The following is a 144,179-nucleotide window of genomic DNA, read 5'->3' as shown; positions in this document are numbered from 1 at the left end:
GACAACACCTTCCAAAAGAAGTTTCAAATTAAGTGGGAAGGCCCTTTCAAGGTAGTGGAGTGTTTTCCAAATGGCACATATCAGCTGGCTAACCTGGATGGTGTTCTACATAAGTCAAGGGTAAATGGATTGCGTCTTAAATTGTATCATGCTAGATTGATGATGGTGGAGCAAGATGAGCTGTCTGTGGATCAAGAAGTGTTGGTGAGGGATGAGGAGACCTGTGATGCGGCGAGTCTCATATCTCTCTTTGCTGCTGCTGATCATGAATGATCTAGCAGGCTAGGGGATGGGCAAATTATGTCAGGAGTTTTTTGGAGCAAGGGATTGCGCATATGAACATATACATGCATGGTGAATCAAATAAAGGTTTGCCCATTTTCCATAGCCAGGTGGTTACGTGGGGCCCACATGTGTACAGGTAGGACAGGGTGTACATAGTGCATCGATTTTCACTATTACCAGTACCACTGTGTACAGGTAGGACAGGGTGTACATAGTGCATCGATTTTCACTATTACCAGTACCACTCTGTTTGTTTCTACAATAAGGAGGAGTTGGTAGCGCGTAAAACTTCTCGAGGAAGCTATTCGCGGGCCGACGACATGAGGTAAGCAGGTGCGTCAGATGGCATCGAGTGGCGTCAGGAGGTTGAACGGGGTCAATACTTGCACGCGGAGAAGTATGGACATGACGTGGGTGTTTTCTTGTGATACTTATGCAGAAAGGTCATCATGAGGACCACTTTTTGGGGCCACTTCACGTGGTTGCGGGATGCATTATTTGGAAAAACTGAGTGCCAGGTGTGCGGATGATGCAAAAAGGTGACAACTATGCACTGCGAGGTCAATTTTTGGCCTGTTCGGGGTCCGTTTGAGGTCATCTAAAAGGCCACGGGTGCCCAACTAATAAAGCTAAGTGTGGGAACTGAAAAAACTGGGAGAAGACCAGAAAAAACGTGGAGAAGAGAGGAGGAACAGTCGCAAGTGTGTTTTTGTTGTTTTTGGAGCATTTTTTGGCCCTAAACTGCTCATCCGAGGTCGGATTTGAGCACTGTGACATTGTAGAGTGGGGTTTTTGGGCGTTCCGGATGCAATGCGCTGTCCATTTTGCCAAATTCCTCACAGATTTTCTGCTGTTTTTCTGTGTAATCTTCTCCGGTGAGTGAAGCCTCTGCTTAACTTTGTGGTTGTATCTGGTGTATTTCCTCAATACTGTGTAAACTATTTGCCCCATTGGTGTTGGGCTGAGCTTCATTGAGTCTAAACAACAGCAATTTGCCTCCTTTGAGCTGAATTGAGAGTGTGCGTGTGAGTGTGTATGTGTGAGTGTTGAGTGGGCAAGTGGGAAATCTCTCTCTTCTCACTCCGTCTGTGTGTTTCCTGTCTCGGCCAGGCTGGTTGTGTAAGCCGAGTGGTGCCCCATAATGTGTGTGTGTATCATCCCAAGAGTGTGTGTCGGGTCATTATAGAGGCGTTGTGTGTGTTTCCATCCCGCTCACAACGGAAGCGCACACGAATAGTCAACAAGCTGAAAATAAATAATCTTTCAACTCAAAAGAGATGAGAGAGAAGATCGACACAGTATTTGGGACCAAAAGATAAGTTGGTCCCCTCCCTTAAAGAGAATCGTTATTAGGGAGAATCTTTTTACAAGCACAAGAATCAGAGTCACCCCTTCGTTCTAGATCTTCCGACTCAAAGGTCAGTTCCTTCCTTAAGAAGAATTCCCGAGACACAAGCTCTCAATTCGGTTTTCGTCTGTTCCTAGAGCATGAAGCTCTACAGACCGTTCCAGAATCCCTTAGCATAGGCCGAGGCATTGGTGCTCCCTCTCTGTGATGGAGTGCCTGCAAAAGCACAAACAGGAAACAACAATTCGTATCACGAAACAACAATTGGTACCTATCGCTCTGAGTGCAGGAAAGTGAACCTCACCTACTGCCTTACTCAATCACTTGCAGATTCCTGTCGATAATTCTCCTTGCAGCTAGCGCTGAAATTTTTGTGTGTCGATGAGAGAGGGTTGGCTAAATTTAGAAACATCCGCACCCGGCAAGAATGGCCAGTGCCAGCAAGGATAAGTAGGCGCTAGAGGAGTAATATGTTCCTACGATCTTGGAAAAATCACAAAAAGAGTGGATCTCTGGGAGATCCTACGCTGAATCAACTAAAAGGCAAGTTAAGGAAACAAAACACCCCTGCCTATGCGCAGGATTTGTGCTCATCTGTCGCAATCAGTGGAGAGGAGGAATGGGGGAACACGCCCAGCACAAACAAAAGGGCCTCTCTATAGCTCAGGGTATTCACAGCACCCCTATCCTCTCGGAAAACACCTTCAAAGAAACACTTAACACTAGCAGACCACCGCCTGCTCAATTGCCACTGCTCACATACTCCACAAAACCACCACACAAGATACACCTACTACCCCTGCCTGTCTCCACCCTTACACATGCACACCACCACTCAATCTCACTCTCTCACTCAAAACACCATCGATCCAGGGGGGCACACACTTCCACACAGCCAGCACCGAGGAGGGACATGAAAGCAGGAGAAAGAGAAGGGGGGAAGGGGAAACAACTGCTACATCTAGAAGCCTGGATGCCCTGCAAAATACTAGAAAATAGCACATAGCAAGACATAAACGACTAAATCTACGTACCTGTCGACTCGCACAAATCCATAATTGAGCACAACACAAATAGAGAGAGACAGAGAGCGACAGAGAGCAAGAGAGCGCGTGCAGGTGCACCTCCTAGAGCGGAGTGCTACGCCGGCACGGCGAGAGAGAAGAGGGAAGAGGAGAGAAGAACAACGCAAACACTGGGTTCAATCTCCCCCCGTGCAAGAGTGACCATTTCCCTCTTGCACGTATTTGTTAAATAGATTTCTTGAATGGTCAAATTGGTTACAAACTGTCCGGCCGGTCATAATTGGCCAAAGCTCATAAAAGAGCACTTGAATAATAAAATGTACATGATATACAAATACATTTGCATAGGCCAAGCTGGGCCTAGTCTTTTCCACATGTCAGCTGTAATAAAATCATAAAATATCATTTCTATAACATACCTCTCCGTTGGAAAGCAACTGTCCTCAGTTGCGAATATAAAAATCTGCAAACAATACTTGTCAAAAACAGTGATTAGTATGTTGTGTCAAAAACATCACATAATAAAAGAAAAATTTATGAAACTAAACAACATTAGCTTATGCCTGCTGTCATCCACATACTACCTATTCTAGTGTCCCATACCACTAGAATAAGGAGTATATGTCATACCCTGATGAATCAGGATATCATTGGTCACACTCATCATTAATCTCATAATGTCAAGTCTCATCACATAAACACTGTCGTAATAATCAGCAGATACCAAATCCCAATCCAATTCCAATTCCACAATATAAGTCCAAATCCAAATCACTTTCATTATGTACCCGGGTAACAAAATCATACCAGTTACAGTGGTGGCCAGCCACTGCAGCATGATTTTGTGATCGGTGTTGCCTCAACCGGCGAGTCTACACCAATAAGACGTGCTGCCTAAATCGGCAAATCTGCACTAATGCTGCCTAAATCGGCGAATCTGCATTTGATATAAGTTCAAAAAGCATGAATCTGTAGTTTGCTGTTGTGCTGCCTAAATCGGCGAATCTGCACTAGATGAGCATTGACACACTACCTAAATCGGCGAATCTGTGTGCCTGTGACCAATGGACTAGACATCGCATAAAAAGTGACAAATAAATGATCTATTTGATATGAAATTGGAATATACTATAATGTGGAAGCATGTACCAAATGTTAGCTGTCATCGCATACGAACTGAGCTCATGTAAGTAGGGGTATGACAAGTCACTCAGTAAGAGTCCAATCAAAGAAAGGAGAGCCCATGACATTAGAAACAATGGATTTTGCAACATAACATTAACAAGTAAGGGAGCATCCGAAAAAAAATTGTCTACTGCAACGGTGCTGGGTATCTATAGGGGTATGAGAATATCTAGATTTTGATAAGAGAACATTGTACTTAGATTATCTGCAAAACTTTTTTAAAAAATAAAGCACTAAAAGCAATGAGCCATTTGAAGAGGAAAAAAACAAGAAAATCTTCATTGTTTTATAAGTGCAACAAATTTTAAGATGACTTATGAATGCATGACAATTGACAACTTGAATCGATGAACGGAATCACAGAGAAGATCATATGGTATAGCCTAGCTATAACTGGATGAATTTGCAAAAAGAGCCTCAGTATTACATTTGTTGATTCTGATGAACCCTAAATGAACAGGTAATTTTTTTTTTGTGCTAGCCCGTGCTAAATAAAGGCATTCACCAATTGAAAGTATAATGAGAACGAGATTGCTAGAAAGAGTAAAGGATGCGAAAATCATGTGCTACGAGAGGTGCTGACAATTGACATTAATCTAAGATTCGAGTTATGAATCAAAGTAGATCAAAGACGATAGAGAGAGATTACTAGAAGTATATTATTGAAATGCAATGAAAAATTTCATACCTGAAGGTTCTTCGATATGATAGCATTGTAGTGGGCTTCATCTGCAAAAGGACTTCTCAAAGACAAAGCACTAAAGATGATTTTGTGTTAGATGAAGGCAAGTATGTATAAACACTTGAAAGTCCTTAATGAGGAATTTGAAGGTTAAAGAGAAACTATGTCGAACAAATTGATCTATAAGGATCTTTAAGTAATGGCCTATAAAAACAGGTGTTAATGCCAAAAGTGGGTGATAGTTTACATCAATTGCCTATAGTACAAATTGCAGAGTCAATTTGAGCCCCCTTTTATTGGTAAACAATCCTAACTTTGCATCAATTTTATCATTGATGGATTTTAAAATGTTAATACATTGAGTATGTGATTAAACTACAAGAAATTGCTTTGCTGCTCAAAAATTCTCTAGAAAATTGGAAATTTCATTAACTAATCACTGAAAGGCAAGCATATTCGATCAAGCGGCTTATTCTTTGGACACGAGCCGTATTTGCAAGGCGAGTTGCAAGTGCTATAAGTACTGACTAATGCGTATACTTGCAAGCATCTATAACAGAGAAGTTGGATGTGGCGGCCTGTCTCTTAGGAAGAGGCCAAACGATACAAATACACCGTGGGTGGTGATGAAGGAGCTTGCGTGAGGTTAGGATCTGTATATACGTGATGATGGAGCATAGAGTAAGTGTTTGATGCAGAAAAACAACGTCACGATGGGTAGTCAACCATTATGAGGTTAAATGTCTTGTTGCGACAATTGCCATAATCAGTAACACAAGGGGAGGGGTGGAATATTACCAGAGGCTAGGATTTGCCAGCTATGCCATATAGAGCCAAACATAGAGTTACATTACATATGGAATTGTTCATTGTTCAGTATACTATGAGATATGAGTCCACTTTCATTGTCTATTCAAAGATGGTTTTGGACCACGGACTAGAGTCATGAGATATCAGGATCAAAGATTCTTCAAAGTTCTATCTTCAAAAAGGCCAAAACGACTATGAGATCAATGATACAATCTTGGTGGGTCGATTACAACGTCTGGATACAAAATAAAATGAAGATTTTTAAAGTCGTAGGAAAGTATCCCTGTTGTGCGCCACTGTTTGGCATAGAGGACTGCAGCGGATCTAAGGGTTGTCGATCTAAGTTGGGGCCGAAGTGCTGCATGGTGGGAATTTATCTCCGGTTTGCATGCACAAACAAATGGTGCAGGCCAGTGCCGCTAATGACATCCCATGCTCATGCTTAGGCTACATCATGTGCATCTGTTGGGACGTCTAAGGCTGAGGTGAGGCGGGGGTAGAGGGCAGCAGAGCGCCGGATGCGAATTAGCCAGGGGCTTGCAATTATAGTGCCGCCCTCATGGGCTGACAGCTCCAACGTCTGTTCCCAGACCTGCTTGCTCGATTTCAAAGGTCTCCATACTCCCTTTCATTGAGAAAGTCATTTGTGGAACTTGAAAGGCCTAGTTTGAAGAGGATGCAGTCCGAGTAGTGAGCATCGGTGGTGAGAGTTTCCATGGATCTGCTGAGAACCGAATCACTGTGGCGTCACAGTATGCTATAGGGCCCATCCTTGCTGGAGAGCTGGCCACTTGTACTGACCAGAGAACTCCCACACGCGAGAGAGAGAGAGAGAGAGAGAGAGAGAGAGAGAGAGAGAGAGAGAGAGAGAGAGAGAGAGAGAGAGAGAGAGAGAGAGAGAGAGAGAGGAGAAGAAAAATATAATGAGTCGAGCGGCTTGATGCTGGATGGCGGAGGTATCTGCAATTGTTACGTCTCAAGGGGAGTTTAGGTGACAAAACTGAGCGTAAAGTTGGTGGTGATGTGTGGCTCTCGAAGTGGAAGGCACCATGAAGTAGTGGTTGAGATAGTATGGCAGTGCGGCTACTATGCATACCAAAGATGATACGGAAACTACACTGCACATCATGCAGGTGTGGCCGAAAAATGAGAAGGCCAGTAGTCCATCGTTATTGCCATGCAAAAGTAAAACTTGCGGTGGTTGGGGAGTGTAGATGGTGGAGTGTCTCTCCATCACCAGCATGGGGGTTGTAAGGGAGAGAGAGTGAGTGAGATCGACTTAGAGACAAATTAAGAGAGAGAGAGAGAGAGAGAGAGAGAGAGAGAGAGAGAGAGAGAGAGAGAGAGAGAGGGGGAGAGAGGTTGGACAAGTTACGACTGGCAAAGAGGGAGAGGGGTTGGTTGGAGTGGATGGTGGTTGGCACTGGGGAGTGAGCCAAAATGGCTGCATGAGAACAAGAGACAGAGAAAAAAACGGCCAGTGGTTGGCGCAACTGCTAGATTTGAGTCGATATTACTGTTGGCGAACTGCATGCATGCGAGTCTGATAGCGGCTGCATGTGAGTAGGACAATGGCTTCTTTGGTTAGGTGTTCACAACATGTTGGGTTGACATCCTGGGTTGTCGTCGACACTGGTCGCCGGTACCTGTATCAGTAGCAACCACTGCTGCGTAGCGCCGCTTATACTGTGCCACGCTTTTTTTCAGCTGAGCGGCATTGGTACTGTCGTCCAGGTCTGCACATGACAGAGTGCCACAACTACGAACACTTGTGATTCGTTCCCACTAAGGGAAGTTATGTCATGAATAATGAGGTGTTTTGAGCACAAGATTAGCCTACAGGGGTCTGTTCAGTTCCAGGGGTTATTGGAAGACTTCGAATTCCCTTGCACTAATATAAGTGTTCTTGTAGGTGTCTTTTCCCACTACGAGAGGGAGAGACAGAGAAGAAATTAAAAAAATAACCGCATGAATTTGTCTTCTTCTTCCTCTTCTACTCGTTTGTCAAGAGAGATTCTCCATAGAGTTCTCATCCATATTCCGTCTACTCCTTCTCTTGCTATGTACAGGGTTCTACTAGTTTAAACTTTCCTTAAAGATTGTACACAATCCTAGTATATTTAAATTTCTCTGTATTCTTCTCCATCCATAACTTTGCATGCTATTGGTTACATGCATAATATCTGATAGATTGCCATGCTCTTATTAAATATAATAATAAGATCCTAATTAACTATCCTTCACAACACCTAAGTAATCTGGAGATCACGGTGGTCTAACTTAACCAAACTATATAATGATCAAACTAAGAAGAAGAAAGAAAACAAATAGCGAATTTGACCAATAGAATCATTCTCATAGTGTTACAAATTTTTTTCAAAAAAAATTAAAAAAATAAAAGACCTTAGCTTTGAAGTATGATTGCTATCATAATTCCCTTTGTCAGAGTGATGTCCAAGGACGTTTTGCTAGCTCTGATACCACTGCTACAGCTGGAAGCCTGGCTGCCCTGCAAAATACTCAAAAATAGCACATAGCAAGACATAAACGACTAAATCTACCTACCCGTCGACTCGCACAAATCCATAATCGAGCACAATACAAATAGAGAGAGACAGAGAGCGGGAGAGAGCAAGAGAGCGCGTGCAGGCGCACCTCCTAGAGCGGAGTGCTACGCCGGCACGGCGAGAGAGAAGAGGGAAGAGGAGAGAAGAACAACGCAAACACTGGGTTCAATCTCCCCCCGCGCAAGAGTGACCATTTCCCTCTTGCACGTATTTGTTATATAGATTTCTTGAATGGTCAAATTGGTTACAAACTGGCCGGCCGGTCATAATTGGCCAAAGCTCATAAAAGAGCACTTGAATAATAAAATGTACATGATATACAAATACATTTGCATAGGCCAAGCTGGGCCTAGTCTTTTCCACCTATCAGCTGTAAAAAAAACAAAAAATATAATTTCTATAACAACAACGACACGGGAGGCAACTGTGATTGCACTTTAGAAAACAAATACACCGGCTTGCAATGCCATCACCATGGCCATTTTCAAGCAAAAGTTACAAAGAGGCTAACTTGCTAGAGAACTCCACTTTGCAGGCTTCAAGCGGCACCTCAAAAGGCCACGAAAAAAGCCTCAAATTTGATTCTTTTTTGACTTTTATAGGGGAGGACTTTAATTTGGGAATTTGCATTTCAATTGGTCCACCTGGCATCTTGAATTGGTATCTTTTGGGAGGAGGGCACCGCTTTGCTCTATCTCTCTCTTCTTCATTCTTTGCACTTGGGGGGGGGGGCATTAGCGATGTCGCTATTGCCCCCTAGGCTTTTTTTAATTTATTTATGTTTATCTCTTCATTTTTACCCCTATTGGCCTCAACCTTACACTGCTCCATTTTTTACTTTGACTCTCCCTTTCCTCTATGCGACTCCTCTTTGCTCTTTGATCCAGTTGGCCTTTACTTTAGCTTGACTTTGCACCCTTTGATTTCGCCCGGACGGCCATGCCCTTTGCTCTTGCCCACCTTTGATTTGTCCGGCTTCCTTGGTCTTCCCTTTTGCCCAGCCACTTGGCCTTGCTTGGCTTTGCCTGCTTTGGTTTCCTCCGAGCTTCTCGCCCTCCTTCTCTGCTGTGGGACTCACCTCTTACCTGAAGGGGGGAGGCAATAGCGATGTCGCTATTGCCCTCTTTATTCTCCTCAAAATTTCGGGGCCCCTTGGGCCGTGGGAACTATCCCATTCCGGGCGCCACGTCATCAACCTTGCCAACCGCTTCACACGCAAGCGCGCCACTGCGCCGCCCTGCGTCACCTCCAAAACCGCCGTGGAAGCTTGACTGGGCCGCGCCACCCCATTCACAGTGCACCGGCACCATAGCCATGAGCTCACGGAGCTCCTACTCCTTCCCACGCTACCAAATGGCGCACCCTTTGCGGACTTATACCTGGCCGATCTCTGCTGCGCAACCGCATGTGGGAGCACTGCCCGCCACGTGGCAACTCCCTAGCCTTTGAGCCCTCAAGGCCTTTGCAACCTTTTTTTTTTTTTTGAAAACTCTCCCACAAAGAGCCCACTTTCCCAGGCTCCCTCTCATTGCTCCAACCTTCTACTGCTAAGCCGCAAAGCCCGACCGAATCTTCACTGTATCGGGTCCATGCCACGTAAACCTGCCCACCCTTTGACTTCTCTGAGTTCGCCGTCCGAGGCCGCCAAAAACTTGAAAAATCATCTGCACACCTTCTACTGCCACCGGCTCCTCTTTCTGTATCTGGTCGACCAAGCATCCGATTGACACACCGTTGATTTATGTTGGCTCCTTGTGACACACACTATCATTGAGAACTTTGGCGAGGCTCAAACGATGGCAGATGGCACATTTCCCCGTGTAGTCCAATGAGCCCCGACCCGGCCCCTGGAAAATCTTCAACCGATCATATCTTGCTATCCAGAGCTCCGATTCGCAATCCGAGAAGACAGGCATGCTCCACAACTCGAGCACTACACACATATATACTGACGTCAACCCGGCCCCCTGCTCCTAGTTGCCCTGTCCGTCGGGGATCTGCTACACACTTTTCTTTAAACTGCAATATCTAGAACACCGGGGCTCCGTTTGACAAGCCGTCTGGACGGGCTTCTAGAGCATGCTGAACTCCACATTCTAGAGCTTTGACTTGGCATTTTGGACACCTTGACATGCCATCCCATCTAGACCATTGCATAGCACTTTTGGCCTAAAAAACCGCTTCAACCATGCTTTCGCGCTATCCTTTGGTTGCCAAGGGCCTTGGCACCTGCCCTAGCCTTCTGCACTGCACTCGACTGCACCCTTTGCCTGGCATAGACCACTTGCTAGCTTCGACCAACTTTAGCTGTACCATCATTGCCCAGCCCCCTCGTCGAACATTTATGTTCGACCAAAAGCATATGTACACAACTTTAAAACTGGCACACCAAACTGATGATTAAAAGCACTCACAAAACCACAACTGTATGTACAAGCTATGTACAAAGCTTCATCTTTTTTCCCACGTACACTGCATGCTTTAGGTGGGTTGCCCACCCCCCTTGACTATAATCTGCTGCACTTCAGGCACTAGACTGCTCTCGAAATACAGTTCGAGCTGCACACCATTTACCCTATTCCTAAGAAGCTTGCCATTTTCTCTTACCAGTTGATACGTCCCATTCGGAAAGGCCTTCTTCACTTTATATGGACCTGTCCACTTCTTCTTGAACTTCTTCTGGAATGTGAAATCCAGATAGCTTTCATACTTCATGACCAGGTCTCCTCCCTCTATCTTCTTGTCTGGCAAGTTCTGATTGAACTTGGCAACCCGCTTCTCTCTTTGCTTCACATAATAGTCTGCCGCTGCCTCTCTGTCCATCTGCAAAGCCTCCAAGCTGGCTATCCGATCCTGTAGAACTCCTTGTTGAGTGGCATTGACACGCCACATACCCTTTAAAGCACCTAGCTGTGCATGCACTGACAACACCGCCTCCTTACCATAGACAAGCTCGAATGGGGTGAAGTTTGTAGCCACCTTATAAGATGTTCTATACGCCCACAGACACTTTTCTAGATTTGCTTCCCACTCAGCTTCCTGCTTATACACATACTTTGTTAACATCTTGACAATTTGACCATTAGCACTCTCGACTAGACCATTGCATTGGGGGTGATAGGGCGAGGAAAACATGTGCTGAATCTTTAACTTATCCACTAATGCGCTCATGATCTTGCTTCTAAACCCCTGACCCCTATCAGAAACTAACACCCATGGAACACCAAAACGGCAACATATATTATCAAACACAAACTGAGCCACAACACTAGCATTTACTTCTTTCACTACTTTGGCTTCGACCCACCTTGTAAGGTAGTCAATGGCTACCACCACGTACTTCTTACCACTTGTAGACTTTGGGAGAGGGCCTATAGCATCAATACCCCACTTCTAAAAGGCGCTTTGTGTAATGATGGCGCCCTGTGACTCCGCTACCAATCGTCTTTCACCTATAGTCTGACACTCGTGGCACGTCTTGCACCAGTAATGCACGTCCTTCACAATGGAAGGCCACCAAAAGCATGCTCTAAGCACTCGAAACAGAACCTGATCTTTGACCTGGTGTCCACTCTCTTCATGGCATTGTTCCAGCACCATCCCTATCTCCTCTTTGTATAGCACCCTTCTAAGCACTCCGTCACACCCATAGTTCATGACCTCTTCACCTACCAATGTGAACTTGCGGGCCTTTTGCACCACTCTTCTCTTTTGTAGCTTGGACAAACCCTCTGAACATTGCCCTGTACTCAAAAAGCCTTCAATCTCTTTTAGAGTCTCCCTACCTACATAAGTGGTTGGGGCCACATATAGACCTGCAACATGTACCTGTACTTTGCTGCTAGCTAGTTGATCCGACTCTTGATTCTGCTCTCTCCTCACATGCTTGAATTGGACTTCTCCAAAAGACTTCAACATCTTCTTGATGGAAAAGAACCAATGCTTCAAAGAATTGCGCTTTACCTGCCATTGGCCTAACAGTTTCTTGATGACTAGCAATGCATCTCCCTTCACCACCAACCTTGAAATGCCGAACTCTATGCACTGCTTTAAACCCAAATGCAGAGTGAGATACTCCGCCTCATTATTGGTGTGGACATCCTCTAAATCGTATGCCTTCAAAAATATTGTCTTTCCATGTGGGTCGTGTATCACCACACCTCCTCTTGCTTTCTGCACTACCCTTCAATATGCTCCATCGAACCACATAGTAAAAGCATCCTCCAAGTCGGGTTCCTCCTTGGCTTCATCTCGTACCACCCTTGGATAGGCCGGTAAATCAATAGCCTTGCTGACAAGAATGTTTGCCAGGTGAGACCGACTCGTGTGATCCACCTTGAACTCGAACTCGAACTCCTATAGCTCCAACACCCACTTCATAATCCTCCTTCCTGGCCTCAAATGTAGCACTACCTCTGGCAATAGATTATTAGCTGTCAACACAAAAAAATTACACACAATCAAATGGACTTTAAACTTCCTGCAAGCGAATAATGGAGCCATCACCCACTGCTCCGCCTCGGCGTAGGTAGCCTCTCCTGGGCTAATAACCCTGCTCTCAAAGTATATCGGCTTGTAGCTTCTCCCTACCTTTTCCAATAGAACCGCTCCAATAGCAACTGTGCCCACTGTCATAGACACATAGAAGTCGTCCTCTCGATTGGGAGGACACACCACTGGCAACTGGCACAAAATCTCTTTAACCCTATCAAAAGCCTCTTGAGCTTCCTCATCCCACTCATATCCATGCACTTGCTGAGCCCTCTTTTGAAGAGAATGCACATATTGCGACAGCATCCAAAAGAAACGTGAAAAATACTTCAGCTTATGAACAAATGAAGCCAAACCTTGAGCATCTGATGGTGGCTCCATCAACACCAATGCCTTCACCTTCTCGGGATCAGCCTCTATACCGTTTTGCAACACCATATGACCTAACAGCTGCGCTCGAGGCTGTGCTAGCTTGCACTTCTTGGGGTTCAGCTGACCTCCTTCTTCATCAAGCCTTTGAAAGCATAGTTGGAGTTTTGATAGGTGCTCCAACCTTGAACTGTAGCAGCCGATATCATCCATGAAGACCCTAATAAAACGGCCCAAATATGGACCAAATACCCTGTTCATCCAACCTTGGAAGGTAGCGTATGCATTCACTAATCCAAATGGCATCCGGCGGTAAGCAAAACAACCCCATGGAGATATGAATGTGGTCTTCAGCTGGTCTTCAAGTGCAATCCCTATCTGAAAGTACCCCGAAAAGCCATCCATAATCGAGTACCTCTCATGCCCAGCCACCTGGTTTAGGATTTCGTCTTGAAACGGCAAGGGGTAGTGATTCCTCTTGGTCGCGGCATTCAATGGCTTGTAGTCGACACACACTCTCCATTTCCCATTCTTCTTAGGGGTTATGACCACTGGCGAGACCCACTTTGACTCCTTCACTGGATATATGATGCCTGCATCCAATAGCTTATTGATCTCCTGCCAAAGGGCTTACTTTTGAATTTCTCCTAGTCTTCTTCGCTTCTGTGCTTTAGGCTTATGTCCCTCCTTAAGAACAATCTTGTGCTCCACCCCTTTTGTACCTCGCAAATGCTTGTACTCCGTCGCAAACAGATTTGGATAGGACTCACACAGTTGAACATATCCTTCCTTTTCCCCTTTGGTTAAGTCTTCACTTATCATGCTTGAAACATCCTCTATGCTTAAACCATGAGCTTGAGGCTGCATACCTTCCTCTTTAGGTGGAGATTCATCTATGGTGACGCCGAACAAGTCTGCATCTATCTTCAACATGTCATCCTCGCTCTCCTCTTCCTCTGTGCTAGTATAGCCTTCATCGTAGCCCGTCTCAGTCTCGTACTCATAGCTCGTCGTGTCGCCCTCATCCTTAACTGCCATAGGACGAGAACTGCTCTCCTTGGTCTTCAAATCAAGCACAATTTGTCTGCCTCTCTCTTTGTCAGGCAAAGTGAATACTTTGCTCTCCCAATCCTGCTTTGCTCCTATCGCCAAAAGCCATGGCCGACCCAAAATGATAGGGTAAGCATTATCCCTTACCTTCATCACAAAGAAGTCAATCAGGCACTCTATGCCCATTACTTTGACCTTCACATCCTGCGCCACACCAGGAAAACCTGGCTTTGGTATGGTTATCCATCCTCATGCGCACATTTGACCTGACTACTGCCTTGACTCCCGTCTCTTTCATGGCTACTTCCGTCATGACACAAACCTGTGCTCCACCGTCTATGTAGGCTTGTACCTGCATCCTCTTCTCTATAATCGCATCCACAAGAGGAAGAACTTCAGTGGGGCTACCTACCCTCAAAGCCATGTTTTGCACTGCTTGCACATTTCCCTTAGCTCTTGGCAGCCTGGTGCTAACACTGGTGGACCATTGCCTCCTTAGCTTTGGATTTAAGGCTAACAATTGACCAAATGTAATATTTTCCTTTTGTTTCTGAACATCACTCACCAGATTGTACTCGGGATAGCCACGTCCTAGCTGGAAATCCGCTTGCTTGATCTTACGACGCCTCCTCCTTTTGCTAGGCTCGGGCTGCTCTCTGCCTTCGTACACCTTCTCTTTGCTCTTGCGAGCTCTAGTTTCCCATTCTACCTTCGTCTCTCTCTCAACTCTTGCCCTCTTATTGGCCAAAACTTCGACATCCTGCTTGTCCACCCCTATGATGTTTACCCTTGGGACCTCGCCTCCGTTTTGCGGAGCTGGCTGCACTGGATTCTCCACCACTTGCTCTCTTGGACCATTGTATTGTCCTTGACCTCAACCTCTACCAAAAAGCGGGTACATACCTCCTCTTTCTCTCTGCGGTTGAGGACAATCAGGCGCATAGTGCCCTTCTTCTCCACAATTGTAACACCTACCATGCAGTGGCCGTGCCCTGCCCCTTGCTCCTCTTACCTGTCCTCTATCCATGACACTGAGCCGCAACTCCTGCATCTGCTCAGATAAATCTTGCACTGTGTGCACCCAATTTTGCGGCAAAACAACTACACCTCGAATTCCCTGATTTTCTTCATGTCCAGCCTCTCTCGGACTCTGCGGTTGAACATGGGCCATCGTCTCGTAGCCTGACACGCCCTGCTCTATCTTCTTCTTTATCTTTCTGCTCTTTGACCGTGCAATGGCTACTGCACCATTATAATTCTCTGGGCTCTTGAAATCAACTTTCTCTCTCACCTTGGGATGCAGACACGCCATGCATTTGTCTAGCTTGAAGTAATCTCCATTAGCCAATTGCATGGCTGCCGCTAACTCTGCCCAACACTCTTCAAAATGACCCAAAAACAGATTGAACTCTTCACTTACATCTTGCTTAAGCGTTTTCAGCTTTGCATCCACTTCGACAAGCGAAGTCTCCTTGCGAAAGTCGTGAAGAAACCTCGCCCGTAGAGCCGGCCATGCTTGCTTCGGCTCGCCTTCCAATGCGTCCTACCATGCTTTAGCTCTACCACGCATCACCAAAGGAAAAGTTTGCATTTTTCTATCCTCGTTCGGCATACGCAACGATAGCATGTACAGCTTGAAATCTGACATCCACTCGTCAAGGCTCTCTTCTCCTGTGAAAATCGGTCCATAGCTTCTCGCTGCCATGACTTCCAACGCGAAAAACCGCTTCTTTTCGATCAACAAGGAGCAATCAGTGTGCTCCTCCGTGGGGGCACCAGAAGATGGAGAGGGGGAATGGGGAAACACGCCCAGCACAAACAACAGGGCCTCTCTATAGCTCAGGGTATTCACAACACCCCTATCCTCTCGGAAAACACCTTCAAAGAAACACTTAACACTAGCAGACCACCGCCTGCTGAATTGCCACTGCTCACACACTCCACAAAACCACCACACAAGATACACCTACTACCCCTGCCTGTCTCCACCCTTACACACGCACACCACCACTCAATCTCACTCTCTCACTCAAAACACCATCGATCTGGGGGGGCACACACTTCCACACAGTCGGCACCAAGGAGGGACATGAAAGCAGGAGAAAGAGAAGGGGGGAAGGGGAAACAATGACACGGGAGGCAACTGTGGCTTGATTGCACTTCAGAAAACACATACACCGGCTTGCAATGCCATCACCCATGGCCATTTTCAAGCAAAAGTTACAAAGAGGCTAACTTGCTAGAGAACTCCACTTTGCAGGCTTCAGGCGGTACCTCAAAAGGCCAAGAAAAAAGCCTCAAATTTGATTCTTTTTTGACTTTTATAGGGGAGGACTTTAATTTGGGAATTTGCATTTCAATTGGTCCACCTGGCATCTTGAATTGGTATCTTTTGGGAGGAGGGCACCACTTTGCTCTATCTCTCTCTTCTTCATTCTTTGCACTTGGGGGGGGGGGGGGGGGGGGGCATTAGCGATGTCACTATTTCCCCCTAGGCTTTTTTTAATTAATTTATTTTTATCTCTTCATTTTTACCCCTATTGGCCTCAACCTTACACTGCTCCATTTTTTACTTTGACTCTCCCTTTCCTCTATGCGACTCCTCTTTGCTCTTTGATCCACTGGGCCTTCACTTTGGCTTGACTTTGCACCCTTTGATTTCGCCCGGACGGCCATGCCCTTTGCTCTTGCCCACCTTTGATTTGTCCGGCTTCCTTGGTCTTCCCTTTTGCCCGGCCACTTGGCCTTGCTTGTCTTTGCCCGCTTTGGTTTCCTCCGAGCTTCTCGTCCTCCTTCTCTGCTGCGGGACTCACCTCTTACCTGAAGGGGGGAGGCAATAGCGATGTCGCTATTGCCCTCTTCCTTCTCCTCAAAATTTCGGGGCCCCTTGGGCCGTAGGAACTATCCCATGCCGAGTGCCACGTCATCAACCTTGCCAACCGCTTCACACGCGGGCGCGCCACTGCGCCGCCCTGTGTCGCCTCCAAGACTGCCGCGGAAGCCCGACTGGGCCGCGCCACCCCGTTCACAGCGCACCGGCGCCATAGCCATGAGCTCATGGAGCTCCTACTCCTTCCCACGCTACCAAATGGCGTACCCTTTGCGGACTTATACCCGGCCGATCTCTGCTACGCAACCGCATGTGGGAGCACTGCCCGCCACGTGGCAGCTCCCTAGCCTTTGAGCCCTCAAGGCCTTTGCAACTTTTTTTTTTTTTTGAAAACTCTCCCACAAAGAGCTCACTTTCCCAGGCTCCCTCTCATTGCTCCAACCTTCTACTGCTAAGCCGCAAAGCCCGACCGAATCTTCACTGTATCGGGTCCATGCCACGTAAACCTGGCCACCCTTTGACTTCTCTGAGTTCGCCGTCCGAGGCCGCCAAAAACTTGAAAAATCATCTGCACACCTTCTACTGCCACCGGCTCCTCTTTCTGTATCTGGTCGACCAAGCATCCGATTGACACACCGTTGATTTATGTTGGCTCCTCGTGACACACACTATCATTGAGAACTTCGGCGAGGCTCAAACGATGGCAGATGGCACATTTCCCCGTGTAGTCCAATGAGCCCCGACTCGGCCCCTGGAAAATCTTCAACCGATCATATCTTGCTATCCAGAGCTCTGACGATGGCAGATGGCACATTTCCCCGTGTAGTCCAATGAGCCCCGACTCGGCCCCTGGAAAATCTTCAACCGATCATATCTTGCTATCCAGAGCTCCGATTCGCAATCTGAGAAGATAGGCATGCTCCACAACTCGAGCACTACACACATATATACTGACGTCAGCCCGGGCCACCTGCTCCCAGCTGCCCTGTCCGTCGGGGATCTTCTACACACTTTTTCTTTAAACTGCAATATCTAGAACATCGGGGCTCCGTTTGACAAGCCGTCTGGACGGGCTTCTAGAGCATGCTGAACTCCACATTCTAGAGCTTTGACTTGGCATTTTAGATGCCTTGACCTACCATCCCATCTAGACCATTTTATAGCACTTTTGGCCTAAAAAACCGCTTCAACCATGCTTTCCCGCTATCCTTTGGTTGCCAAGGGCCTTGGCACCTGCCCTAGCCTTCTGCATTGCACTCGACTGCACCCTTTGCCTGGCATAGACCACTTGCTAGCTTCGACCAACTTTAGCTGTACCATCGGTACGCCAACCAACATTGTTGTGTGTTGTCTAACAATTGCAGAGAGAGAGAGAGAGAGAGAGAGAGAGAGAGAGAGAGAGAGAGAGAGAGAGAGAGAGAGAGAGAGAGAGAGAGAGAGAGAGAGAGAGAGAGAGAGAGAGAGAGAGAGAGAGAGAGAGAGAGCAACATGGACAGGGCCAATGGTTACGGCAGGTGTGTGTGTTTTTTTTTCATAAATTGAAAGATCCACTAATAGCACTAACTAGCGTAACAGGGTTGGTCTAGACCAAATCTATGGAGAGCGTTCAGTCTGATAGATCTGAGTTCAAGACCTGTATTAGGTATTTTAATGTATAAGATAAATGCAGAGGCTCGGAGCAGAGGAATCTCGACGACAAATCAATAAAATATGAAAGCAACCAATATGTACATAAGTCTCAAACTTATGTACATAGAGGAGAAGGAAGGCTGGCGTTGGGTTTTGCATGAGAGAGAGAGAGAGAGAGAGAGAGAGAGAGAGAGAGAGAGAGAGAGAGAGAGAGAGAGAGAGAGAGAGAGAGAGAGAGAGAGAGAGAGAGAGAGAGAGAGAGAGAGAGAGAGAGAGAGAGAGAGAGAGAGAGAGAGAGAGAGAAGCCGAGTAGTCTTCTTTTAAACTAGTCTTGCTTGGTGGGCCGTGCTATATAACATCTATAGAATATAAGAGGATATTTAGCATCTAGCAATGAAGGGAACAAGAGCATGACTAATTTGGCAAGGGCGGCATTGCATAAAAGGGATATACATTTGAAAAATGCTATGATGTTTATGGGAGGAGACAAAGTTAAGTGCATCAATTATTAGAGTTTATAGGGATGGTTATAGTTGAGATTATATCCAAGCAAGGTTGTACTACTATGTCTATTGATGAATGTTTTTTCTACTGATGAATTTTCCATCGAATAGTTTGGTAGCACAGAACATCAGCTCACATTTTTGAAGGTGGATGTCGAGTGTATTTTGTCTTTCTTCTTTTGTAGTTATTTGTGTTTTACCTTTCTTTTTTTGTAGTTATTCTCGGTACAATGAATAAGAACAGTGATACATGTAACTTCACGTTTTGTGTTTTGTGTTATGACATCGACAATGCATGTTGCACCATTTGCCGCACCGATTGTCAAGTTGTTGTTTTTAGTGATCATGCAACGGATGCCAATTGTAATCGAATCCAGCTCATTGAACTTATGGTCTAGAAGCCACTATTGAAGGACGTTTATGTTACCCACGTTCATATTCATTTCAACTTTTGTAATGCTAGTTTGATTCATCTATAATACATGCACCCAAGGTACAATTGATCTCATCTACGACTGGTTTTATTTCACAAATAATGGTCAATAACTGAAGAAATTCAGGACCATTGCATGTCTTACAAAGCATGACATCTAGTATAAAGTTGCACAAGTAGCCAGTGGACTGAGCTTGTGATATGGAATGTGCTACAAAGCTCTCGTGCGTGACTACAAACTGGGGGTAGTTGGACAAGACCACCGAGCAAGAGAACACATTTGTTGTTGAAGGGATTTGCCAATGTACTGCTTGTTATGTTGACATTTTGTCTTATGATAAGGTTAAAGTCGTTGGACCGGTTAACATGGATAGCTCGTCTATAATTATAATATCTGCCTCTTTTATGTCCAAATATCAGTTATCGGTCTCATGAATAGAGAGGGGATACTGTTGATTCGTGGTTGGTATCTTGAATTGGTAATGGATTGTAGATGCAATGCTGTTAAGTCTTGTTGTTACCGCTCCGATGGCAAAGCACCCAACGATAATACAGAATTGAGAGCACCAGGAGTGTCTATTTCATTTGTTTGTCGACCTCGTTTATCGTTATATATGTGAGGTATGTCGTCGTGCAGGAGGACATATTTCTAGATTGTGAGCAAAGATGTCACATTGCATGCTCCAATCTTTATACAATGCAGTAATTTCAAATCATGACCTAGCATATGGACGATAAGCTAGTTTCAAGTTCGCTGCAGTTTGATCCCTAGATTATTGATCTTGGACTATGATTGTATAGGTCTTGAGAACTTCATACTGACACCTAGTACGGGAGAAACAAGACATATATAGTGCGGCATCGTCTTGATGTAGTATTTGTTACCATATACATGTGGTAGTGATGTGTGTGAACACATGAGGACCGCCGGGGCATTTTTTCCCTCTTTAGGAGGTTTTTTCTCCCGTGCATTGTATATACGCCCATCACTCTAGGACTATCTATCTTTCCATTGCACACTAAGTAACACACTCTCTATTGTGTGCCTTGAGCTTCCTTCGTCTTCTCCAAGCTGTGTGCGTTTCTCTGCAACCCTAATTCCAACAATTGGTATCAGAGCAGGTCACGTCCTCTCGGGCTTAGTCGCCAGCTGCTCCAGCACACGCCTGCTCACTTTCTCCGATTTCAGTGAGCTTTGGCATTGGGCTCATTTCGGCCTCCGTTTCCACTACAGGCAGTACTGTACAGGCTATTTCGTCATTTTGTGCAGAATTTCTGTCAGTGTCGTTTTTTGCATAACAGGTGCCTTATAGTCTTCTACGGTTTGTGCTATATAGCACGTGTTGTTCTCGCTCCATTTCTCCTATTTTTGGGCAGTTTTCACATCAGGTGCAGCATTTTCCATGGCTGACAACAACAACACAGATGTGTTCAAGATGTTTGCTGCTGAGGACAGGTTGGATGGGGACAACTACCCTATGTGGGCTTATATGATGCAACATGTTCTTGTGTCAAAGGGTGTTTGGAACATTGTGCAGGGCATTGATGTACGTCCTGGTTCTGAGGATGTAGGCGATGTTGAGGATGTTGCAGGTCTTGCTGCAAGGATTGCAACTGTTAGAGTTGTTTTGCCTACGGTAGAACAAGCTCGTTGGGATGTTAAGGATGCGCAGGCTCATGCATTGATTGCGTTGTCTGTGAAGCGCACCATTGTTCCTCACATCCATTCAACAAAATCTGCAAAACAGGCTTGGGATATTCTAGCAGGTCTGTATGCAAGCCGCAATGAGGCTAAAATTTCTTTGCTGCGTAAAGAGCTGGAGTCGAAGATTATGCATGAGGAAGATGATATGGACACTTTCCTTGCTAGTGTCAAGGTATCAATGAGCAACTTATTTCTGTAGGTGAAGTTATTTCAGACAGTTCACTTGTGCAGACTGTTCTTGATGCATTACCAGATTCTTACCAGACTTTTGCTAGTACTTGGAGACTTATGACCCAAGGAAATCCAGAAGTTGTCAAGTTTGATGCATTGTGCACATTGCTATTGCAAGAGTCACTTTCCAGAAAAAACAGGACTAGACAGCGTGCAGTTGAACAGGCTTTTATTGCTTCTCAAAGAAAGGGTGGTAGCAACAATGTAACCACTTCTTATGGTTCTACTTCGAGTGGCAAAACTTTTGTTCCCAATGCTTCTACTGGCAACACTTCGTCTGGCAATTCTGGTGATAAGGGCAAAAAGAAGATGCGTTGCCATTATTGTAAAGCCAATGATCACTTGATCAAGTCGTGTCCTAAGTTTAAGGCCAAAGAGGCTAAGAAGAAAGAGGGTGGTTCCACTGCAAATGCTGGTTCCACTACAAATGCAGCCATTGTTGAGTCTTCTATGAAAGGAGACTGTAATGCTGATGTTGATGTAGAATGGGCTTTTAGCGCAGAGTGCACTTACAATCCTGCTGCCCATGATGCATGCTTGTCAGTTGCTGCAGATTCACATGTGTGGTATTTCGAAAATGGTGCTACAAAGCACATTACCTCACATCGTGAATTGTTTACCTCTCTTGAGTTTGTCCCTCATGGGAATTCAGTCACTTGTGCCAACAACGCCTCTTATCCAGTTCAGGGAGTTGGAAAGATTGTGCTCACTGTTGCTAATGGCAGTTCCTTCACACTTGTTGATGCACTTTATGTACCTGGGATCAAGAAGAATCTCTTGTCTGTATCCGCACTTGCTAGACTTGGACTTGTAGTCAAATTTGTTGATGACAGATGTACAGTTCATGATCTCAAATTTGGTGATGAAATTGTTGCATCTGGGCTTTTGTGCCGTGGGTTGTATAAGATCACTTTGTATGACAAGTGTGGACAAAATTTTGCAAATGCTGTTGCAGATTCAAGGGCTATTTCAGATGCAAAACTTTGGCATGCACGTTTTGGTCATCTGAATTTTGCCAGTTTGATGCGTTTGCAGAAATCTGATATGGTTGCTTCTTTGACACCTCTTGAAGCACCTGTCAAACATGTTTGTGAAGGCTGTATTTTGGGTAAAATGCAGCGTTCTAAGTTTCCAAAGGATGGTTCAGTTCGGGCCACATGCAGTGCAGCTTGTACATAGTGATGTTTGTGGGCCCATGCAAACTCCGTCCTTGGGCAATTACCTGTACTTCGTGATGTTCATTGATGATTACTCCAGGCATGCATGGGTATTTCCGCTTAAAGCGAAGTCCAAAGTTTTTATGTGCTTCAAACAATTTCTGGCTATGGCTGAAAATGTCTCGAAATGTACTATGGGCACCCTCCGTTCCGATCGAGGGGGGGAGTATATGTCTCATGAATGTAATGCATTTCTGGCTAGTCGTGGGATAAAACACCAATGTACAGTGCCTTATACACCTCAGCAAAATGGTGTTGCTGAGAGGAAAAACAGGTCACTTACGGAAATGGCACGATGTATGGTCAAAAGTCAAGCTTTGCCTCATTCTTTTTAGCTTGAGGCCATCATGTGTGCCACTTATGTACTTAACAGGTGTCCTACGAAAGCTTTGCAGTCTATTACTCCATATGAAGCATGGCATGATAGAAAGCCTTCTATTGAGCACATGCGTGTTTTTGGCTATTTGTCATATGCTTTGGTGCGACAAGTGCAGCGCAGAAAATTGGATGATAAGGCTGTCAGATGTATTTTTGTTGGTTATAGTGCTGAAAGCAAAGGTTACAGGTTGTATCATCCGCAAACAAAACGTATTTTGGTTTCTCGGGATGTAGTGTTTGTGGAAGATTCTGTTCAGCCCTTGCTGTCATGTACTAGAGACAGTAATGTAAGCTCACAGGACATTTATGACACTTTGTTGCCTCTTTTCAGTGGTAGAAATACAAATGTAGGTTCCAATGAGGCAAATGTACAGCCTATGGGGGTTTCTGAAAATGTTATAGATCAGCCTATTACTGATGCAGATGTACATGATGTACTTGATGAGGAAAGGGCTGAAAATGAGCAGGCTAGAGGTATGCCAAAATGGCTCGTGCACACTTTGCGTGATAGTAAATTGGATGCAACTTTTGTTGAATAGACGGAGAAGGAGAGACATGACACGAGAAGTGAGAACCCCAAAGTGTGTTGAATACTCACACTAGATGATGCATATATAGAGGGGACATGAGTGATATATGTAGAGTAGCTTCATATGTAAGCCATCACATGGAGTAGCTTCACACATAAGCTGAACACCCCCACTCAAATAAGGGTCCCTAAATGTGGATGAAAAAACCCTTGGGGGCTCAGGGGAAAAACCCACAGATCTATATACACCCATCGTTATATTCAAAATATTATTGAAGTTACAAAGAATGCTTATGAGGAGCTACATCACTCCTATCAAGTACAATAGAGAGATATCTTTGTGTAGGCTGTCAACATCTATTCATCAAAAATGTTTTCATAAACTTTTTGTATAGCCCACCAGCATGCCTTCACCAAACATGTTTTGATAAACTTTAGCTTTTGCTCAATCCTCAATAGCACCACTAATAAACATGCATGTAAGTATCATAAAGTCAAGAAACACAATCAAGATAATCTTAGTAACACTAGTTAAATAATCAGAGCCACAATCTTGTAATAGATGTTTCACAACGCCACACTCTTGACTACATATATAGATATGTAATAGATATGTCCACATGTATATAACACAAAGCCTGTATACAAACAACATAATGGGGCACCAATTTCTGATACATACTTTCAACAAGATAAATGGAAAATCATCATTGCATCAATGAACATAGGCATAGTATCAAAGTATAATTTCATCTCTCAACAAAAACAATGAGCATGGCATCAATAAACATAGCCATGGCATGATAAACGAAAACAATCATGATATCAATGCATAATGTCATCCTTGAAGAATAATAATGGCGTCAACAAGCACAACCATGGCACCATCAAATCATGGCTCATCACCATGGCATCATAAAATACATTTGTAAATGAAAGCACCATCATATCTTGAAATGATTTCATCAAGTAATTAGTAGAAACGATCCACACCGCTGCCCTTTAGACAACATAACAACGGATAGCATATATGTACACATGACGAAACAACAATGTATGTGCACACATAAACACAAGTTTTCATAAATGACACGAGATAATGTCCATATGATATTCAAGACAGTTACCACAACAACAAGACAATTGACGATGTCTACGACGATATCTGAGATGACATCCAAGATGATGTTCATAACAACATTTTTTTTTGTTAAAAGTGGCAAGTATGACATGTTGAGCTGTCAAATATGTATCAAACTAGTCTTGTTCATGGAGCACCGAGCTCACATATGTCCTTGAAAATTTGACCTAAACAAAATATGAATGTGAAGAGTATGTCACTCTATAATGATCATAAAGAGAAACTACCATAACAACGAGGACATGACAATTAACGATGTCCAAGACAATATCCAAGATGATGTCCACAACAATAAGTTTTCAAGTGGCAAGTATGACGTATTGAGCTCTCAAGTATGTATGAAACTAGTCATGTGCATGGAGCACCGAGCTCACATATAATAACAAGGACATGACGATCAACAATGTCTGAGACGATATACAAGATGATGTCCATAACAATAAGTTTTCAAGTGGCAATAGTACGACGTATTGATCTCTAAAGTATGTATCAAACTAGTCATGTTCATGGAGCACTGAGCTCACTTATAGCAACAAGGACATGACGATTAACGATGTCTCAGATGATATACTTAAGTATGTATCAAACTAGTCATGTTCATGGAACACCGAGCTCACATGTATGCTTAAAATTTGACCAGTGATAGAGCACCGAGCTCTATGACATTGGTCATGAGTATCATAAAGTGAAGTTAAACTCCACACAATGTCTAGCAAATCAATATACCAAGCACTAACACTCAAATCAACAAGATTAAAGTCAACCAGTCTCTATTGAGTGAAATTAGTGATGAAACATGACACAAAGTCCATCTAGAAACATAAGCCTCACATATGTCACAAGAGCCCTAATTAAGGACATGAGCTCTACAAGTGAGAAATTGCTGAGAAATAAATGCTCTCCACACCTGAGAAACAATCATCATTATCTTCGTACAATGAGTGGCATTATGGAACAACAAATAAAGTTGTTGCTAATGAGATTACTTGCATGAACTCCATAGTAAGAGAAGTCATCTATAAAATGTATGGTAAGTTCATTTGGCAATATATCATATCAAAATATCAAATAATACTCTTAATTTGGATTGTTAATGAGTTCATCAAAATCAACCTACAGCAATGAAATATGTAATTTTGCATGATCACATTAAAAGAATATGGTGATATCATGACACATGACTTATACTATCATCAAGAAAAATGAATAAGAACGAATCGTTTGATCTCACCATGCTAATATGAGCAAAGAAAAACACTTTGGTCTAAAAACAATTGTAAGGAGACCATTTGGCTCGTGTTTAAATGTGACTGTAGATACAAACCTAAAATTCTTGTTGAGCACTCATGCTACTTTCAGCCAACTATATATGTAATATTACTAGTAGTCTTGCAAACCTTCAAATCATGCAGCAAGATTTTATCAAAGACTCATAGCTAAAATGAGGCAACAATAACATGCAAGTAGCTTGCAAACGTCGAGCATCGAGCTGCTGCCATGTTGTCTCTGAATGCGTGCAAGGCACCTCACGGCGTAACCTTTAGAGTGCATGAAAACTCACTTTAGTGTGCAAAAACGGAATGAATAGGCTTTGGCATTTCTCATTGCGTATCATTATTTTTCTGGCTAGTGAGACCTACTTGCTTACTACAAACACAAAAGCCTTGCCAACACCACCAGCTCTACCAGTTCCACCAACAATGGCGATCTTTGAACCCACAGTAGCTTACAACAGAGAGCACTGGTGATATAACGATGACAACCATAGTGCCATGAAATATCAAAGGTACAATATGACGATAACAAGCATAGCACGGAGCTCTACACCAGGCTGTTCTTCTTCTCACCTCTTTTGCATGCGAAGACAAGACACCTCTTCTATAGCAGCTCCACAAGCAAATACGACAGTGCTCGCTTAATTATTCATCATGCGCTATTTTTTGACTGATATGGCAGCATGTTTGACTTGGATTATTGCCAAAATTGACCGAGTAAATAGAGCAAAATTCAAAGTTTGAATTATTGCCAAAACTGGCTGAGCTCAAACACCTTTACTGCATACGCTACTCTAAAAATAGGGTGCTATAAATAATTCCTATGCTGGCTTGCTTTATTTGGCACATGTTTTGCAAAGCGTGCATTAGCACCGAAAATAAGCAAAGATAATATGTTAGCGTTAAATATAACCAGGTGTTGCACAACGTGTTTCCTGAAGCTTTTGGAGCAAGACTTGGATTGCAGGCCAGCGAGCTTGTTGCTCCTGGCATCGCTTAGCTGGCTAGCTAAGCGATAGCCAGCTATTGTTTTTAAAACACTCATGATGCTATTTTTAAGCCACTCGCGTACACGCTTCGCTATTTTTAAGCTCCAACTGCAAGCGCTGGCTATTCTTGGCTACACCGCCTCTGCCAGGCTTTGGCCGCTCACCCTACGTCAGCGCCATTTTGAATTGAAGGCTTGCAACAATTAGAATCTTCATCTCCTAAACAGGGCATGGCACGGACGGCCTTTAATCGCATCCTTTTGCACACACAGACAGATTTGGTCTGGCATTAGTGGGAAAATCATCTGGAAATGCAGAAGCTCCAGCGCCACACCCTAAGATCCTAAAAGCGGCAGGGGCAGCCATACAAGCTACGTTAGGTGAATCTTCATCTCCTAAACAGGGCATGGCACGGACGGCCTTTAATCGCATCCTTTTGCACACACAGACAGATTTAGTCTGGCATTAGTGGGAAAATCATCTGGAAATGCAGAAGCTCCAGCGCCACACCCTAAGATCCTAAAAGCGGCAGGGGCAGCCATACAAGCTACGTCAGTCACCTAATTCGTCTACTAGGTGTGAAATAATCTCCTATCAATGCATGCTACTCTGTGATGCAATAATCTCCTATCTATGCACGCTATTCTGTGCATCTTTCTTAAAATTCACTGCCTGTAAATAGCAACGCTACTATAATTCTCTCTACAGCGAGTGTTCCATCAACTTGCACCATGAATAAGTGGTAGAAAGTATGGCGCGGGACCTTAGTATCTTGCAGCCATGATCTTGGTCATTCCTCATGCAATCTCTTTGAAGAAACCACGCATGCATGCAAGCTCTTCGAAGCAATCACATGTATGCAGAAGTAGCAAACACGAACTCATCGTAACAATTGCTTTAATAATGCAAAGAAAACAAAGTAGTAAATTTGTATATACTTAGCTTCATAGCAGGCGATATAGTTGAGTCCCCATAGGTGAAGCTCTGATACCATGTTGAATAGACGGAGAAGGAGAGCCATGACACCAGAAGTGAGAACCCCAAAGTGTGCTGAATACTCACACTAGATGATGCATATATAGAGGGGACATGAGTGATATATGTAGAGTAGCTTCATATGTAAGCCATCACATGGAGTAGCTTCACACATAACCTGAACAACTTTGTCTAGTCATACTCGTTCAGTCTCTCGCCATGCATCCTATGCATCAGATTGTTATGCTTTGGCTGTGTCTAGTTTACATGATGTTGAGGAGCCTCTGTCTTTTGATGAAGCACAGAATTCAGAAAATTGGATGGCTGCCATGCAATCAGAATATGATGCACTCATAGAAAATGACACATGGACTTTATGTGATTTGCCTCCTGGAAAAAAGGCCATTGGTATGAAGTGGGTTTACAAGTTGAAACGCAAGCCGGATGGTGAGATCGATCGCCATAAGGCTCGACTTGTTGCAAAGGGTTATGCACAGCAAAAAGACATAGATTATGAAGAGACTTTTGCTCCCACTTGTCGTATGACTACTATGCATTTTCTATGTGCATTGGCAGCTCATTTTGGTTGGGATGTACATCAATCGGACATTGTTACTGCTTTCTTGAATGGTGACATATTTGAGGAAGTTTATGTAACGCAGCCTCGCGGTTTTGTCATAAAAGGAAAAGAGGACAAAGTGTGCAGATGTAAGAAGGCTTTGTATGGGTTGAAGCAATCTCTTCGTGCTTGGTATGAGAAAGCTGACACTCATTTGGTTAAACGAGGCTTTCGTAACAGTCCAACAGAAAGCACATTGTATGTAAAGTGTGAGGGTGATGTACTTCTCATTGTGGTTCTTTATGTTGATGATTTGCTGATCACTGGACCAAATGAGAGACATATTGCTGAATTTAAGGCTGATTTGAATGCTACTTTCAAGATGAAAGATTTGGGGCTGTTGCATCATTATTTGGGCATACAGTTTAAGCAGTGTGATGGTGGTATTGCCTTGTGTCAGAAAAGTTACATAGAGACATTGCTATGTAAGTTTGGACTTGAGGATTGCAAACCTATTGCCACTCCCATGGAAATAGGTTTGAAGTTGAGTCTACATGATGCTGGCGATCCTGCTGATGTCACTCTTTACCAAACTGCTGTTGGCTGCCTCATTTATGTATGCAACACGAGGCCGGATATTCAGTTTGCAGTCTCACAGGTCAACAGATTTATGCATAGCCCAGGGTCTAAGCATTGGCAGGCTGTCAAGAGGATTTTCCACTACCTTAGTGGCACTTTACATCTTGACTTGTTTTATCCCAAGGGGGGATCATTGCTGCCAGACTTACATGCTTTTTCGGAGTCAGATTGGGCTGGTTGGTTTGACACGCGAGTGTCCACAAGTGGTTTTTGTTTCATGCTTGGCAGTTCATGTATATCATGGTTGAGCAAGAAGCAACCTACTGTGGCCACTTCGAGTTGTGAGGCTGAGAACAGAGCAGTCTTCACAGCTACGGTTGAGTGTGTATGGCTCAGACGCCTTATGGCTGATTTGGGTGTTGGACAGGACACTGCCAACACTATCTACACTGGCAGTCAGAGCGCATTGGCAGTTGCGAGGAAACCAATTTTTCATGCTCGCACAAAGCACATTGAGGTGCATTACCACTATGTCATGGAGAGGCTCTCAGCAGGAGAGATCAGCTTGGCGTATGTGGCAACACAGGACAACCTTGCAGATCTTTTCACAAAGGAATTGTCTCGTGAGAAGCTTGAAGCTTTCCGCAAAGCTTTGGGCTTACTCCCCTTTGTGGACTGATCCTGTCCTCAAGGCATGGCACTTCCCTTTATGAATGTTCCAGCTCTCGTTCACCGCATCACTCCAGGGGAGATTTGTTACCATATACATGTGGTAGTGATGTGTGTGAACACACTAGGACCGCTGGGGCATTTTTTCCCTCTTTAGGAGGTTTTTTCCCTCGTGCATTGTATATACGCCCATCACTCTAGGGCTATCTATCTTTCCATTGCACACTAAGTAACACACTCTCTATTGTGTGCCTTGAGCTTCCTTCGTCTTCTCCAAGCTGTGTGCGTTTCTCTGCAACCCTAATTCCAACAATATTCTTCTTTCTCAGAAGATCCAGCCATAGCCGACAATAGCACGACACGAGAGAGTAAGACTAAGGATGCGACACTTTGACAGAGCTTTCGGCAGAGTCTTCTTTGTACATACATCAAAATCTCAACAAAATCTTAACAAGAAATCAATGTAGAAATGTGTCAAAGACAATCTAGCGAAGTCGCAAAAAAAAATCCAATAGAGCCTCCTCTATACGGGGAGAAAAATCTCAAACCCAAATCAATGAAAATAACGCATAAAAGAATAAAAGAGTGCTGGCAGGGAATCAAATAGCATATACAGCTCAAGCAAGTATTGTCTAGTGTCAAGAGACGACTAATAAGGTGAAGCACCTACACACCTCTATACATAACCTATGTCGAGGCCAATCTCATACATGCGAGAACGCCCCAGCTCAAGAAAACCTCACGCAGAACTCTCAGAAAGGATAAAGAGAGTTAGTGACTAGCCATAGTCTTAGAAAGGGCTTTTCTGAATGGAGTCTCGAAAACGATCGAGTGAAGCCTAAATAGGCTCCACAATCGTCATGCAATGGAAGTATCTACAAGTTAATGTACATCTATCAAATGAGTCACTGCAAAGTGCAAGAAATATACCTAATGAAGCGCCAATATGTGTGCAAGCAAAGACCGATTCCTTCGGGGATAACACTCTCAAGAGAGCTCATAACACAAAATCCTTTCTGACAGGCACATGAAACATGCATAAAACTCCCATTAGAACCCGTGTTCAACTTGTATGTATCTATTTGCGTGTAAGCCGATCAACTATTGATGCATGCAATTAGGAGCTATCATATCTATATAATCTATACATCATGCCCAAAAACGTATATGGCATAGCTAAATATGCTCTCAAAGACTCATAAAGAGAGCTCAAAACAATTGTGAATGCATAGAATCTGCTATCAATGGCAAGGAGCACTTCACTTGTAGCATCCCTGTAGAAAACTTGTAAGAAATCATTATTATTTTGTTCTTATTCCTCGATCATTTACTTCTAGATATGAAACTTAGTACTTTGTACGGTAGTGTAGTATTGTAGTCACATCTAGCACTTACAATCTTGTTGCTCGGTCTTCTAGTGTAAGATCTTACATAAATTGGAATAATCAAATTGCCGATAGTAGAAATTCGTTTGTAGAAAGGAGTATAAGGTAAATACTCTAGACTTATTTGGTTTGTACAAATACGTAGTGTCTTTTCGGACGCAGGCTTGCAGAGAGTGTATGTCGTAGAGATACACTCGGGATTGTGTACAATTTTGAGGATGTTTCAGAGGTATTACATGCATTGTAGCTCTGACACATGGGAGACTGGCCGCCTCTATGTGTTGACTATAAGAGACAAAGTATCAAAATAGACTAAGTTTTATTTTTTTCAATGTTAGCTTATAATTTTTTGTGTGGAGGTGGACATGACTTCGCGAGAACCAACCTTTGCGGATGAGATTAGTATGTTCAGACAATCCAACGAAAAGGCAGAGGACGAGGTGCATTCTTTATAAAACTGTCTTATGTAATTTGTTTTTTGTTGGAATGGATAATTTTTTCTCTTGCAAATTTTTTAGCTCAGACCAAGGCGAATTCTCTGCAGAGTCCACTTTGAAGCAAAGCTGTTTCCACCGCAGCGTCTGAACCGAGCCTTAGAAGAAGTGTATAATATTTACATGTATAGTGGTTGGAAAATTCTTGCTAGTAGATATGGCCAAAAAGGCTTTCTTTCTCTCTACCATGGTCCTCGACAAGGGTGTGCAATTGTTCTCTTTGCTCATTTTTCTAAAGTCTATTTTTAATTTGCAAGTAGTTTGATAAGTATTAGATGCATACTTAAGGTCTCTCTCTCTCTCTCTCTCTCTCTCTGATCTTATTTTCTTATCTTTAAAATCTTTACTGAGAAGATCGCAACAGTCATTGCATGATTTTATTCGCATACCAAAGATATCTCTCTCTCTCTCTCTCTCTCTCTCTCTCTCTCTCTCTCTCTCTCTCTCTCTCTCTCTCTCGCGCGCGCGCGCTATTTGATCTTATTTTGTTATCTGCAGAAATCGTCACTGAGCAGATCATCCAAACAGTTGATAATTGATTCTTGCAGTAGTTGAGAGAAAGAAAGAAAGCCTTTTTGGCCTTCTCTACAAGCAGAAATTTTCCAACCACTATACATGTAAACATTATACACTTTACTAAGGTTCGATTCACACTTTGCGGCGGAAGCACCTTTGCTTTAGAGAGGAGTCTTTAGAGAATTCGTGATGGTCTGAGCTAAGAATTTTGCAAGAAAAAAATCTGCCAATTCTAACAAAAACCAAAATACATATGAGAATTTTATAAAGAAAAACTCTTCTTCTGCCTTTTCTTTCGCTTGTCTGAAGATACTAATCTCGTTTGCTAAGGTTGATTCTCACGAAGTCGTGTCCATTTGCATACAAAAAATTATAAGCTAACATTGCAAGGAAATAAAAATTAGTACATTCTAATACTTGTATCGTATAGTGAGCACATAGAGGCAGTTAGGCAGTTCCCATGTGCCAGAGCTATCTGTATGCATGTAACATCTTTGAGGCATTCTCAAGACAATACAAAATCCCGTATGTATCTCCACAACATACACTGTCTACAAGCCTCCATCCGAAAGAACAAAAAAAAAACACAAAGCTTGATTAGATAAAGCAACTTTAATGTTGAACCAAACCATAGAAATAAATAGGTGTAATGAAATAAAGACAATGATCTTACTATGCATGTCTTCAAACTTGTGTATTGCGTTCAGAACCACCCCTCTCTCTGTTGATGAAAGAGTGACTCTCGCCTGCAACAACAATTAATTAATCTCTCTCTCTCTCTATCTGTGTGTGTGTGTGTCTTTCTCTCATTCGCCTTATTTGGATTTTGTGAATACCTTTGCCGAGCAGATTTCCTAAAGAGTTGGTTCCATATTTGAGTGATGATGAAGGGGAGATCTATAGGGTAGCTCTGCCAAACAATGTATTTTTGGTTCCATATAAGATTAGTGGTGAAGGTTCATGACATTTCATTTTCTGGGCCAATTCAATGAAAAATTATTCTTTGCATATTTTTGGATATGATATTAGGCCTTGTATACAAATTAGCTTCACATCAGTGTAGATGAAAAAATTTTCAATCCTTTGATGTTTGCTGAAGCCTTTGAGTTTGAAAAGGTAGACACCTGTCACCATGATAATGTCTTTCTCTTTGTATTGTGAAGTTGAAGAAGATCATAGGGCAACCTGAAAAGCTTTCTATTAGGTTCTCTCTCATAAGTGATGTGCTGGAGTGGAGAGCATTGCCTAGCTTCTTGTCATGTGAAAATATATAGGAATTACACTTAACCTTTGAAAAAGAAATATTTCTACGTGTATTTTTTTTTCTTCGCTTCTATTTAAGGTTGTTGTTGTTTCAAGAGGTTAAATCTCTCTTCTTTAATCCTAGTCACTTTTGTATTGATAAATATTGTTTTGGTTATAGAAAATATGGAGATGTGCATGAAGATTCACGAATTGTCAAGGTGGCGGACGTCGTTTTGGTTTTGTAATGCACATTGTCTCTTTCACATGTACAATAGCTTTATTGTTTTGCATGTCCAATCTTGTTTTAGTGCACTTATGTGGCACTATCTAAAATGCTGTATTTAAGTTAATCTCTTTCGTGCAAGAAAAGGTTTGAGTTGTACATGCTCAATGTTGATAAGATAGAGAGAGGGAAAGTGATTATTTCAATTTTCCTTCGTATTTGTGCCAAATTGTTTATTTTTAATGGGGTTACCATGTATAGGTAAGTGAGTGGTGTACGGTTTTGCCTATTGATCCAACATATGTTTTTTTTTCTTTTCTTTTTGTGGGTTTGGGGGGGGGGGGGGGGGGGGGGGGGGGCATAAAAGCGGCTCCTTAGTCACTTTCATTTTGTGCTTATAGCCTCCTTGCATGCAAGCCTTCTTGTTCTTACTTGTGCTAGCCATGGAGCCTCTCGTTGCTTTCTCGGAATACTTTTATGAGATCCATTACTTGGGTGACAAGGTCCATGATTTCTTCCCCCATTATCTGGATCTTGACAGGGATCCGAGTCTACACTATGATAGCTTGAGGGAAGTTCTTGTTACATTGAGACTTCACAAGGGGGACCAACCTATCACACAACGCTTTGCTCCATTCAAAGGGGTCCTTTATGAGGCTTGATTCTTTGTCTCTCTCAAGCTAGAAGTGGATACAAACATGTAGAAGAGAGAGAGATTGGCCCCAGCTTTCTATCTCAAAAATCCAGCTCTTATTTTTTGATGTACAACCAAAATAGTGACGCTAAGGTTCAACTACCCCACATGAAAATTTATGACATTTTCAAGGATATGCATGTGGCGCCCATAGATCCAAGGGTTGCAACTATTTCTTGAGTACTTGAGTCGCATTTAGGGTGCGATCAAGGTAATATATCATGCCAAATCCCCACCCCTTTACGGAAGGTGAAAGCTTAAATGCATAGCTTAGCGGTAAATCTTGCACACCTCTTTGATATTGGATGGGAGTAGTTCATCTATTTCCCTGACCTTGAGAAGACGTGAATGTTGTGCATGGACGAGTGCTTGAGTTTTCTTGCGAGAAGTTAGAGTTTTCATTCGATACTTAGTCCAAGACGATGAATGGCAAGGTCTTGCAGCTTGAAAGTGTTTTAGAGACGGTGGTTCTTGCAAATACTCATGTCCATGTAGAGAGCAACAAGATTTGTAGAAGCCAAGTTTTAGGCGATGTAGAACCAAGTTGTCTCATATCATACCATTAACACCCTTGCCTCGAGCTTCTCTACTATGAGTCCTATTCGAGAAGCTAGCCTGTACTTGGATTCTCATCAAACCGAGCACGGGAACACATGCATGGATGGATGTACCGAGATCTCTTTGACTCGATCTAAACTTGTCATCAATATATCTAAGCCTCAGTGAAGGATGGAGGATGTCTATCACAATAAGATTGAAATAAAGCGGAGGCTAAAAGAGAAAATATAAAGCGTAAATGGAACTACAACTTGTGGTAGATCTTTATATGGTGACTGGACTGCTATACGTTAAGCACTTAGCTTGTGTTAATAGCATAGACAACTTAGCAAATTATGATATCTTGACTACATTTTTCAAGAACATCCCATCAAAACAATAATTTGTGAGCCAAAAATGTATTCAAATTGTATCATCTCTCAAATGACAATCACAATATAAATTTGGTAACGCCCAAGGAACCAAAGCCAAAAAATGTTACCAATCATAACTTCATTTGAGTCGGAGTTACCATTTGGTAACTTGGATTTTCTTACACACTACCATATGGTAACACAATTTTCTCAAATAGTTACCACTAGGGTTCATGTTTAATTTACATAATATTTATGTGTGTGTGTGTGTATACTGTGTGTGTGTGTATATACATACACACTATATGCATATATGCACATAAATAAATAAATAAATATATATACATACATATATATAAACACTCAACATGGTCGCCCCTTGCTCGAGCGCCCTCAACGACATCGACCAAACCAACAAGTGATTGTGCATAGAGGATCCACCATCCAATTAGCGGCCTATGCATCGTCACAATTTTGAAGGAACCTGGAAAATTGTTTGGCTCGAGATTGTGAAGTCAAAAGCAAATGGACGAGTTTGCTAGAGGACAGCAGCAAAGGCAAGTTGGACAACGATGACAGTACCAGTACTCAGTTAGCTGCCTTGGTACCCACGAGGTACGACCACAATTATTATGAATGTGACTCGACGCTTTGTTTTGCTCAAGAGTTTGAAGCCAAAGGCAAAAGGAGGAACTCACAGATAGACAAAGATTAAGGAAATCTCGACAGAGATTACGGTCATAAATATTTGACAGAGGAGATCGGCTTGGCACACGTAGCAATGGCCACAGTGGCCTCGACGTCAGATTTCTAGTCAAAGTGTCAGTGTCACCACTAGCTTCAGCCAGAGAGAGGCTTGTGAGTGAAAGAGAAGGGCAAGGAGTGCTCCCTACTATAAGTAATTTGGACCCTTATGTTGGAGTTCAAGTTATCAGTGTTTGGACCCGTAGGTCGGAGCAATGCACATGCATCTGGCAGGGAATCAATCAGACGTCTAAAACACTATGGATGAGTTTGTTTTGTTCTTTGAATTTGTATTTGCTAGCACTGTTGTTGTGGAGCATTGCTCACACCTCAGTGTTAGTTTGCAGGTTAGGACCCTCTGATTGTGTTGACCCCTGTGTCACACTGCAAAGAGAGAGAAAGCTTAGACACTTGTCCTTGGTTGTGTTGACCCTTGTGACACACTGCAAGGGGGGTTTAAACTTTAGACGCTTTGTCATTGACTGTTGCTGACCTCCGTGTCATACTACAAGGAGTAGCTTAGGATGTGCAATTAGATTCCCCGTCTTTGGTTGTTACTAATCACCGTGTCGCATTGCAGGGAGGGGTTATCTATTGAGGCGGTCCGGGGCGGGCAACAAGAAGAGTGGCCTCTAGACACCCTTCAAGGCTCCCGTGCTGCTCAATGGGGCTGGGGCACAACACAACACAAACCAAAACAATAAACCCACCGCCAAATCCCAACTACACAAGGGGCACCACCTAGTTTAAGAGCGAACTAGGACGCAAAAGAGGAGAATCGTTAGAGCAACCCACAAACAAGCAAGGAATTACACTAACCCTAACACCAATGGAATACTCTCACACACTAAAACACGAGAGAGAGAGATAGAGAGAGAGAGAGATAGAGAGAGAGAGAGAGATAGAGAGAGAGAGAGAGATAGTGCTCGGGCTGCTTTGAAACGTATTGGCGATGATCAAGCAAACACAACTATATATTTAAGAAAGAGAGAGAAAGGAGGAGGGGGTGCTTGTTGCATTAATACCTTCTTACAAATCTGTCATGACAAATCAAAGTGAGATTAGTACTTGTTCAACATAGCTTGCGTAAATTTCACCACAACACATCACTAGAAAAGCCACCCCAATCACTGTCTTAAGGCCAGGGGAGTCCTCTCCACCCTGTCGCCCTCTTACAGTATGTGGGATTTATGGCTAGATTGATGACAACACCAAAGACAAGCTATCAAGAACTTAAAAAAAAAACAAGACACTTACGCATCATTGTTGTCCATTACTTCACGTTGGAAGGGAGACAAAATATCCAAGATTAGTCCAAATCCACCCTCCTTGATTCAGTGAATGTTGGGCTTACACTAGTAGGAGAATGATAGATTTCCTACTCTCAATTGAATGATCACTCTCTCTCTTACAATGGCATAGATTTCCCTTGCTAATCCCCTATTACAACACATGCACATGCATAAGACAATGAGCTTCCACTCAAGAGCTCCTTCTAGAGAGGTTGAGCTTGGCTTCTCAAGCTATAGCATAGTGCTCTTGCTTATGGCTCCCCCTTTTATGCTAGCTACACCCTCCTTTTATAGCAATTTTGAAGGCTAGGGTTACTCCTCTAACCATGGTTGGGTTAGATTTTCAGCAATTTATCTAATTTCTTTTGCTTGGAATTATCAAGAAGTTGGTGGGGAAAGAGAGAGGAGAGAAATGGAGGTGATAGGACTTTTCATAGTGGGTTAGTGTTAGTAGAGTTAGTATTAATTTACAAATGGAATTGGATATTTACAATGGGAGTATCCATGTAGGATACAAATAAGGAAGAAAAACTCTTAAGAGGTAAGAAAAGGTGGATTTCTTACAAGGTTGATGCTCCAAGTGTCTTGAGTAGGGCCAATTTTGACGCTTGTTGACGGTCCACTAGCTTTGACGGTACATTTTTTCTCCACTCTTGACCTTCCTTGAGAGACAAGGTAATTGAAGCTGAGTAATCAACCACCATGATGCTGTCTTTTAAGAGAAGAGGCTGAATTTTGTGGTTTTTTGATAGATATGGGTAATTTGGAGGAGGAAAAATGAGACTAGGTGGTCAATTTTGGAATGGAATTGTGTGTGGGAGGTATGAGTTCACCATGGTTTCTCTTATTCTTCAAGGTTGAGGAGAAGGTGAGTAGTGTGCAGAGAGGAGTGGTGAGAGAGATGGGGATGATGAGTGGAGAAGTGTGTGTGAAAGAGGAAAATGATAAAGTGGAAGAGAGAGTGTGGCTGCATAGCATGGAAAAACTGGGGTCCACTAAAAAAATCATAGCTCACAGCTGGTAGATCCAAAAATCATGAAAACATTTGGGGTGATTATTCAGAGCGTGGGCTACATTTTCTCTTTTGACCACCGCTCCAAATTCGGAGTGGAGATAGGTGCCAAAATTCTCACCAAAAAGCCTGTTTTTTAGGCCTGCAAAAGTCTTTTAGTGGTCCCCTCCTTTGTTGAATTTGTACAATGCATCCAAGAGTGAGCCCCTCCTTTGTCATATTATAATACAAAGCATTCAAGTTGCCCTTGACCCATGCATGGAGGAGGATTATTGGTGAAATAAGAAATAGATACATGGTGGGACTAGTGTATGGACTATTCATGGACTTTAGCTCAATGAGCACATGGTGTTAGAATAATGAGTAAAAATAATAATAAAAATATGGAGGAGTTATGGATATGGAAAGATATTGGAATCATATGATATGGTCCCTCCTTGAATTATTTTGGGTGAAAGAGGAAAATGTATGCAAGTAAATAATATAATAAAAGTAACCAATGAGTAGAAATCAATTTTTTGTTTTCACGAGGGTAAGGGTGAAAATGTGGGAGTGATTTGTATAAAGGAAAAATATGAGGTTAGAGTATGTACATATTGGCAAAAAAATAAAATTATGGTGTAAGAGGATGAAAGAAGGTGTACATAGGTTTAATAAAACACACACCTAAGTAGAAATATTTAAATAAAATACCAAAATAATTATAAAAAATCCCTATATTTAGGCCATATATACAATGAAATATTTACACACAAAGAGGCCATAATATACTTTTATTTTTTTATTATTTTTATTTTTTTTGGCTCACCTAGCCCAGTGACTAGCTAGCTGAGGGTTTTTAAGAAGATATGGGAAAAGTCCCGTGACTCACGCACGCCTATGTACAGTGAAATGGTAGGGATAGCCACAGTGTTTGGGTGATTTTGGTAGGGTGAGGTAACTCACTGTGGCAATTACAAAGAGCCGAAAAAACGGCTATCACTATCTTACATCCTTTGTTCATGGTTGTTGCTAACCACCGTGTTGCACTATAGGAAGATTGGTTTTAATAGATTCCTCGTCTCTGACTATTGTTGACCACTGTGTCGCACTGCAGGGAGGGGTTATGCATTTCAAATCCTTTATTCTTGGTTGTTGCTAACCATCGCGTCTCACTACAGGAAGATTGGATTTAATAGATTTCACATCACTGGTTGTTGCTTTTACCACCACGTTGCACTGTAGGGAGAGGTTAGGTATTTTATATCCTTCTTTCCTAGCTGTTGTTGACCACCGCGTCGCAGTGTGGGTTGATTGGATTTAATAAATTCCCCATCTCTTGCTGTTGCTGACTACCATGTCGCACTGCAGGGAGGGGTTATGTATTTTAAATCCTTTGTTCTTGGTTGTTGTTGACCACCATGTCGCACTGCAGGGAGGGGTTAGGTATTTTAAATCCTTCATTCCAAGTTGTTGTTGACCACTGCATCGCACTGCAGGTTGATTGGGTTTAATAGATTCCCCGTCTGTGGTTGCTGTTGACCACCATGTTGCACTGCAAGGAGGGGTTAGGTAGTTTAAATTCTTCATCCCAGGTTGCTGCTGAGTACCACGTCGCACTGCAGGGAGATTCGTTGTAATAGATTCTTCATCTTTGGCTGTTGCTGACCACCACGTCGCATTGACCTAGATCTGCGCACTAATGGAGTCATGCATAACACAATAAAGCAATTATTGGGCCAAGTCACTAGAAGCTTTGAGAGTATGATTCATCAAGAAATCAAAGCCAAACCTGGAATCATAGAGCGAATGCATCTTGTGTCACAACTACATTCAGAATTGAAGAGCAAGGATAGGGTTGAAGGCTCTTCTAAATGTCCTAGGATAGAAGAGGATGTACCTCCTCCTTCAAGTGCAGAGCCCTCAACTGTACACTTGGATGATACTACATGTCCTCCTGTCCTACACTTACTTAGGGACTATTCTATCTTTCACCTGCAAGCACCCCAAATAGTTGAAGGACATTTTGCAAATGTGAAACAAGTTTCAATGGCCCATCCCCTCTTCAAAGATCCTGATGCGGCAAAGATCTACAAGGACCAGATAGGAAGCAAGCCGACTTTACAAACAATGCTAGAGGAAGCAACATCTACTAATGTCCAGCACTGTGGCATGATATTGCCCCGTGCTGTTGTGTAAGGTCTCTGATACCCTTGCAGATGGGATTCCGATGTAAAGGATTAATAGGCCAGTTTGGTTATAAATAGAAAGTTTCTATTTTTGGTAGTTTCACCTTTGATGTACTAGTGATGAATATATTGATGTAAGCTTTTCAAAAATAAAACTTTAACTTTTTTGTCACCTTTGTCCAAACATAGTAAGTTTTGAGTTTCTTGCACCCACCTAGACGCGACCGTCTCATCCAAATCTACCTCGTCCTAAATTTCCATAAAAATAGCTACTTGCTCCGAAAATTACTAAATATAGGAGGTGTGTACTTCTGACACCTTAGCTTGTCATCCTCAAGCTCGTCTTTTTATAACAACTTTCAATTAAATTCTGATAAGCTAAGATCACTCTAAACAATTAATTTTCATCCTAGTGTTAATAAATTAATTCCTAAATTCTAAGGTATGTATATGTGCATGTGTATGTATGTCCATGGATGCCCATAAATGAACCATAGCCATGGGCCCATCTCTTATGGTATGATTGACTATAAGCATGGGGGCACTACATGAGGTGTATCACTCAATTGGGTAAATTGGGACACCTCTAATGGCTAAGTAGGATCTTGTGACACCTCTACTCATACTTTTAGAAAGAGGGGGCGAGCTAGGGAGGTATGGGGCTGATTTGGGCAACAGACACCTCCAAACCTCTATACAAAAGGCATTTACACTCAATTTTACACACACTTAAACACACTTGGGAGAAGGGACCTCTGTTGCTGTGACAAACAACTTGGTGACTACCACATCGAAGTTTTGAGAGATCAATAACTCCAAAGCACATTTGGGTAATGTAAATATACTTATTAATCAAGTTATTATCAATCTCTTCTCTCAATTGGAATCCTTTCCAATTGCTGCCATATTTTTATTCAATTGGAATACTTTTTTATTACTACCATATTATTGTTCAATTGGAATCCTTTCCAATTGCTACTCTATTATCAAATGCTATACTCTTATTTACATATCTTCAATTTGAAATCAACAATCATTATACCTATTTTATGGTAATTTCTCTACATTACAAAGTAATGAAGGTCCAACTGTTCGATTACATAATCAATTGTGTTGACTGCATGGAAAATTCTTCATCAATGTAACCTAGATGCTTGCATGAATTAGCTAATCATATTCAAGAATTTTGTCCTACTAAAATAATGGATTGTTCTTGCAAGTAGATATAAGTGATTAATCATTTGATTAGTGGATGGGTTATAACGCATGTTTATCATAAGATTATGGCAGGATTAAGCAAGCACATGTTTTTGGTTTGATGTGTGGAATAACCATATATGTTTTTGAATTAAAACATTCATAATCATTTACCCTACTTCCATTGGATTCTTATACTTTAGCTTACAACTTCTCAAGTTAAGTTAAGTATCTAGTAGTGGGATGGGACCCAAGAGAACTCGCTATGGGGACCACACGATCACGAAGCCGAAATCAGTGATGGTAAAGGCAAAGGAAAGCCCCAATGAATGAGGATGTGCCACTTATCCCATGAAGTGATGTTATTGCTCATGAAAAACTTCTTTTTTGCTCAATGCATCATGAGTAATTATGAAGAAGAAAACTACCTAAACATTGGGTCAGTCCCAATTTGAAACTGCATCAATTAAACTTGTTAATTTTCTTTAAGTTGTATAAATATGGAAGGATTGTTTGAGGATATATTGTCTGAAGTAGGAAACAATGTTTGCTTAGTAGGAAAACTCTCGAATCTTCTTCATTCAAAATCCTATACCGATATAGTCAAAACTCCCTTTGATGTCCAGGGAGGAGGGCTTAGCAGAGTGAACGCTAAAGTAGTGCATATGGGTGCACACATCTTGTGGGTTTGTGCCTAGAATGCAAGATATTACTTGTGAGTTTGTGTCCAGGTTGCGAGTTAGTCATTGTGGGTTTGTGCTCAGATTGCACGACAATTTAGTTGTACGGGCAATTGAAGACACCGCAAGCTATAAACTCTCGCCAAGAGGAGTGAACTCTTGGGATTGGGATATTTTATTGAAGAAGGGTTGTATGTTGTTTTTCTTCTAGAAAAGATTGTTTTGGTGCCGCTTTGATCATGTTTAAACGGATGTTTTAACAAACTTGTGATGGGAACCATAAAAAGGAACTTTGTGTATGAACAATCATGTGGTAGTAATTGGAAAACAAGCTAAAAAGTGTGACTGTGGGGTGGAAAGTGGGGACTGGCTCAGGTTTTCACTCAAGGATGGGTGGTCTCAATTAGTCGAGAAACTCTCTACTCCCTCTTATTAAGAGAAGTGAAAGTAGAGACTCATTGTGCCAAGAGTCAAAAAGTCCCAAATATACGTGCCCTTAAAAGCTATGGGAAAAAAGGTATTTGGATTTTCTCTCTTTTGGAAGGTGAGAGTTAGGAACATTAGATTATTGTGCTATTCCATGCTTTCCCCGTGATACAGGGCTAGGAAACCTTTTCAATGGATCGGATTCAAGTTACTTGGTAACGAGAGTCTGTCTAGTAGAAATCTTGTCTATGTGACTATGCTTTCTCAACTAGCAACGTGTCAGGTACCCTCCTATTGCCAAACAGCTATGGTAACGGGGAGGATACCTCACACGTGGTATCAGAGCCTACGTTAGGAAAGTGGAAAAATCGTTATTGTTTGAAAACTTGAAAAAAATGAATTAGAGACTTAAGTTTGAGAACTTAGCAGCATCTATGATTCAGGAAGATGTCGACATTGAGTAATCGCAAGTTCAAGACCTTTGAGATAATGGATTTTTGAGGCTTGTCACTCTTCAAATTTTTCTTTTGGATGAAACATGATGAAGGCTTTCTCTCCTCCATCAACAAGAATCCAAAGGGGATGGGAACTTGCATGGGGATGAGACGGTGACATCTTTTAGATCAATGCAAAGAATCTCGGATGCCTCTCCTCTGATCTAAAGAAGCTTCGGTTGGGGGAAGAGCTGCGAGTTATCCAGCTTTACTTCTTCCTTGGTACTACTAGGTATGACTATACCATTATCTCTGAAGATGGCATTGACATGACCTTAAATGAATGGGTTTTCAATCAAGTGGTGAAAGTGATCCTTACTTATAGGATCAAACCCATTTTTGTCCCTGACATATTTTCCCAAAATAAGAGTCTTGTATTCTATAAACCCCGTGAAGATGTGTATATAAGCTACTACTCAGACAAGATAGTGGATTGTAAAAACTTATCCATAAATACCTATCGATTGTACCAAACACCATATTGATGAGTTTGGGAATTTTCCAATTTCTACTTTCAAAACAAACTTAAGATATGACCACATGGCCAAATCTTAGTCAAATTTTTGAGAGCATGGCTTGAAAAACCATTTCAAATACTACTTGGGGAAGGCTTTGATCTTAAAAAGGAGTTTTAGATTTGTCCATATGGACAAATCTTCAAAACATTGGTGATTCCCAAATTATCTTTAAAGTCTCAAACTCACTAATATGGTGTTACCACTGTTCTTGGGAATTCAGCTCTAAGAATCATATAACTTTTTAGCAAAGCAAACGTTTGTATATATTATGATAAAATAAAAAGAAACTCATCTAGCTTCTCGATGAGATCTCAACTTTGTACATATCTTGATATAAATAAAGTTATGGCATCTTGAATTTAATAAAGTTAGTTTCTCTCCAAATTTTGTCTTGAGTTGTGAAAATTTAAAGCACTTGGTATTGCGTTAAGTCTTAATCAAACCATCGACAAGCGTATGACTATGAATGCTTTCTACACAGTCGTACAGGAGAAAAAACTTCTCCTGAAACAAGCCCAACCACCCACATTCAAAGGTGAGGGAGCCCATATTGAACGCAATGCTGAAGCGTGGATTGAGGCAATGAAAGACTATTTTGAAGTTGCAGGAACCCAACCTGTAAACCAAACAATGCTTGCGATGTTTCGTTTTCTAGCAATGCAAAAATATGATGGAAACAACATTGCAAGGACTTGGGAGTTTAAGGATCTTCCCAGTCTTGGGAGGATATCAAAGGAGTGATTATAGCACGATATCTTCTAACTGCTCATCGAGATGCCAAAATGAATGACTTCTTTGTTCAAAAACAGCTATCCTTATCGTTGGGAGAGTACTACTCCAAATTCATAACCTTGCAAAGATATGCCCCAAAAATGTCCATTGCACAGCAGGTAACATGGTTCTGTCAAGGATTGAATCATCCCTTGGATACCCGTCTAGAAGCAATGAGACCCACATCACTTCAGGATGCTCTTTTAAGGGAAACACCTCTGGCTAAAGAGACTGCTAGGAATAAGGGAAGAGGAAAATTTACAAATCAAAGGGCCAGACCAAACAATTGGAGCCCTAAACCTACTAATCAAGCTTATCAACCTCGCCCTGTAGTAGCAGTAACTATAATAACTCAACCGCAACATCCAAATGTTCGTTGCTTTGAGTGTAATGACCTAGGTCATTACAAGAGTCATTGTCCCATAAGAAACAAGCTTTTCTCGCAAGAAATATGCTTTCAAGATTTATCCAAGTATACAGATTGCCACCAAATAATAGTCAAGTGGCAATTTACTTTGTGCAACAATGCTATTGTTATTACGTATTGCGGCTCAAAGTAGATCGGAACGATCGTCCCACTATAGGAGGCGTCGGCAAAGGACGCCCAATTGAGAAGATTCATGCCCAAGAAGCCAATCAAGAAGACCCTCCTCGCAAAAGGAGCTACACCTATTTGCTCGAGGAAACAACGATCATTGAGTAGCTCGCAATCCAAGGCGTGGATCTGGCAAGTCAAGGCGAGACCCCAACCATGTTGCACGCTTGTATATCAGAGTTGGAAAGAAAGTTGGCATGGTACGAGGCAAGATATGAGCCTGTAATCAAAGAAGAGATAGGCAATGCTAGTCCAAGCGATTCATTCGGTAATACAAAATTTTGCGTATATGATCTTCTAGCGAAGCCAGTTTATGATCTAAATTAAATCTCCCAAAGAATAATGAGCTCTTTTTATATCTTAAATCTCAAGATTTGTAACTAAAACCTCTTTTTGATTTGTAAATCTTTATTTGTTGGAACAAATGAACATGTCAAATGTTGTTGCAATTGTGTAAGTATTATTTTCTCTCCCTCCCTCTCTCCGACAATGATAGAAAGAAGATGGAGAGAAACAGAGACAATGAGAGAGAGAGAGAGAGAGAGAGAGAGAGAGAGAGAGAGAGAGAGAGAGAGAGAGAGAGAGATTGTGACGCTAAAATCCACACAACTTTCACATTACAAAATTAATTATGAATATAGTACAAACTTTATAGCTCATCCGTCCTCTCAATCGCAGGCACCATGTCATCAATTTCTTTGACATCTGAACATTTCAGATCAATGTCTTCCGGATTCCATTCCATTTTATCATTGGGGTTGAGCTCATTTGCAATTGCTTTGTGTGTTTGAAAGCGTCTAAAGATTTTTTCAGTGGCACGTGTGGCTAACTTTGTTAGCTTATGCATAAGTAGCATGTTACAAAATACATACACCACTTTGCAGCTCGTTTAGGACTTAATCAATTTTGTTTTTTAGTCTGCACAAAAGAGAATGAACACCAATTTCTTTCACAACTACCACTTGAGGAAGCAACAAACAATTCTCTCACAACCACATATTGAAGTTCCACTTTTTCTCCATCATACTCCTTCCACCAAACTGGTGCATTCATCGTCTTGATAGCATCTATATGCTAAGGATCCCCAAACATTCCTTCTCTGCTAGTATTGGCGGTCTTTTGTGTGTATGCCACTTGTCCATCCACATTGCCTACTAGTTGGGCACACACTTCTTGAAATCATTAATCACTTCATTGTTTGAAGATCGATCATACATCTGAAACTTGGGACTTAAGTCGAAGAACCCTGCTCCATGTAAAGGAGTGGGAGTTGCTCCTATCATCTTTCGAACAAACGACATCATCATGGCTTTCTCTTTTCCTACATAAGATGTACAATCTTTTAACTTGCAAGAGGCTTCATGCATCTAGCAGTACACCCATCCAAGTATAGAGGCTTCTTTGTCCACTAATCGTATTAGATGAGTGAAGGGCTCTATGATAGTACCAATTTTGTGACAGTAACAATTTTGTCTACATTTCTCGAAAAAACAGGAGAGTTTACAAGATGGTAGCATTTGAAAGCAACAGATTCATACTTGGGATATTTATCAAGCCAAATGTCCCATCTTCTATCTGCCACTGTTTCAACAAGGGCTACCTTAACCTGTTGTAATGTAGAGAAAACGTAATACGCTATCATAAAACGAATCACGCCAAAAATCTGTAAATTTTTGGTTGGGGACTTTGTTCTAAACAGACTGTAAGAAAATGAATGCTCTCTTATAAACTTCACCAAGTGGTTTGCATCTAGAAGAGTTTGCTTAATAGAAAGAACTTTTCCAAAGTCCTTCAAGAGTAGATTCAAAGTGTGGGCATCACATGGAACCCATGTAATCTCTCGATACTTTGCTTCAATTGCTTTTCCAGTTTTTTTGTATTTAGATGCATTATCTGTGACAATGGTTGTCACATTTTTAGGCCCCCCGCTCTTCTGAGCGAACGCTCATATACGCCAACAAGATTTCCACTAGTTTTCTCTTTCAGGGATGTATCGATCGCTTTAACAAAGATGGATCCTCTTGGACAAATCAATATCACACTAATCATTCTTCTGACAAATTGTCCAGCCATCGAGAGTAATTGTGCATCCATACTGTGGCACATAATCAAGAGTTATGTACTTTAAAATATTCTCTGATGTAGATTTCACTTTATCTAAATATTCTATACGCATCTTATTATAATCAAGTACCACAAAACCCTTCCTCGCTGTGCTCATTAAAGCATCTTTGAAGATATGATTTTGAATGATGTTAAGAGGAATTCCACATGCAAAAAATGCTTGCGTCTACTTAAGATGGAGTTCAAACAACCATTGTTTATCAAATGTCTGATGCAAAGTAGAACCACTTGGTGCAACTTATCCTCCAGTCCATGCTTCACTTCGGCTTATGTTAGCGGAGCTTGCGGTGGGATTAGAGCTACAAGCTCCAACAAAGGATGAAGACAGCCTCCTTGATTATAAGCAGGGGTAGAGGGAGGGTTTTGATCATTCTTGAATGGCGTCTCCACGTTCCTAGCCATAGATGGAGCCATCATTTTGGGACCCCTTTTTTTTTTTGCCCTCAAGATGTACTCTCTTTGCCCTGAGCGTCCACTCAAGAAATTTTTCTTCAATACCTCTAGGGGGGTTTTTGCAAGCTGTCACGTTTCGAGGAATTTTGGACACATGTTCTTTTATCCTATGTACATTTCCGCTAAATTTATGGCTGTAGGCCTTACACCTCAACTTTGATGTAGTCTTTTCACTGACCAATTCAACTACGTAGCTCCACTCATATCCTTTCACCATCTTCTTAAGATTCGCAAATTCAAACAACACTATTTACTAAATACACATCTAAAATCTAACTCTCATACCATTTACATTACTATATTAGCTATCGTTTAAAAAAAAACATAGATTTTGAACCTCTTTAAATTCTAAATACCAAATTTTATTCTTTCAAGTCACTCTTTACCTGAATCATGATAAAAAATCACTTAATCTATCTCAATAACTTCCAAGTGTGAGTAAACTCTACACAAAGCAAGATATCTTTAAAAATCCTACGTAAATAACCTCCAAGTGTGAGTGTAACTCTACACATGGTAGACAATCATAATTCACTACTTATCTAAAATCTCTTTTAGGTGTGAGAATACCTCTACACAAAGCAAGAGATTATTATTTAATATATCTAAATTGCCTCCTGTGTGAGTTACTCTACACATGTTAGACAATCGATAAACCTAACCTAAGTTAGTTCTAGGTGTGAACGTAGTTCAACAAAAAGCAAGTAACTACTAACTTTAAATTTCTAACCTAAGTTACTGCTAGGTGTGACCATAGGTCAACACAAAGCAAGTAATTGCTAACTTTAACTATCCTAAATCACTTCCAAGTGTGAGTTTCCTCTACACAAGGCAAGCAATCAATAACCACTCTACTTAATTTACCTCCTAGTGTGAGATATACTTCACACAAAGTAGGTAGATTTTAAACTCAAAACTCCATAACCTAAAAAAAATACATTCAACTAATTTAACTTTTTACCCTAAGCTCTGACTTTTTACTTAAAAAGATAATTGATTACTAAATTTATAAATATTTTTTTGATAATTTTTAAATGTTTTAAAGCTCACCTAAAGATGAGATAAGGGGGAAGAGATATCAAATAGAATGAGGAAAACATTCCGTTTTCACGTATATAAATGACTATATTGCGATTGATATAAATATTGTGATCAAAATTCTAAGAAATTATACGAAGCCGTGTTTTTGCTAATGTGACACCGTATAATATGATCGAATAAAGATAGGTGTCATATAATACGTCCGTTTAAAGTGTATACACTATTGTTGTCCACTATGAGCTGCAGAGAGGGTGTTAGAGTTTTGGCATCTCAAGTGAATTGCCCAATGTGATCCCATTATTTAGTTTGGCTTTTAGGTATTTATTTTTCTTATTTGTCAAAGTCTGGGTAGGGAAATTTACTGAAGTTGCTTATACTTGAGCTTGCTATATAAGCAACCCCTTGCCTACATTGTATACATGTTCAATTATTCATTGCAAAGGCTGGTTGGTTCAGGAGACTCTCTCTCTCTCTCTCTCTCTCTCCCCACATTGGTCTCTATGCTTTCGCATCGTCAACTTTTGACATGATGGCCTTATAAGCCATGCTTGAACGCATAGTCATGGTCTTTTTGCTCCTTTTTGTCTATTGAACTTTTCAATCTTTGCACTTCCTACATGATGTTATTTGTGATGCGCTTAGTATGTTATGAGGTGTCTCATTACAATTTGCATCTGCAACCACTAACGTGCACAAGCAACATGTTAAAAAATTTCTTAACATGATTCTAATTCTGCAACTAGATGTTAGAAGCTTGGTTTATATTTGTTTACTAACTTATAGGAGGCTGTTCTGAGGCTAATGGTTATTTAGTGGACCGTTTTGGTGTTCCCGTTCCGGTCTCCCTCTCCCTCTTCATGATCCCCCCATTCTTGTTCCCCAATCCCGTTCCAAGTAACTTTGCATTATTGCATGTCACGCCACGACTCTTGCTACAACATTCTTGCGATCGTGTGAATGACCACAAATGACCTCTTTGCGTATTATGACTACCACCTCTAGCCATGTATGTAGTACCATGCCCATAAGTGTCAATAAACTTACGTCTCCTGTCTTCCGTGAGCAAAGCACTAGTGACATCATGAAAAGCAAGCTTACTGCCACGTGTAGAGTTACTAATGGTTGTGTTGAAAGTATCCCAGGATGAAGAAAAAGAACATAATTCCTTTCATTTCATCATCAAAATTGAGTCCCTTAGATGTAAACAAGCTGTTTAACTCAGTTTATTGTGAATTGATACTACTGTCCTCTTTTATATTCAAACACATAAGCTTTTTCATAAGAAAAACTTTGTTTGAGGCACTATCCCGAGCTAAGTATACTGACTCCCATAAATCCTTTGCAATAGTCTTATCCATAATCATAAAGAGAATGGACTTACCAAGGTGGAAGCAAATCTTCGCCATGGCATGAGTATGAAGCTCCTTCATTGATATTCAATATAAACACCCTCTCTGCGCTCTTTCAATAGTGTTGTAGCTCCTTTATTGACCAAGACATCAAGCATGCGATGCTTCCATATTGCGAAGTTTGTACCATTAAACTTCTTGATGTAGTATTCTTCTGTCTTAGAACGTCCACCCATAACCGACAATAGCAAAACACGCGAGAGTAAGACTAAGGATGCAAAACTTTCGCAAAGCTTTCCAATGCAGAAATGTGTCAAAGACAATCTAGGGAAGTCGCAAAAAAAATCCAACCGAGCTTCTTCTATACGGGGAGCAAAATCTCAAACCCAAATCAATGAAAATAACACATGAAATAATAAAAGAGTACTGACAAGGAATCAAATAGCATATACATCTCAAGCAAGTACTATCCAACATGAAGAGATGGCTAAATAGGTGAAGAAAACACCTACACACCTCTATACATAACCTATGTCAAGGCCACGATAAAGGGAATTGCCAGCAACCTGTATTACCGAAGGTGTTTCATACATCCGAGAACACCCCAACTCAAGAAAACCTCATGTAGGACTCTCACAAAGGATCAATAGACTTAGTGACTAGCCACAGTCTCACAGAGGGCTCTTCTAAACCGAGTCTTAGAAACGATCGAGTAACTATCAAATCAAGGCAAAATAGGCTCCTCAATCATCATGCAATGGAAGTATCTACAAGTCAATGTACATCTGGGTGATAGAATGTTTAGGTGGTACCACTTTTTGCACCTTTTGGTGGTACCACCAATAGCACTCAGTTGGAGGGAAATTCAACTTTTTTCAAATTTGGGAAAAGAGGGAGAGGAAAATTTTAAATTTGCATGCAATATAATTTATGTACCTATAATCTATATGCATGCGTGCCATTATGGGGTGGAATGGGTCCCCTTTTTTTGAACTTACAGTCATCATGGCCTTTGTCCTCTTTCTCCTTTCCTCTCATGCAACTAGCTTGTCACTCGGAATCCCACATGTACCTGTGTGCTCACTTTGCACCCATACCTCATGCTCCGCCCATTGCATGTTGTAGCCATCGCGCTCTGTCCCCCATTGCACCCGTCGCGCTCTGCCATAGACCTGGTGGAGCCCTGCCCCCATTGCCCCTGGCACGAAAGCATAAAGGCTGCAACAACACCCTCTGCAGAGATGACTCCCAAGAAGAACACTCCCTCTAGGAAGCGCAAAAACCTGACTCAGAGCACAGAGTTGGTATAGGCACCCCCTGCAACAAACACCATAACATAGCAAACCCCCGCAATAGCCACCACATAGTACACCCTCCCGACACATGCGACACAATAGATGCCTTCAACAACCACGAGAATGCAGTCCCCTACAACCAGCACGACGCTGCAGACCCCAACAACAAACACGACCGCCGAAACTTCCCTCTCCAAATGCATGTTGTTGGTTGTGCGCTCCTTGCCGCACTGTCAAAGCAAGGGACTTGCCAATACACCGTGTGCGAGCCACAAACGGCTCCAAGCACACAACAAGCCTAAACTAGCAAGCTCAAGAGAACAAAGGGTGTGTCACTCACCGCTCTACGCTCGCCTTCGTGGTGGATTCCTCGCCGCGATGAAGAAGAAGCTGCAGTCGTGCCGCGCTCAACCGCTTCGCCGCCGTCGTGCCTTCTTAATGCTCGATCGCACACACACTCTCCCTCTCTCTCTCTCTCTCTCACACACACACACAAGGAGGTGAAGAAGAAGAAGATGGAGATGGAGATGGAGCAAGAGCACTCTTCAATTGCACAAATGAGAGAATGAGTAAAAATTAGGTTTAGTTGGCTTTTATAGGAGCTCACCCCATTCACACTTGGGCGCCCATGCTTAACCAACTAATCCCTTGAATGTCCAAGTTAAAGTGCGCCTCTCATCGGCGATCACTCTACCTTTCCCTATTGGTCCGACAAGCCCGGTACCTGACTCTACCAAATACATAATACACGTCCATCGTAGGCGATAGGGTGTCCGTGTGCCGTGAGGGTTAACATGCCCCCCTTCCTGATATAGATTCCGTCCTCGGAAGCTATTGAGTTGAAGCTGGTTCGTCGAGGTGGAAGAGCATTTGAGATGAATGTCCTTAGCCTTCTTTAGTCACTGCAAAATCAAACAACATTGGCACAGTAATTGCATTCTCTTAAAAAGCATATGCAGTTTTAGGTAGACACATTGATTGGTCAAAGAATTTCAAACAATTTGGTAGCAATGAACATTAAATTGCAATGTAATCAAATGCATAAACAGATGTAAAGGTAGAAAATTAAACAAGTCTGGGGTCGCTAATTTGACGGTCGAAAGGCACTAGAGATCGAATATTAATACCATGGGTAAGCTTCTTAATTTTCAGTGGTCAATTAAGTTGTTTAATCGCGAGAGCCAAGTATTCATGTTCGAGGGCTGACTAGAGGCTATATCTAGAAGACTTTGTAGTTAAGCTACCATAAAAGGAATTTCTCATGAAATCATCGCCTGACTGATTACTTTTTCTTTGACCCCCCAAAGTCTTTTCACATTGATTCAATTATGATGTGTGTGCTTATTTTGTATGCATTGGGTTTTTTGCTTTTCAAGGAAAAGCGCCCACACTGGGAACCTCTAGGGCTCTAGTACCATAGGCGATACATGTGAGTGAAGTACCAAATCAAGCTGAGATTTCTCTTCCAGCTTAAAATTTTACATTGTGGCACTTTGATTTTTTGTTTGTTTATTTTCAGCATTTTAATTTTGTAACTTTGGGGGGTCATATAACACTGTTACCCTCCCCAGGCTCATCACATTAGTAAACTCCCTTTATAATACTTAGGCTAAAGGTCACTAGGGTTAAGCCCACTAGAAAGTCCTAGTACATTTCATACAATGCTGCCTAAATCGGATTAAGAACCTAAGTAACCATTGTTTATTAGGAAGGCATTCCCCATGGTATTAAGAGAAGATTTCTAATACCTAGCTTGGTCAAACTAGCTTAGTCGGACTGCTTGATTTTTACACCTAAACAAGTGATTATGACAAAAGATTGCATTGAATTAAATGTTTGATAGTAAGCAAATGCGCTGAGTATTAGGCTACCAATCACAATCAAAGCAGACAAACATGGATGCAAAAAGATAAGGGCAATGCTAATGGACAGAAAACACCTGTTTGTGTCGATGGTCGCGCTTGATTTGAAGTGTGAACGAGAGAAAGGTTCCATGAAGGTCCAAATCCTATCAATAGCAACACGCTCCTGTACACACTAGGAAACAAAAGGAATACCTCCAGGAGGCACATTAGTGGGAAAGATAACTTCGCTAATCTCTCAACTCTAAAACAGAAACACTCCTATCGTACTAATCTTACCTTACCCTCCATCACTCAAGTGATGAGGATCGAAGGTGTTTTATGGCGTAGGTTTCTGTTTCACTGTACCAGATGTGACATGTGTAGGTCTGAGTCAATGTTTTGACTTTTATTGTGCATACTCGTTTGCTAATTGCTCTTGCTCTTTATTTTTATTTTTTTGTGAGTATAAAGCTTTATATGTACATTCCCTAAGATTGGTGATTGAGAGGTCAGGGAAAAAGGTTGAGAGGGAAACAAATGAATGAGGACTGTCAGCAAACACTCCCCCCTTCCTTGGGTAGATCATACCGTTTGAAATGAGCTTGTCACCCTTTGAAACCAATTGTTCCAGTTGGTAATAGGTGAGGATTTTTGCCAGTAGTTTTCTATTACCCTAGGTGCCTCGTCAAGTTGCGACGGTGGTAAGGTACTCTCCCAGGATCGAACTTGAAGTGGTTCATTAGGTGATTCTTGAACACTGCGAGGTGTGGATTCTTTTGTAGCTTCATGGAGGTCCACTACTATAGATGGAGGCTGTGTAGAAGCTTTTACCTCTATGGATGTATTACATGAGGAGCTAGAAGCTTCATGGGACTCCCCCCTTCCTGAGCTAGGTGGAACAAATCGTTCTTTCTTTGGTACCCAAACTAGCTCGGGAGCAGGTGTGTAGCATTCTGTGATTTTTTTCTTTCCACGATCATTGATTCGTTTTGGAGCTACGGGATTGGGCTCACTTGGGTCAGGTGATAGGTAAGAGCACAATCTACGTTTTGGCACCCAGATTTGATCATTTCCTTGATAGTAGCCTTGGGCTTCCAATAGTCGTTTAGGGATCCATCGCAACATTTTCTTACTTTTCTTGGAGCGAGTGGTACGTTTCTTACAAGGCTTCTGTTTTTTAGCACTAGCTATGGTCACTAAAGAAGCTTTAGGGACCCACTTGTATGTTTTCTTCGTTACCTTAGGATGAGTCTTGTCAGAAGCGATATGCATTGCTTGCAGCATATTTAAGGGTACAGGCATTTCATCCCCCGCAGGTGTTACCCAGGTCGTCCCCCTATTTCCCCAAGTGTCTATGGTTGATGCTAGGTGGACCCAATCCACATTGTCTGATTCCGTCATACCCGGTAACACATCCATATAAGGAGAATCTTGGCCAATTTCTGTATCCTTCTTACAAGTGTAACAATATTGTAGTGGGGCCGAGTGAACCGTGGTGTCAGAGCGATGATCAATAATGGTTTTACTCCCTAAGGAGTGTACCTTACCAGTCACCAAATCCACTCTAAGGACAGAGTCTTGGAATTGCAAATAGACATGATTTTTAGACCAATCATGAACCATTTGTGCTTCCCTCATGAATGGTCGTCCTAAAATCATTTCATATGACATAAGGTGTTTAGAGAAATCCATTACAATGAACGTATGTCGTACCTTGTGTCCTAGAACTTTGATCTTAAGATCCTTGAGCATCCCCATACGTTTGGCTATGGTACCATTTGCCATCTTTACCACAATGTTAGTAACACTGAGGCGGGGTTTTCCCATGGATTCCCAACAATCTTTTGTAACGATGCTAACTCCCACACCACCATCAAGAATTCCCTTTATAGTTAATCCCTTGGTAGTGATGGGTAGGGTTGCATTAGACTCGTCGCCTTCAAAATACTGCCCTAATTCGTTAATGGGTACCTCGATCACAGACTCGTGTCCATCTAAGTCAAGTGATTGCACATGATTTTCCTCATCAATCATAATCGAGTCAGGCCTATTTGGTTGCGCAAACTGCGGTAATCCCGTTCGTAGCTCTCCGTTAAGGAATGCTCGAAGTGCAAGGAATAACTCAGGATCTCCATACAGCTTTGCTATGATCGTGGTTCGGACCTCAGAAGACATGAAGTCCACTAGTTTGGCAACATTCATTGGCGTTTTGCAGGGTGTAGGTCCTTGACTAGGAACTGGTGAGGATGGAATCTCATATTCCTCAATGGGATCAGGTATTCCTTCGTTAAACATCCTTTCCAACAAGAAGGGTGTATGCTCACTTTCTGATGTCCCGTCCTCACTCCCTTCTTGGATGATACTAGATATGGCTAACGGTCTATGGTTCATGTGGGGCGGATGAACTTGCGTGGGAAACACTGTGTCATGAATTCTGACATGCATGGGTTCTGGTTCTAGTTTCCTTTGAGTCTCCTCCACTAAACCTTTTAGATGTTTCACCTGCTCAATCTCGTCTACTGGGTTTGGGTACGTCCCAATCTTCTTTTTACGATTCTTCCCTTTTTGCCCCTGCGGTTTATCTTGGGGGTCTTGGATTGGATTTGGAAACACTTGTGGTGTTTTCAGAGGCTCTTTATGATTTTCTCTTATTCGGTTTTCATTTGGTTCCATGTTACGGTTTTCTTTGTCGGTCTTTCCCTTTGTGGTATTGGTTCTAGTCTCCATTATCTCGACTGAATCTGAATCATCCTCGAGGTCATTCATATACACGGGGTCATCTCCTGTTCCTATGTTTGTTTTGGAACTTGGCTTTGAATTTTCTGTATTCTGCGACTTCTTCCTTCGTGTATTCTTTTTCTTTGCTTGGATAACTGACGCGGTATCTCTCTCTTCGAGGATATGTCCTGGCCCTTGAAGCATGGACCGTGTAATCGCATAAGCGGGTGCGACGGGTGGTATTGGCGATGTCACACTAGCAATTTCGACCAAATTCAGGGGTGTGATTTTAGGCGCATTTGGGTTATAGGGGCATTGGGCAATCAAGTGATCTATGCCACAATGATTACATGTGAGTATTGGCATTGCAGACGTGCTCCCTTGATTCATTTGCATCTGTGCAGCATTCTTTTGCAGCCTAATAGGGCACTCCGCTGCTCGATGTGGTCCACCACACTCGTAGCATTGAAGAGGTGGCCTCCTAGCCTGGGTGTTGATATTTTGACCTCTGGATGCGAGAGCAGCAGCTTGATAAACCGGCTTGACTTGCCCCCAGCAATCTTCCATGTAGTATATAGGACACTCTTCCAATGTATCAAGTCCGTAGGCAATACTAGTGTCTATTTCCTCCTCACAGCCATCTGCATAAGCATTTGATGGCTCGCAACCCACTTGGTTCATAGGGGCGACTCTTGGATGCGGGGGCTGCGGTCCTAGCACAGGAGGTGGTAGCGGTGTAGCTTGTACAACATTTTGAGATCTAGGGACCATGTGTTGCGGTAGTTGCTCAACAGGTGGAGTAGGCATCAATACAGGAGCTCGAGGTGCATCCTTCCAGGCTACAGGTGGTCTATTTGCCATCATACGTTTGATCATTAAACAATCCTTAGCTTGGTGACCATACCTACCACATGCGTTGCAAGTTCCATTAAATTTTACTCTAAATGTAGGGCACTCACTAGTGCTATGTGGACCTAAGCAAATGGAACACCATTGTTGCTCCCTTCTTGGATATATGTGACTATTTTGAGGGGGTCGATTATCCTTAAGAGACTCTTGGATTGCCTTGGTGAGGTCTGTCAAGAATGTCTCAAATACCTTTGGCTCATTGGCAATGGGCTTTGCAGTCATGGGTTCATACTCAATGGCTTGTGAGCTAGTGGATCTCGTGTCAGTAGACACCCTCATGCCTGCTATCATCAAGTTGTCCTCTAATTGGATTGCATTGGCTGTGACATCTTCCCAGGTTGTGATACCTCTAATCACTAGTCCATTATAGATTCCTTCATTCCTCAACCCTCGAATGAATCGATCAAGCAATTGGTTATTGTTGAAGCGCTCATTTACATGGCAGCGAGAGTTTAAGTGCTTTAGACGACTAATGAAGTCCCTTACTGACTCTCCTTCCTTACGTTCGGCCTTCTGTAGCTGAGATGCTACACCCCAAAGCACACCTTCTCGTATGTACTCCTTTAGAAACAACCTTCGAAGGGTAGGGTAGATTGTTTTCTCGTCCACCCTTAGGGTTCTATACCAATCTCCAGCCTTCCCACTTAAGGTCAAGCTTAAGGCATTGCACTTATGTAGTTCGTTGCGTTCCCCTAAGGAATCACATACTTGTTCAAACACTTCAATGTGTTTCCTAGCATCTTCGTCCCCATTGAATTTTTGCGTGAGTTTGGCAATTTGTACTGCCTTACTTCTAGGCTCTCTATCAGATGCATGACGCATATTTTCCGCGATAGATCGACCTATGGTTTGAGCAAACGCTGCCAAGTCACCTATGTGAGGAGGCAGGGCCGGTGGAGGTACTCTTGGAATCATATGTGGGAGAGGGACGGGTACCGGTCTTGGCATATGTGTGGATGATGCAGGATATGGAACATAACCAGGCATAGGTCCACTCGGATAAGAGCTAGGGAGCGGCACTCGAGGAGCATAAGCAAGTGGTACTATTGGAGGTGTGGGGGCCATGTGTGCATAAGGGGCTAGAGGCACATACGGTCGAGGCCCCATATTAGGTACTACGACACTAGGTAGTGGCACTGCGCTAACCGTAGATGTCATCGGTACATTCTCTGTCAGGCTTATCCCTGGAGGGAGCACTGGGTTTTCCTTAATAGAGGGTTGAGCCAAGTTAGGGAAGCTAAAGTTTTCGCTCGGAGGCTCAGATTGCATAGAGACCCCAGGTGAAATGACGTAAGATGGGTCCATGGGGCTCATTAGAGGAGTCTCCATTTGTGATAGAGTAGGCTGTTGAGCCTTGCTCGTATCCAGAAATCTCATGGGGCCAGTTGAGAGTATATTTACCCCTCGGTTTTGCCTTTCTGATTGAATAATGCCATGGATAACATTACAGATCATTTTCTGTTGATCTTCGATGCTCGTGGCACTAGAGGTGGATTGTACAATCTCTATCCATCCTACATGGTAGGCGTGGCCAGAGTGTAGATCCGTCAACACCTCAGTGTGGAGGTCGTATGTCCAATGATCATTAATGAACAATCCTTCTAGAGTCGACGTGTTAACGGTTTCTTGTGAGGTAGAAGCAATGTTGCTCCCCGTGGTTTTACTTGTCACCAACGGTACTCTAGAGGGAACTTCTGAAGGAGGCAGCTCAACAGGGCCTTCTTGGTAAGAAGTTGGCAGGATATCCACATGGACACTCTTTGGGGGTGTGGGGTCCACGTGCGATGTGAAAGGAGAGTCCACTTTCCCACCCCCTTCGTGTGCTTCATTTGCATCAGGTTCCGAGCGAGTAGCTCTACCTAATGTTTCCATGAAACGGCTAAACATACTAGTACTAGGCTGTGGAGCTTCGGGAGGTGCATGGCCTTCTCTCTCAGTGTTTTGGGTAGGGTATGCTTCCATGATTTCTGAGTCGGAGGAGGAATCACTAGCGGCTATTTTAGGGTCTTGGGTGGTGCTACCTTGTGTCCCCGCTGAGGGTCTAGAGCTTATCGTGGATGGGTAATGGGTGTCCGTATGAACAGAGGCACCCTCAATATGCTCGTGTTCTAGCACCCGCCCAGAGCGTAAGTGCATGTGCTTTTGATACCCTAAGGTGTCAAAAAGCTGCTCTAGGAGGCCTTGTGACTAGTTTTTAGTGTGTTTTTTGTTTGTTTTTTTGCTAGATGTTTTAGAGCGTGTCGTGGAATGGGCCGTGTGATAGCTCGAAACGAGCGTATCGGTCAGAGGGTCGTGCCGTGCTTTACAGCCCTCCGTTTGGTCACTCTATGCCCTCGGAATCCCTAAAACTGTCAATTTCCAGTAGGGAACTAGGCCCAAACTAGAAAGTCTAAGGGTGCAAGTGGGAAGAGAAAGGAGGAGAGTGGAGGACTTGTCCCACATGCTTTCATTCTCTCTTGAGGGAGTAGGGTATATATATAAGAGTGAGTCTAGTATATATCATAAGACTGAGGACTGAGGCTTGAGCTTGGGCTTGGGCTAGGGCAAATGATCTCGATCCCGATCTATTTTTTATACAAACCAACCCGTCCGTTTTAAGAGTCACGTTTTTTATTTTTGAAAAATTTTGCCGCCCGCTCACTCGCGTTTTTAATTTCCGAATTTTTTTCAGAAATTTTTCAGAAATTTTTTTTTTCAGAAATTTTTTTTAAAAAAAATAAATTTTTTTTTCAAATTTTTTTTTTCAAAAATAAAATAAAAAATATATATATTTTTTAATGGCAGAAAACGCAGAAATTGAAATTGCAGAAATTGAAATTGCAGAAATTGAAATTGCAGAAATTGAAGATGCAGAACTTGAAAACGCAGAAATTGAAATTGCAGAAATGCAGAAAATTGAAAAAACGCAAAAATGCAGAAAATTGCAGAAATTGAAAACGCAGAAATTGAAAACGCCGAACTTGAAAATGCAGAAATTGCAGAAATTAAAAAAACGCAGACAATAACAGAAATTGAAACTTGACAGAAAATGCAGAAAACGCAAAAAACAGAAATCTCCACACACTCCTTCCCTGCCTTTCCTATGATAGAAATTGCACCACGAGGAAGCGTAAAGTGCTAACCGAGCTTAGTGTATCGCATATCCCCGGCAACGGCGCCAAAAATGTGCGCTCCGTGCCGCACTGTCGAAGCAAGGGACTTGCCAATACACCGTGTGCGAGCCACAAACGGCTCCAAGCACACAACAAGCCTAAACTAGCAAGCTCAAGAGAACAAAGGGTGTGTCACTCACCGCTCTACGCTCGCCTTCGTGGTGGATTCCTCGCCGCGATGAAGAAGAAGCTGCAGTCGTGCCGCGCTCAACCGCTTCGCCGCCGTCATGCCTTCGTAATGCTCGATCGCACACACACTCTCCCTCTCTCTCTCTCTCTCACACACACACACAAGGAGGTGAAGAAGAAGAAGATGGAGATGGAGATGGAGCAAGAGCACTCTTCAATTGCACAAATGAGAGAATGAGTAAAAATTAGGTTTAGTTGGCTTTTATAGGAGCTCACCCCATTCACACTTGGGCGCCCATGCTTAACCAACTAATCCCTTGAATGTCCAAGTTAAAGTGCGCCTCTCATCGGCGATCACTCTACCTTTCCCTATTGGTCCGACAAGCCCGGTACCCGACTCTACCAAATACATAATACACGTCCATCGTAGGCGATAGGGTGTCCGTGTGCCGTGAGGGTTAACATTGGTTGAAAAATATGCTCGGAAAGGCGAGTTCTACATTGCGTTTTGGTCACGTCTATGCTCCTCATGGCAATGCATGGCAAAAAATCCTTCTTTTCAGCATTGGTTGCAAATCATTTCTCTCCATGGCTTTGCTTGTAGCATCGGTGGAGTATCCGGTACTTTCCAGGTTTTGCTATCCTACATTGCAGTTGCATGAGGAATATGGACTGAGCATGCAGGGCAAGGTGCCCAAGGATTTAACAGACAAGGACCTGCCACCTGAACAGTGGTCAACAGTGTTCAAGGTGCCAGAAAAGAAGAAGATTAAGATCTTCCTCCACCAGGTGCATGACCACCTTTATGATGCATGCAGGCTTCTGTATTAGAAGGTCTACCAGGCTGCCCCCTCCAACGGTGAGTTCATGACGAGGTTTGCGAGGGGGTTTGCATATGAATACTACGATGTTGCCAAAGAAGACCCCGAAAGCCATAAGATTGCATGGGCTTTGGTAGGGGATCAAGTATTAGAGAATGTCAAGAGCCAGAAAGGGAGGATCAATCGAAAAATACAGAAGTTCATGTCCGATTACGGCGTAAGAGAAGCCCCTGAAGGACTGATAGAGAATGTTGTGGATGGTGTTGCGGTGTCCAACCACCCTCTACATTACATGTGGACAGCCTCTCAGCCCCTCTACACAGCATGGGTGGATAATCTTGCTGGTGACCTTGAGCAGCAGGTAGTGAAGGCAGAAGAGAAGGTGAAGTGTGTAAAGATAGTCCTGGATGCAAAGCGGAACTTATGGTTGCGCAACAAATTTACCTCCTCAGCTTGTGCACCCATCACTGTAGAGCGAGAGAGCCTCAGAGTGGAGATGGAGAAACTGAAAGCATCTCCAACAGAAAACGCAGTCGCGATTGCCAAAAAGGAGGTTGAAATCGGAGCCCTTACAAGGGTACTCTCCAAGTCCTTTGGATCCAATGATGCTCCAAGGATGAAGGGGGAGGTGTCAGCCATGCAGGTACTCCAGTCTTCTCTGTCTTTTAAGTGTATAAAGTGCTAGAAAGTGCTAAAAGTGGTTGAGAGTGCTGACCTTTTAAGCATTTGCAAGCACTTTCAGCCACCTACAAGCTCTTTTAAGCACATGCAAACATCTCGAAATACCTGCAAGTGCTTGCAGGTGCATAAAAGTGGTTAAAAGTGCTTGCAAGTGCTAAAATATGCTTGACTATTTAGCACTTGCAAACACCTTAACCACCTCCAAGCACTTTAAAACACCTAAAAATGCCTGCAAGTGCTAAAAAGTGCCTAACTTTTATGCACTTGCAAGCACTTTGAACCACCATTTGGCACATTAAAGCACTTTGAAGCACTTTCAACCATTTGAAAACTCTTGCAAGTGCTTGAAGAAGATTCAAAGTGGTGAAAATTGCTTCTAAATGCTTTCAATGTGATTAAAACTGCTTTCTGCAATCACTTCAGAGCACTTTTAACCACTTCAAAGCACTTTGAAGTAATTTTAAGACCCTGCAAGCACTTGCAGGAGTTTTCAGGTAGATGAAAGTGCTTCAAAGTGCTAAAAAGAGATTCCAAGTGCTAGCAAGTGCCTTTCAAAGTGCTGCAAGTGGACAGATTGAGCACCTGGAAGCACCTCCAAGCACTTTTAAACACCTACAAATGCCAGCAAGTGCTAAGAAGTGCTTAACTTTTATGCACTTGCAAGGACTTTGAACCACCTACATGGATATTGAAGCACTTTAAAGCACTTTCAACCACTTGCAAAGTTCTGCAAGTGCTTGAAGGTGCTTCAAAGTGCTTAAATTTGCATCAAAATGCTCTCAAAGTGCTTAAAAGTTTATTCTGCAATCTATTTAGAGCACTTTGAGGCACTTTCAAGCACTTTAAAGCACTTTTAAGACCCTGCAAGCATTTGCAGGTGGGTGAAAGTGATTCAAAGTGCTAAAAAGAGCTTCCAAGTGCTAGCAAGTGCCTTTCAAAGTGCTCCAAGTGGACAGATAGAGCACTTGCAGCACTTGTAAGTGTCTACAAGTACTTGAATGTTCTAGCAAGTGCTCTAAAGTGCTTCCAAGTGCCTGCTGCTAGGGCTTGCATGTCCCCCATTATGGTTGGTTGCACGATAATCTTCCTTTGCTTTTAATTTTGTACAGAAAATAGTTCAAGAAATGGACAAGGATCTTGGTGACTTCAGAAGGCAGGCCTCCTTCATGAAGGGGTCCAGCAAGTTCATGAAAAGAGAGGGCAGGGCCCTTCTTGTGCTCACTCCACCTTCCAAGTCTAAATTTAGTGTGGATACTATTTTATTGTCTGGAAATTGTGTGGCCTGTGGTCAAGAACTGTGGGAAAAATATGCGACCGGTGTCTTTCAACTGCCATGTGTCCACAGATACCATCCGTTCTGCTTTTCAGTGGTCAGCGCGGCTGATCCCAAGTGTGTTGTACCAAACTGTAAATGGGAGATACCCCATATAGCAAGATGCTGGGCACTTGGGAATTCTTATGAGGAGCTTGAAGGTAGGTTGGTCATTTTATACAACAAAACTACTGCTACTCTGTTGTGGAGACTAATTGTGTGTGTTGGTTCAGTTGAGCCAGTGGCTAAGAAAGAAGCTTCCACATCGTCCATGCACGATGTGGACGAGGTCTTTAACCTTGATGCCATGCTGCTGAAGTACAAGAACTTTGAAGGTGGGAAAACTGTTGAGGGTGGTGACCGAGACATTCTGAAGGAGACAACTCCGCCCGCAAGCAACCAAGGTAATGTCAGTTTTGTATATCTGTCTCCTCCCATGTCTGAATCATGGTCACCGTGTTCATTGTGGTCACAATATGCTGCCTAGGTACTGATGCCTATAAAGAGGATAGTGTAGCCAAGGTAGAGGATCCTGAAATGGAATCAACCTTGCAATTTGTAGCGGTGGAGATGCTGAAGAAGAGAAAAAACCAAATGGAGGACAAGCTGTCCTACGACCCCAAAAAGAGTATTGGCATACCCCCCCCAAAAACCAGAGCATGCAAGAAGCTTTAGCTTCTTGAAGCTTTGTATCTTTTTTTTTCATGCTATCTTTTTTAGATTGCAACTTTGTATCTTTTTCCCTTGCAATATAAATTTAAGTATTCTTTCTTAGTTCCTCTCTATTTGTGCTCTGTAGTTAAAACTCGTGTGGTTGGCTCAAAACCCCCACCGCCCACTTATGAGGTAGAGCACATTGATCGCTAGCTTCCTTGCTACGAACCAATGTCTCGCTTCCCAGCCCATAGAGATCTGGCAGTAATTGTAGACTTCAACAATGTGCTTGCTTGTGTGAATGATAAGTGCAAAGGATTGGAACCTCCAGATGTAAACATTTTTGTGGCACTTGATAGCACACTGAAGCACTTTACCAGCACTTTGGTGCACTTGAACTAGATTGGTGCACTTTGGAAGCACTCTAAACTACTTGGTAGCACTTCCTCTTTATTTTCAAGAACTTTGTGGCACTTCAAAGCACTTTGAGGCACTCTGTGGCACTTTCAAGCACTCTGAAGCACTCTAAAGTACTTTGAAGCGCTTTGAAACACTTTGAAGCACTATGCAACACTTTAAGGCACTTTTGAGCACTTGAAAGAACTCTAAAGTGCACTTTAAGGACTCTTTGAAAGCACTTCAGTGCTATTTAAGAGCATTTTGAGGCACTTTATGGCACTCTGCAACACTCCAAAGCATTTTAGAGTTTAGAAAGCACTCTGAAGCACTCTAAAGTACTTTGTGGCACTTTCAAGCACCATGAAGCACTCTAGTGCACTTTGGAAGCGCTTTGAAATACTATGAAGCACTTTTTAGCGCTTTCATGCACACAGAGATACACTTTTTTGGCGCTTTCAAGCATTTGTAGGCTCTAAGTGATGCACTTTGAGACACTTATAAAGCATTTCAAATCTTTTGCAAGCACCCAAAATTACTAAGTAAAGCATTGTGCCACACTTTCAAGATGTTTTGGTTGATATACCCGAGGTAAATCGAGGAGATGCACCGGATGCACCACATGTGCCCTCCTGCCGATTCTCTTTCGAATGACATCTTTATTGTTTGGGGAGATGCAGGTTTTTATTGACCAGAATTGAAACATGATTTCTCTGATTTTGATTGTTAAGGTACTGTCCCTGTGCTGTTGACGTTGACATGTGTCTAAGGGAAGTGACCCCTCCTCCACATCAGTTTGCAGCTGAAAACTGGCTCCTCCCGTGATATTTCTTTGATGAAGTCCTAATGCCTTCACAACATCATTATTGCTCATTACATTGTCAGCCCCATTGACTCCATTGAGGCATGCTATGACAGTAGCCTGTTTCCAAAATACCTCATTGTTTGAACAAGGAGTCTTTACCTCAGACAATGTATGACAAATGTTCGAGAAAATACGCCTCCCAACTGTCTCCGATGTGGGAACACTGAGAAAGTTGGATAACTGAGAAGTTGCCATAAAATGCTCCATTGAAGACCCTTGGAAAGCCCGTTTGTTTGATTATGCCAACACTTAGCAACTACCCTACATATTTTTTTTGCCACCTGCTCATCAATGTCACCATCCTCTTGCGCTCGTGCCATCCTTTTTCGCAGGTTTCTTTGTTCCCTCTTCTTTGCTGCCCAGTAATTTTGTAGAATCGGCAGAAGATCCCTTGGGATACGCTTTGAAGCAGATAATGGAGGAAGGTAAAGGGGGTTTGTATTGCCATTATGAGTATTATGTGATTTGATGTGGAACATGAGAGGATGCTATTGACACAACGATGAAGACAGTCAAAACAGTGCCATAGTACTCATAGAGAGAGAGAGAGAGAGAGAGAGAGAGAGAGAGAGAGAGAGAGAGAGAGAGAGAGAGAGAGAGAGAGAGAGAGAGAGAGAGAGAGGTTTCGTTGAAGCTGAATATGGCTGGCAATGAGGAGCTGGTTGAGATGGCTTTGTGCTGCACCCACAAGCACGTGCAGTGGCTATGGAGGACTGAGAGAGAGAAGGATATATATATATATATATGAGAGAGAGAGAGAGAGAGAGAGAGAGAGGGGGGGGGGGAGAGAGAGAGAGAGAGGGGGGGAGAGAGAGAGAGAGAGAGAGAGAGGTTTCGTTGAAGCTGAATATGGTTGGCAATGAGGAGCTGGTTGATATGGCTTTGTGCTGCACTCGCAGGCATCTGCAGCTCTATGGAGGACTGAGAGAGAGAAGGATACATACATACATACATACATATATATATATATATATATATATATATATATATATATATATATATATATATATATATATATATAGAGAGAGAGAGAGAGAGAGAGAGAGAGAGAGAGAGAGAGAGAGAGAGAGAGAGAGAGAGAGAGAGAGAGAGAGAGAGCACCGAGCCTGCAAGCCTGCAGACGCTGCACGAGCCCGATAGTGGAGGCTATGGAGAGAGAGAGAGAGAGAGAGAGAGAGAGAGAGAGAGAGAGAGAGAGAGAGAGAGAGAGAGAGAGAGAGAGAGAGAGAGAGAGAGAGAGAGAGAGAGAGAGAGAGAGAGAGAGAGCGAGAGGGGGAGAGAGAGAGAGAGAGAGAGAGAGAGAGAGAGAGAGAGAGAGAGAGAGAGAGAGAGAGAGAGAGAGAGAGAGAGGGAGATAGAATGGGCACAAGAGGCGGAGGAACCCATTGAGGCAGCACTGCAGAGAGCCCAGAGGAGTGGCGGCAAGAGGGAATTCAAATGCGCAAGCAGTTTGCTACTTTAAGATTTAGTATTAAAGTGAAATGGAATTTCTAGCCTGCCTAAATTCCAACCTCTCAGCCAAAAATATTTTATCTCTCCTTTATATGAAATGAAAAGGAATAAGACACCACCCATTTCATCTCCTCCCAAAGGAGTGTCCAAGACACTCCTTTTTGGTACCACCTAAACATGTTATCACCCATCTATGGAATGAGTCATTGTAAAGAGCAAGACAGATACATAAACAAGCGTCAATATGTGTGCAACCAAAGACCAATTTATGCGGGGATAACGCTCTCAAGAGATCTCACAACACAAAATCCTTTCTGACAAGCGCATGAAACATGCATAAAATTCCCATTAGAATATGTGTTCAACTTGTTTGTGTATGCTAGTGTATCTTCGTGTACGCCAACACAACTACTGATGCATGCAATTAGGATCTATCATATCCATATACATCATACATCATGCCCAAAAACGTATATGGCATAACCAAATATACTCTCAAAGACTCATAAAGAGAGCTCAAAACAATTGTGAATGCATAGAAGATGCTATCAATGGCAAGGAGCACTCTACTTGGAGTGTCCCTGTAGAAAACTTGTAAGAAATCATTACTATTTTGTTCTTATTTCTTGATTGTTGGAACTAGGGTTGTAGGAAAACACACACAACTTGGAGAAGACGAAGGAAGCTCAAGGCACACAAGTGAGATTATATTACTTAATGTGCAATGGAAAGATAGATAGCCCTAGAATGATGGGCGTATATACAATGCATGTGGGAAAAACCTCCCAGTGAGGGAAAAAATGAACCTGCGGTCCTAAGTGTGTTCACACACATCACTACCACATTTAAATGGCAACAAATCCCCCCTGGAGTGATGCAGTGAACGATAGCTGGCACATATAGTAAAATGAAGTGACATGCCCTGAGGACATGATTAGTCCACAAAGGGGAGTAAGCCCAAAGCTTTGCAGAAAACTTCAAAATTCTGACGAGACAATGCCTTTGTGAAAATATCTGCAAGGTTGTCCTGTGGTGGCACATAAGCCAAGCTTATCTCTCTTGTTGAGAGCCTCTCCCTGACATAGTGGTAATGCATCTCAATGTGCTTTGTGCAAGCATGAAAGACTAGGTTCCTTGCAACTCCAATGCGGTCTGACTGCCATTGTAGATAGGGTTGGCAATGTTCTGTCCAACACCCAAATCAGCCATAAGGCATCTAAGCCATACAAACTCATTTGTAGCTGTTGTGAAGACTGTCCTGTACTCAGACTCACAACTAGAAGTGGCCACAGTAGGTTACTTCTTGCTCAACCATGATATACATAAACTGCCAAGAATGAAACAAAAACCACTTGTGGACACTCGCGTGTCAAAACAACCAACCCAATCTGAGTTCAAAAAAGCATGTAAGTCTGGTGGCAATGAGGCAACCAACAACAGTTTGGGAAAGAGTGACATTAGCAGGATCACCAACATCATGAAGACTTAGTTTCAAAACTACATAGCAATGTCCCTATGTAACTTTTCTGACACAAGGCAATACCACCATCACATTGTTTAAACTGTATACCCAAGTAATGATGCAATAGCCCCAAATCTTTCATCTTGAAAGTAGCTTTCAAATTAGTCTTAAATTCAACAATATGTCTCTCATTTGGTCTAGTGAGCAGCAACTCATCTACATAGAGAAACACAATGAGAAGTACATCATCCTCACGCTTTACATACAATGTGGTTTCTGTTGAACTGTTATGAAAGCCTCGTTTGACCAAATGAGTGTCAGCTTTCTCATACCAAGCATGAGGAGATTGCTTCAACCCATACAAATCTTTCTTACATATGCATGGTTTATCCTCTTGTCCTTTCTTGACAAAATTGTGAGGCTGCATCACATAAACTTCCTTAAATATGTCACCATTCAAGAAAGCAGTAACAATGTCTGACTGATGTATATCCCAACCAGAATGAGCTACCAATGCACACACGAAACGCAGAGTAGTCATACGACAAGTGGGAGCAACAGTCTCTTCATAATCTATGCCTTTTTGCTTTGCATAACCTTTTGCAAGAAGTCGAGCCTTATGGCAATCAATCTCGCCATCCATCTTGCGTTTCAACTTGTAAACCCGCTTTGTACCAATGGCCTTTTTGCAAGGAGGCAAATCACATAAAGTCCATGTGTCATTTTCTATAACTGCATCATATTTTGATTGCATGGCAGACATCCAATTTTTTGAATTATGTGCTTCATCAAAAGATAGAGGTTCCTCAAAATCATGTAGGCTAGACACAACGCAAGCATAACAATCTGATGTATAAGATGCACGACAAGAACCTGAACGAGTAAGACTAGACAAAGGTGCATCCAATTTACTGTCATGCAAAGTATGCACCAGCCATTTAGGAATACCTCTAGCTTGCTCATTCTCATCCCTTTCCTCATCAAGTACATCATGTACATCTGCATCAATAATAGGCTGATCTGTAACATTTTTAAAAATCCTCATAGGCTGTACATTTGCCTCATTGGAATTCACATTTGAACTTCCACCACTGAAAAGAGGCAACAAAGTGTCATAAATGTCCTTTAAGCTTAGATAACAATCTCTAGTACATGGCAGTAGGGGCTAAACAAAATCTTCCACAAACACAACATCCTGTGAGACCAAGGTACGCTTTGTTTGCAGATGATACAACCTGCAACCTTTTCTTTCAGCACTATAAATATACATTTGACAGCCTTATCATCCAATTTTTTGGATTGTGTTTGTGGCACCAAAGCATATGCTAAACAACCAAAAACATTCACGTGCTCAATAGAAGGCTTTCTATCATGCCATGATTTATATGGAGTAATAGACTGCAAAGCTTTTGTAGGACACCTGTTAAGTACATAAGTGGCACACATGATGGCCTCAAGACAAAACGAATGTGGCAAATCTTGAATTTTGACCATACATCGTGCCATTTTCGTAACTGACCTATTTTTCCTCTCAACAACGCCATTTTGCTAAGGTGTATAAGGCATTGTACATTGGTGTTTTATCCTACGACTAGCCATAAATGCATTAAATTCATGAGACATAGACTCCCTTGCTCGATCGGAACAGAGGGTGCCCATGATACATTTCGAGACATTTTTAGCCATAGCCAGACATTGTTTGAAGCACATAAATACTTTGGACTTTGCTTTAAGAGGAAATACCCATGATGCCTGAAGTAATCATCAATGGAAGCCACGAAGTAAAGGTAATTTCCCAAGCACGAAGTTTGCACGGGCCCACAAACATTGCTATGCACAAGCTACAACCTGCATGTGGCTCAGACTGAACCATCCTTTGGAAACTTCAAAATCTGCATCTTACCCAAAATATAGCCTTCACAAACATATTTGACAAGTACTTCAAGAGATAGCAAAGAAGCGCAAACGTAGCAAACTCGCAAAATTCAGATGTCCAAAACGTGCATGCCAAAGTTTTGCATCTGAAATAGCCTTAAACATTAGGAAAAGTTTGGAGTCAAATTTGGGCATTGTAAAAAATACCATGTCAGCGTAGAGAGAGATAATAGAAAATTCATTTTAACCCTTTTTCGTACATGGTTTCTAAAATCTTCATATCTTATTCATGCAAGGTACGTTTATTAAAAAACCAAAAAAGTTTTCCAGTCGTGATAACACTTCACTGTGCACGATGGCTACTGAATTCAATGCCAAATATCTCAATCTTTTATATTTTTGAAAACTAAGCTCTGTTTCCTCGCCTCCTTCTTCCTCCCCATTCCCTCCTACGTTCTCTCACACACGTGCAATATTCAAATCGCCATTCTTCTATCGCCCCCACCTCCTTCTGCACACACTTTTGATCAGTCATGTCTCACTCGACACTTGTAGCTTCTCCACAAAAAACGTCTACAAGGAATAGGAGAGATAGTGTACCACATGCACATAGAGCTCTCAGGAGAGTATGAACCCCTTTGCAAGGAAAAAAAAACAACATACGATTTTTGAAGCTTCGAAGGAGAACTTAAGATCACGGTGCTTGATAAATATGGACCTTTGTCTGGACGACAGAATGTATCCAAAACATCCCGTCACTCCACTCCACCTTTTAAGGATATTATAGCCTTAGTGAACTATGTTGGAGATGGCCATCATGGATTGTATGGCTACACTAAGCAGTTGACTGCAAGAATTGACGTTCTGCAACAAGAGAGAGATATTGTATACAACGAGAATGTCCGCTTACACTAGACAGCTGTGCAATGTGCTCAACAGGTTGAAGGTAGCAAGGAGACCATCAAGGAGCTTACAAAAATACTTAGAGGAAAAAAAACAGCGCTAGGTCTTTGCCAAAGAGAAAGAAAACTAAGAGACATCGAGGACTTGAGAGCTGGCTCATGAGGAATCAAGAAAAGAGTGCAAGCCATCAAGCGAGTGTATATATCCTTCTTATGTTTATATTTATAAACTCTCACATCTCTTACTGCTAACATGCTTGCGCAGATCTTTGCTTCACCTTGACAAGGAAGTGGTGCACAACACAACCACCTCCTCGGCTCGTTACGGGCTCATATTGAATCGCAAAAACATAGCTGGCCTCTTGGATGATAAGCGCTATGGTAAGATCATTCCTAAACAGCTTGACAGACTTTTACAAGAGAACCAACTCTCTGCAGGGGATGTTCAATCAAGTTTGGAAGAAGCTGGTAGATCCAATAAGGGATATGCTGTCATTTTCAAGTATGTAGCATCATTTGTAGTGCTGTTTCACTAGAAAAGGGTTTTGAATCATTTGCAGTGTTGTTCCATTAGAAAAGGGTTTTGATTCCTAACTCCTCTTACTCAGGTCTATGCAAAGACAAGTCAAAAAGTTCCACATCAAGCACACGCTACTTTCAAACTCTTTCTCTATTCAAAAAAACAAGATGAGAAGTCAATGAGGAGGTGCTTCAAAAGCTAGGAAGTCCGTTCCAAATTGAATCAACATACAAATTGCCAAAAGGAGAAGAAATCCTTGAAGATAATACAAAAGTCGCTTATAGAGATTGGAGAGGATAATATAAATATTGAGCGTGAAATACTAGCAGTGGTATACGCTACATTGAAGGATTAGTATCGATAGAGGCTACATGATCGTGTGCGTCGTATGAGTGGAGTAGATTCTAATAGAAGAGAAGGCCAAAATAGGGCTAGAGAAGCACGTAGAAAGAGGCGGGAAGAGATAATTGCTCAAGATATTGCCAATCAACTCGAATGAGTTAACGCATTGCTTTTAGAACACGTACCAAGAGATCTTATTGAGGGATTAAGAGAAGGTAGGCTAGTGGGCCAACCCACGCCGGTAAGAGAAATAGTTGACCAACCGTTTAACTTAGACCAGTGTTGCGACTTGCAAAATGCTTCTAGTATGTCCATGCATATCCCAATTAACCCAGAATTGTGTACAAATTGTCAAAACGTATTGGGGTCTACATTCCTCCCCCGCTGAAATCTGAAATTGTCCTTGACGAACAAAAATGTCTTTGACAATATGAAATCTTCTTGAACTGCTGCAACTCCCCAGCTTGACTCCTACACTTCACAGCAACTGTTGAAAAATAACTCTCTTCCCTCCTTAAATGCGAACACCCTCGTGAGCATAAAGCTTGAAATACATTACACTAACACTAGTAGTCTGTCCATTCTTACTTTATTTAAAAGAAGAACTAGATTCCTTTCAACAATAAAACCGTTAATCAGTCAGTTAGTGACAACTCAGTGACAAATTAATAAACACTAGACATAGTTATATAAACATGTTAACCCCAGGAAACGTATATTCCCTCACTAAATAGAATTTATAAAGATTAAAAATCACAAACCTAAACCTCATCAATAACAACTATAATTAATAATAAAGTGACTAGTTAATGGAATAACTATAAACCGCCCTAGGCAAGACAATAAATTTATTAATGTTTAATAGCAAGAACAATCCCCCTCCATGGCACTAGAGCTCTATAGAGGTAAACCAATCAACCCCTATATTATAGAAAATATACAATATTCACATTTAAGTGGAAGTCATCGCCCTTAATTTAAGTTCCCTTGTTTTAAATTCCCAATTTTTCAAAAAAAAAGATTTCTAATTGTTTTTTTTTCATACATTCTTTTTTAAAAACTTTTTTAATTTTTTTTACCAAGTCACGTTGGACTTGATTGTTTTTTTTTTCTTTTCGCATGCATACCACTCTTACTGCTGCGTCGAGAAGGAATTATTAGCACTTACACTTTCACCCCGTACAAAACCTGGCTACGGCTCGTGGCTCTGTCACTAGAGACAAAGTGGACCCACCCAACCAAACTTGTACGACGACGGTCGCACAACATATAACATAATATTTTTGTTTTATTCTCCCCTTGGCTCATCACTAGTGTAATTAACTAGAATATCACCCATAATCTAGAGTTTAAAGGTCTATACTCCTAACCATAGAGACCTAAGGGATCGTTAGATCACCATTGCCCAAAACTAGTTTAGCTACAGTGACTCTATTAAATAGTCACCTTGACTACTTCTCTCAGCCACTAACAGCTTGGTCACCGATCGGTGATTGCTAAGTCTAAATAAAGGAAAGTTAAAAAGGATATATTAACCCCCTAAGCTAACAAGTTTAATATGACTATGAATAGTGTGGTATTAACTTGTCAGTGACACATCTATTACAACAAGCGTAAAAATGATAAAAACTAAAATAGAAGAAGAAAAAATTTGAACATTATAGTGAGAAGTAAACCACCTGTTTAATCTTCTTGAAAATGCTCCACTTTAGAAGTACATCCTCAAATACAGCTTCGACAATCATCTCCAATTTGTAACAAGTATCTTTTTCATACAAAATTGCTCGGTTCTGCAAAAAGATTAGACTACACTCCTTCTAAAGGAGTAGTTATTCTACTCCTAATTTTTATGGGTTTTTGTTTTGTTTTGGTGATTTTGCTTTTTTAGTGTTTTGTTTTGAATAAAACAGAAAATCAAACATAAAAGGAAACATTTATTTTTGAATTTATGTTATTTTTTTATTAGTTTGTATTTTTGTGGTTTTGTTTTGTAAATTATTTCACATGTATGCCTGTTTAGCATGATTTGGTGTTGCTGCATATAAATGATTAGATAGAATTTGAAAGCATTTTGCTGATGTTTACATTAAAATTTGAATGCTATCTTAGTTCTTTTAAGAGAAGTTCATAAGTTTTTGACCTAGTGTGGCTATTTTCGAATGGAAAGAGATGGAAAGTGTACGAGCTAGAGAGAGTTTCAAGGTTAGTATTACAATAAGAGGCGATCTTGAGTTCAGTCTTAGCCGTAGTAGATCTTTGGAGTCTTGTGAGTTTGCCCTAATTGGTGTTAATGCATGTTAGTCGGTCGAGATTGTAAAATCCCAGTTAGATTTTGAGTTTAGCTCTGAAGAAAGCGGGAGGTTTACACAAGTTTTATTGTAAGTACCAGGAAAAGCTTCAAATTTTGACTTAAAGTCCGGGGAAGGGACCGTGAGATTCGAGAGAATAGGAAGAGAGAAGACTTGAGTTTAGTTCTTGTTAAATAGACCTTTGAGATCTTGAGGATTGCTTGTACAATGTCAAAACCTTTTTACAGGCGAGAACGAGGTCTTAAAAGATCATTGCAAAAAAATAAAATAAAAATTATTTTTTAATGATGTTGGTTGCCAGCTCTCAACCGCCACACGAAGAGTGAGAGAGGGCACATAGGCCACACACAGAGAGAGAGAGAGAGAGAGAGAGAGAGAGAGAGAGAGAGAGAGAGAGAGAGAGAGAGAGAGAGAGAGAGAGAGAGAGAGAGAGAGAGAGAGAGAGAGAGAGAGAGAGACGTCGATGGGGGTGCTGTGGGAGGTCCCGAGCGTGATGACGAGAGAGTTAGAGATGGATTGGCGTCGAGGAGAGGTTTTGCAGGTCAGGACGAGCGCGAGGCTGTGCCAAGGAGCGAGCATGAGTAGTTCGAGAGGGAAGCAGGGAGCGCTCTCTGTATGAGAGTGAGGCAAGCTTTTCCATGCATGGGAACCCCCCATATATTTTTTGCCCTTTTACCAAAAAATGTTTCCTATTATATAAGTTACTTTTGATGTTTCTTCTCTTTTTCACAAACGTTTTAGCCTTTATTAAATAAATAAGACTTATGCTAATCCATCATGATGTAGCATAAATAAGTAAGCTTTCTTTGTTGATCTCTCTTTTGACCTTAAGCATTAAATATATATATTCTAAATTACATCATATATATTAGTATTTTCTAATATATTTTTCATGTATATATATTATTCCACCCTACCAAATATTCTATTCACTAGTTTTCATTTTCAAACCTCAACCCCACTTTCAAATTTCAATAATACCTCCATCTAGATGATAGCCAATCTTTTCAACACTCTAGGTCATGTTTTCATACACATGAAGGAGCTTACACTTGAAGGCAAGAGAGAAGTCCACTCAAAGGGGACCACCAAAAGACCTTGCAGCCACAAATAATACATTATTTGGCTGAATTTCTTGCATAGAGAAGAATCCCGAATCTGAAGAAGTGTTCAACATGAAAGTTGTAGCTCGTGAGCTCAACTTTTAGCTCAAGTTTTTTTCAGAATTTTTGGAGTTATGAACGCGGAGCTATGATTTTTGTGGTGGACCCCAGTTTTCTCGTGTAATGGTGACATAGGCCATCCCCAGGTTTCTTCCCTCTAGAATGGCTATGGTTCTACAAGTCTTCAAGCATGATTACAAGATACAAGGCTCTTTTAATGAGGTCTTGGCAAGTCTAGAGTGATTCTATGACCATTTTTGGAGGATCCATCCTCATCAACAACTATCCACCTTCGACAACCTCTCTTGTAAATTTCTGACCTCTCTCTTCTCTCCCTAATAAGCTTATGTCTAGCGAAAGCTAAACTATTATAAATATCTCCTATCCTCTACATCCTACCCACATTCTCTCTTATTCTCTCTCTATTGACTCTGGTATTTTAAATAATGAGGAGACAAGATGGGAGCCACAGTCACATGCACCCCATTTTCCTAGTCACCAGAGTGGGACACTCACCTCAATTAGAAATATTGCTAAATCCTCCCCTCCTTCCCTATATAAGGAGGCCATGAGAGCTCACTAGGGAGGGGGAGATACACACACACACACACACACACACCTATCTATACACACACACACACCTATCTATACACACCCTTGTGCTACATGCTTGTAGCATGAACCGTAATCACATAATCACAACACCATCACTATCACCATCACCATCACCATGCACAAAAAATGAGCACCATACCTCCACACCACTTGTAATTAAGGGTTGAAGGTACAATTTCAAGAAGAAGAAGGGTGGACACACTCATGATATTCCTCGCCATCAACTCCCATCTCTCCATTATGCCTCCTACGATCTTGTTCCCTTCTCATCTTCTTGCCATACGCTACTTATTGTATTCATCTTTTGCAAGCAATCAACACGCTCCATCTTGGTGCCATACCTTGTGTCGCTTTGGATACATTTCATTGTGAGTATGGTATATGCTCCTTGTCAATTTTATTTTATTTTTGCTTATGTTAAGGTGTGCGGATTCGCCACCATATACACACACTCTCTCTCTCCATCTCATATTTCTATCATCTTGCTACTTGCATCTTGAGGTGTGCGGACTCGCCACCTCTTGTATAAGAAGTGAGTATACTTGCATGTTTCTCTGACCTCATTAACTTCCTTACTACATGCACGAGTAGCAAGCCCATTCTCACTCACTCACCACTCCTCTCACCTTATTCTCCGACCACCTCATTCCACATTTGGGCGTGGATCTTGAAATTGTTTTCCATGGCATTTTTCATTGTGTATATGTATGCGTCCTAGCCGCATATCTTGCTAGGTGGTGCCCCTATTGTGTACCTCCCATGATGAGGCCATTGTGCATAGTCTTGTTGTAGAGGCCACCGGGTCTATTTTCGCATCCGCCTCTCATTTGGTGCCCCCACTGAGGAGGGCTCTTGAAACCTTCAGTTTACAAGGCTGACATGTTTACTTCTCTTCATGGAAGAGTGGCTTCTTGAATTCACTAATTGGACCACTGAAGAGGAGGAGCTTCAAGAAGGTTTGACGCAAGTCATCAAGACACTCTTGCCAGGGTGTTGTATTGTTAGCATAGAAGAGGTGGTAAGACCCTCTTTCCCTACTCAAATTGTTTACATTTCTCATCATCCCCGCAAGTGTAAAATCAAGGCACAAGCCACATCATGCTCACATTGTAGCCAAAAACTGTACCTTCGACATGAGTGCAACCCAAAGTGAAGAAAAGGCCATCATTTTCTCCCTCGACATCCACACAGGCATTCTCACATCGGTAGGATTTCAAGTAGCACCAGGATTCTCTACATCTACATCCCCATCTTTGCCAAATATTCCACCTACGTCCACAACAAGCCTTCACAACTTGAGGAAGCTACTACGAACGCGTGGTCCCTCCCTCTCCCTTGCACCAAAAGATTCAAGGGTTTTCCAGCGCCGACAATCACCCCGTCTCCAAAACAAAAGGGTAAATCTTCCAAAGTCTTTCTATAACTCACTCTCATATGATGATCCAGGAACTAGAAACAACAACATTGATTCTACGTCGTCTACCGAGTGAAGTGGCGGAGCTTGTCATCGACAAGGTCTTTGACACAGGGTTTGCTTGGCGGAAAGAAAAGACCCTCCATCTTCAAGGAGTGTTGCTTGTGAATCAGGGCTATGATGACGACTTTACAGCTTGCTATGTATCCATCCAACTTGGATTAATACAAGTGGTAAGACTCACTACCTACCTCATCACACCTGTGTATACACTAGATGACACTCTATCTTACGGGAAAGTGAAGTTGCTCAAAGAGAGAGAGTTCAAGCTTTTCCAAGAGCTTGCTAGAGGGGCAATCCTAGAGCTAGAAGACGAAGAAAACCTTGTCCTGTGGTACTATAAATTTGACCTTGACTACCAAGAGCTCTACACCTCCGACTATAACCTTCCACAACAAGGAGAGAGCCTTTCCGAATTATCATGTGATGGACCCAGCACATCAACCTTTTGCAAGGAACCAAACTTATGCACCACAACAAATTCAATCAATCAAAGTAATCTTGGGCCACAAGATGTTTTATCAGCAGATCATTATATCCATGTTTGGTAGAGAATGATTGCAAGAGATAAACACCTCTTCTCTACCCTTTATCCTCCCTATGATTAATCATGAAGTATCTTTTGATGTAGTTATTTTCATCCTTGTATAGTATGTTTTCCATCTACCGAGCACCCATGTATTGAATCTCTATTTAAATATATAAAAAAAGGGATTTCTAAGTCAAGTTAATTTTCTCACTCTCACAATGGCAAGTGTAGCATTTCCAATCTTTACTGGTAAGGTGGGTGAGGATGCTGCAGACTTTCTAGACAACTTGGAAATAGCATGTGTCATCTCTGCGAGAGATGATGATGCTTCGTGCTTGCGCATCTTCCCACTTCTAATGAAGGTGGAGGCAAGATCATGGTACAATGCCTTGGCACAAGCAACCAAGGAATGGTGGGACTTATTAAGAGCAACCTTTGTCAAGCGTTTTGGAGAGGGCACAACATCAGAGAAGCTATGGCAATTGTTGACAAAATTGAAGCAGGGCAGTATGCTAGAGTACGCATCATATGAGTCAAAGTTTGTAGATTTATGGGGGCGATGGGTTGCATCGCTAAGAGAGGATGAGGGGGCACCTGATTTCCTAAAGAAGGATCGGTTTGTGGTTGGGTTATGGCCAACTCTTAAAGAGAAGGTGAAGGGAAGGTTTCCTGCTACGTATGAGCTAGCAGTTGAAGTGGACCGCCTTAAAGACAAGAAGTTGCGCCTACAAGCCAGGAATATCGATGAAGAGGAAGCAGTTAGGACCTGACCACCTCTAGCACCACCTACAACAGCCGCCCAGAGGATTCAACCAAAAGAACCAATTGAAGATCAGCAAGACCTGCTCAACCGAATCACCAATCAACTTGAGAATCTCTCAGTCGATTTGATACAACAAGGGCATGCACACAATCGCAACCAAGAGCAAGGGAGAGGACAACGAAGACAAAACCAAGAATACCATTGCTAAAATTGTGGGGAAGATGGTCATGGCATGTACTACTGTCCACACCCAAGGAGGCAGAATTTCAACAGAGGATCCAGACAAAACCAGGTTTCACCATTGAGAGCAAGACCACCACCACCGAGGGCACCACAACAAGCACCACCCGTGCAAATCCTACAACCACCCATTCAACCACATCCACCACCACCACAACCTCTCATTCCACCCTTATCCCCACCACCAGTTGGCAATCAAACAGTAAGCGTCATCAGTCTTGAAGATGAGGGAAAGGAGAAAGTGGAGGAGGATATCAAGTGAGTGGCAAAAGGTAAGACCAAGTTTAAAGGAGTAGATGCCGTGGGGGTAAAGCGTGCTAGGCATGGTGAATCTTCCCAAAAGGAAGAAAAGATGAAGACTAAAGGGGAATCTAGCAAAAAGCCGTCCAAGTCACGACGTAAAATTGACATTGTAGATTTCTCTTTGGGTGAATGTTCTAAACCATATGATTTGGTTCAAGATGTTTCTGTGCAGGACCCAAAAATCACCTGGCCCCAGTTACTCCACCTAGCACCTAGGGTGAGGAGACAATGGACAAAGATGGTTAGCACTAGACGACCAAAGCCAAAGATAGCTGGGGCTATCTCTGGGAGGAATCTAGATGACATACTACCAGTGATGGATTCTCACATCAAAGGGCAACACATCTCCAATATCTACATCGATGGTGGCGCACAAATATGCGTCATGAGTGAAAAATGATGCACCATTTGGGTTTAGAGGTGAGTCGGCCGGCACCATGCCGAGCCAAAATGGCAAATAATATAAAATTTCAATGTGTTGGTGTTATAAATGCAGTTAGGATAAAGGCATTCAACACCGAGGTAGATGTGGACATCTTTGTCACGCCACACAAAGGGGAGGGCTACCCTATCATTCTAGGGAGGCCTTGGCTTATGGCTATGAGAGCTAAGCAGGACTGGGACACCGGCATAATCCAGATGAAGGATGCAAAAGGGAGGCCAATACTTTACGACATGAAGATAGGTCAACAACGCGACATGGATCTAGAAACCTCCGAGGATGAGTTTTCTAGTGGTGACTCTTCAACCACTTCAGAGGAGGAGTCAACAGTGAGTGAAGAAAGTGACAGTAGCATTGAGGTGATGGGGATCATTCTCAAGGACCCTAAGAAGATGGATCAACCTGATGCCTCATCATCAAACCAAGGGGAGACACCAGGTATACAACCTCTGGTAGAAGCAAGTAAGCTACATCAAATGCTCTCTAGTGAGTTGTGTGGGAAGGAGCGTGGCGATTATGTTTTGATGCTAAGTAATTTTACCACATTGTTCATTGATGAATATGATAAATCACTGGCATCACAGTAGTTCAACATCACATTAAGCTCAATGAGGGAAGTAAACTTGTAGTGCAGAAGCTCAGGTAGCTAGGAGTAATTCAACAAGACGCCCTACTCAAAGAGGTGAGGAAATTGCTAGAAGCCGGTTTTATCTATTCTGTTGAAGACTCAGAGTGGGTTTCTCCAGTGGTAGTCACACCAAAGAAGAATGGTAAGTGGAGGGTTTGTGTTGATTACCATCCTCTTAATGCACCCACAAAGAGGGACCATTTTCCTCTTCCTTTTCAAGACGAAATTCTCAATGAGATAGCAGGACATGAGCGCTACACGGTATGTGATGGCTACTCAGGCTACTTCCAAATTAGCATCGCTGAAGAAGATCAAAATAAGACAACCTTTATCACACCATGGGGATGTTTTGCTTACAGAGTTATGCCTTTTGGTCTCACTAATGCTCCAGCCACTTTTCAGCGATATGTGACATTTGTTTTTCAGCCATTCTTTGGAAAATCAATCCGTGTTTTTATTGATGACTTTTGTATCTATAGCTCTCGCTCTCTTCATTTGGAGAAAGTTTATGAAGGTCTAGCTAGGCTACAAGCTTTGGGTGGCCAACTCAATGTGGAGAAATGCCACATTGGTGAAAGCAAGGTTACTCTTCTTGGCCATGTGATCTTGGCCAAAGGCATTGAAGCTGACCCAAGCAAGGTTCAAGCCTTGGTGGCTTTGACCTCTCCCACCACAGCAAAGCAATTGGTCTCTTTTCTTCAAAAGGTGAGGTATTTGAGTAGGTTCATTCACTTGATCTCCCAAGTGGTTCTCCCTTTACAACAAGTTACCCATCAAGAGATCTTCACTCGGAGTGAAGAAAATGAACAACAATTCAATGAGGTATAACAAATTCTAGCTTCACTTCCCACCATAGCACCTCCAAAGTGGGACGAGCCATTTTATGTAAACCCTAGTGTGGGAAATGACACACTTGGGACTGTATTGATGCAAAAGGATCCTCAAACTTCTTTCATGCGTCCTATCTACTTCTCTAGTCAAATGATGACTCCATCAGAAAAGGGATACACGGCAGTGGAGCACATGGTGCTTGCATTAATGTTTTCTACCACCAAATTTCACTCTTATTTATTGTATAGACCATTCATAATCTTAACAATGGAAGACGTATTTCCTTATGTAATGCAGCACATGGATGTTTCTTCTAGGATTTCCAAATGGCTCACAAGGCTGCAAGAGTTGACTACACAATGCAAGTGGAGAACTCCACAAGGGCCAGTCTAGGAGGTATTCTCACTCATCGCCACTATAAAAGAAGCTAAAGATAAAGCCAAATGATCAAGAGATTACACCTGTGCTGGAAGTCCCTAAGGTGGAGGAGGCTCACTCTCTTTTCTTTGATGGAGCCTACAAGAGGAAAGTGGACAAAGATGCAGCAGGCATTGTCATCTTCAACGAGCAAGGGGATAAGGTTTTGTCCATTGGGAATCTCTTGGATTATCACTCTAACAATGAGGCAGAATATGCAGCCTTAACTCTTGGGTTAGAGTGGTGTGTGACACGGGGCATTCAAAGGTTAAATGTATTTGGTGATGCCAGGCTTTTAATAAAACAAATACAAGGAACTTAGGCTTGTTAAAATCATAGCTTTCTAGGCCATTTGCACAAAGTTAAGGAACTTTTAGGGAAATTTCAAGTTGTATAATTACATCATGTCCCTCGAGCAGAAAATCAAGAAGCAGATGCTCTAGCTAGAGAGAAGCTGCAAGATGTTTCAGTGGTGGGTGCTATCAAGTTGAAGCTGCCTCTCTTCCAAGGTAGCGATGCTATGCCTGACATCATGAGTTTCTTGGACACAGGAGAGTGTCCTAAAGATCTTACTAAGGGCCAAAAGCAGTGTCTTGTGCACAAGGCAACAAAATACCGCCTTATCAATGACGACCTCTACTGCAAGGGTAAGGATCGGATTCTTAGGCGTGTACCTATCTCTAGAGAGATCATTGAAATCATTTCAAGTTTCCATGATGGTGTTTGCGGAGGACACTTTGCACTTGACATCACTAGTAGAAAGATTGTGCAAACCGGGTTTGTATGGCCTAGTCTACATAGGGATGTACATCATTGGTGTAAAACATGCAAGGAATGTCAAAAGGCAGGCGATGGGAGGCTCACATATGAGCCACAGACTCCTATAATCTCATATGGACCATTTGAGAATTGGGGAATTGATGTTGTTGGGCCTTTGCCAAGGAGCCAATCAGGTAAATTGTATATCATCATGGGTGTGGACTACATGACTAGGTGGACTGAAGCAGTTGCCACCACCCGGATTACAGCTAAGGAAGTAGCTAAGTTCAGATTTGAAAACATGTGTTGCCGTTTTGGCACTCCTCTTGAAATAATTTCTGACAGGGGACCAGGTTTTAGAGGAGACCTTGTAGGAGAGCTGATGGAGAAGCTGGGTATCTCACGATGACACTCAACTCCCTACTACCCACAATGCAATGGTTTGGTGGAAAAGGTAAATAGTATGATCCGCAAAATCATCACTAAACATGTAAACAATCACAAAAGTGATTGGGACAAGCATCTTATGGCTGCACTTTGGGCTTATCGCACTTCGTTTCGCACATCCCTTGGGTTCACACCATATCACTTGGTGTATGGTAAGGAAGCCATTTTACCCATTGAAGTACAATTGGCTAGTCTCAGGGTGCTAGCTAGGCAGGTGGAACGTCCTAATGCTCATCTCCATAACCACATTCTTGATCTAGAGAGGCTTCAACTAGACAGAGAAGATGCTATCAACTATTATGCAGCACAGGCAGAGCAACGTCGACTTACCTTCAACAAGGGACTTAGGGCAAAAGGTTTCAATAAAGGTATGTTGGTCCTACGGTATGATAACAAGTTTGACACTAGGAAGGATAAAAAATTTTCACCCAGATGGGAGGGGCCATTGTTATTAGAAAGCGCTATGCCAATGGCAGTTACAGATTGATGGATGCAGATGGTAGGCTCCACAAAACACGTGTCAATGGATGGAGGTTGAAGCAGTACTTTTTGAGGTTTGATCAAGCACCTATGATGGAAATCCCTGAGGAGGGAGACTCCTCCACCTCAATTGAAGAAGAATCAAGTACAGAGCTAGAGGCATGAATACCTCTAGCCTTAGGGTGAGGGCTAATGAGGCAAGCTTTTCCATGCATGGGAACCCCCCATATATTTTTTTCCCTTTTACCAAAAAATATTTCCTATTATATAAGTTAATTTTGATTTTTCTTTCCTTTTTCACAAACGTTTTATCCTTTATTAAATAAATAAGACTTATGCTAATCAATCACGATGTAGCATAAATAAGTAAGCTTTCTTTGTTGATCTCTCTTTTGACCTTAAGCATTAAATATATATATTCTAAATTACATTATATATATTTAGTATTTTCTAATATATTTTTCATGTATATATATTATTCCACCCTACCAAATATTTTATTCACTAGTTTTCATTTTCAAACCTCAACCCCACTTCAAATTTCAATAATACCTCCATCTAGATGATTGCCAATCTTTTCAACACTCTAGGTCATGTTTTCATACACATGAAGGAGCTTACACTTGAAGGCAAAAGATAAGTCCACTCAAACGGGACCACCAAAAGACCTTTGCAGCCACAAATAATACATTATTTGGCTGAGTTTTTTGCATAGAGAAGAATCCCGAATCTGAAGAAGTGTTCAACATGAAAGTTGTAGCTCGTGAGCTCAACTTTTAGCTCAACGTTTTTCAGAATTTTTGGAGTTATGAATGCGGAGCTATGATTTTTGTGGTGGAACCCAGTTTTCTTGTGTAATGGTGACACAAGCCATCCCCAGTTTTCTTCCCTCTAGAATGGCTATGGTTCTACAAGTCTTCAAGCATGATTACAAGAGACAAGGCTCTTTTAATGAGGGCTTGGTAAGTCTAGAGTGATTCTACCACCATTTTTGGAGGATCCATCCTCATCAACAACTATCCATCTTCGACGACCTCTCTTGTAAATTTCTTACCTCTATCTTCTCTCCCTAATAAGCTTATGTCTAGCCAAAGCTAGACTATTGTAAATATCTCCTATCCTCTACATCCTACCCACATTCTCTCTTATTCTCTCTCTATTGACTCTGGTATTTTAAATAATGAGGAGACAAGATGGGAGCCACAGTCACATGCACCCCATTTTTCTAGTCACCAGAGTGGGACACTCACCTCAATTAGAAATATTGCTAAATCCTCCCCTCCTTCCCTATATAAGGAGGCCATGAGAGTTCACTAGAGAGGGGGAGATACACACACACACACACACACACCTATCGATACACACCTTTGTGCTACATGCTTGTAGCATGAACCGTAATCACATAATCACAACACCATCACCATCACCATCACCATCACCATGCACAAAAAATGAGCACCATACCTCCACACCACTTGTAATTAAGGGTTGAAGGCACAATTTCAAGAAGAAGAAGGGTGGACACACTCATGATATTCCTCGCCATCAACTCCCATCTCTCCATTGTGCCTCCTACGATCTTGTTCCCTTCTCATCTTCTTGCCATACGCTACCTATTGTATTCATCTTTTGCAAGCAATCCACACTCCATCTTGGTGCCATACCTTGTGTCGCTTTAGATACATTTCATTGTGAGTATGGTATATACTTGTTCCTTGCCAAATTTATTTATTTTTTTCTTATGTTAATGTGTGCGGATTCGCCACCATACACACACACTCTCTCTCCCTCTCATATTTCTATCATCTTGCTACTTGCATCTTGAGGTGTGCGGATTCGCCACCTCTTGTATGAGAAGTGAGCATACTTGCATGTTTCCCTGACCTCATTATCTTCCTTACTACATGCATGAGTAGCAAGCCCATTCTCACTCACTCACCAGTCCTCTCACCTTATTCTCTGACCACCCCATTCCATATTTGGGCATGGATCTTGAAATTGTTTTCCATGGCAAATTTCATTGTGTATATGTATGCGTCCTAGCCGCATATCTTGCTAGGTAGTGCCCCTATTGTATACCTCCCATGATGAGTCCATTGTGCATAGTCTTGGTGTAGAGGCCACCGGGTCTATTTTTCACATCCGCCTCTCAAGAGATATAGAGTAAGAGTGTCTCTGTAGATTGTTGAGAGTGAGATAAGGACAAAGAGGAAGTGCTTGGCCTTGCTATATATCGAGAGGAGAGAGAATGGGTGCTGTCCTATTGTATAGAGAGAGAGAGAGAGAGAGAGAGAGAGAGAGAGAGAGAGAGAGAGAGAGAGAGAGAGAGAGAGAGAGAGAGAGATTTCCCCTGTATGATAGTTAGAGAGAGAGGGCGACTCTATTCTCTGCAGCTGAGTCCAATAGAAGAGAGAGAGAGAGAGCTATATCTTTGTGGGCTCCTGAGAAACGTTAGGAGGGCGTTGTTGCATGAAGAAGAGCCACTAGGACCCATGGAGTTAGAGAAAGAGAAAAAGAGACTATGTGTAGTGAGATAGAGAGAGAATGAATATCTAATTGAGTTAGAGGAGAGAGTCATAGGGAGTCGTATTTCGCATGTCATAGCAAAGAGAGAGAGAGAGAGAGAGGCACACACACACACACAGCATCATATTAAGAGATGGAGAGAGACGCCTCTTGAACGTCATTGAAGCGAGAGAGAAGACAACGAAGAGGCATCACAGAACTGTGATCACACGAGTCGGCGTGGAAGAATTGTTTTAAAAGCGTCATCGGTGAGTGAAATTACTATAAATCAAAATGATAATATTTGTTCTTTTGGTTATTTTATATTTTACAAAATTTTAGGAAATCACGTAAAAAGTTATTAGTTTAAAATATAAAAGCTAAAAATATATATATATATAAAAGAAGAGAAAAACTTTGAAATATGAGCGTGCATCCTATTCATAAACGAAATAGAAAAGTAGTCATTTAATGAAAGTTAATTTGCAAAGAGCTTGTCTGAAAATGGAATGCATGGCATAGTTTGGCATATTTAAAAGCAATTTGGGAAAGAAGAAGCTTGGCATTTATACATTGCAAAATTTTAATGGAAATTGACAGTTCATCGTGATCTATTTTGTGTTTTAAGAGGAACAGAAATGATTAAAGTCCATTAAGTGACTGTAGCATTGATATAAATAGAGAACTATAGAAAAACTTATTGTGAAATTATAATGTTTAGTGAGTTTGGAAGTTGGTATAGTTAAACAAACATATAAATTTGAACTCCTACAAGCGGGTTTGCTTAGTATTTTGTTAAAAGAATCCTATTAAAAAAATTTAAATGGAGATCTGTGGTTAATTTGTTTATCGGTTTAGATAAGAAAAAGTAAGATGTATAAGTGAGAGCTTAGGTTGAGATCGGATAGTTGGACTACGAGACTAGGAGGGTAGGCATTTTTGGACTACGAAACTTAACAAAATAAGTGAAATACAAACGCATAATCATAAAATTTTTAAAATGGGCTTGAGAGTAGCAAATGAGAGGAAAATTAGTGCACTTTTAGGTTAGTTAGGGGGGCGTTGGTTTAACTGAACGTCATTAGAAAGACTTGGAAGGCAGCGTTCAGGCATCTCGGTAGAGCGTGAGCCCAAAAGCAATAGTCTTACTTTTCCAAGTGTGGCTCATCTTTTTGTTGGAGAAGCTACAACTCCCATCCCTACTAGTAATGAGCATCACATAAGGTGCACTCTTAACCTCTTTGGTGAATGTTGCACCCACACGTACTCACTTTACGTCCCCAAATTCCATTTCATATTTCATGTCTTAAGCGGGCAGCACACCTTTGAGTACCTGGCCGTATGTTCCTGTATCTTCTAGATCTCCGCTTAGTGTAGAAGTGTTCCAAGCATGGAAATCAAGGAGCTTGCTTGTGCCAAGGCCAATGCCAGGCCCCATACCTCTCGTAGGCCTAGGAGCCCCTAACAGCAATACTGGCTCATCTAGGTGATTTGGCTACATTCTCTCGAATCATTGGTCAATCTATTGCATAAACTATGCATAATACAGCTCACAAGGAGCCTAGAAGCAAAGCAATGCAATTGACAAAGCTAACATAAATATTTAATCGTGATGAGGATCCTAGGAAGCATATTGAGGTGGTTAAACATGTATGTGACTTCCTAGAAGAGGACAATGAGTTGCATAAGTGTAAAGCCTTTACTAGCTAATCCTTGAGGAGCAAGGCCAAAAATTGGTATAGGACACTAAGAGATGAATAATGTGGATAGTATAATGTTCTTAAGAGGTCGTTCTTGAAGCAGTACGTACGATAAGGCGTAATTTTGGGAGTAGCATCTCACAAGAAGCCCAATATGAGGAATGAGAATTGGTGAGAGAATTCACTAGTCGCTTGAAGCGTCTGAATTCTCGTCGTACCACAAATGAGCACTATAACAACAATCAACTACTTGAAAGATTCATTGAGGATTGTTACATGAGGACATCTATAATGGCTTAGTCATTAGAGGTATTTCCACTTTGGAAGCTAAGTTGGATTGTATATTATACGGTGTATGTATAATACACTTTAAACGGACGTATTATATGACACTTATCTTTATTCGGTCATATTATACGGTGCCACATCAGCAAAACCACCGTATCGTATAATTTCTTAGAATTTTGATTGAAATAATATTACGATCAAAATATAGCTCTTTATATACCATGAAAACGGATTGTTTTTCTCATTCTATTGATCTCTCTTCCCTTATCTCATCTATAGGTGAGCTTTACAACATCAAGAAAAATATCAAAAAGACAGTTTAGATTTAGTCATATAAGTTTTTAGTAAAATATTAGAGCTTTGGATAAAACATTTTTTTTAGGCTTTGGAGTTTTGAGTTTTTATCTACTTTGTGTGAAGTATATCTTACACTGGGAGGTAAATTAAGTAAGGTAGCTAAAGATTACTTGCCTTGTGTAGAAGAAACTAACACTTGGAGGTGATTTAAGTTAAAGTTAGTAGTTATTTGCTTTGTGTTGAACTATGTTCACACTTAGAAGTAACTTTATTAGATAATTAAAGTTAAGAGTTGCTTGTTGTGTGTTGAACTATGTTCACACTTGGAAATAACTTAAGTTAGATTTATCTAATGATTGTCTATCATGTGTAGAGTACTACTCACACTATAGATAATTTAGGTAAATTAAATAATAATCTCTCTCTTTGTGTAGAGGTATTCTCACACCTAGAAGAGATTTAGAGAAGTAGTGAATTTTGATTGTTTGCCATGTGTAGAATTACACTAGAGGTGATTTAGATAGGTTTTTTATAGATACCTTGCTTTGTGTAGAGTTTACTCACACTTGGAAGTTATTGAGATAGATTAAGTGATTTATTTATCATGATTTAGGTGTAAACTGAAAGCTCACACTTGAAAAAAAATTATTTTTGGTATTTATAATTTAAAGAGGTTGAAAACATTGACAAATAAAGTAATGTAAATGGTAATTAGAGATCGATTTTAGATGTGTATTTAGTAATTAGTTTTGTTTGAGTTTGCAGATCTTAAGAAGATGGTGAAAGGATATGTGTGGAACTACATAGATGAATTGGTTAGTGGAAAGACTACATCAAAGTTGAGGTGTAAGACCTGCGGCCATATTTTAGTAAAAATTCTCACAGGATAAAAGAACATGTGTTCAAAATTCCTGGAAACATTTTAGCTCGCAAATACCCCCCCATAGGTATTGAAGAAAAATTTACCGAGTGGACGCTCAGGGCAAAGAGAGCACATCTTGAGGGAAAAAAAAGGGAGGTCCCAAAATGATGGCTCCATCCATGGCTAGGGACATCGAGATGACACTCGAGAATGATAAAAACCCTCCCTCGACCCCTGCTTCAGGTCAAGGAGGGTGTCATTCATCCTTTATTGGGGATTGTAGCTCTAATCCTACCGGAAGCTTTGCTAACATAAGCCGAAGTGAAGCATGGACTGGAGGAGAACCTGTAGCAAGTGATCCTACTTTGCATCAGGCATCTGGGAAACAATGGCTGCTTGAACTCCATCTTAAGTGGACGCAAGCATTTCTTCCATGTGGAATTTCTTTTACTGTCATTCAAAATACTATCTTCAAAGATGCTTTAATGAGCACAGACAAGAAGGGTTTTGTGGTACCTGATTATAATAAGATGCGTACAGAATATTTAGATAAACTGAAAACTACATCAGAGAATATTCTAAAGCGCACAAATCTTGATTATGTGCCACATTATGGATTCACAATTATTCTAGATAGTTGGACAAATTGTCAAAAGAAACCATTGATTAATGTGATGTTGATTTTTCCAAGAGGTTCCATCTTTCTTGAAGCGATCAATACATCCCTGAAAGAGAAAACTAGTGGATATCTTGCTGGAGTATATGAGCATTTGATCATAAGAGCAAGGGGACTTAAAAATGTGACATACATTGTCACAGATAAGGCATCTAACTACAAAGCAATTGGAAAAGCAATTGAAGCAAAGTATCCAGAGATTACATGGGTTCCATGTGCTGCTCACACTTTGAATATGCTCTTAAAGAACTTTGGAAAATTTCCTTCTATTAAGTAAACTCTTCTAGATTCAAACTACTTGGCGAAGTTTATAAGAGAGCATTCATTTTCTTATGCTTTGTTTAGAACAAAGGCCCCAACCAAAAATTTATAGATTTTTTGTGTGACCCGTTTTGCAGTAGCATATTTTGTTCTCTCTACACTGCAGTAGGTTAAAGCAGCCCTTGTTGAAATAGTGATAGATAGAAGATGGGACATTTGGCTTGATAAATATCCCAAGTATGAACATGCTACTTCCAAATGCTATCAGCTTTCAAACTCTCCTATTCTTTGGAGAAATGTAGACAAAATTATTACTGTCACAGAACCCTTCACTCATTGATATGATTAGTGGACAAAGAAGCCTCTATCTTTGGATGGGTTTACTGGTACATGCATGAAGCCACTCTCAAGTTAAAAGACTATACATATTATGCAATAAAAGAGAAATCCATGATGATGTCATTTGTCAAAAGATGATAGGAGCAGTTGCATACTCCTTACATGGAGCAGGTTTTGTCTTAGATCCCAAGTTCCAGATGTACGAGCAATCTTCAAACAATGAAGTGATCAGTGATTTCAAGAAAGTGTGCGCTCAACTATGAGGCAATGTGGATGGACAGGTGGCATACACACAGAAGACGACATATACTAGCAGAGAAGGAATGTTTAGGGATCCTTGGCATATAGATGCTATCAAGACGATGAGCGCACCAGTTTGGTGGAAAGAGTACGGTGGAGAAAAAGTGGAACTTCAACAAGTGGCTATGAGAGTATTGTCTATTGCTAGCTCAAGTGGTAGCTGTGAAAGAAATTGGTCTTCGTTTGCTTTTGTGCATACTAAAACAAAAAATCGATTAAGTCCTAAACGAGCTGCGGACTTGGCGTGAGTATTTTGTAACATGCGACTTATGCATAAGCCAGCACACAAAAAACGCAAGGGAGCAAGAAAACGCAAATCCGTCCTCAAGAAACGTTAGGCAGATCTAGTGTTGCTGGTGTGTTTTTTTTGCAGAGAGAGGGCGCCTGGGAGGGGAGACTGCAGATCGATGCGTTGAATTGCAAAAAGGCAAGGTTGGTCCAAAAACGCTACCTGAAGTTTGCAGAAAACGCTAGGGCTGAAAACGCTAGGTGGCGTTTTGCAATTTTACCGCGATGGAAAGATGCACAACTGCTAGCGCTAGCCTCAAGATGTGAGATCGATGAAGATGCTGCACAACTTGGCGATTGATACCATGTGAGAGTGAGCAACAGAGAGGGTGTGAGTGACGTGTGCCGAGAATGCTATATATATATATATATATGTCTATATATATATATATATATATATATGTCTATATATATCTATATATATATATATATATATATATATATATATATATATATAGAGAGAGAGAGAGAGAGAGAGAGAGTCACAAGACGGGCACCACGTGCCAATAGAAAAGAATAGACTGACAGACTTTTAGCACTTCAATAACAACTGAATTGAAAGAGAGAGACGACACACGACACGGAGTGGCGGAATTCCACCCCAGAGAGTATTGGCCCCAAAACTTGGCGCCCCTTTCGCTATTTCTTTATATTGCATCAACACAGTACAAGCTGGAACTCTAAATTCTGCACCTTCTCCAGGGAGCATGCCAGAGAATGAGCCCTAACCTCATATTTAAAGGCCCTTGGCCTGAAAAGCAATTACAGTAAAAAGCCTTTAAAACTCAAAAGCTTTTGGTCCAAAAGCAAAGCCAACAAGCTACCAGCTTTTCGTAAATCGCGCTAGTGTCCGAACAACAGGCCACGTGTCAGCAAATCAGGGTTAGGGTTAGGATTTTTGATTTTAGGGTTAGGGTTTTGGGTATAATTAGGGTTTCTGATTTTAGGGTTAGGGTTTTAGCAAAATTAGGGTTTTTGATTTTAGGGTTAGGGTTTTAGCAAAATTAGGGTTTTTGATTTTAGGGTTAGGGTTGTTTCTAGAATTAGGGTTTTAGTAGGTTTTCTGGCAGAAATTAGGGTTACCCTCGGCCACATCTGTAAGTTGGCTCCATTCTTTAGGCTTTGAATCGTCAGCAGTTTGTTACACACACACACACACACACACACACACACACACACACACACACACACACACACACACAGAGAGAGAGAGAGAGAGAGAGAGAGAGAGAGAGAGAGAGAGAGAGAGAGAGAGAGAGAGAGAGAGAGAGAGAGAGAGAGAGAGAGAGAAGACAAGTGATTTGCAAATGATGCTCTCAATACACAACTTATGACTACAAGACCCTAACCATTCTATTTATAGAATGTTAGGTTGAGGTAGGGCAAAATGTGTAACTGGTGCAAAAAACATAAAAGCCCAAAAATGGCTAAAAATGTGTGCACCTAGCCAAGCTCAGGAAATGACAAGCCGGACAGGTGTTAAAAGCGTCCGTCGATGCAATCTACATGATGTGTGATGGGTGACCAACCCAAGACAATTACTAGCCGTACAAAATCGCAAAGCAACGGTGGTGTAACTCTAATAGGGTGGCCAACGTGGGAAAATCACTAGCCGTACAAAATGGCGAAGCAACGGTGGTGTAACTCTAACATTCTTGTTGTTAGACTTACACCACTCTGTTGCTTCACAGGTCTAGGACATACATGTACGGCTAGTATGTCTCCGAGCTGGCCACCCTTTGCATATGCATTTAGATTGCATTGTCCGGGCCCCCATCTCATACTTCATTTATTTCTTGTTCGGTCATGGGGGATTTTTCCAAGCTTTGCCCCCTCTTCCACACATAGCGTTTTGTGTCTACTCTCTCTCTCTCTCTCTCTCTCTCTCTCTCTCTCTCTCTCTCTCTCTCTCTCTCTCTCTCTCTCTCTCTCTCTCTCTCTCTCTCTCTCTCTCTTTTCTGCACACGTGCACTCGCATGGTATCAGAGCTTAGGCATCACATGGTATCCAGCTTCAGGCTCTCCATGGTCCGGGCGCTTCTTGCGCATTGGGTACTCCTCCCAAGCTCTCCTCCCAAGCTCAATCAACCAGCATTTTTTCCCATATCTGCTAGCGTTTTTTCATCAGCCATGCCAACAATGGAGTTTGGAGCACTTCTGTCGCGGAGAAACCTTTCTCCACTTGCGTTTTTGCATTCACACAAGACGATCGCCTCCTGGCTGCCCAATGCTACACTATTGGGCACCATCCGTCGGCAGAAATGCCTCCTCTTCTACCTACGTTTGCAGCATTCACTTGCGTTTTTTGGTGGAGCTGTCCAACAAGAAACCACCAGCATTTTCAGCAAGTGCAAGGTAGGAACATCAACGTTTTTTCACCACATGCACAGGAAGACCCTTGCGTTTTTGCTAAAGGGCACCAGATCTGCGTTTTAGGGCTGAATTGCCAGCGTTTTTGGCAAGCAGGTCAGAGTTTTTGAAATAGGGGGGCAACGTTGTCCAGACCCTAGAGATCTTGCCTTCCACACCGGCTCAACATCCGGTGTCTTGCCGGTCCTGTTCCTCTTCATCTGATATAGATTTCCGCCATACATCTGGCTGTTTTTCTCTGTTTTCAGACCACCTGGGGTTGTGACATTGATTACCCACCCTCCCAGACCCCCTGCACCACTCCGGACTCTGCCGAGAGCATAGAAGCACATTGAAAATCGCTGGACAACAGCATTTTCATCACCTCGTAGTTGCGTTTTTGGGTGGATAGCAGCCTCTTGGCTTGTGTTTTTCATAGAGAATGAAGTTACCTCCTGCTAGGACACCATCCGGTGGTGGTCTGTGCGGTCTCTCTATGATTTCTACAGTACACGGTATCTTCGACATCAGCTTGATCATCTACGGGCGTACGATCCTTGGGAGATCCATTCGAGCCATCATTCGGCAGTTGCGCACTTTAGATGGGTTTGGTGACTTGTGGTTTTCTATGGACATAACTATGCACTCATCAGAGGAGTTCATACAAGATATGGCCATGCTCATGGCACATGGGATTCCGACATTCCCAAAGAAGACACCACTATCTTTGGTGGACAAACACTTACCACCTGACCTCGACACGTAAGATCACTTGCTTATACAGGATCATCTCCATGGACTTAGAGAGATGATCCTGGATCTCTTCTTCGACAAGTTCATTACTTGGATCTACAGACTGGAGTGGGACTTTTGTGCTTTGGACTCTTTGGAGAGTTTACTCGCAAGATGCGAGAGATCAGACATCCCACGACTACATCCGGAGTCACCCGAAGCTTGGCTTGGATGGTAGTAGAGTTGCTCTTCTACACTCCTGATCATTTGGATTGCTACCTTCACAGTTTCTTACACTCACCCTCGATAACCTTACAGCCGACTAATCCCCGACATGGGCAATAGGCCCCTCCTAGCTCATTCACATTGAGAGCCACACCGAGATGCAGTTTGGTGGCGTTGTTGGCACAGATTCTCTTTTGGTTGACACCAGAGGATTGGAGATAGGAGATATAGGCAAGACCGCGCAGACAGATTGGTCTGGCCTTTCCTCTTCACATCACAGACTGCTCAGTCTGGCTTCCTTATTTCTACAGGATGATTACGGTGCAGATAGCTTGGTGTGACCACACCTCTTCTCAGAGGTCCTACACACTGCAGGATATGGAGTCTGGCTTTCCCCTCATCTTGGATTACCCTACGGACTAACACGACACCATCCACCGGTGGTCCGTGCGATCTGTCGATGACTGTTGCAGCTTACGGCAGCTTCTACAGTCAAGATTGTTTAGTCTGGCTTTCCTTGTTTCGGAGGACGTTTATGGCACATATTGCTACATCTGGCCTTCCTGGAGTTTTCCACAGCTTAGCCACCTGGCCACTTTGAGTTGCAGGTTCATGCATTGATAGGATTTCGGTCATTCTCATGGACGGTTCTTGGGCTTCTCCATTTTCTCTAAACGGTTTGCATTTAGCAACATCCCTCTGGCTTTTAAACAATTGTCCTCAACTGTAGTGCTTGTACATATCCTTCTAGAATCTCGGGATAGGATGCTAATTCCTACTCGGTCATCCACTGAGCATCTAGAGTAGAATCTTTCAGGCTTAAATGTCCGGTCCTGATGATGGATAGTCTGCTCCGGTTGGAGTATCTCTTCTGTAGTTTTTTTTTCCCAGAAAAAGATCCTTCTATTAGTTAATGAAATTGCCCATAAGGCTACAACCACCTCTTCAAGAGAGGGCTACAACAACCATGATGGGGAGACTCTCCCAATGAAAAAACACCATATACAATGAGGCTAAATCAAGAAATGGAAGGAGGAAAAAGCCACACAGGTAGACAGTAGTGCCATCTGAGTACACCTTGAACCATGGTGAAAAAAGGCCCAGGACACCAAAGTCGAAGGAAAGCCTCTCTGTGCTCCTGCATGCGGTCAAAGATGCCCTGGAGTCTCTCGAGCTTTCCTCTGATCACCAACAATCTCTGCTGGTGGTACAGGGCGTGCCTCAAAGATGAGAAAGCAACGGGCTCGCCAGATGAACCAGAGTGTCAGGCCACTGATGAACTCCTAGCACTCCTCTCTCTCATTGCACCATTCTTGTGGAGTAAGCTCTGTGGCAAGCTGAAGTCTAGGTCACCCCCCCTGCATCGCTATCATCCTGCTAGTGGAAGATAGCTCAAATTGAAGTGCTGGGCCTGTGAGAGTAGACCAAGCAGCTGCCCCCCAAGTGTACTGCCGAGCCGTGGAAAGAGCAGGCATCAACCGAAGAATACAAAGCCACACCTGCTGTGCCAAAGGACAGTCCCAAAGACAGTGACGCTGACTCTCCACAAGATGGTGGCAAGTTGCACATGCGGCCGAGAGACCACTATGTACAAGCTAGCTCCCAACTACTGTAGCTCTGTGTGCGACCAGCCACTGAAACAAAGTGACTTGCCTCGGTTGTCTGGAGTCCCAGAACCTCTCCCAAAAAGCTGCCAAGAACTCAACTGTGAGACCCTCCTCCTGCCAATGAGGTGTTGTAGTAGGGCGAGCCTCTCTGTGTGCTGCCAGTATGTGACGTCTCAGTCGAACAGTGTATTGAAAGAAAGGGACACGTGGGTGGTCTGCAGAAGAGAAAGGGTCCCTCCAAAGCCACTCCGCAGGATCCCGTTGTACTCCTGCCAGTGGACACCTCTCCCAAGCCCACAGTCTCCAGTGTCCAGTCTCAAGAGCTGTGGGGTCAGCATCGATAACACAAGTCCTCCCACAGATGCCCACAGGGAGGGTGGTATAGTCTTTGAGCAAGCCCGAACACTGGGATGAGAACCTTCAGTCGCGTGCAGGCTCCCATCCATCTGGGCGCTACTGGCTCGAGAGGTGTGAGCCACTCAGCTGGTACTGCCTCTGAGATGTTCTGGCACATGCTCTGCACCCCTCTCATGCCCTGTAGCTGAAAGCCTTGCAGCTCCTCTGACAAACCTGAAAACTGTAACCAGTCACCTAAAGAGTGTGCTGGACCCGCTGCCATGGGACCCCAAGAAACATGAGGCCGACTACCAACCAAGTGGCCTCTTTGAGTGCTAACCATGGGGTTCCAAACAAGGGGATGTCTCAAGCGCTCCTTCGTGCAAGTAGGCCAACGCCGCTCCAGGACTCGTCGCAACTGCTCCCAAGATCGAAGCAAACTCACAACAAAGTGGTCCTCCAATCTCCTGCTCAAGAAAAATCTGCGTATCTCTGTGAAGATCCATCTGGTCGAAGGTCGCCAGGGGCCTCCAGCCTGAGGCACCCTAGCACGAAGCCCTGTAGCAAGAACTCCTTCCAGGGCTCCTCACCTGGAAGAAGTCCTCTGAAGATGAACTTCCCAAGAAGGGATCTGCTCTGTTGTGCTGGGTCTATGATCCCAAGCCCTTGAGAACAAGGAAGAGTGATGACCTGCCAAGCCACTTTGGCCCGGGCTATCTGAGTGTCATGCCCTGACCAAAGGAAGTTCTTGATCAGCCTCTCTACCTGGCTGATCCAAGAACTCAAGAAGATCCAGCAAGAAGTGATGTACAACATAGTAGCCAGCAACACTTGGTTGGCCACTACAACTCTGCCTGCCAGAGAAATTCGTGCGGAGCTCCAATGCAACAACTTCCTCCTGATAGATAGGAGGAGGGGAGCAATCTAGTGATCGGGAAACAAGTCCAAACCAACCTGACAACCCAAGTATCGAATTGTAGTCCCTAGGGGAATCCACCTGAAACCCTCATCTGGCATCCAATCGGGCATAGGAGCACTACCAACCAAGAAAGCCACACTACCAACCAAGAAAGCCACTATCTTTCTCTAGTTGATCAGTGCACCAAATGCACAACAGAAGGTCTACAGATCTTGCTCACACCTATGAAGGTTGGCCTCTTGGCCATCCAAGTACAAGGCTGAGTTGTCTACAAACTCAGCATCCAATAGCTTATCTCCCCGAATAGGAAGTGCTAAGCCCCGTAAACCAACCTGCTGCAACACCAAAAAACTGCTCATCGCCTCAGCATAGAAGAGAAAGAGGAAGGGGGCAAAAGGGCATCCCTGTCTGACCGAACGTGTGAGCATGAAACGATCACCTCTTCCTCCTGATAAAAGTACCCGACTGTGTGTCGGTCTATATAAAGTTGACACCCCTTTGATCCAAGCATCTGATAAGCCAATCTTGCGTAGAGTTCCCTCTAGAAAGTCCCAGTCAACTCCGTCGTAGGCCTTCTCGAAATTGAGAAGAAGAACCACCAAATCCTCACCACTGAGCAAAGATGTTGTCAAGGATACTACGGTCCTTGACAAAACCTGTCTGAGTCCCATGTATAAGGCTCTCTAGAAGTGGCTGAATCCTCAAAATCAGAGCCTTGGCAAGAATTTTGTAGGCTGAATTGAGGATGGTGATGGGACGCAACTGTCGAATCTCATCCAAGGAGCCACCCTCCTTGGGAATGAGGTAGATCAGGCCCTCACTCATGCTGTTAGGCATCTCTCTTGTGTGCAAGATGTACTGAAAAGCACTACAGAGATCTGGGCCAAACAAGTCCCAGTACTCCAAGAAAAAACTGGGAATCAAGCCATCCTCACCTAGACAGCTACCACGGGGGAGTGCACTAAGAGCGTGTGCAACTCCTCGAGCTGCAGTGGCAGCTGAAGGCTCTGACACATCTCCTCAATCACAAGACAAGGCATCTGTGCCCACACCTGCTCCCGGCATGCATCCTGACGCTCTGACTGAGGCTCTGCAGACAATAACTCACGGTAAATGTCAATAGCAATTGCACGCATGTCCTCTGGCTCAGAAGCAACTGACCCATTGGGCCTCCTCAACTGGCTAGCCTTGGCATGCGTATGCCGAGGTCCCACTGCCTCAAAGAAAGCACCAGCCACTCTGTCACCCACCTGCATCCACTGAGATGCCTATCGATGGAAATCAAACTCATGGCACCGCTCCTCTGTGCTAACAAGCTCCTGGCGAGCCTGTTGTAACTGCTACTCCAACCAAGGAATGTCCGGATGCTGCTCCTGCATCCTCTGCAAGGAAGCAACGCCCCATCGGAGACGCCCTCCTCCTCTCTCACTGTAGCCAGACGAGCCAAAGACTCTTGGAGAAAGAAACGACTAAGCTGAGCTAGTCCTGAGGCCACTCTATTAGTAGGAGAATCCTGCATGTCTAGGCTCTCTGCCCAAAGAGCCTCCACTCGCTTTCTGAGTGTAGAGTCCAGCAAGACCCTCTCAGGGATGCGAAGCATTGTGCGCCCCCTCCTTTGCCTATCTAGCACTGTGAGGATCATTGGTGCATTGTTCGAGAAGGAAGTCCCTGCCAGAATGCCAACTGTCCCACCCAAGTCACAGAAGTGGTCACTAGTGTAGAAGCGATCTATTCATGATAGATTCACTCCTCCCACTCTGCGGTCCGAACGAGAGAAGGCCAGGCTCTCTGCGGGCCTCACAAAGCTAGAGTGCTGCCACACATTGGAAACCCTCAGAGTCATACAAAACCTCTCCCAAGCTGCCAGCTCAACTCCATGCACAGTAGCATGGCTACCACCATCCTATCAGAGGGGTCCTCCAACATGTTGAAGTCACCCCCTATGCACCATTGCTCTGCCTACGGTAGAGACTCAACAATCATTGACCAAAACTCTGCTCGTGCACTCGCCACATTGGGCGCATAGATGTTCAGGAAGCCCACAAGGCAACCTTGAACCTGCATAGTGATCCACTGAGCCCTGCTTGGCACAATAATCCCTCTGCCCACAATGGCCTGCTGCAAAGAATCAGCAATAGTCATGTATACCCCACCCTGAATGCCTCCAGGTCCAAAAGCAGCTGACCAAAAAGTATCATATCGTCCACGCAAAAGCTGACCACATTGTCTAATGCGGCTCTCACACAGATGATGCTCCTGTAGCATAAGGAGGTCAATATCTTCTCCCACAAGGCATGGTTGAAGCTCCTGACGCAGTCGGCCCCTCTGACGCTGAAAGTGGGGCCCACCTAATCCCTGCACGTTCCATGAGACGATCCTCATGGGGAGCGAGAGAGAACAAATGTTGCCGCAACAGCTAAATGTGCTATCTTTGAGGCTGGCTTCGATGGGGAGTAATCCGCATCCGAGCGTCCTCTAAATAGTCTTGTTAGCGTGCAAACAAGAAGGAAAACGAGAACCTCTCTAGCCTTGCACACACCACACCGTCGGAAGGAAACACCATAAAGCTGCGGAAAACACCTATGTCGAACACCTGTAAAGTCGGGCGAGAAACAAACCTAACCAGAACCAGATGATTGATTCCGACAACAGACGAGAGAGTGACAAGCTTTTGAAGTTGGGGTATGTCTCAAAAGCTCCAAAAAGGCTAGTCTTTGTAAGCAAAAAAGATGTGCAGGGAATTGCAGCTATTAAAAGGGGATTTTTTTGGCTCTTATTCCAAGGGATTTTCTCTCTCCTCTTAGCCGACATCATTTCCCCCTTTGGGAAATTTTTAATTGGTCCATTTTAGGGCTTTTTTGGGTGAAAAATGAGCTGTCGGTCACTTTTTGACCAAGGCAAGTGGGGAAGGGAGATGTCTAGTGGACCAAAAAGGTGGCCAGGTGCTTGGGCAGTAGTGGGAACTGAAAAAGGGCACCCCCTCTCTCCCCCAACACCCACGAGCCCTCATTAGCAAGGCAAGGAGGCTTCATTTGCTCCTTTGATACACCCTTAGGGGATACCCACTCCCCCCCTTATACCCTCCAATTTCCACTTGCTCCCCCCCATGTGGGATTACTCCATTGCCACTTGGCACCATCCTCCCACCCCCCACTTAAGCCTATCAATTTCTATTTTTCTCCCCACACCGAGCAATCTTGGCGGAGGCGTGGCGGGTAACTCCGAGCACCGAATGTGACGCTGTAAAGCCCGGCTCGGAGCTTATCACTTCGGCTATCTCCAAAAATCCTCGGCCATACTTTTTCTAATTAAATCTTATCAAATAAACCCACTTGCCTTTCCTTGCATGCATTCACACCCACTTTCTAAGTAAGGAACCGCTCACTTCAAATGCATGTAACTCATGATGTATGAGTCCGATTCACCGGCTATCAAACACAACTGAAAATACTTATTAAAAACCACCTTTTAGAAGTTCGACCAACCCAAAACTCTTGCAAATGACTAAGCAGAACCAAGCCTTTATACATATATTTTACAAGAGCACTCCGAAAACTCAAAGCATTATGTACATCTATGTACTTGAGGCTAGTGAGCAAGCTTTTTAGCATGGATTAGTGACTTTATCTTCATTCAAAAAATGCTTGACATAGCTTACCAATCCCCCTAGCCTGCTTGATCATTCATGACAAGCAGAGGTGTCTAGGGTGAAAAATTGTTGTATCTCATCCCCAGAAACCTCATCCACATTTTCAGATGTTTCCATATTGTCTCCTTCTATTGATAGCATTTCATCAATCACAATTGTCATCAAACGTACCAGATACTTCTTCAATCTATAACCATTGACACGGTATTTATGCTCTGCACCATTTAAGTCTACCAACTGATATGTGCTATTTTCAAATTTGTTTACAACAATAAAAGGACCCTCCCATTTGATTTGAAATTTCTTCTGAAAGGTACTGTCCAATTCACTATTGTATTGTAACACCAAATCACCCTTCTCAATTTTTTTATCCTCCACGCACTCATTGGCCTTTTAGCTGAGCCTTCCTTGACATTTCCTCATAGTAGCTCAAAGCTAAAGCTCTATCCAATTGCAAGCATTTTAAATCCAATAATCCTTTTTGCCATGCATTTGTTTGCTCCTCATCTTCCAATGACAACAACTTGATAGCAGGAATTTCCACTTCAATTGGAAATAAAGATTCCTTGCCATAAACCAAGTGGTAAGGGGAAAATCTTGTGCTCGTTTTGATAACTGTTATGTAGGCCCATAACGCACAAGGCAACTCTGAATCTCAAGTCTTCCCATGTGTCTGAGTCATCTTTGTCAAGATCTTTACCAACTCTCCATTGAACCTTTCATTAAGACCATTGCATTGTGGATAATAAGAACTGTATCTATGCTGTATATTGAGCTTTCCGTATAAGAAATCAAACAACTCTCCTCGAAATCTTGGTCCTCTATCAGAAAGTAACTTTAGTGGCACACAAAATTTTCAACATATGTACTCATAAACAAATTTTCCCATCTCTTTACTGGTAATCTGTTTGACAGTCTTGGCTTTTGCCCATCCTGACAAATAATCTACTGCGGTAAAGATGTGAGGATTTCTTTTGCTAGTCATAGGTAAGGGTCCAATAGCATCGAGACCCCATTTCTCAAACACATCAAAAGCTAGCATTATCTTTCGCAATTTAGGCTTCAAAAGTCTCTTTCCCATCCTTTGACAAGGCAAACACAACTTGCACCAATGATTAACATCCCGTTGAATACTCGGCCATATGTAACCTTCTTGCAAGATCTTATGCAACATGATCTTCATAGCAAAATGGCCTCCACAAGACCCCTCATGTTTTTCTTCCAGAATTTTGTAAATTTCTTCTTTCCAAGGTAACGACACAAAACTAAATCACCTCCTTTCATGTAAAGCACATCATCAAGCATTTTATATTTCCTGGCTTTTCTTATAAACGTATACTTTTTAGAAGACGGTAAACCTTCAGGTAGAACACCTGTCAATAGAAAGTCCACTTCCTTTGATAAGATTTTCCTCCCATGATATAAAGGGGCATCCGGCTTTACCACAAACACACGAGTGATCATCTCTTGGGCAGCACCATGATATTATTCATTTAGAGACCTTTCAATATGCTGCAAACTCCATGCTTCAAGATTTTTGAGCAACGCTTTCACTTCGAAGCATAAAATTTTTAGTTTAAGGTTCCTGATCTTCCATACTCGCAACACTTGCTTTACAACTAACAAAGCATCTCCTTTGATTTGCAAGCTTCTAATTCCCAATTGTAAGCAAATATGCAAACCACCTTCAAGAGCCATGTATTCTGCTTCATTGTTACTTTTGGCATCAAGTTTTAATCCTTGCTTCCTCATAAGCTTTCCTTGTGCATCATAAATAACAATGCCTCCCAAAGCAGCATCATGACTTCTTCGATAATAACCATCAAAGTATAACAGTAAAGCATTAGGGATGGCAAGAGTCCCGACTTCTTCTTTCGCACCACCTCTTCTTTAACCAAAACCGTAGTATCCTTATAAGTGAGAATATCTATCAGGGTAGCCCGAGTACTTTTCTCTACCAAAAAGGTGAACTGAAACTCCTGAAGCTCAATAACCCATTTCATCACTGTTTTTGGTATATTTGAATTATTGAATAGCTAGGGAAGCAATGGGTAACTGGTGAGAAAAGTGAATGACTTTTGCAGCAACAAGTAGTGTCTGAATCGTCTACAAGAATAAACCATATTGGTCATCACTAATTCAATTTCACAAAAAAATCTTTCATGAGGAGTCTTCACTCTGCTAGCATAATGAACAGGCTTCATATAAAGAGATTCCTTCCCCCTTTTGCAATAACATAGCTCCAATAGCATCATCTCCCACTGATGAGTTAGCATAAAACTCCTTTTTCTAATCAGGAGCTTGCATAGTAGGTAACGTACTCAAAACCTCTTTAACTCTATCAAAAACCTCGTCACAGTCATGAGACCATTCCAAGGGATCATTCTTGACTGTTTGCTGCAATGGATATAATAGCTGCAATGCCAAGGGTATGAAGCGAGACAGATATTTAACTTTCTGTATGCAAGTGGCCAACTGTCTGGTATCTTTTGGAGATGTCAGTAACAATAAATCTTCCACTTTCTCTCGATCTGCTTCAATCCCATTTTCTAAAATAACACGCCCAAGAAGCTTCACCTGTGGCTATGCGGCTATGCCAAATGACATTTTTTAGGATTGAGCTGATCCCCGCATTCATCATACGTGGCAAAAGTCATTTCAAGCTTTTGAATATGCTCTTTCCTTGAACTATATACACAGAAATCATATATGAATCCTTTGGCAAACTTCCCAAGGAACAGGGTAAGGACCCAATCTACTTTTCTTTCAAAGGCTCCTGGCCCATTTGTCAACCCAAAAGGAAGGCAACAAAAGTAGAAACAACCTCATGGCGTGATAAAAGTAGTCTTTTTCCTATCTTCAGGAGCAAGGATAAGCTTAAAGTATCCTGAATACCCATCACAAACACTGTATCTCTCAAAACCAGCCACTGCATGTAACAATTGATCAATAAAAGACAAAGGGTAAGGATCTTTCTTAGTCATCGCATTTAGTGGCTTGTAATCAAGACAAACTCTCCAACGTCCATCTTTCTTTGGGGTGACTACTACAGGGCTCACCATTCAGCATTATCCACTGGCACAATGAACCTTGCATCCAAAAGCTTATCCACTTCTTCCTTTAAAGCATTCATATGTTCCTTACCCATCCTTCTTAATTTCTACCATATTTCTTTACCCCTTCAACTAGCTCAATCTTCACAGGATCCCCAACAAAACCCTTTATTTCTTGATATGAGGTAATGAAAAGATTTGGAAACTTGTCTAACATTGCTAAGTACTCCCTTCTTTCTCCTTGGGTCAAATCAATCCTCATCATATTTTGAATCAACTCTTTCTTCACTGGTAGTTCCTGTTTTGGTTGCATCAACTCTTCAAGTTGCTCTAAACCGCTTGAAGCATTCATATTCCCTGATATTTGCAACACTTCACTAATTTCTTTATGTTCCTCATCCAACAACAAGAATGACACTTCACCCTCATCACTGGAACTCAAAATAGTGCTACTTCTTCAGAATTGTCATCACTGGTAGTTTCGGACTCATCATTCTCACTTACATCTTCAAGTGCCATAGGCTGTTTGGTAGTCATATCAAACACTCTCTTTTCACTCTTCTTGTCATGCACACCGATTGTGCCCTTGCGTCAATCTTGCACAACACCCACAACTCTCAACCAAGGTCATCCCAAAATGAGAGGAAAGGCTCCCAGACCGGCTAGCATAACATGAAAGTTTACCATAACCTTCACGTTAAAGACTTCGACTTCCAAATTCTTGATCATTTCCAAACATTTCACTTTGACATGGGTTGCTAGTCGAATCCGAAACCCAGAGCTTCCACAAGTAATGAGACCTTGTCTCTCGACACATGACTGAGTGATCACAAAAAGTTGAGCACCTCCATTAATGTAGGCTTCTCCCATGCCCACACCTTTGTGCCAAGCGTTCACCACAGGATAGATATCAGGTAACTCTCCCAAAGACAGATGTTGGGGTAACTCTCCCAAAGACAACACTTTGACTTGTCCATGCTTTGGCTCTTTTTCCAGATTCACTAATGACTTTCATTTCCTTTTAAGTTCGGGCACCATATTCATCAACTGTCCAAAAGTACAATCTACTTTCTCCCCCAATCAGATCTTCCTTTAAACTGTAAGCTATTCAGCCTTCTCCCAACGGTAAATTCGCCACTTCAAATCGTCTACGAGGCTTTCTCTTTCTCTTGGTTTTCGCATATTCACCCTCTTTCTCCTTCCCTTTCTTTCTGCTAGGCCCTGGTGCTGCATAACCTTCCCTCTCTCGTTTGCCTACTAGTAGCACATCTGCTTCTTTCTTTTCGACTCACACAATACCCACATGAACACCAGAGGTTGAGGCTTGACTTTCCTGTCCAGTGCTTTGATCTCCCCGTATATCTAATGCATAATCATTAGCTCTCTTAGGAATCTGTTGAGGAAGTGGAAACATATCCCCTCCCATCCTTGTTGGCTTTGGACAATAAGTGCTGATGTGACCAAGCTCACCATTATTATAACAAGTAGGACCTCTGCAGCTCAAAACCACCTTGTTCATGACTCGCATTAGCATTAGGATGAGCTTCACATGCCTGAGCCATCCCTCTACCACGTCCACGACTACGACCACCTCCATCACCAAGAACACTAAGTCGTAATTCCTGCATCATGGTCATCATGTCTTGCATATTTTGTTGCAGCTGTTCGGTATTAGTAGCCCTTTGAACAGGTTGGCCTCCAGCTTCTGCCTGGTTCTCCTCCTTTTGGCTACCATTATTTTGCTCAGGGACCGCTTTCCTGTATTCATTAAGCCTTTGAGCTTTCCATTCTTTCTCTCTGGCAATGGTGACTGCCTCCTCTAAGGTGGCGGGCCTTTTCAACTCAACTTTAAACTTTAAACTTTCTTTTAGGTTTGCCACAAAATGGTCCTTCTTTAACATGGATGGGTGAACTACATGACAAAATCATCAAACACTTTGATTAGGCCTCTGAGTGTATCCGAAAATTTCATGCCAAACTCCATCAGGTACTTCGATGGATCGGTACTGTGCCAGGAAGTCTTGCTTCACATGATTTTAGTCGAAAACCACCCCTGGATTTTGTGCCTGCATCAACTCCTCAAAATTGTGTAACCAAACTTTTGCCTGATCCTGTAAACTATATTGCAGCAGCCGCAACAATATAGCTTGGTCTAGTATATTGCGCAATAAGCAATTGACTTCGAGCTTTTCAATAAAGGTCTGTGCATTTTCATTAGTCAATCCATGAAACTATGGGAACTCGTCTGCCATGTTTGATTGCCACAAAAACACTTACATGTGACGTCGAAAGCTCAAGGGATGTCGATGGATCACTCCAGTACCTAATCCACCTCACACTAGATAACCCGGCCCACAATGCTTGGATTCACAAAACCTCAAGACCCTCCAAAGGCTGCAATCCAATTATACGACCACCTCAAGTGCTGTCCACAATTTGCACATACATAGGCGGTTGTTCATAAGGACCCACATCCCTTTTACATTCACTGCCTGCAGAATATACATTTTTCACAGGAATTGGACCATAGGAGCACTTGCTTCTCCGTGGGGGCACAAAAACGGAGTTAGCGTGCAAACAAGCAAGAAAACGAGAACCTCGATAGCCTTGCACACACCACACCATCGGAAGGAAACACCATATAGCTGCGGAAAACACCTATGTTGAACACCTGTAAATTTGGGCAAGAAACAACCCTAACCCGAACCATGATTAAAATTGCAAAAAACCGAGACCATAAAGATGAAGCTCGTGTCGTGTAGACCTTCGTAGAGTATCCATATGCTTCAACAGATGAGAGAGTTACAAGCTTTTGAAGTTGGGGTATCTCTCAAAGGCTAGTCTCTGTAAGCAAAAAAGATGTGTAGGGAATTGCAGCTATTAAAAGGGGATATTTTTTGCTCTTATACCAAGGGATTTTCTCTCTCCTCTTAGCTGACATCATTTCCCCCTTTGGGCACCTTTTAATTGGTCCATTTTAGGCCTTTTTGGGTGAAAAATGAGATGTCAGTCACTTTTTGACCAAGGCAAGTGGGGAAGCGAGATGTCTAGTGGACCAAAAAGGTGGCCTGGTGCCTAGGCAGCAGTGGGAACTAAAAAAGGGTGCCCCCTCTCGCCCCCAACACCCACAAGCCCTCATTAGCAAGGCAAGGAGGCTTCATTTGCTCCTTTGATACACCCTTAGGGGTACCCACTCCCCCCCTTATACCCTCCAATTTTCACTTGCTCCCACCCATGTGGGATTACTCCATTGCCACTTGGCACCATCCTCCCACATCCCCACTTAAGCCTATCAATTTCCTATTTTGCTCTCCACACCGAGCAATCTTGGCGGAGGCGTGGCGGGTGACTCCGAGCACCGAATGCGACGCTGTTAAGCCCGGTTCGGAGCTTATCACTTCGTCTATCTCCAGATATCCTCAGCCATACTTTTTCTAATCAAATCTTATCAAATCATCCCACTTGAATTTCCTTGCATGCATCCACACCCACTTTCTAAGTAAGGAGCCACTCACTTCAAATGCATGTAACTCATGATGTATGAGTCTGTTTCACTGGCTATCAAGGACGACTAAAAATACTTATTAAAAACCACCCTTTAGAAGTTCGACCAACCTGAAACTCTTGCAAATGACTAAGCAAAACCAAGACTTTATACATATATTTTGCAAGAGCACTCCGAAAACTCAAAGCATTACCGAAGCATTACATACATCTATGTACTCGAGGCTAGTGAGCAAGATTTTTAGCATGGATTAGTGAGTTTATCTTCATCTAAAAAATGCCTGACAGCGTAACTGCAAAGAGTGCCTGGCCCAAGCCTAAGTAGACCGAGCCGTGCGTAAAGCAGCCTCCTCTGTCGAGGAGTCCTCATGAATGTGTACATAGCATGGCGGGCACTGCATATCAACAAAGAAGTGAACCACAATGTGTCTACATCATGCTACATCTAGAGGGGTCACAACAAACTTGGCCAATGGCAAAAGAGTCTGACACATGTCTGTAACTCTTAGGTCTCCCATGTGGTGAGAGAACTCTAGGGCCTGTGTCTGTAGCCACTTTAACACTGAGTCGAGAGTCCACTTAGTCTGGTCCCTGGCGCAAAGGGGAAAAGATAAGTCAACCGTTGAGTCCAAGGCCTCTACCCCCCTAGCTGCAAGGAACATAACATGAACCCTGAAGAAGTCTGCCTCAAGGTCTGATGAGGAGTCGCCGAGAAAGCGTGTGAAGTCGTAAGCAAAGAAGTCCCATCGGTGCCAAATGTCGAAGCTCGTCAGACCACGAGCGACTGCTGCAAAGGGAGACGCTTGTACCAAAAGAGGGGGTCACAAGAAAGGCTGTCCCTCTTTCGGCAAGCGACTCATGGCAAAGGCGTTGCCAAGACATCTCCTAGCAACCGGGGATGGCTCTGTCCCCTGGGTCGACTGTGGGACTGGAGTGGGAGAGGGGGTGTAGGGGCAGGGGGAGGTGGGGGAGAAGAGGGGCGAGGGGGATCGACAAAGGTAGAGGGGCGAGGAGGAGAGGTGGCGGGAGCAGGAGGCGGAGGGGGGGAACTCGGGTTTTATTGAAAATAGTCCATTTAGCAACATCCCTCTAGCTTCTAAATAGTTTTCCTCAATTGTAGTGCTTTTATATATCCTTCCAAAATCTTGGGATAGGATGCTAATTCCTACTCGATCATCCACTGAGCATCTAGAGTGAAATCTTTCTAGACTTAAGTGTTCGGTCCTGATAATGGATAGTCTGCTTCGGTTGGAGTATCTCTTATGTAGTTAGAGTGTAGGTCCTCAACAATGATTGCTGACTCCATCATCCTCTGAAGGGTATTATGAGGATACACCTTCACGCTCTTCCGAAGCTGTGGTAGGAGACCTGGTTCAAAATTTTGCATCTTTTCCTCGTCGGAGATCTTCATGAAAGGAGTAATCTTTAGAAGAACCGACCAATACTTGTCAACAAAAGTGGTGACTTTCTCATGTTCCTTTTGGGCGAGCCAGTCCCATTCCTTCCGAATGTCCTTCTCGAAATCAGGTGGAAGAAATTGTTCATAGAATTCAGCTTTGAATTGAGCCCAGGTTCTGGCTTGAGTATCTTCCAGAATTTTGGCTAACCACCAGTTGCTTGCAATCTCCTTGAGATGCATCCCAACATGATGCAACTTGGATTTTTTAGTGAAGTTTCTGTTGGCAAAAGAAACTTTAAAGTGCCTGATGAAAGACAGTGCCTTGGAGATATCTCTCTGTCCTGTGTAGTTATCAAACTTCACATCCTTGTCATCAGATTTGAAAATCCGCATCTTGCGGTGACGTCTGCAGTTATCCCTCTTGAATTGGGGCTTCTCTTTAGTAGTATGTAGGGAAGTAGTAGGAGTTTTCTTCTTGGGAGAAGATTTAGATACTGTATGAGAAGTAGATGTAGTAGTATAGTCAAGAGAGTATGATGGAGAAGAGATAGAGACATCCTTGCATTTGTTAAGCAGAGAAAGTTCTTTTTCCTGGCCCTTGCTCTTGGAAGGCCGTTTGTCCTCATCCAGAGATCCTTGTGCGTTTCGGCACCTGTTTCTGCACCATCCACCTGCGGATTACTTCCATTAGCAGAATTTTCCTGACGCCAATCGACATCTGTTCCTTGCGGCTTCTTGATTCCGTCCAAAGCCTTTTGGACAGCCGGAAAACGAAATGAGTTGTTGCAATTCCGCGAGTTGGGCTCGCACTTGCTGAAGTTCGTCTTCAGCGGTTCTTTCGTGGCTTGTCATGGTTTCTCTCATTCCTTCCCGGAATCGTCCTCCTTTGCAGAGAAAGAGAGGAATGCGAGCTCTGATACCAATGTCACAAACGGGAGCACACACGAATCATCAACGAGATGAAAATAAATAATATTTCAACTAAACAGAGTTGAGGGAGAAGTTTGACACAGTATTTGGGACCAGAAGATGGGCTGGTTCCCCCGCCCCCCCCCCTTAAAGAGAATCCTCTATTAGGGAGAATTCTTTTACAAGCACAAGAACCAGAGAAAACCCCTCCGTTCTAATTCTTTGACTTGATGGTCGTTCCTTCCCGTAAGGGAAATCTGAGAGATGAGCTCTCAATCCTTTTTCCGTCTGTACTCGGAGTCGAGACTCCACAGACAATTTTCGAATTCCGTTCTCGGAATTCCCAAGCGTAGACCGAAGCCTTCCCGCTTCTCCTTTGCAATGAAGTACCTCCAAACACACACACAAACACAGGACAACAATTCGTATAGCGAATCCACAATAGATACATGTCTCTCTTGCACGGGAAAAGCGACTTTCGTGCTTCGCAGTCTCGTGATCTCTTGCGTCTTCTTGCGGCAGAGTCTTCTCTTGCTGGCGTTGGCAACTCCTCCTCTGAGTGAGGGCATGTGGTGCTTTTATAGCTCACTGGCCACAGTAGGAATAGCTGAGTAGAGACTGGCTGCGTAGAGCTCGCAACGATTTTTTTAATATTATTTTACTATTATAGCTCTTCTACCCAAAATAGGGAGAGAGAATTCTCTGGCTGGTTTTGGTTCTTTATTTTCTAAGTGGCTGTCCACTTATTAAGTGGGCGACCGACATATTTTAAAATTAGTGTGAACCTGCCCAAAAACTCAATAAAACCTTATAAGTTTAAAAAAATGCTTTTCACAACACTTCCCAGGCGTCTCCGGATGCAACCACATGCACAAATGCAATGCAGACATAGATTCCTTGCGGGAAAGCGACTGCTCTTCCCGAAAAACTCGTTAAAATGTTCCACTTTTTAAGAAAAGCTTCTCAGAATCCATCTTTATTCTTGTGCTTGTGTCTTTACGCGTATTCCTCTTTCCAGTTCGGATTTCCTGCCATACCACCGAGATATTCCCTTTCCGATGCTTAATGTCATCCATCACATGACACATCAGAGTTTTCCATTCCTGATGGCTTTTAATAATTCTAGTAGATCTACAGTTCCTAACCTTACGGTTCAAGTGCACATCTTTAAATATCCTAATTTCAATAAAAAGAAATTAAATAAGAAAATAAGAAAATAGTCTATTTAGCAATAACAAACATCTTCATCATTTGCCTCACATCTTCGGCTTCACGCGGTTTGTTCAACATCAGGTGCTGAGAGGGGGTGTTAGACTTACACCACTCTTCTGCTTCACAAGTCTAGGGCATACATGTATGGCTAGTATATCTCCGGACTGGCCCCTCTTTGCATATGCATTTAGACTGCATTGTCTGACCGCCCACCACTCCGGGCCAGCCGCCCACCTTTGTCCAGGCGCCCACCTATTTATGGAGCCAGGGGGGTACCCACATCTATCATCTGGTTGTTGTATTGGGTCTTCTGCTCATGGTAGTCATGGGGGGACCGATCACCCCCTCTTCCACACATAGTGTTTTGTGTTCTCTCTCTCTCTCTCTCTCTCTCTCTCTCTCTCTCTCTCTCTCTCTCTCTCTCTCTCTCTTCCCCTTGTATCAACTTTCACCCCACCCCTACCCACTATTTTCTTTTCAGCTCTTTGTACTTTTTGTACCCAAACATGGTATTAGATTCACCACATGTAACCTTTTGGTCTCATAGGTCCGCCCAAACAGTGCACAAATCAACCTTATTGAATATGCTACTCCTGATGACAATAAAGTTGAGGTCTTTGATCCTGAGTATGATGCCAATGAAGATCCTTCTTTAGGTATTCTCCACGCACCCTTCTCAAAGTGAAAGGCACAATTAAAGGTGAAGATATCACTATACTTTTAGATGATGGTAGTAGCCATGACTTCATCTCTACACGGTCGGCACATCAACTTTCTCTTTCACAACTCTCTTCACCTCACAAAATGAAAACTGTTTTTAGTAATCAATGTTTCTGTAAAATTCCAGCCAATGTTGAAGCTTGCAATGGTGATTTTTTTCATACACATACATTTATATTCGCACCACTGTATGGTATTTCTATGATTTTGGGGATGTCTTTTCGACATGAATTTAGCCCTACAATCAATTACAAAATATGCACTTTAACTCTCACCCATGAAAACAAAACCTACTTTATTCAAATAATCCTGGAACATGAGAAATTTTTGCTACCTTCTCACACCACTCAAGCCAAACGAGCAATTCAAAAGCAAGGAAATTTTTTTCTAGTGCTTGTAAACCAACTTTCTGCTCAAATTGAAACTCCTCAAGACTCTTCACACGATGAATTTCTCTCACAATTTAAACAATTTTTCATGCATGATCTGTCTCTTGTAATACCACCATCGCGTCGTGAAGACAATATAAGTGACATTATCCTGGATAGTGAACCTCCTTGCAGAGCACCATACTATGTAACCCAACCGCACATAGGGAAATACAAAATCAAATCACAGATTTACTTGACCGGGGTCTTATTAGACCGAGTAGTTCACCATACGGAGCTCCAATACTTCTTGTTAAGAATAAAAATGGAACCTTTTGTATGAGGATTGACTGCAGGGCTCTAAACAAGATCATCATTAATAATATATTTTCTATTCCCATAGTGGATGATCTATTGGACAAATTGAAAGGAGAAAATATTTTTAGCAAAATAGACCTTAAATCCGGATATCACCAAGTTAAAATATTTTAAGAAGATGTCTATAAAAATGCATTCAAAACACAAATGGGACACTATGAATTTCTTGTCATGCCATTTGGTCTGACAAATGCACTAGCTACTTTCGTTCGTATAATGAACCAAATTTTCATTGACCATAAAGACTTTGTCATTGTATTTTTTAATGGTATTCTTGTGTTTAGTAAATCTGAGCTAGAACATAAAGATCATTTAACACGTGTCTTTGACATTCTTCCACAAAATCACATATACCTAAACCCCGAAAAGAGTTCATTTTTCCAATTTGAAATTGAGTATTTGGGACACATTGTATCAAGAAAGGGAATACATGTAGACTCCAAGAAAATTGAAGCTATATAATCTTGGTCTAGACCAAAAACTTGCGAATAACCACCCATTTGTCCTATATATAAGTCCCTGGTCCTCTAGCTCTTAGCTATATATAGAACCCTATACTGTAAGCATGTACGACACTTTTCCAGGGCCGTACCGTCCTAGTCCTACCCTTGGCATGACATTACTCCCCCCTTGGAGAAGCGTTTTCGTCCTCGAAAACAGAAGTGGCGAGATCTTCTCAAGAACACTAATGTTTTCCATAGTGGCACCATGTGACCATTACACAATTCAGTAGGGGGTTCAATGAAACCAAGAGAAACATCTTGATTTTCCACATTGTTGTCCATGTACAACTATTGGTGTAACCGGCTTAAATCCAATATAGTGTGTAGACTTTATTTATAACTCACTTGAGTATTGTAAAAGAGTTACCACAACTAGGAGGTGTTTAAGTGAATGACAAGAGTCAGAGTTTCTCAAGATACTGGAACATTCGGAAATACCTCTTCTCAATTTGCCATACAAGTGACCTGTTGGCATAACTCATCAGCCTGTATTAAGTCCTTGAATTGCCGTCATTTCTATCAGTAGACAACCCCACCATAACCTGTATTCAAGGTTGAGAATCCTGATTTAAACCTAAAAAAGCTAAAGTTAGACTCGCAACATGTTTTGCTTCATGATGAACAAACTCCAAACTAGAAAGGTAATCTTTGTCAGTTAAGTTGCTTCTCGCAAATGTATACTCTTAGTTTAGCACGAGGTTAATACTTAACAACAACCCATCTGTTTTTAGATGAGTGAAAGAATGTATTGTTGTTTTCTTCGCACCCGTTGAGGCAAGCTTTTCCATGCATGGGAACCCCCCCATATATCTTTGCCCTTTTACCAAAATATTTCCTATTATATAAGTTACTTTTGATTTTTCTTCCCTTTTTCACAAAAGTTTTAGCCTTTATTAAATAAATAAGACTTATGCTAATCAATCACGATGTAGCATAAATAAGTAAGCTTTCTTTGTTGATATCTCTTTTGACCTTAAATATTAAATATATATATTCTAAATTACATTATATAGTTTAGTATTTTCTAATATATTTTTCATGTATATATATTATTCCACCCTACCAAATATTTTATTCACTAGTTTTCATTTTCAAACCTCAACCCCACTTTCAAATTTCAATAATACCTCCATCTAGATGATTGCCAATATTTTCAAAACTCTAGGTCATGTTTTCATACACATGAAGGAGCTTACACTTGAAGGCAAGAGAGAAGTCCACTCAAAGGGGACCACCAAAAGACTTTTGCAGCCACAAATAATACATTATTTGGCTGAATTTTTTAAGTAAAGAAGAACCCCGAATCTGAAGGAGCGTTCAACATAAAAGATGTAGCTCGTGATCTCAACTTTTAGCTGAATTTTTTTCAGAATTTTTGCAGTTATGAACGCGGAGCTATGATTTTTTTAGTAGACCGCAGTTTTCTCATGTAATGGTGACACAGGCCATCCCTAGTTTTCTTCCCTCTAGAATGGCTATGGTTCTACAAGTCTTCAAGCATGATTACAAGAGACAAGGCTCTTTTAATGAGGTCTTGGCAAGTCTAGAGTGATTCTATCACCATTTTTGGAGGATCCATCCTCATCAACAAATATCCACCTTCGACAACCTCACTTATAATTTTCTTACCTCTCTCTTCTCTCCCTAATAAGCTTATGTCTAGCCAAGGCTAGACTATTGTAAATATTTCCTATCCTCTACATCCTACCCACATTCTCTCTTCTTGTCTCTCTATTGACTCTGGTATTTTAAATAATGAGGAGACAAGATGGGAGCCACAGTCACATGCACCCCATTTTCCTAGTCACCAGAGTGGGACACTCACTTCAATTAGAAATATTACTAAATCCTCTCCTCCTTCCCTATATAAGGAGGCCATGAGAGCTCACCATCACCATCACCGCAATCACCATGCTCGTCTTGAGCATGACCTCTACAATCTTGGGCTATGGAAGATGAAGGGAAGCTAAATGAAGGATGATGGCCATAACACTCATGCGAGTCTTCGCCATCAACTCCCACCTATCCGCCATGTGCTCTACCACTCTCTTCCTTCTCATTCCCCTACCCTATGCTCCCCATTTCATCGCCTTATTCTCTAAATAAAGCTTGAGGTTTTGTGAGTATGTTTTGCCCATGTGAGGTGTGCGGAATCGCCACCTACTCTTGTGTTTGGAGTGAGCTTGTGTATGTGTGAAGGGTGTGCGGATTCGCCATCTTTCTGTGGTGCCTAAGTACTAAGCCGCAATACCCCCTCCCTCACTCTCTCTCTCTCTCTCTCTCACTTGATCTCATTTCCCTTCCTGTTCATCATTACTCCCAAGCATCCATCTCTCTTGGATGAAAACTTTGTTATGGTGGTGTGTTGTTTGCGTCCTAGCCGCTGAAGCTAGGTGGTGCCCCCTGTTTGCTTTACCATGACAGGGTCGAGGCGCGCCATTCGGTCCCTGGTGTTTTAGAGGCCGTCGGGGTTCGGGGTTCGCTTTGTTCCCTTCACCGTTTACAGAAAGTCCTCCAAAAATGATTGGTAAACATGCATTCTCACTTACTCACAAAATTGTGATGCAATCCATAAAAGCTATACAGATTGGAATGAACCAACTTGGTTAAAGAGTGAACTTGATTGAATAAACATATACAATGTAATCAATCAATAAACAAACACACATACTGAGTGTGCACCTTGTATGGTAGTCGGTAGATCCACAATAAATCTCATAAAGACATTGCACATGTGGTACAATATGTTGTGTAAATTATTTTGTCCATGAATTTGCATACCATTCCAAATAAACTTGTCATAAAATATAATATCTAACTTTGCCAAATGATTTTCTCATATTATACTGATCATTTAATGTGGGAGAATAAATGGGAACAAGAGTTAGAATAGAGACATGTGCTTCTAGACCTATCGCAACACGGGACCACAAGGAGAGATGCTTGCATCTCAATAGGGGTCCAAAATAAGATGGTCTATCAAAGACCAATGTGAAATATGTGCTTCTAGACTTAACTCAACAGGGGACCAAGAGGAGAGATGGTTACATCTCAATAGGTGTCCACAACGAGGTAGTCTATCAAAGAGAAACGTGCATCTAATGGAGCTAAAAGACCTTAGGGTTAGCTTCATTAAAGACCTCCAATGGTTAGTGTTAAAAGTACTTTGACATTAGGTAATCTAGGGCTGAGCTTGAGGTGGGAACCCAACCTAAGCTTGAGGTGCTTGTCGTGCTTGATGACTCAGATGCTTGAGGTGCTTGTCATGCTTGATGAGGAAGGTGATCGAGAAGCTTCTTATGCATGGGGGGTAAGGTGCTTGAGTCAAAAAGAGACTCTACAAACTTAATGCGGAAGGTGCTTGAGAAGCTTCCTATGCATGGGGGGTAAGGTGCTTGAGTCAAAAAGAGACCCTACAAACTTAATGAGGAAGGTGCTTCAGAAGCTTCCCATGCATGAAAGTCTCAAAGTTAGAGGAATCTTTTACTTAACCTCCCACCCACCCAAAGGGAACCCCTTTTCTCAAAGGGCACATGGGACACATGTCAGACTCTCCCTATGCTTAGCCACATGGTGTGATTAAATGCTATTGGTTGGGCTAAAGAGGGGTCCAATGAGCTTCTAGTTCCATCCAACAAATGTCTAGATATTTTCGAGCTCTCTCTCTCTAAGGGGTAAGGAGGACACTTGTCGAAAGACTACCCATGTACGTGAATGCATGCTGCATGTGATTGGCTAGGGGGGAGAGGGATCCAATGAGCTTGAAGCATGTGGAAAAGCTACAACTCACCCCAAGCAAGCAAGGGGGGTGCTGAGGGGATATACACACACACACACACACACACACACACACACTCACACACACACACACATTTTGTGGATCATTCTCACTTGGTGAAAAATGAGGAACTCCACCTCCTTCTCCAAGCTTGTGAGAAGTGAGAGCCTACACCAATACTCTTGGCTATGGAATGCAAATCCAACCAAGATCCATGTTTCAATGCTTAAGCTTGCCATATTCTCCATCTTCATTACTATGCTATTATGTATGATAGCAAGAAAAGTGATGGTAAGTGAGGAACTATTTCTTTCTCCTATGGAATGTTTCTTCTTCCTCTTTCCTATCCTCATTCCCCACTAGCTCTCTCCACCTTCAAAGGTGTTTGAGGCCTTCGGACTGAGGCTTGGAATAGTTAATGCTTTCTACAAAGTTCATGTTATGCTTGTGATGCATGAAGCTTTCATCTTCATTGCATCACTAAGGTCACAAGGAACACAAAGATTTTATTGTACCAAGTCTCTCTGGATGAGAGAAACTATAATGCAAATGCCTATTGGAGGGGGGACCGGCTCCGTATGAATCGGGTCCTCAATTGTTGTCATGTTCTCTAAACTCTCTCTCTTGCAAAAGTATTGTTCATGCTAAGTTAATTAAGTACCATGTTTATGTTGCTACCATCAATTAAGTTCACCTGCTATGCTCCAAAAGTAATCTAAAAAAAGTGTCTGATCTAATTTCCTAATTCGTTACTCTCAAAGTTCATAGGCCATTTCGATTGCATTGGTATCAGAGCATTTGGTTTCTCTTTTCTTGCTTAAGAAGAGAGGTTCTTACGTCGCCTACTAATGGTTGATTTTGTTAATTATATTAGGGTAAGTGGGACTGGGATCTATTATCGGTTTTGTTGAGCCCATTATGTGGGATATGGTGCACACCTCGGGAGCTTTGGTCTTAATAATGAAGTCTTTTTAGACTTGTCTACAGCTTTACCATTATTGAGCCATAAGAAGTCCAAAAAGAGCTATCCCCCGGCACCTCTGCTATGTTAGACCCACTCCACTTCTCTCTATAATTGATCAATTTGAGTCGTGGGTGTAGATACTTAAGTGCCTATTTTCAAAGGCTAAGAGGAGTAGCGACTAAGGTTTTGAATTTCCAAAGCATACACTAAGTAAACACATAAGTTTAATTAACATGGCTGCCAATAACCAAGAGAGTAGAATGAACATTGATAACTTTGATTTTGCACATGAAGGGGCTAATGATGATGCCCCCATGTTTGTTAATTAGCTTGTCACTAGGTTGCAACAAGCTATGGGCAACCCTGCTTTGCAAGCCAAAGTTACTCAACAACTTCGTGCTTATGGGATTTCCTTTCCTCTCCAAGAGGAGAGAGAGCTTAGGAGGCCTCTTGATGAGACCCCCAAAAGAAGACTCTCTCCCATACAAGAGGAGGAATTCAAAGAACAAGAAAGTTATGAATCCCGAAGTTCCTCCAAAGATGTGGCTCCTCAAAGACGGCGGACTAAACGATCGCCAACTCCTCCCAAGAGGAAACGGTTAACCAATAGTCCTTGTCCTCATCACTTCAAAAAGAGAAGAGAGGAAACAAAGGAAGAAAAGGACAAGAAAGAGGTCACCCTCTTCTCCTTCTTCTTCACCTTCCTCCTCTTCCAACGAAAGCAATAGTTATTCTCCTAGAGAATACAAGAGGGGAGGACATCGCAAATCTTATCCTGCATGGCGAAGGTCACAAAAACTCAAGAAGTTCAAAGAGGGAGGAAATATTATCTCTTTTCTCACCTATGAGGGCACCTTTGGTGCTACTGACAAAGTATTGAACTTCATCAAATAATTTAATGTTGCCTTTGGCGACGAGGGCTTCACGGAGTCCTCCGAGCTTTGCCATGTAGCTATGTGCTTCCAAAAATTGGCTCGTCAATGGAGTGCTAGTCTTCGTGGCAACGATGAAGCCCCAAAGACATGGAAAAATCTACGAGTTTCCATCATGAAGCAATTCTTCGCAATCAATGCAAAGGACAAAGTGCTCACCAAATGGCGGAGTTTGGGACTTTTCTCTTATGAGTCTATCCACAAATATGTGGACAAGTTTGGGGATTTATACCTCAAGGCTATTGTCTTTCAAAAGATCGAATTTGCCGAGCAAAAGCAACAATTCTATGCGGGATCACCCAAAGAGATGGCCAAGTATGTCAAGTCTCAATGGCCTGGTTCTATGACCGAAGTAATCCACCACACCATGGTTGCTTCGCGCATCAATTTCCAACAAGGGGCTAGACGAAATGTCAAGCCCATGGAAAATAAAGACAAAAATGATGCCAAGACGAAAACCAATGCCCAAAATTCTTACCAAGGCCATTCCAACAACAACAACAACAACAACAACAATCGGTCCAAGGAGAAGTTAGTTTACAAAGGTAAATATAGACTCTCTCCTAAAGAGCTAGAAGCTTTTTGTAAGGAATACAAATGTTTAAGTGTGGGGAGCAAGTCCATTGTTATCGTTCTTACCCCAAGAGAATTTTCCACAATGATACTCCTAGAGCCTCTATGTTTGAAGCTCCAAAAGAGGATGCTCATTGCCAAGGTTTTCTCCTTTCATATGCTTGGGGAAAGATGCAAGAGCATGATGCCTTTATTTTTTTTGACTTTGGTTCAACTCACAACTTCATATCCACGGAGTTGACCACTAAGCTAGGCATACAAGCCCACGAGATGGGAGATGCATTGAAAGCCAATGGAGCTATCAAGGGACAAGACGTTTCAATAACTTCCTTAATTGGAAAATTAAGACTTTATATCCAAAGCTATGTGGACAAAAAGGATTTCTTCATCTCCCCTCTCAAACATGAGAATGTTATCGTTGGGGCACCATGGTTTAACCGCATGGCTTCCAACATGAAGTTCCCTGAAAGGAGAATCTACCTCACCTATAGGGAAAAGAGCATGTACATAGATACTAATGAGTCAGGGAACACCACATCCTTGCAATAAAGGGAATCAAGAGGAATTAGAGTTTTCTAATTTCTTAAATGGATCCCAAGATGTTTTCATTGATGACATCCCTAGTGAGGTACCTCTAAAATGAGGAATGATGACCATGCAATTGAGATCCTACCAGGAAGCTCACTGCCTAACAAGCCTCCGTATCGAGTTTCACAAGCTCAACAAGAGGATATCATGAGGCAAGTGCATGAATTGGTGGAAAAAGGGATGGTGAGGTCTAGCTCCTCTCCATTTTGTCGACCATTTCTTTAAGTGCAAAAGAAAGACGACACATATCACATGTGTGTCGACTATAAAGCACTAAATAAGATTACTATAAAAAATAGATTTCCCGTGCCGCGGGTAGAAGATCTATTTGATAATTTACAAGTTTTGGCCTGACAAATGCTCCAGATGCATTCAAACTCATGATGAACAAAAATCTTCAGGCCATTCAAATTCTCTTGAGGAGTACAAGCGACACCTCCAAGTAATCTTTCAAGTTGTGAGAGAGAATAAGCTTTTTATTAATCAAAAGAAAAGTGAATTTTTCCTATAAGAGATTCAATATTTAGGTCACATTATCTCTAAAGATGGCACCCTTATGGATCCAACAAAGTTAGAGATAATAAAAGGATGGCCTAATCCAAGGAATCTACAGGAGGTAAAAAGCTTCATAGGTATGTGTGCAGACTATAGATGCTTCATTAAAAAAAAAATCTCGCTAATAGCAAGCCCATTACATGACCTAACAAAAAAGAACGTTAAGTATTCATGGACTACAAAAGTGCAAGAAGATTTTGAAGAAGCTTAAGGAGAATCTTATCTCTCAACGTGTGCTCACACTACTAGATCTCTCAAAGTCATTTGAGGTCCAATGTGATGCTTGTGGTAATTGCCTTGGAGATATTTTGCTTCAAGAAGGGCATGCCATAGCATATGATAGTAAAAAAGACTCAACTTCGATAAGTGAGTATTGGGCAAATACAAAAAAGAGCTACTAGCTATTCGATACACCCTAAACACGTGGAAACACTATCTCTTGGGGACTCCATTCATCCTACCAATGGGTCACAAAGCCTCAAGAACTTCATGACGCAAACCAAGCTCTCCGACAAACAAACAAGGTGGGAAAATTTTCTTTTGCAATTTAAATTTCATATTGCTCACATTGTTGGCAAGCACAATCAAGTGGTCGATGCACTTTCACAATGACCAAGGGTAAATGTGGTGTCTATAGCAACTCACAACGATCTATCTTTTATGATAGATGAGTATTCTAATGACCGAGACTTTTAAGTATGTAATTACAGGCTTTGCATTAGGGAAGAAAAAAGAGCCATTCACTTTGAAGGATGGTTATCTTGCAAACGGCAATAGGCTATGTGTTACTCACCCATACAATAAGAAAGTCATGTATGAATCCCATACTTCTCCTTATGTTGGACAAAAAGGGATTCCATAATCTACTCTTCAAGGAGTAGAAATGTATTTCTGTTGGTCTACCATGAAAAGTAAACATACAAGAGAATGTTTCAAAATGCGTGGTATACCAAAAAATAAAATTTGATCGAGGGAAGTAACTTGGATTGTTTTAGTCGATAGGCTTAGCAAGAAAACACACTCTATGCCTGTCAAAAAGACTATTAAGGCACGTCAAACGGCAACCCTCTTCAGATCTCAAATTTTCAAGCATCATGCTTTCCAACATCCATAGTGTCGGACAAAGATCCTAGAATGACCAGTAATTTCTAGAAGTCTCTCTTTGAGAATCTAGGAAGTAAATTAAATTTCTCTTTCGGCCTATCATCCACAAACGGATGACCAAAGTGAAATAACTAATCTAACAATTCTTGATCTACTAAAAGCCTATGTCATGGAAGTAGATCAACGTTCTCAATGAGAGAAAAACCTACCTCTTATAGAGTATGCGTACAATGACATTGTACATACTTCTATGGGGAAAGCACCTTTCGAAGTCAAAAGAGGGAAGATCCAAAAGTCCCTTACAATGAATGTAGCCGAGACTCACAAGAATCTTTTCCAAAGTTTAAAGAGGTTATATCCATCTCAAAGAAAAGGCAAAAAGGGCTACTACTAATAAGCACAGAAGAGCCTTAGCCTTTAAGTAAAATGATTAGGGTGTTGCTAAAGTTTCTCAAGCTCATCTAAGGCATACAAAGGGCAAGAATCCTATGGCCCACCAAGAGTATTATACTAAACTAGCAAAAAGATACTATGTTTCTTTTTAAATTCTTAAGCCAATCAATGAGATGGCTTATCAAATAAAGTTGCCCCAGCATGTGGTTCATGCACCATGTTTTCCATGAGAGCTTACGTAAGCCTTACAAAGGAGCGCCATCAAAAGAAGCAGTAGTTGCAAACCCTCCAAAAATTGGAGATTAAGTACTTCAATCTGAGTCCATCCTATGACATGAAGACAAGGTATTAAGAAACGGTAAGATTATCTGACGATATCTTATTAAGTTTAAGAATTATTCTTTTAATGATGCTAGATGGATGCAAAGAACCTACCTTAAGGCTAATATGAACCTAGTCAATGCTTACAATGATGGCTTAAAATAAGCATATGAAAATGCATTTAAATGAAAAAGATTTTGTCTTATAAGACTAGTTCTCTTTTTATTGTGCACAAATTTAAATAGTATGCATGCTTAGAATCATGTTTGTGGTGAAGACGTCTCCCAAACACCAAGTAGAACTTGTCACTCTACTTTGAAAGTATGATATGGACTAAAGAGCAGACATGCTTGCGGCAGCTACGTCTCCCAAGCACCAAATGGATTAGTCATCCATCTTGGAATGATGTCGAAGGGTAAAACGGGATCCTCTACCCGCTAAGCAACATGGACTAATGACTAGGCTTTATCTTCTCTACCTCATAGTCAAGGACGACTATGATTTCAAGAGAGAGGTAATGTCATAAAATATAATATCTAACTTTACCAAATGATTTTCTCATCTTGAATTGATCATTTAATGTGGGAGAATAAACGGGAACAAGAGTTAGAATAGAGACATATGCTTCTAGACCTATCTCAACACGGGACCAAAAGGAGAGATGGTTGCATCTCAATAGGGGTCCAAAAGGAGATGGTCTATCAAAGAGTAATGTGCAATAAGTGCTTCTAAACTTACCTCAACAGGGGACCAAGAGAAGAGATGGTTACATCTCAAATAGGGGTCCAAAAGGAGGTAGTCTATCAAAGTGCAACGTGCATCTAATGGAGCTTAAAAGACCTTAGGATTAGCTTCATTAAAGACATCCAATGGTTAGTGTTAAAAGTCCTTTGACCTTAGGTAAGCTAGGGCTAAGCTTGAGGTGGGAACCCAACCTAAGCTTGAGGTGCTTGTCGTGCTTGATGACTAAGGTGCTTGAGGTGCTTGTCGTGCTTGATGACTAAGGTGCTTGAGGTCCTTGTCGTGCTTGATGACTAAGGTGCTTGAGGTGCTTGTCATGCTTGATGAGGAAGGTGATTGAGAAGCTTCTTGTGCATGGGGGGTAAGGTGCTTGAGTCAAAAAGAGACCCTACAAACTTAATGAGGAAGGTGCTTGAGAAGATTCCTATGCATGGGGGGTAAGGTTCTTGAGTCGAAAAGAGACCCTACCAACTTAATAAGGAAGGTGCTTCAGAAGCTTCCCATGCATGAAAGTCTCAAAGTTAGAGGAATCTTTTACTTAACCTCCCACTCACGCAAAGGGCACCCCTTTTCTCAAAGGGCACATGGGACACATGTCAGACTCTCCCTATGCTTAGCCACATGGTGTGATAAAATGCTATTGGTTGGGCTAAAGAGGGGTCCAATGAGCTTCTAGTTCCATCCAACAAATATCTAGATATTTTCGAGCTCTCTCTCTCTAAGGGGTAAGGAGGACACTTGTCCAAAGACTACCCATGTACGTGAATGCATGCTGCATGTGATTGGCTACGGGGGAGAGGGATCCAATGAGCTTGAAGCATGTGGAAAAGCTACAACTCATCCCAAGCAAGGAAGGGGGGTGCTGGGGGGATATACACCACACACACACTCATTTTGTGGATCATTCTCACTTGGTGAAAAATGAGGAACTCCACCTCCTTCTCCAAGCTTGTGAGAAGTGAGAGCCTACACCAATACTCTTGGCTATGGAATGCAAATCCAACCAAGATCCATGTTTCAATGCTTAAGCTTGCCATCTTCTCCATCTTCATTACTATGCTATTATATATGCTAGCAAGAAGAGTGATGGTATGTGAGGAACTATTTCTTTCTCCTATGGAATGTTTCTTCTTCCTCTTTCCTATCCTCATTCCCCGCTAGCTCTCTCCGCCTTCAAAGGTGTTTGAGGCCCTGGGACTGAGGCTTGGGATAGTTAATGCTTTCTATAAAGTTTATGTTATGCTTGTGATGCATGAAGCTTTCATCTTCATTGCATCACCAAGGTCACAAGAAACACAAAGATTGTATTGTACCAAGTCTCTCTTGATGGGAGATACTATAATACAAATGCCTATTGGAGGGGGGACCAGCTCCATATGAATCCGGTCCTCAATTGTTGTCATGTTCTCTAAACTCTCTCTCTTGCAAAAGTATTGTTCATGGCAAGTTATCTAAGTACCATGTTTATGTTGCTACCATCAATTACACCTGCTATGCTCACAAAGTAATCTCACAAAAGTGCTTCATCTAATTTCCTAATTCCGCTACTGTCAAAGTTCATAGGCCATTTCCATTACAAACTTGTGTTAACACTAGGGCCCATAACACCTAGTGTGCATGCATTTAACACAAAGTTATCCGAATCCGCATTTTCATGCCTAGGATTACCATGGTAACTACGTAAAAATCTCACATCAGAAGTTGGATCATAGTAGAATGTGAAAACTCAATCACATCTAGGTACCAACAATGAGACATATTCATTACCGAACATAGCCATGCTATATGTGCAAACAAAGAGTAAGGAAGCTGTGAGTAGTTTTCACATGAGGTAAGGTGAGAACTCGTGTCCGGATAGAATTTTGTATCCTTATATCTCAAAGCATGTGGCATCATGCAAGTATTTGGCATAAGCAAACTAAAATAGCTACTGAGGGGCTTTTTAAAAAAACCATCCTGTTTCAAGAAGTTTTGGTCAACATGTACACCATATTTAAATGTAACCTCTTGGAATGCACTTATGTGGCCCTTGGCACCCCCATTCTTAGGGGTTCTTAGTCTTTAGGGTCACTTTCAAGGAGCAAATTTACTATATTTAACTTAAACTTAGATTTTCTTCGAGCACTCAGGCACACAATGTTTTTCTCAAAAATTTGAAAAACCTACCTATGAGAAACTTTAAAGGAAAATTTATTGTATCTGATGGTTTTTACACTAAATTTGTATAAAATATGTAGGAGTTCTTACCTTCAAATCTAGAATTTAGCGGTAAATCTCAAAATTTGCAGGTTAGATTACAATAAAAATAGTTTTTTTTTAGCATTCATATACACAATACTTTCTTCCAAAAACTTGAAAAACCTACGTATGAGAAATTTAAAAGGAAAATTTACTATATTTATAGGTTATACTTGCAGGTGGGATCACACTTTTTTTTAGCACTCAAATACAAAATATTTTTTCCAAAAAACTTAAAAAATCTACTTATTATTACATTAAGCACTAAGCGTACACTCAACTACATTTCTAGGTGTGATTGCACTAAACCTAGTCCTTTTTCCAGCATTGGAATACATAAAATCAATGTTACAAGAGATGAAAGCTTTGAGACTTTTAGTAGGGAGGGGAAGGTGTCGAAGTGCCTTACACATTATTTGTTGAAGGTGCCATTGATCCAACACCTAATGATGATGGTGAGGAAGCAAATTCTCCCTCATCTAGACCTTATATGATGGCTAGCACATTATTGGTTTCTTGAACTATTGGTTTGCTTGAATGTGAGATGGGTATAGAGATGATCCTTTGAAGGCTAGCTGCCCAACAACATGCTTCGATGTCTGTAAACCATTCTTCATCTCTTTATACATCAAGCTAGGTGCCAATCCCATGGACTCACGAATGTTGAGTCTGATGTATTTAAGTCATCAATGAGCAAGCATGAGCTATGCTTCTTTTCACCTCTTCTAAAGGCTTGGAATCATTATTTTAAGCATACGAGCTCGATGTGAGTGCAGCCAAGTGGCGATGGTACTCCTCACAAGCTGGCTCACTGGGTGGTGATATCACTACACATCTTCTGAACGTCCATGGCCAATTGCATCTCTCAGATGTGGTACACATAGGCATGATCGTCTTCCATGTTGGCCAAAGATGTGCAGCAGCTCCTTGGAGAAGCTATTTCATGTGAAATTCTCCTTCATCATAGATTTGGAAGGTCCTATGTAGCTATCTTTTTTCTCAGACAATTAGACTCTCTCTCTCTCTCTCTCTCTCTATGTGTGTGTGTGTGTGTGTGTTTATGTGTGTGCGAGCACACAACCAACAATATAAACGTTGGATACTTCATGACTTGGGAGCAAAGCTTGAGAAAAAGTGTGTTGTCACCTATACAAATTTTGAACGTTACGTCTAAATTATAAATTAGAAGGTAAGAAAACCTACAAAATATGAAGGTATTTAGTATTTAAAGGTTTTCTGGGAGAGAGAGAGAGAGAGAGAGAGAGAGAGAGAGAGAGACGGAGGAAGAGGAGAATGTAAATATTAATCTCTCTCTCTCTCTCTCTCTCTCTGTGCTCTCTTCAATAGCTATAAAGCACTCCTAGATCCATTGAATAAGGTCTAGAAAATCCTACGTAACATGTAAGAACCTACCAAGCTTGGTATTAAAGGAATATTTGTTGTCTCTTGCATCTATTTTTTGTGATGAGAATCCATAAAGAGATGTTGTGAATCATTTTTTTGACCTTTGTAGTGTATACATGTAGAAAAATAGAATCTATATAATTTTTGACCTTTGTAGTTGTAAGAATAGAAGACATGCATTTTCTAGCCGCGGCAACGCGCGGGTCACATACTAGTACTATATATGAAGAAACTTAAAATCTTCAAAGAAGAGAGACCCTCGATGTGCACATTTAGCTTCATTTTAAAGAGAACCTTGCAAAACAAAAGTGAAGGGTTAGATTTAAAATGCAAAAGTAAAGGGTAACATTGTAAGAAAGTGAGAGGCTTTTCAGAACGTAAAGTCAATAGACTTTCTTACTTTGCATAGAATAAATGTTTCAGTTTAAATATACATAACAAAAAATTGGATAACTTAAGTGAAGATTTTATTATATAATAAGAATTTAATTTTGGAATATACATATTTAGCTTTATCTTTTCAAGGGGTTTTTTTCAAGACCAATATTGATATTTTTTAGAGATTTTTAAAAATTTGTCTTATTTTAAGAGATCAAGAAAAAAAAATCTCTCCTCATGTCGACTTGGTGATATCTTGTTATGCATGCAAATAGAGGTCGATCCACGTTATTGGTTATGAGAGAGAGAGAGACAGAGAGACACACACACACAGAGAGAGAGAGAGAGAGAGAGAGAGAGAGAGAGAGAGAGAGAGAGAGAGAGAGAGATATTTTATTGTTGAGCTCATAGGCACTATATCTCACCAAGGGCATCCTTCAAGCCCTTCCAATTTCCAAGATATTATGGTTTTCTTCGTATTATAGTGTAATTTTAAAAGGATAGGTAACGTTTTTCACTGGTAGAAAATGGATGAAATGCCTGATAAAAACCAACCCTCACATTCACACCCCGAATGAGGAGAGAGATTGCCCAATTGACGGACCTTACCAATTCTCAGATATTTTGTCCTTTTTATTTTTTAAAGTTAAAATGTGGGTCATGCTTAGAAACCTATAAATTCTCTAAATTTTGAAACGTAATGGTGCGTATTAAAAATCAACCCTAGAGAGAGAGAGAGAGAGAGAGAGAGAGAGAGAGAGAGAGAGAGAGAGAGAGAGAGAGAGAGAGAGAGAGAGAGAGAATTTTTGAGCACCCAACGAATGATGTGGCAAGGAGAAGTAAGGAGAGAGAAATACATAGCAAAATGTTCAAGGGTGTAGGAACAATTTAAAAAGAAACTAAAAGTTGCACGAGTCTTCAACAAAAGTGAATATCTATGTGGGTGTGTGTGGGGGGGGGGGGGGGGGAGAGAGAGAGAGACCGACCAATCATAGTCCATGCAAACTACTATCCACCCAACATGTTTGTGTATGTGTGTGCGTGTGTGTGTGTGTGTGTGTGTGTGTGTGTGTGAGAGAGAGAGAGAGAGAGAGAGAGAGAGAGAGAGAGAGAGAGAAAGGTTTTGCTGTGGGGGGGAGCATAGAAAATTTTAATGTGTGTGCACGCATAGCGAAAACTACCAAAATATCCCTCTTATTTGTGGAATTTTCCAAAATACTCCAAATATTTTGTCATAAATTCCAAAATTCCCTTCAAATTTTGCAAAATTCCCAAAATACCCTTGGTTGTGAGATTAAATTTCTCCAATGATAAAAAACTTTGTAGCTTTTTGTAAGAAGACTAATTATCTTTGAAGACAAGAAGCTAAAACTAGAATTTGAGTTGGTTATGTAGGCTTTGGAGATGAATTGCTTCATTATTTTTAGACATAATATATATGTGTATGCATATAAACATGTATACATACGTATGTATGTATGTACACACACACACATACAGAGAGAGAGAGCTTTAAGTCTTTAAAAAAACCATAATTTCAACGAAATATCTATTCATAAAGTCTTAAAATCAAGCACACATTGTGTGTGTGTGTGTGTGTTTGTGTGTGTGTGTGTGTGTGTGTGTGTGTGTGTGTGAGAGAGAGAGAGAGAGAGAGAGAGAGAGTTATGTGTATCATTTCTATATCATTCCAATTTTATTAGATGTTTCAAATCTTTGAAATAGCTTGAGGTTTTTTCTATGATGTTATAGTTTCTATAAATACTTTATTGATGTCAATGGTGGCATCTTTAAAGTTTCCATAAATAAGATGCTCCCCTACTATGGATATAATGGTGGCACAACTAACAAATTGAGTCCATGAAGTTTCTAGGAGAGAAAAAAATGTAGGTTGTGATCGAGTCTAAAATGTAAGAAAATCAATTTGACATGATCAAAAGATGAACACTAAAGTAGGGTATGGTATTCATACTCTCAAATTTTCAAAGGATATAATGTGCATACAAAAAGACTCTCTCCTACATTGCTTCAATGTTCGGTCTCACATGTTAGGGAGCAAGAGCTAAGGAGCTAAGCCAAATGGTTGGTATGATATAGAGTGTGCATAAGGGAATAGTCTCAAGCATGTAAATGGTTGAATACAATATGCTCTCACAAAGAGGAACATACTTTGTAATTCAATGCGAGAGAGGGAGAGAAAGATCAATGGCATGCACGATTTCAGGACATCGACTTCATTTTGCATCACATCCTTCAATTTAACATAAAAAGAAATGTTAGTTGAATCAAATTTGGTACAATAGGCAAAAATCTACACCACAAACTTACCTATATATACTAACCCTAATTCCATGCACTAGTAAATAATAAACAATTTGGCACAAATACCAAGGAAAATTGAAATAATCACTCTCCCTCTCTCTATCTTTACAACATTGAGCATGTACAACTCAAATATTTTTTTACCTAAAAGAGGTAAAGAACAACATTTTAAATTGTGCCACGTAAGTGCACTAAAACAAGATTGGACATGCAAAACCAGAAAGTTACTATGCACGTGAAAGAGACAAAGTGCAGTACAAAACCAAAATGAGTCCCACCACCTTTTAGAATTTTTTAATCTTCATGGACACCTCCATCATGTTTTTTATAACCACAAAATATTTATCAATAGAAAAGTGACTAGGACAGAAGAAGAGAGACATAACCTCTTGAAACAATAATAGGGTTTTTTTTTTTGAGAAAGAGATCCTTCTATTAGTTAATGAAACTGCCCATAGGGATACAACCACCTCTACTAGAGAGGGCTACAACAAACATAAGGGGAGACTCTCCCAATGAAAAAATAGCATATGTACAATGAGCTAAATCAGGAGATGGGAGGAAGGGAAAATCCACACAGGTGAACAATAGTGCCATATGAGCATACCCTTGACCATGGTGAAGAAAGGCCCAGGGAGCCAGAGTCGAAGGAACGCCTCTCAACGCTCCCACATGTGGTCGGAGCTACCCTGGAGTCCCTTGAATTGTCCCCTTGATAATCTTCTCAAGGCTGGGTTCATCTTAGAGGTGGCCAGTAGCGATTGGATATTTCCCATAGTTGTAGTTCCCATGAAAAATGGGAAATTGAGAGTTTGTGTCGACTATAGGAAACTCAACGCCCAAACTATCAAAGATCCATTTCCATTTCCTTTCACTGACATGTTGCTTGATGAGATCGCAGGATATGAAATGTATAGCTTTGTGGATGGTTACAGTGGCTATAACCAGTTACATATTGCTCCTGAAGATAGAGCGAAGACCACTTTCATCACTGAGTGGGGAGCTTTCATGTATCTGGTGATACCTTTTAGCCTGTGCAGTGCACCAGCTACCTTTCAGTGGTGTATGATGGATATTGTTAATGAATTCCTTCATCGGTTCATCGCTATCTTTATGGATGACTTTACTGTATATTCAGATGAGGAACATCACCTACTATTCCTAGAAATGATTTTCAAACGCTGTCAAGAGAAGCGGATTTGTTTGAATCCACTTAAATCCGTTTTCCTAGTCTGGAAGGGACAACTACTGGGACATGTGGTTTCCCGAAATGAAATAGAAATGGCCAACGATAAAATCCAATGTGTTCAGCAAGCTAAAGCACCTAGAGATGCATCAGAGTGAAGCTCTTTCCTGTGATATGTTAACTTCTATAGAAGGATTGTGCATAAGTTTGCTTCTCAAGCAGTACCATTATACGAACTTACAAAGAAGACCAGTAAGTTCAATTGGACTGCTGAATGTGAGGAGAGTTTCCAGAATCTGAAAAAGGCCATTATAAGTAAACCAGTCCTTAGGCAACCAAACTGGGATGTTATTTTCCATGTACATGTGGACGCTTCGGGATTGGCAATGGGGGCGATATTGGCTCAGCCAGACGGAAGGACTGATTATCTGGTTTATTTTGCCAGTCATAGATTCACTCAGGCTGAACAAGGATATACAACTACTGAGCGAGAAGCCCTTGGAATGGTTTTCAGTTCTACAAAGTTCAGGCATTACTTGTTAGGGAAGTTGTTCCATTTTTATGTGGACCATCAGGCTCTTCTGTTTTTATTAATAAAGTCATTATTCAAGGCAGGCTGATACGGTGGATGATGTTCCTAATGGAGTTTGAATTCAGAATTTTTCATAAGCCTGGCAAGAATCACTATGGAGCTGATTTTCTGTGAAGGAGTACGGAAGGTTATTCAGAATTACCTTTGCGGGATGAACTAGTGAACGCTGCCTTATTCCAGCTAGAGGCAGGAGAATCAGTTGATCCTGAATGGTATGATGTTTATCAGTTTCTTTCTCAAGGTGCTTTTCCAGAGGACTGGAAGCAGAACCATAAGAAAGCTTTGGTCATCAAAAGCTTGAAGTTTACTATCATCGGAGGGTCACTCTATCGACTTGGTGTTGATGGTATACTTCGGCGTTGTGTGCCTATGGAAGGGAGAATGCAAGTTATTTCAGAAGCACATAATGGCGAATCTGGTGGACATTTTTCCAATGAAGTTACCTACAAGAAGATTTTGCAAGCTGGTCTGTGGTGGCAAACACTAATTGCTGATGTTAGAAGTTTTTGTAAAACTTGTGACATATGCCAAAGAATGGGTTGACCAACAGCTGCAGATATGACTCCTTTAACGCTAGTACAACCACTGGGCGTGTTCATGAAATGGGGATTAGATTTTATGGGACCTTTTAAGAAGGTTACCCCCAGGAAGAACAAGTACATAGTAATGGATATTTGTTATGTCAGTAAGTGGGTTGAAGCTAAAGCTCTTCCTGACAACACAGCCAAGTCAACTGCAAGGTTTCTATTTGAGAATATTGTCTGCCGATATGGATGTCTGGTAGAGATTGTGTCAGACCAAGGGACACATTTTATCAATGAAACCATGGAAATTCTATTGGATATGATTTCAGTCAAGCATCGGAAATCTACTCCTTATTATCCCAGATGCAATGGATAGGCTGAAAGTAGCAACAAGACAATCAAGACTATTCTCACTAAGGTGGTGCAGAAGAAACCAGACCAGTGGGATTTGAAACTCCAGACTGCTCTATAGGCGTATAGGATAGCTTACAAGGTCACTACTAGGTTGACACCATTCAAAATGGTGTATGGCACTAAAGCTATGGTTCCTATGGAGTTTGTTATCCCAAGTCTAACAATGGTTGTGAAGTATGGCTTGGACTTCAACCACAATCTGAAAACACGCCTAGATGAACTTATGCAGTTAGATGAACTCAGGCAACGGGCTATACTGGAACAAGAAATTGTTCAACAACAAAGGAAGCACTGACATGATCGCCGAATTAAGGTTTGGGAATTTCAGAAAGGAGATTTGGTGCTTCTCTATCAGTCTAGACTGGGTCCAAAGAAGCCAAACCTGAAGATTGCCTGGGCGGGACCATTTGAGGTAGACTGGGTCTTCTCCAATGGTACAGTAAGACTGAAAGATTTATCTGGATTATTGTTGCCAGGAGTATATAATGGTGCAAAGATCAAGCTTTACTATGCAGAAGCTAGAGAGTCTGGGCAAGAACAAGGTACTAGGGAATTGGGAACTGTAGATCAAGAGATACCAGAATCGGATATTTTTGGGCTTTTTCATGTGCAACCAATTCCAATTTCAGAACCAGTACCAGTAGAACCAAATTCGACTGATCTTAGAATCAGTACCAGTGTGATCAAACCAGACTGGAAACGAATCCAGTATCAGTGGGAACACACTTTTCAATTTTTAAGTGGCCAACAGTCAGATGGCACGCCAATAGTAATCATTCCAAGGATGGTAGAAGTCTTCTCCAATGTATGTCTCCCACGATAGCAGCGACGCACACAAGTCTAGGAGCGGCGAGTGGTGGAGCTTTTCTGGCGCGAACACGTATAACAGTCAGGAGAGTCGGCATTTTTCCTCACAAATCCCCTACGCGGCGATTTCCTCCCATTATTCATTCGCCATCGCCAAGCTCTGAAGTATCTTCGCTACAGCCGCAGACCTCATCTTCTGAGGAGACAATTGACTGTCGGCTAGCTTTGCCAGCGACACCTGAGTACGGCTTTGATGAATCAATTAAGTCTTCTTCTCCTTTGCCCGTTTCGTTGTCTTTACAGTGTATGAGTAGGAAGAAGTGCTCAGACAAGATGCAGGAGTCTCTTGAGGAAACCCAAGCCATCGTCACTGCTGCGAAGGCAAGTCTTCCCATCATTCCGTACAGTAAGATTCAGCGCTATGTATTCACCGACCAAGCAATGGATTTGCTGCAACTATGGGATCTACAAGTTGTTATGCAAGCCACAAGAATTTCTTTCAACACAGACATCATAAAGCAGGTTCTTGATTCTTTTGATGCTGAAGATGGCAGTGCCATAGTGAATGGTCAAAAGGTGTCGGCTACACTAGAAGACATAGCTTTTGCATTCAAGATGCCCAATGAGCCCAAGCCATCTGTGGTGACCCCACAACAGATAAGTATAGTCCTAAAGGAGGATGAAGCGGCTAAGCGCAAGCGCAAGGCCAGTGGTCAAGGGATTTCAGTGGCAGGACTGGAAGCCTCTACTGCTTATAGGTTTGTGGCCGAAGCAGTAAGCCTTAAAAATAATCCAACATATGTATCTGAGAAAGTCTTTGCTATGATGTTGGCCAAGACATTGGATTCAAAGGTCTCTATCAACCTTTGTCAAATCCTGTCACACAATGTGCTTCAGCAAACTTCCAAGTTGAAATCCCAGAGTGTTTTTAAGGCTTGGTATGTTTGGCAATTATTGTATTGGGCCACTGCTCTAGAGGTTCACGGATAGGTAAAATCGGCTTGGAGTGAGAAGCCAGTTTCAGAACCCAAGAATATTGATCTGTCTTCAGATGATGAAGCGACGGACAGTCAGACCACTCCAACTGGTCTGAAAAGGAAAGCCACCGAAGATCAGGCTGGCAGTTCAAAGAAGCCAAAGACTACACTGAAGAAGAGCAGTGCGTTTCTGAAACAGATAGAGATTCATGTCAAGACTGTGAATACTAAAAAGGCTATAGTGAGCCAAAAACTAAGAAGCAACCTGCTCAGAATACTGGGCTTAACTAGTTAGTAGGACATAGTACAGTCGCTACTGGTACTGATCAGGCAAAAGCAGCAATTTCTGAGAAGGTAGCAGAGCAGTCGTCTGTGGACAAAGGAAAAGGTCCAGCTTCTTCAACTTTACCGGGGTACTGCCTCTATTACAAATAATGAAGAAACTTTGCACCTGGTAAAGAAGGACAGGTTGCAGCAGATGCAGACCAGGGGGGCTATGGCAAGGGGTAGGTAGGTGGGAGGGCGAGGGCGAGAGCGAGGGGCTGGGTAGGAGGGCTAGGGGAGGGGGTAGGTAGGTGGGAGGGGGAGGGGGAGGGCGAGGGCGAGGGGGTAGGTAGGGGGGCTAGGGCGAGGGGGTAGGTAGGTGGGAGGGGGAGGGCGAGGGAGTAGGCAGGTGGTAGGGAGGGCGAGGGCGAGGAAGGTAGGGAGAGGGCTAGGGGTAGGTGAGGGCGAGGGTGAGGGGGTAGGTATGGGGAGGGCAAGGGCAAGGGAGGTAGGGAGAGGGTGAGGCCTAGGGAGGGGGTGAGGGCAAAGGAGGTAGGGAGAGGGCGAGTAGGGGGAGGGCAAGGGCGAGGAGCTATGAGGGGGACTAGGGTTGTAGATGAAGTCCATGTACCACTGGTTGAAAGAGGAGATGCTACAGAGTGCAGCCACCATGAGCAAGACAACTATCATGAGAATGGGGTTCATTAGGCAGGACGAGCTCTGGGAAGGGAGCTTTGTTCTCAGAGGAGATTTCTACCCACTTCTATGATCCTCCATAGCCTCACCAAATTCAAAGACTTCCACCAAGGGCGCATCCGGGGTAACTTCTATGACAGTCAACCTTTGAGCTGGCTCAGGTGGCTCATTGGGTTTAGTTACTGTGGAAACATTGGAAGAAAGTGTACCTCTATGCAAAGAGTGAATAGAGACTCCATAACAAGGCATAGATTTGGTAGCCTCCAACCACTCCAGCAGATCTTCGTCAAACGCATCAGGTGTAGTAGGTTGTTCTTTTTCAGGGTTGGTTTCCATTGACAAAGAAACTTGCTGCACCACTGGATCCATACCTCCTTCTAAGAGGATGCGTTGCATCGGGGAGCCAGAAGTTTGTATCCACATTGCGTCGTTTCCCCAATCATGAAGTGCTTTAGTGTGTCGCAGCCATGGTCTTCCAATGAGCAAAGGAAATCTGCCCTCAATCTGGGGAAGACGAACCACAACAAAATCCAAGTTAAAAGTAAAGCCTTGTACCTGCAGAGGCACATTGTCCACTATGCCCAGTGGGTAGACCGTCCGTTGGTCGGCCAATGTAACTGTGAATGGAGTAGGGTGAGTAGGCTGTAGACCTAGAGCTAACATAGTGAACTCGGGCATCGGGTTGATGCTAGATCCACCATCCACTATCACTCCTCAGAATTGCCGACCCAAAACGGACACTGTCAGGCTAGGGCTTCTATAATCAATGAGTGGAGCAGCAGGATTGGATATCATATAGGACTCTGATGGTCACACTGGGAGGTGCCCGCCACTAGGACCTGATCCAGGATAAAGTGATTGAATAACAGCAAGGGTGTCACTTCTAAACTTTGCATCTAGTCGCAGCATGTCATAGAGGGACAATTGTTGGAAGGTGTTCTTCAAGACTGACTCTGTTGTAAGCTTGTCCTGTTCTACCAGTTGTTTCTTGGGTACCTTGATCTTTTGTAGATCGGAAACTGCTTCCAAGAAAGCTTCATCAATATCGGAGAGCAAAGATGTGGATTCTTTCATGGCACTGGGGGATGACTTGTTAACAGCTGTAGGCAGGGTATTCACTGGTGTGAGACTGTGTGGGGAGTTGAACTTGTTGGAATGCTAAGACCGAGAGCGGATCTCTGGGCCCGGGTGAGGACGCCAGATAGCTCCTCTGCCAATTTCCGCGGCTTATTTTTAGGGGTAACCACGTGGGTAGAAGGGGGCGGCTGAGAAACAATGCTAACTGCTATCAAATTGAGCTTGGGAAAGGCAAACTCAGTTGGGTTCGAAGCCGTGGATGCACAAATTTTAAGGCAATCCTTACTGTAGTGATCCTTCATATCAGGGCAATGACGGCAGGGAGGGGACCCTTCGGGCAAAGGGCATTTGCTTTGGTAATCACCATATTCCCCGCATCTGTAGCACAAAATGGGCCGATTCAATGGACGAGGTGGTCCTTGCTCCATGGAGTTGGAGGTGGAGGCATAGAAGCTGTGAGGTGAGGAGGGAGCATGGGTGTGATAAAAGCTCTAAGAGGGAAAAGTGCTCTGCATACCTTGCATTAGAGGGGCTGACAATAAAGGTGTCATGTGGTGTGGATGGCCACATGGAGAGACCATGTTGGATGCAGGTGCTTGCCCTTGTTGAAAACTAGGACCAAGACTTTGTTTTATTTGTCGCAACCCCTTGAGGTAGTAGCAATTCTTATCTTCATGCCCCGACTTTTCGTAGAAGTGGCAGTAAACCCGAAGGGGACAGTCTTGTGGAGGGTGTTCTCGAGAGTGACATGAGCTGCACCATACCATAGCCTTAGTCTCTTGTTGAGACCTAAGCTCTTCTAGCTCTCTATTCATTTGATCCAAAGAATCGTGATGTGGGGGATTCTCCTGTCTGAGGGATATTGATTTCTCCTCTTGAAGAGCTCTCTGTAAGTTTAGGGCTTCAAGTTCTCTATGCAAAGAAGTCAATGGATCAACAGGACTACTTTCTGAAAACACAAAGGGAGTCTCTATGGAAAAGGAGTTGCTGAACATCTTCCCATCCCCCTCTATCCTAGTAGCAGCTGCAATGAACTCCTCGAGAGTGGCGTGGGGTCGGAGACTCTCTCGGAGTTTTTACTGAGAAGTTTTGGGAAGCGCCTTCTCGACCCACTTTTTAACCATGAATTCACCGGGTTGTTGGGGGAGCTTGGCCATCAACGATTTAGTTTCAGTCATAAGCTCTGCAAAAGTCTCCTCTGTCTTGATCACCATGTTTGGCCAACTCATCCAACACCTTCTCCTGGTAATCAGCTGGCCTGAAAGCTGCACAGAATTGCTGTCTTAAGGCTGCCCAAGTTGCAAAATGGTTCTATGCAAACTGGCTGTATCATTTATCTGCTAAGCCATCCAAGGTGGATGGAAATAGTACCAAATAAGCATCTTCTCCATTCAGTCCACGACCCCTACAAAGAGAGACAAACCTTCTTGCATGGTCGTCAGCATATTCTGAAGAGAGTCGTTTGAAGGTAGGAAACTTGATATTTACCTTGGCCAAAACACTAGCTAACGGCTCCATGGCCCCTTGTGTAGCCTGTTGCACAATAGCCTGCTGTAGCAGAATAGGAGAGAGCTTTACTGGAGAAAGTGATCGAGAAGATGCGGAACCGGATGAAAGAATGGGTGATGTCGTATGTGTAGGTATAGGTGATGAGGTTGATGGACTTATACAAGGTGTCAAAGGGCGTCTTCTGTGATAGTACTTCAGAGGGCTCAGTAGTGCGCTTTGACGCTCGACTGACCGCCTTGTATGTGTCATGCAGTGATCACCAATCCAACCAAATTTGGCAAAAAAGGGCCCTTAATTGTGGGCTGAACAACGAGGTCTAGACTAGGACAAGTGAGGATAATGACCAGACCACCTGGTCCAGGACCACCAATGACTAGACCACCTAGTTGGACCAAGACGAGGAGAACTGTACCAAGGCGAGAAGGACTGGACCAGGACTAGGGACTAGACCAAGACCAGAGACGACGACGAGGGCTGGTTGGACTAGGGCGAGAGAGGACCAAACCAATAGACTAGCAACCCAAATGCAAGCAAAGGGGCGAAGCTCGATAACAACGAACTAGCTTCACGATTGGTATCTCCACAGAGAGTGAGACTTCATGTGAGATCCCATCGTGGTCGCCAAAATGAGAGCAGCTGTAGCGTGGATAATGTGTCGTTCTCTCTTCGGTGGGTGGTCCTCAGTGCAATGTGCGTGACAATCTCACTCAAACAGACTGAACAGAAAGGAAACAATAGACATCGACAGAGCTCACAAAGACACAACAGTAGACCAGAACATATGACTCGACTATCTCAAAGACTGATACAGACTCTAGCGTGGCAGCACACTCAGCTCCAGCCCAGGTCTCACAGGTACAATGGGGGTGTCGAGGCTCAGATGTGTAGGGATGGTGAAGACGTGCTCTCTATAAAGACCCACTCACTCTAGACCACTACGTACAAGCTCAGAGGTGAAGAAGATAATCGAATAACCAACCGCTACTACTCATATGTACCACCATAAAGAGCCACCAACGGCTCATAAATGTCAGCCATGGGGTGACCTGGCCACGAGGTCCACTAGACCACCGTCGGTACCCTGCCACGTGTCACTCCCCAGCCTAGAGGGTTCGTCTAGTGTCCGTCCAGTGTGAACCAGCCTAGACCTGTCCTGTGAAAGACACTGTAGCCCTACTACAGACCCATCCACTAAAAGGGCGCCTTCTTCTACAGAAAGCTGATTATGCAGCCTTACCCTATATGGCTCCAGTGACAGTATATGAGACTACTGCTGACCCAGCTACAGTAAAGGACGGATGTTCAGCCCTCATCCAGTCTTCCTGGAATACTATTGTCCACTGTATGGGACAAATGTTGGATGCTGCAGGGTCAGAAGATGAACTGAAAAAGGCTAAAGCTGACTTGAAGGAAGCTGAAGACCAGATTTAGAAGCTCAAGACAGCACGAGATGAGCAGAATATGAGCCATAGGCTACTTGAAGCTCATTCAGAGAGGGTTATTGAGCTATTAAACAAAAAGCTAGCTAAGGCGCAATCTGATATGTTGATCATCAAGGAAGAAAGGAATGAAGTGCAGAGAGGTGAAGATCGAGCTGAAACAATGCTGAAAATGAAGAGAGTTGACTTCAACTCCTATTTATTAGTCATACAGCTCTGAAGGCTTCCTTCACCGACATATATATTTACAATAGCCTTTCTGAAATTTTAAATCCAGCAGGCAACGCTGTCTTTGATTTGGAAAATTTGAAGTCTTTGATGGAGACTATGCAGAGTGATTTGCAGGACAAAGTGGCTGAGTATAATAATGCTCTGATGAATCAAGCAATACTGGATTATATTGAGCAGCAGAATTCCCTGGAAGAAGTAGAAGAAGATAAGGAAGAAGAAGAAGATAAGGACGAGGGAGCTGATAAGGAGGTGGATGACCAAGAAGAAGGGCATACTAATGATGATGATGATGTCCCACCTCTAGGACCTGGTACTGGTGGCATAGGGCCAACTGAAGGAGGTCAGTCACAGCCAGACCAACTAAACCAGAATGAAGGCCAGAAGTCGGGTAATCAGCAGTCAGAAGAACAACAACCCAGTCACACTGGGAATCAACCAACAAATCCGTCCCAGCTCAGTAGGGAGGTTAAAGGGAAAAGCAAAGTTAGAGATGAGGGACCAGTGGCTGATCAGCGGCATTCCTTATAGCTTATCACCTTGAACAGGCAATTGAGACATCAGCAAGCTTCCATAACCAGACAATATTTGGAGGATGATGATCTTCTGTCTGATCTGGAACGGTTTCAGAGGCTGTATGTCAGAGCCAAGGAAATGGTGGAGCATTGGAAATCAGTGGCTTTTCATGATCAAGAAACTTGTCGTTTACTTGTGCATCCCAGCATAGTCCAGCTGCTGGAAAGGGTTCTTGAAAGGATAATCACTGTTGAAGAGAGAGTGACTAACCCACATTTGCAAAGACAGTCTACTGCAGATTGTCGCTCTCTCGCTCTTGAATTAGAACTTCTGTTGGGAAACAAACCAACCTACAAATGTATGAAGGATGTTAGGGAACAATTAAATGAGTTTTTGGTGCATATGTAAATTGCCAGAGGAGTCTTGGATCAAAGAGTAAGGGCCATTCTTGAAGATCAGACAGCCACTAGTAAAGGACCTCATACTAGAATGACAGTCGGAGAACAGACAACTTCTCTCCGCAAATTGTTTCAGCTAGTGAGAATCACCTGAAAGATGATGCAGCAAGAGAACCAGGCTATTCTCAATTTTTTAGAATTCTTGCCTGATTCTTCAGTTCTCTTGTATGCCTTTCCAGCAAGAGAGACGGAGCTTCCAAGATTTTTTCCAGCACTTTATCCTCAACATCGAGAACCAGTTGATCGCCTTACGTACTTCAAGATTATTGATGAGCTCCAGGATTGGTATGAGCGATCGATTGTGGAATGGAAAACTTGGCAAACACTGTTCAATGATGCTCTCCAACTCAATGATGGTCAGTGGAAGATTCAGATCAGGGGCCTAACCAAGATCACTAATCAGCTACTGCAACTTACTGTCGAATCTTCTAAATTGCCTGAAAAGGATATTGCAGCTAAGGCGGGCCTGGCACCATAGTATAGGGAGATGGCTGAGATTCTTTTCGAAGCTTGGGTCAAAACTAATCAGCCTCTTCCAGAAGGATGGATCCATACTGCTTCGCATTGTCACAAGCTAGCCAAAACCAGGATCACCAAAGGCAGACGCACGCTTTATGATCCTGACACCAAAACTATCATTCCCTCACGCCTTATGAAGTAGAGATGACCACAGAAAGGAGGGATCAAATTGAGCAGGAGGCCACTTACCGGCTCATTCAAAAGGAAAATTTTGGTACTGGGACTTCTCAGATGCCATCCAGGTCAAAGGGCAAACGAAAGCTGGTTCAATGGAAGGATACTAGGTAGTTCCATCTCAAAATTCAGTGGCGACTTTTCTTCCTTAGCTGGAAGGTTGATATCAATTTGTGTAGATGATGAGAGCTCTACCTTGGCCTTTTCAGCTGCCTCTCGCAATATTTGTATGGCCACTATCATTGGTCAAGTCCAATCCCCAACATCAGAAGAAGACGGTAGATTTTTCAGCTTCAAATCAGAATCAGACAGTGGAATTTTTCAAAAATTTGGGAATCTTGTCAAAATTCAAGAAAGAAGGGAAGGATGTAGACGGCTGAGACGGTTTCACTAAGTGGGAACGCTCTCTTAAGAGAAGGACAGTGGAGTAGTTAGAAATTACTACGGTAATTACCATGGTAAACCTGAGGCATATAAATAGGGCCCGTTACATTGTAATCAGGTTAGCATTTGGGTTAGCATTTTGGCAACATTTGTACTTGAGTTGTCAATCCATTAGGCAAAATTTGGACTCACAAAGGGGCCTTATAAGGAGTTTGACTTCCTCTCTCATGTCCAAAATGGGCGTGCAGTAAAATTTTTGCAAATCAACTCTAAACTTGGCGGAGATTTGGCAGTTAGAATCTACTCTTCAAGCTCTTTCTATTGATATATAGCACGCCATGAGATTCCTCATATTTTGATGAAAGATTCTATTTTTTATTCACAAGAGAATCAAAAATAGAATCTTTCAAAATATGAGGAATCTCATGGCGTGCTATATATCAATAGAAAGAGCTTGAAGAGTAGATTCTAACTGCCAAATCTCCGCCAAGTTTAGAGTTGATTTGCAAAAATTTTACCGCACGCCCGTTTTGGACATGAGAGAGGAAGTCAAACTCCTTATAAGGCCCCTTTGTGAGTCCAAATTTTGCCTAATGCATTGGCAGTTGTTGTCGGCTGGACTCTATGTGTAAATCACATCATACTTACTATAATCTTTCATCTGTAATTCCAATCACGGCAGATATTCCAGTCACACTTACTCTGTATCCAGTACTCTGAATCTGAATCTGAATATTATTCTCATTACATAGTCTGATTCTCATTCCAGTAGATAAATTCCAGTTCAGTTTCTGATTCTCTGTCCAGTCGACTGTCTAAACTAACACATCCAAAATCTTCTAACACTGGAATTAGCTATCTCAAGAGATCAGATCCAATTCCCAATGCCCACAACTCAGATCCTCTGAAAACAACACTCTGCAACCTGTGGGGCCTCTACTGAGACTCTGTTTAAACGAACCTCACCCTGTAACTCGAGGGTATAGTCTCTGATCAAACCTGAACTGCGATGAGGACCACGAGTCACGTGAGGAACCCCATCCATCTGGGCGTTGTTGACTTGAGAGGTGTAAGCCACTCAGCTGGTACTGCCTCTGTGATGTCTTGGCACATGCTCTACACCCTCTCATGCCCTGTAGCTGGATTCTTTGAAGCTCCTTTGACCAACCTAAGAATGGTAGACAGTCACTTAAAGTGCGTGGTGGACCCTTTGCCATGGGACCCCAAGAAACCACTTTGAGTGCTGACCATGGGGTTCCAAACAAGGGACTGTCTTGGTGCTCCTTCATGCAAGTAGGCTGGTGCTACTCCATGTCTCTCCACAACTGCTCCCAGAATGAGAGAAAGCTCACAGCAAAATGGTCCTCTAGTCTCCTTCTTAGGCCCACTTTGCGTATCTTTGTGAAAATCCATGTGATGGAAAGTCTTCAAGGGCCTCCAGCCTGAGGCACTCTAGCACTAAGCCTCTGAAGCAAAAACTCCTTCCAGGGTTCCTCCCCTGGAAGCAATCCTTTGACAACAAACTTCCCAAGAAGGGCTCTGCTCTGTTGTGCTGGGTCTATGATCCCCACCCCCCTTGAGAACAAGGTAGAGTGATGACCTACCATGCCACTTTGGCTCAGGCTATCTGTGTATCGCGCCCTGACCAAAGGAAATTCTTGATTATCCTCTCTACCTGGCTGATGTAGGAGCTTGAAAATCCAACAAGATGTAATGTACCATATAGTAGCCAACAACACCTGGTTGGCTACTACAACTTTGCCTGCTAAAGAAAGTCATGTTCAACTTCCAATGTAACAGCTTCCTCTTGATGGATAGGAGGAGGGAAGCAATCTATTGCTCGGGGGTTAAGACCTCAACAAAGGTGTACAAGGGCCACTCTCATCATGTGATACGGCAAAAAATGGTATCCATGTTTTCAATGGGGATGGTCTAAAAGGCTACTTGCTTCATTGCCTCCAACATGAGAAGCAGAGGATGGAAGCATGCATGTGGGAGGGCTTTATGCAAACCTACACACAAACCCTCACATGGGTACACAATGCATTCTTGCTGAAAAATTATATCCAATCTTTAGGTACGGAAGTTTGGCACAGGGAGAGAGCGAGCGAGCAAGGACTCGACGAGGGCGTATGAAGGCTGTGGGAGCGAGGGCTTGGGGGCCGAGAGAGAGAGAGAGAGAGAGAGAGAGAGAGAGAGAGAGAGAGAGAGAGAGAGAGAGAGAGAGAGAGAGAGAGAGAGAGAGAGAGAGAGAGAGAGAGAGAGAGAGAGAGAGAGAGAGAGAGAGAGAGAGAGAGAGAGAGAGAGAGAGAGAGAGAGAGAGAGAGAGAGAGATATTAACTGATCGCATGCGAGAGTCACTCTTCCATTAGTAGAGAGAGATGTGCTCCTGAACCTAATACACAGTTTGAAGGGCACACATGGTAAGATCATTGTCTTTATTTCATTAAACCTATTTATTTATTTCGTTTCGTTCGACATTAAGTTTCTTTTTTTTCCCGAGAAAAAGATCCTTCTATTAGTTAATGAAACTGCCCAGAGGGCTACAACCACCTCTACAAGAGAGGGCTACAACAATCATGATGGGGAGACTCTCCCAATGACAAAAGCATATGTACAATGAGGCTAAATCAAGAGATGGGAGGAGGGAAGTGCCACACAGGTGGGTGGTAGTGCTATCTGAGCACACCCTGAACCATGGTGAAGAAAGGCCCAGGATGCCAGAGTCGAAGGAAAGCCTCTCTGTGCTCCTGCATGCGGTTGCAGCTGCCCTGGAGTCTCTCCAAGTATCCTCTGAGAGTATGGATCAGCTCTAGCCAAAGATCCCGAACAGTCACTGCTGGTGGTACAAGGTGAGCCTCGAAGATGCAGAAGCAGCGGGCCCTCCAGATGAACCAAAGTGTCAGGCCACTGACGAGCTCCCAACACTCCTCTTTCTCACTACACCGCTACTATGGAGTAAGCTCTGTGGCAGGCTAGAGTGTTGGTCGCCCCCCTGCATCACTATCATTCTGCTGGTGGAAGATAGCTCAAAATGAACTTCCGGGCCCGTGAGAGTGGACCAAGCAACTGCCCCTTGAGTGTACTACCAAGCCGTGGAAAGAGGTGGCATCAGCCGAAGAACACGAAGCCACACCTCCTCTGTCAAAGGAAAGTCCCAAAGATAGTGACACTGACTCTCCACAAGATGGTCACAAGTTGTACATACGGCCGAGAGACCACTATGTACAAGCCAGCTCCCAACTGTTGTAGCTCTATGTACGACCAGCCACTGGAACAAAGTGACTTGCCTCGGTTGTCTGGAGTCCCACAACCTCTCCCAAAAAGCTACCAAGAAATCAGTTGGGAGACCCTCCTCCTGCCAATGAGGTGCTGTAGCATGGCGAGCCTCTCTCTGTGTTGCTAGTATGTGACATCCCATCCGAACAGTGTACTGAAAGAAAGGGACACCTGGGTGTTCTGCAGATGAGAAAGGGTCTCTCCAAAGCCACTCTCCAGGATCCCACTGTACTCGTGCCAGTGTTCAGTTTGAAGAGATGCTAGGTCAGGATCAATGACACAAGTCCTCCCACAGATGCCCACCACGCAGATCCTCTGAAAACAGCACTTTGCCACTTGCGGGGCCTCTACTGCAACTCAATGTAAGCGTCCCTCACCTTGTATCTCAAAAAACACGGAAGGTACAGTCTCTCAGCAAGCCCGAATTGAGATGAGAAGCTCTAGTTACGTGAAGGCTCCCATCCATCTAGGCGTTGCTGACTCGAGAGATGTGAGCCACTCAGCTGGTACTGCCTCTGATATGTCCTGACACATGCTCTGCACCCCTCTCAGGCCCTAGAGCTGAAAGCCTTGAAGCTCCTCTGACAAGCCTAAAAACTGTAACCAGTCACCTAAAGAGCGTGCTAGACCCTTTGCCATGGGACCCCAGGAAACATGAGACCGACTACCAACCAAGCGGCCTCTCTGAGTGCTAACCATGGGGTTCCAAACAACAGGCTGTCTCAGGTGCTCCTCCGTGCAAGTAGGCTGACGCTGCTCCAGACCTCGCTGCAGATGCTCCCAAGATCGGACCAGACTCACAGCGAAGCGGTCCTCTAGTGTTAGGTGCAACGGAATGAATGTTTGCGCTTTGCTCAAGATGAGTGGTCCAAACTGTGCTCAAGGTTCCTTTTGTTCTTATGGGAGGTAGAGACTTCCATTCTTTATGAGAGAATGCTATGATCACAAACAAA

The sequence above is a fragment of the Adiantum capillus-veneris genome, chromosome 10, assembly GCF_014529385.1.
Source record: "Adiantum capillus-veneris isolate H3 chromosome 10, ASM1452938v2, whole genome shotgun sequence".
Lineage (NCBI taxonomy): Eukaryota > Viridiplantae > Streptophyta > Polypodiopsida > Polypodiales > Pteridaceae > Adiantum > Adiantum capillus-veneris.
The sequence above is the reverse complement of the archived record's forward strand: the minus strand, read 5'-3'. Positions refer to the sequence as shown.